Here is a 119,813-nt window from a genome sequence, read left to right as displayed (position 1 = left end):
TCAACCATAGTATAAGAGTTGTGCCCATACCCATCTTTCTTCCACACACACACACACACACACACACACACACACACACACTTTGCTTGAATCGGCAGAATTTGTGAATTCGTGAGTGCTATGAAGTCCACTCTTTATTCCTCCAAGTGGACTTGCACATTGGGAATTGTCAATGTCCTGGACAATTCTTTCTGTGACTAGCCCTTGTGCAAACTTAGTCTTGGGCCAGGTCTGGGTGGACAGTGCCTTTCGGACCTAATCTGCCTGGTAACAAGCTGAGATTGGCTAGGATTGTCTTATACCTGAACACTAAAGTTTTTGGAGTCATTCTGCCTGGTCATTTGATTAACAGATAGGATTGGAATGTATCCTCAGACCTGGCCACTCTGAGGGGCCTCAGAGTAGTCCCCAGTGTACAGGTTGGATGGTGGAGGTTTGGGGAGAGGAGATGCTGGGCTGTCAGAACCCAAGACAGCTGCTGTCAATCAAGAAGCCCACACAGGAGGGCAATCAAGACCCAATCTTACACACAAAAAATCCCATCTGCACTACTTAGCCTAGTATTTTTTAGTCCTTCTATACTGAATTGTTCCAACATATATAAATAACAATTGTTAGCTGGTTAAAGAGCTGATTTCACTAGTCATCAAGCAAAAATTGAATTCTACCAATATTTTCAAACCAATGTTAATTTTGCCCTCTGCCAACCTCCATCCCAAGATGCCCTGTTTTACTTTTTCTTTGCTGCAGATTTGCTTTCTGTTCCAAGACACCTAGTCAGCCTTGTTGAGAGATTCAGGGTCTCATCTTGTTTCCTCTTTCTCCAATCTACCTTCCCAAGATCCCTGATCTTTCATCTCTGCGAGGCCACATCATGCTTTGCATTGTGATCCCCAGTGTCATTTTCACCCTTAATTGTGGTAACACAAATATAGGGGAGTGAGCAGGGGAAGATGAGGGGTGATGGTGGAGGCAGCATGGGAAACACATGAGAAAGTCATTTAGGAGCATTAAAAGGAACCATTCTGGGAAGTCAGGGGGATTTGCCAACAAGAAATTGCCCTTGAGAGCAGCAAGAGCCAGAGTCAAATGGTCAGAGGGAACCTGAGCTAACAGTTCTGACCAAGTGAAGAGGCCACCCAAGGAGTCATGAGAAGATACTGGGTGGACCAGAGTGGACAAGTCACACAGTTCCGGCCGGCAGTCCCCTGAGTCCTATTTCCAAAGTTTGAGGTTTGCAGAACATGGAATGACAGAACATTCATCAGATAAACTCGAGGTCTGCTTCAGAAAAAAAAAAACCCAGAACACACAAAGAGGGCTTCCAGAGTAACTTATGGGGACTTTGGGGGTGCTGCCCCTCTCCTTGCTCCACCACCTTTTCCAACTTTCCTTGTGCTTCTTCTCCTCTTCCCTATCAGCTTCTTTCTACTGAGTCACCAACCAGTGGAAGGACACATCAGCACCATAATTTGGTAGATCTATGCTCCTCCTTTATAAAAACATCTTGCTTTTGTCAGAGACAGATACTTGCTTTTAGCCTAGTAATGAAAACCCAGATGAGATGTTGAGACAGATGCACTTTTAATCAATTGCATCTGTTTGCTTTTCATTGGCTAGTGGAATTCACATTCCCCAGCTAACAGCTTCCCCAGTGACCTGCTTCTCACCCTGATATCTCCAATGAAGTCACTGTATCTTCAATTTTTCATTTGTTTTCCTAGATTGATCATTTACATTTCCAGTATAACTTTGTGTTATAATATCCTTGCCCTGGTCCTGAGGACTTCATTAGTCTCTAAAATGAAGGCTCACGCTCCCTGAAAAGCAACTCCAAAATCTCTTTGGTTCTGTCGGAAATGATCTGGCTGTTGTAGAAACCACTGAGTCTGTTAAGCCTCTGAGCCCTTTGGTGGCAGACACAGGACAGGGCAAGATGGATCCTGGGAAGTGAAACCTAGTTTGTCATTCCTGAGAGGGCCAGATGAGCAAACCTGACCAAGGCTCCCTTGCTGTGACTGAACAGGCCTGGCCCAAGGGTCCTTGTAGAAATAACCAAATCCCTGCAAGCTGGAGTTAAGCCAACTGAGCATGTGTGTGTCCATGGAGGTACTTCTCTGCTCAGTTTACCGGCGTCTTTGACTCAGACCTCTGCAAACCACACCCATGCCCAGTGGAAATTGGTCTAAAAATCCCCAGATCCATGGCAAATCCAAACCCATCTGGAACAAATCCTTATGAGGGAGACCTTTCCTCTGAGAATGGCTAAGTCAATGCAGATGTTTTGAGAAGCAAGCAGGTAGGATTCAAACCGACACAGGGACTGCTTCAGAATCGCAACTGTAAATCCAGTCTAGAAATCCCAATCCAGTCTGGACACATCCATATTTCTCCCCAATGTTTTCATGTTGATCACAAGTAGGTGACTCTTTCCATCCCTAACTCTTCCCCGTATCTTATTAGTTTATCATCTTATTTCTCCAATGACTATGCCCCATCCTTGCAGTGTTCACTTGAGTCAGTTAGGATTGGGGTGTTAAAGTAGCTGAGTGTTGAAAAAGCCTCTTCTCTAATTTTTTTCTCTCTCTCCCCTAATGTTTCCATTGACTTTTCTGTCTCCCTCCCCCATTGGGTGAAATCTGCACTGGGTTCCCTTACATCAACCAGAGTAAGCGTTGGAGGTTGAAGAGTTAAAGCATGCACAAGAGGGAAAGACTATCTGCCCTGGGTTCTTCTCCACTGCCTGTATCACTGCCGATGCTATACGGATCACTGTTGCCATATCACTTGTGGTATGTATCACTGCAGCTGCTGCTGCTGCAGGAAAAGGTGGCACTGATGAGGAGCCACTGCTCCCTCCCTTCGTCTCATCTCCTTGCCCAAGCACGTGTGTATCCTCTCGCTTACCTCTCTCTCTTGCCCACCCCATCATCCTGCTTCTTTCACCTCCAGCAGCGTTCAGTGTGGCCACTGTTTTATACAGGGTTAGGGCCAGAGCCAACATCTGGACTGCAAACATGCCGCAGCCTCCAAGTGAGCAAGGAGCTGAGCCGACAGTGCTCTCTTTGGGCGCGCTGGTCACCCCAATGCTCGATTTCTGCTGGCTGCTTCTCCCTGCAATCCAGGGAGCTCAAGACCCCCCAGTTCTACAACCCCTCTGGCTGCCTGCTGATCAACTGGAGGGCCATTCCCCTGGGCAAATGGAGTCCTGCCCTGAACAAAAGTCTACCAACCAGATACCCCGGGAAGAGTCTTGAGAAGCAGCGTGGCTCAGTGGAAAGAGCACGGGCTTTGGAGTCAGAGGTCATGGGTTCGAATCCTGGCTCGGTCACTTGTCAGCTGTGTGACTTTGGGCAAGTCACTTAACTTCTCGGTGCCTCAGTTACCTCATCTGTAAAATGGGGATGCAGACTGTGAGCCCCACGTGGGACAACCTGATTCCCGTGTCTACCCCAGCGCTTAAAACAGTGCTCGGCACATAGTAAGCGCTTAACAAATACCAACATTATTATATTTTACCTGTGCTCACCTCTGTACCACCTGAGGGCTTTGGTGAAGTGAGAGCGGGAAATGAACTGAAAGTGGAAGGGACTGCTGAGCATTTTGATCTCAAATCAATAAAACAGAAATGATGGGAAAACACTAAGCAAACAGCTTCAGGTGTATTTACCCCAACAGCTTGGGCATTATTGTGACATTACAGAAGCACTGATCCGAGGCCCAGAGGGAAACTCGGAATTTGCTTAGTCCCTTCTCCTTCCTCCGGGCAGACTAAGCCTCACCAGGCACCCGATTCACACCGGACACTAAGCCCAGCAAGTTGCCATTGTTTTTACGAGATGTTCTTCCCCTTGGCTCTATTTATTGCCATTGTTCTTGTCTGTCCGTCTCCCCCGATTAGACTGTAAGCCCGTCAAACGGCAGGGACTGTCTCTATCTGTTGCCGACTTGTTCATCCCAAGCGCTTAGTACAGTGCTCTGCACATAGTAAGTGCTCAATAAATACTATTGAATGAATGAATGAATGAGGTGGAAACTGGTCTCCTCGACCATCTGCCCAATTCCCTACTGACAAAAGACCCTGGCCTCACTTAAGACCCAGGAACCGTCAAGAAATTTCATGAACAATGAGCCTCTCATTCAGATGGTCACACTGGGGCCCGCTCTAACCAGTGTGTCTCCACCAACTATGAGCCCCAGTTGTCCTGCCTGGATGCTTTCCTTACATTTCTGGGCCCGCTGAGCACAGCTGGAACATTTTATCTTGGGAAGCAGCGTTGCTCAGTGGAAAGAGCCTGGGCTTCGGAGTCAGAGGTCATGGGTTCGACTCCCAGCTCTGCCACTTGTCAGCTGTGTTGACTGTGGGCAAGTCACTTAACTTCTCTGTGCCTCAGTTACCTCATCTGTAAAATGGGGATTAACTGTGAGCCTCACCTGGGACAACCTGATTACCCTGTATCTACCCCAGCGCTGAGAACAGTGCCCTGCACATAGTAAGTGCTTAACAAATACCAACATTATTATTTTATCTGCCCAGCAAGATATCTGAGAAAGTAGCTTGGTGCTACCTTGTTTGCCGAACTCCACAAGGCAGGATGGGCTGAGTTTGGGCTGAGGACCAGAGGGCATGGTCTCACATTCAGAGGAGTGCAGCCTTGGCTTCTGGACCCCAGAATTTCTGGGGTGAGCTGCATGAGTTCGTTGGTTACTACTTGAGGCTGGATCATGCCTATTCTCTCCAATGCAGCAAACAACATGCAGGGTCCAGCTGTGGTATTTTGGACAAGACAGGATTGCAGTAATCTCTCAGCAAGTGGAGAGCTAATGAGTGGCCTGTGAAAATTCCTCAGGGCCATTGCTTTCCTCCCTTCCTTCTGCAGGCCACCTCTGGGCCATTTTACTCCTCGCGAGGATCTCCACCAGTGTCCAAGAGCCGAGAAGAGATGAAATTTAAACCAGTTAACTTAACCATTACAATATTAGCAAATGTTATATGAGTCTGAGGGGCACAGAGAGGTGAGAGTTGAAGTTATTGGCATAAAATGAGTTTTTGGGTTATCTGTAGATTTCAGTTATCTGTGCTACTTTGGTTTCCCCCACTGATGCTAAGTTTCAGGAGTTGGTTATAAAATTTCATATCATCAGTCTCCGGAATCAGAAATGGGGGTGGAGGGAGAGAGGGAATGAGAGTGAGAGAAGGGGATGGGGGAGGAATGAGAAATAGAAAGAAAGAGGGAGAGAACAAGATATGTATTCTAGCACTGGTTAAAAGTACCTAGTTAGGAAGGTGAGATCAATGATCCAGGGCCCTCTGCATCAAAGGGAAGCACAGAAGGCAGGAGATTTCAGTAGATCCTAGAGACCCAATCTCAAGCGGATGCCTAGCGGGAAAGTGATAGCCCATTGGCAGCGTGGGGGTTTGGGAGGACAGTGCAGAGACTGATGACACTCAGCGAGCTTGGTCAGTATCTCACCAGGCACAGGGCCCGAACCCCACAACACCAACAACGGAAACCAAGGGAGGAGGCTACACTGCTTCGTTGGACATCTTGTGTTCACGCCAGCAGGCCCTGACCCCAGCTCAGTGCCTGTTACACGTCACCCCGGCGTCCTCCGCGTGCCCGCAGTTCGTCTTCCCCCAGCTGGAGAAACTGCACTGGAGGATGGTATCTTCTGTTCCCTTGCAGGCAACATCGTCCATCCAGATCCTCCCAGTGCCTGGGGAAACACATCAACGAGGCCCTCTTAGTAGCGCTTGGCTGGTGAGCTGACAATGGAAAGGGGGACTAAGGGAGGGGAAGTTGTTGGGGAACCTCTGTCTCACCAGGATATCAGAGGCTTGCCCTCTCCCATCTCCTTAGGCCTCTCAAGCCTCGTGCCTCAAAACCACTCTTGCTGTAAATAGTTGTGTGTTTGTCTCTCCTGTAAGCATGTAAGCTCCCTGTGGGTAGAGAATGGATCACTTTTGTAATCTGCATTTCCCAAGCACTTAGCACAGTGCTCTGCTCCAAGTGGATACTCAGTATTATTCCTATTAGGATTAGACTGTATTAAAGGAAGCAAAGTGGCCTAGTGGATAAAGCCCGGGCCTGGGAGTCAGAAGGACCTAGGTTCTAGTCTCCACTCTGCCACTTGTCTGCTGTGTGACCTTGGGCAAGTCACTTAACTTTTCTGTTCCTCATTTCCTCATCTGTAAAATGGGAATTAAAACTGTGAGACCCATGTGGAACAGGGACTGTGTATAATTCATTTATCTTGTATCTACCCTAATGCTTAGTACAGTGCTTGGCATATAGTAAGCACTTAACAAATGTCATAAAAAGTGGGATCCTAGGTGGGTCCCAGTTACCTCTATGGTCTAAACCTGCCCTGGGGGCCCTGGGCCTGGACTTTCTCAATGGGGAGAACCTCTGCAAGGCCAATTTGGGGATCATCTCAGGGCTCAGGATTTGGAAGGCATTGGCTGTCCCAGAATCTGTGGGTCTAGAGAGAGGCCCCCAAAGGCCTATGTACCCAAAAAGGCTGCATACTTGCAAACTGGGTAGCAGAGTGGTCCATCTGACTTGGACAAAGCAGGCATCCCCTGACTGCCTCTACCAGATGGGGCCCACGGTCCTCCCTTTGTGGGCAACACTTCTCAGACTAAGTAGCGTAGCTTAGTGGATAGAGCATGGGCTTGGGAATCAGAAGGACCTGGGTTCTAATCCTGGCTCTGCCACCTGTCTGCTGTGTGACCTTAGGCAGTTCACTTAACTTCTCTGGGCCTCAGTTATCTCATCTGTAAAATGGGGATTAAGACTGTGAGTCCATGTGGGACTATGTCCAATCTGATTAGTTTATATCCACCACAGTGCTTAGTACAGTGCCTGGAACATAGTAAGTGCTTAAAAAATACCATGAAAACAGGGCTAAGGAAGCTTTACCCTTGGTTCAATGAAGGGTAGCCAGGCCCTGACTATGAAAGAGATGGAGTAGCTTTTCAAGGCTGAGGCATGTTCAGAGAAAGATGGAGCTGTAGTTATTCTCGTTCTCCAACTCTAGGACAGGTTCTCTTGAAAGAAGGATGGAAGCCAGGCTGTGGAGGGGTTGGGGCTGGGAGAGGGGGACGGTGGGGACACTACTCCTAAACTCTGGTTTAACAGAGTTAGGGGATCATTAACATCCAGCCAGATGGCCAGAGGCCTGGGCTCCCTAGCTCTGTGCCACCACCCCCAACCCGCGCTAATTAGCCTTGACTTCAGCATCTGGTGGGGTGTCATGGGCTTTGCGGACAATCTGGGGGGAAGATGGAAGGCCCCATAGAACAACTGAAGTGTTGGGTAGCCACATCTGTGCACGCGAGATGTAGGAGAGCGTGCAGCTGACCTCTCACCTTCTTGCTTGGTGGAAGGGGGATGGGGTCGGTTGGGGGATGCTTCTCCCCATTTGCCTAGGTACACATTTTCTACCTAGCTTTATCTTCCACTCTAGACAGATACTGTTAAATCCCAGGCAGGCATTCCTCTGACAGAAAGTTAGCCCATTTCCCTGGAACTAAAGGACTCGGCCCCAGGACTCCTGATCCAGCCCCATTGTGTGTGGGAGGGAGGGTGTCTGACCAGTGGCTGCTTGTACTCTTCAAGAAGCTCTTCCCTGCCTCCCTTGGCAATCTGTTTCAGCGTTTAAGCCGAGGCTCTTAGCTGGTAGCGTGGCCCTAATTGTGCAGCCTTAGCAGCTCTTTCTGGCCTTCATGTCCCCGAAGAAGCCTCAAAAGCCAGGGAGAGTAAGGGTTATTATGATCAGAGCCTGGATGGTCCACAAGCCACTTGGAGCACTGTCTATGTGTCTGCACACACAGACATGGAAATAGTTGAGGAGGAAGAGGGGTGAGCAAGTTGGACAAGCTATGTTACTTGGTGAACAATGGTAATAATAATAACCGTGATATTTGTTAAGCTCTTACTATGTGCCAAAAACTGTTCTAAGCAATGGGGTAGATAGAAATAAATCAGATTGGCCACAGTTCCTGTCCCACATGGGGCTCACAATCTTAATCCCCATTTTACAGATGAGAAGTTAAGTGATTTGCCCAAGACCACACAGCAGACGTGGCAGAGCCGGGATTAGGACCCAGGTCCTTCTGTCTCCTAGGCCCGTGCTCTAGCCACGCTGCTTCTCGGGCACACCGAACACTTCCTACAGGGGCTGGACCTTGAGTAAAGAGGAGAGGGATGTAGAGTGGTGAAATGGAGCAGAGAGGCTGGGGAAAGATTCAAAGCTAGAAGTGGATGGTGGTTTATGGGCTTGGCTGCAGTCGGGGAAGAGGAAGGAGCGGGCAGAGAACTTGAATACTGCGGTTAGAAATTTGGGTTTGACTGTAAGGCAATGAGGAGATCCTGGAGGGGAGGGCTCTGGGTAGTGAAGTAGTAGGGTTGATGTGGTGGGTGCAGAGACTGGAAAGGCTGGGAAATTGTAAGATGATTTGGAGTGGGAAGAGGTTGGAAGCTGGAAGGCCAACAAGAAAGAGGAATTCAATGGTGGGGATTTGCTTTTTTAATGGGTGCATTCCTTTTCGCTAAAATGAAGTCCTTGTGGTGAATGAAATCAGAGCAGTGAAAAGTGACAGTGTGTGGGCTTGACTGTCTCTGGGGAAGGCCATCCCACAGCCTTCTGGGGACTCTGCCTGGATGCTGCCAGCCTCTTCCAGCTCATCTCACCAAACTGTCATCTCTAATGAATGTGAGAGAGAGCCGAGGGGAAGGGCCACAGCAGAGATGGTGCGGCAGTGCCCGGCAAGGGAGAGGGAAGGTCAGCCTGTGGTCCCAGTCCCACAATCCACTCCCTGACCCGCTCCTGCCAACAGCTCTTAGCCCTTTCCCAGGCTTCTCTTCAGCCTGGAGGAGGAGGCTCTAGGCTGGTGGCTGCAGCCACGACCTCAGCTGCCACGGGAAGGGGAGAGTAGGGATTGGACACACCGCCGGCATCAAAGTCTAATGGGGAAGGAATCAGGTATCGAATCCCTGTTTTACAGAGGAGGAAACGGAGGCAAAGAGAAGTGATTGCCAAAAGTCACACAGCCAGGATTAGGATCCAGGCCTTCAGACTCCCCAACCTGGGGTCTTCCCACTAGGCCACGGTTTCGTTGTCACACTGGGAGGGTGGGAACAGGGTCTCAGGCTTCAGGGTGTCTGAACACCGACTCCTGGAGGAGTCTGACAAGGGACATCTAGAGGATAACCTTTGGCTGGTCGGTAGCCAAGAAAGGACTGGGGAGGGGGAGAAGAGAGTTTTCTTGTATTGGATGCCAGCTGTTAGTCCTACCCTAACCCTCTTCACCTTGGCCCTGTGCCAGCTTACCTTGTCCGAACTTGGCGGTCCTGTACACCTCCTCCACCCCGCGGTAGCCCAGCATCCGGCAGACCACATCCCCGTCCTTCTTGTCCCAGCCGTCATCACACACCGTCCCCCAGCGCCGATCATGCAAAACCTCCACGCGCCCTTCGTGGGGCCCAGAGCCGTTCACCAGCCGGATCGTCACGTCTGCCACCCCAGCTGCTAGGAAGAGAAAACACAGCCGTGAGTCTGTGAGAGTAGATAACCCAGCGCAGCCCAGCCCACAACCTCCATGGCCTGGGGGGATCGCGTGTCCCAATCCAACTGTCAGAGGCCAAATAGGCTAGGGGAATATGGCACTCCATCTCATCCTCCAGGGTCTTTGCCAATTCAGCCCAAGCAGACAGTGAACCAGCCAGGAAATGGACGGGAAATAGTGAATAAAATCCCTTCTGGATCATGGGGAGACCAGCTAGCCTTGAGTTGGATTACCTGAGCCTGTACTCCCTTTCTTCCTGCCCACCTACACTGGGCCCATCTCTGCTGTCCATGCCCCTCCTGGAGAGGACGCCTAAAGGGGAAAGGGGGGACTGATCCTGGGTCTCGACAGTAGAGTCAACTAGGAGATGGAGCTGAAACCAGTGTCCAAGGGAAGCTTGGTGCTTTCCACTGAATGGAGAGCTGTCTGAATCTCTCTCCCCTGCCTCTAAAAGAGGGAAGGGTCAGGAATGTGTCTGTTCGTTGTTATATTGTACTCTCCCAAGCACTCAGTACAGTGCTCTGCACACAGTAAACGCTCAGTAAATACAACTGAATGAATGAATGAATGTCTGAGGTAAGACTGCTCTGTTCCTGGGATGCTGGTGGGGTGGCCTTCCCTGTCTGGTCTGGACTCCAATCTGACAGGGCCATGTGGCTGTGTGATCTTGGGTAAGTCACTTAATGTCTCGGTGCCTCAGTTTTCTCATCTGTAAAATGGGGATTAAGACTGTGAGTGCCATGTGGGATATGGACTGTGTTCAACCTGATGAGCTTGTATCTAATCCCAGCATTTAGTACAGTGACTGGCACATAGTAACAAACACTATTCAAAAACAAAACACAAAACAAAAACAGCTGGGGAAATACACATGGGTTCAAACAGGATTCTCTCTGTGGCCTGGGAAGACCTCGGGTCTTAACAGGAAGCTCGGGTTTCTTTGGGTAGAAGGTTTACGTCAGGGTTTTTCCCAGCCGTTCCTGTCCCAAAGCCCAGTCTTCCCAGGGCACAGATAGAAACCTGTTTGAGCCCAGCCTCCTTAGACCCCCTCTAGTTCCAGAGCATCACTTCCAGGGACCACCCTCATGGCAGGAGGTGGAGTGGGTTGGTCACAGAAACAACCCCACCCTGGAAGTGTTAGGCCTGACCCCTTAAGGACCCAAATACAGCCCTGGATTTGAGCTATTTTGCTCAAGACCATGATGAATGTGTGCAAAGAACCTGGATCTCGACGTCTCCCTGGCTCCTGTGCAACCGTTGCCCCATGCAGTCTTACAGAGGGGCTGGTACTAGCCTATAGTTAGTGAGGGCATATATAAATGCCTTATTTAAATTCCTCCTTGCAAATGAGAAACAGTGGGGTCTGAAACGGATAGCAGCATGTTTCTCTGTTGTCACGTGGCCTGAGGGCAGGGTGAGTGAGCGGAGTGGGTATTGGGATGAGGGGGAGCAGGCTGCAGAGTCCCAGTCTCCAAAAATCTCCAATGCTCCACCCTGGCTTAAGGCACTCTGGCAGACAGTGTCATCTGGTCAGGATGCCAGCCCAAGGGGCTTGCATTTTCTTCAACCTCCTGACCCCGGAAATCTTCCGGTCTTTGGTCTCACATTTCCCATCAGTGAATGGGCAGAAAGGTGGTGAACACTGCTCTTTTAACCCTGTTCCAGCCTCCATCCAGAAGAGGTACTTTACTGTAATTTTCCTCTTCCTCATGTCTGGGGGTGGGAGGGAGGTCAACCTTTCATTGTGGGTGCCAGGTTGCAGAGGAGACAGGGATTTTAGAGAGGGGCCGGGCTTCGACAAGCTAATAGGCTAAGAGACCCATCATTTGTTGGATTTTTCAGCCTGGATAGGGAACTCTCAGGTCCGGTCAGAGGCCCGGCAGGAACAAGTCTGGACATCCGGCTCACCCAGCTGGGGGGCGGTGGCGTGGCCCCTTGTGGAGTGGGCACCATTGCTCACGACACATGGCGATCCAGTGAAACCACTGGAGGAAGCTGAAGCCTAGAGTCTAAAGATCTGAGGAAATCCAGCCAGGATTGGACCAGATCCATCGCTCCCAGGCTCCAGAAGCACTGCTCACCTTTCCCCTCCCACTCAGCTCACATCTGTCTACTTCTGCCCTGGCTTCATGCTGGGGGACCCATTGCTGGCCTGGGGTGGCAGTGCCGGACTCCAGAGCAGGTGCAGGGATGAGTCACCCCCAGAATCACCCCAGAAACGTGGCCACAGGTTTGGCAGGCTCCCCCTCAACCCAAAACTCACTCCACTCCTTCACCCTGCCCCCAGGCCACATGACAAGAGAGGAACGTGCTGTTGTCTGATTCAGACCCCACTGCTTCTCATGTGCAAGGAGGAATTTAAATAAGGCATTTCTATATGCTCTCACTAACTATAGGCCCACCTGTACCAGCCCCTGTTGTAAGGCTGCATGAAGCAATGGTTGCACAGGAGCCGGAGAGATGTCGAGACCCAGGTTCTAGGCCCAGGTCTGTCACTGGCCTTTTCTGTGATCTTGGACAAGTCACTTTACCTCTCTGGGCCTGGTTCCTCATCTGTACAGTGGGGATAAAATAGTTGTGAACTTCATATGGGCCAGGGACGGTGTCTGGTCTATTAACCTTAGATCTACCCCACTATTTAGAACATAGTAAGTGCTTGATACATGCCATTATTAGTTCTATTATTATAAAGCATTTGGTTTTTCTTTGCTGGGAGAAGTACTCAGCAGGGGTCAACCTTGGCTTTCATATTGTTTTAGGTGGCAACTCGGTCCTGGACTCCCCAAGACAGACAGAACACGTACGTACACCCCTCCCTCTATCTCATTTGCCCCTGACCCTCCTCCTTCAACTGGCCCATATCGATAGCCTAGTGAGAACCAAAGACTGTAGTAAGGAGGAACTGACTTTGGGGTCTCTGTGTATCTGTTTATCTTGGAAACCCTCCCCCATCCATTTCCTCTGTCCAGGGAGCTTCGCTTTAAGGCCAAAAGGAACACCAACCAATCCTTGCCTACAGCTGACATCTTCATGTTTACTCTTCCTGCCTCAAACACTTCCAAACCCCCGACAAACCAAACCAAACCAAAACAAGAGGATGAGATGGGGAAGGGCAGAACAGAAATAAACACACGTGGTTGGGAAAACAAGGGAATGATTTTCTGCAGCTGCAATGAGTACAGAGAGCCCGGGGACTGGGGTGGGAAGGAATCTGGCCCATCTGCCCATTAAGGAAGTTGAACTTTTCTCCTCTCATGAAGGACTCTCTCCAGCCTTGGACTGTCGGCAGTGGAAAGGTTTCTGTGGCGGGATGGCCCAGGATTGCTAGGAGCCTTGTCTAACTTGCAGCCTCATTGCTTCTCTTTCCCTGGCTACCCAGTAACAATAATAACCACGATGATGGATGATAATAACGATAACTGGGATATATGTTAGGCTGAGCTAAGTGCTGGGTAGATACAGTACTATCAGATTACAGTCCCTGCCCCACTTGAGGCTCACAGTTTAAGGGGGAGGGAGAACAGGTGTTTAATACCCATTTTACAATGAGGCATAAAGAAGTTAAGTGATTGGCCCCAGGTCACATACAGCAGGCAAGTTGCAGAATTGGGATTAGAACCCAGGTCCCTTGACTCTCAGACCTATGCTCTTTTGATCAGGTTAACTCAGAAAAACCAGGCCTTACAGGGGTTGGGCCAAAGGGATAGAGGAATTTCAAGGCAATGACTGAACTAGCCATTTTCTGGTCTGTGCTCAGGGTCTTTGAAGAGCCACTGACCTAGCTCTGGTCTTTGGGGAACAGGTCCCAACTAATCCCTCTGGGGTTCTGGCCGGAGGCCAGAAATGCTTCAGAAAAAAATCAAAGATACTCAGAGAGAATCAGTGGTGACAGCAAGTCAGAACTCCCGGTCTCTACGTTTACTGCTCCTGATATCAGTTAATCAGTCGATGGTATTTACTGAGCGCTTACTGTGAGCAGAGCACTGTACTAAGCACTTGGAAAAGTCCTATACAACAACAGAGTTGGTAGACGTGATCCCGACAGCCGAATATGCCAGGACTCCTCCTCTTCCTGACTCAGCCTTTTTCTCCCTCCCCCCGTCCTCGACCCCTTGGAATTGAAGGAAAAGGCTTCCACTCCCCATTTCTTTCCTGACCTGCCCAGTGATGTGCGTGAGGCTTTCCTCCTTGTATTCTGCCCAGACATGCCGATTGCCCACCATGCCCATGCCTGATGAGATATAAATCTTCAGGGACAAGCCCCCACCACTGCCATGGCCCAGGGCTCCTTTATATACCCTTGCCCTCCCTGTTCATGGGAGAAGTGTGCCCACAGATCTTTCCAAAGGAAAACAAGCTCGGTGATTCCCTTTAGGACTCAGACACACCTTAAGCTCTTGGGCGGTTGTCTGGGCTGCAGCACTTCTGGCAGCCTCTCGCTTCCAGGACCTCAAAGCCCTCTGTGAAGCACTACTCTCATCCTCACACCCTTGCGATCAGGAAGGAAGGGATAGGGATTCTTATACCCATGTAGATATGGGAAACTGAGGCACAGAGCAGCCACATGGCTTGTACCAGCTCTCCCAGTGAGTTGGGGGGCAGAGCCAGAAAAAAGACAGAGGTCTGCTAACTCCAGATCTCCATGACAGTCTCACCAGGCCTCCTCTCCCCACTCACAACCCCTGGGGGGCACAGTCTACTCTCCCCAACTTTCATCTTCTCTCTCTTTGATCTGCATTGTACAAACAGCCACCCAAAGAGGGCAGATAGCATGCTCCAGCCAACAAAGACCCACTCCAGTAAACAAGGGTTTAGCCACATCCCACCACAGCCTGTAACCCAGCACCGCTGTTCATCAGTGTCTCTGTGGCAACCTGGGCCTAGTCTTCCTATGCCAGTCAGGCTGGCGGCAGCAGCCGTGGACACCCTGGAGGGTCAGGAGCCTAGGAAACATAATTACTGTGCACTAACCCCACTCCCTTCTTTCTCACCATCAGCTTCTTGCTTACACCCTTCCTGCTACCTTCAACTCCCTCCCGCTACCTTCAACTCCCTCCCGCTACCTTCAACTCCCTCCCGCTACCTTCAACTCCCTCCCGCTTCACCTCCAACAGACCAGACCACTGCTTTCTCCATCTCTTCAGCCCTTCTGAAATCACATCTCTTTTTTTTATGGTATTTGTTAAGCAGTTACTATTTGCCAGGCACTGTTCTAAGTGTTGGGGTAGATAAAAGATAATCAGATTGGACACAATCCTTGTCCTACATGGGGCTCTCGGTCTTAATCCCCAATAATTGATCTCTTTCCTACTTAATAATAATAATAATAATAATGTTGGTATTTGTTAAGCGCTTACTATGTGCCGAGCACTGTTCTAAGCGCTGGGGTAGACACAGGGGAATCAGGTTGTCCCACGTGGGATTCACAGTCTTAATCCCCATTTTACAGATGAGGGAACTGAGGCACAGAGAAGTTAAGTGACTTGCCCACAGTCACACAGCCGACAAGTGGCAGAGCTGGGATTAGAACTCATGAGCCCTGACTCCAAAGCCCGTGCTCTTTCCACTGAGCCACGCTGCTTCTCACTTAGATTGTGAGCCCCATGCAGGACCTGATTGTCTCATATCTACATTATCTCATATCTACCCCAATGCTTAGTGCAGTGTTTGGCACATAGTAAGCGCTTAACAAATACCACAATTATCATTAATGTTATTGTGAAGAAAAACTGCTCTCCTGTTGCCTTGTCATTTCACTTTTGGCTGCCTTTCAGTAGGTTAACCAGAAGGGGCTGCTAAAGAACAGGACATGGCCTTTTCCACATCCCTCTGGATGTGTGTATTTGGGGGAAATCTTCCTCCTTTCTGGGATAATTTTTCATTCTTGTGTTTTCTTATTCAACATCTGTTACCTTATTCACACCAACTACCTTTCAAATGCCAGGTTCCTTTCCCTGGCTTTTCTACTGCTCGTGTATGAGGCCCAGAAGGTTAGACAGCACTAACCTCCTCTTCCTTCTAGCTGCCTAATATAAGTGAAAGGCAAATTCCAGAGTTCTGGCTCTTTCTTTTCCCCAAATCTGAGCAAAGGTTGAATTCTAAAAGAGGGAAGAAGGAGATGTGAGGGAGCAGCTCTGTACAGGTGAGAAACAACAGGAGGAGGAGAAAAAGAAGAAGAAAGTCTCCAGACATCTCCTAGGGTATATATCCACTTGATACACAGCTATCACCCCATCAGGATCTCTGAGGCCAAATGACTCCCTCCTCCTAGGGCAGACCATTAGTGCAACCTCTATCTTGAGGTTCCTCTCTCCTCCAAGAATCAGTACCTCAGGGTTTACTCTCCATTTTAGATACCCCAATTTAGTCCAGGGCTTCCGTCACTTGGGATCTCACACGATTCCAGTGGTGACTCTATACCTGCCTCGTAGGGAATCTGTTGATCTGACTACAATTCCCAGAAGCCTCTATGTGTTGGGCAGCCTGCTGACAACCACAAGTTTCCCACTGCACATTTTAGTCCTGGGACTCTAAGAGTCTTTCCCCCTCCCCAGGTCAGGTTGGGTCCAGTGGGTCAAAAGGAAAATGAGGGCAAGATCTGGGCCCTGCTTTCTTCAAACCTGGAACTTTAAGTTAGGGCCACTGTTCACCCCAGCCAGTGTTGGCCCTGGCAATCTGCTCAACCAAGTGTAACAATCACTTCATGTCACTGTGAAAGCTCAAACCCCAAACTTCAGAAGGGCTGAAGTCATTCACTCCTAGGACTGGCTCTTTCCACACCTGTTGTGCTTGGGACAATGCTTTGCGCACAGCCAGCGCTTAGTAAATACTATTACTCCTGCTCCTACTATCCAAATCCAAGGCAGGGTCAGCAGACCAAGGGTTGTCTGGTAGCTTTGATACTCTTGAGGACTTCCACCCTACTCTCCCACCTTCTGCCCTAAGGAAAGCCAGAGCTGGGCTGTGCTCTGCAGCATGGCTGGCTGAGAAAGTGGAGCTACAATGCTTTGCACACAGTAAGTGCTCAATAAATACGACTGAATGAACGAATGAATGGAGTGGGAGGAACTGCCAGTACCAGCCAAGGGAAGACTGGGGCAGGTGAAAAGTTGGAAGTGTAGCTCAGTTCGGAGGGATAAGAAAAACATAAACATCTTATCCGATAAGGGGAATCATTGGACTCCTTTGGATAGAAATTCCAACTGAAACAAAAATACTCTATAGGACTGTCGTAAAAAACACTAGGTGGGATGAGGAAAGTGATCAGGAAATATGAGATGATAAAGGGGAAGCTGTAAAAGCAGGATAGAGAGTCTTCAATCACCTTCAGACATGTTGGCTTTATACTTTTGGAGGAAGAGAAGTGGAGGCAAAGTTTCTGAATGGGATGAATTGGTTCTTTGGGAACAGCTAGTCCTAGAACCCACAAGAAAAATAGTAGGCTGGATTTAATTGTGAGTAATGGACAGAACCTGGTGCGGGGGTACATGTGGGAGATTCACTGCGCAACAGTGACCACAACTTGATCAATTTAAAATTTCTGGGAGAGGGATTGGAGAGGAGCTTGAAAAAAGAAGGCAGGAGGAGAAGTCGGCCAAAATAATCCCAACACATGAGAATTTAATTTTAGAAAAGGAAATTGGAAAAATGCAGTCCTTAAGAAAAACCTGAGAACAAAAAAATAAATGACCTACTCTTAGTTTGGAGATTGCTAAAATAATAATTGTGGTATTTGTTAAGCATTTACTGTACTAAGCACCGGGGTGGATACAAGCAAATAGGGTTGGACAAAGTCCATGGGGCTCACAATCTTAATCCCCATTTTACAGACAGGGGAAGTAAGGCACAGAGAAGTGAAGTGACTTGCCCAAGATCACCCAACAGACAAGTGGCAGACCCGGGATTAGAACCCAGGTCCTTCGGATTCCCACTAATGCTCTAATCCCTAGACAATACTGCTTCTCTCTGGAGGCCTCAGAACAAAATGTGTGCCTAAAAACCAAACTATTGAGCAACTAGACAGAAACCTTGCAGGGTTAACTGGCAGAATCAAAGAGGTCATCAGCGGGAACAAGTCATCTTTGAACGAATGAAAAGCTCAGCCCAGTAGGGAAAAGGAGAAGGCTCCTAAAGCAGATGCAAAATATGAAAGCCTGGACTTTTAATGAAAATCGTAGAGCTCCAGGCCAGAAGGAAGTCCAATCCCTGTGGTCTGCAGGTATTAGGAAGTCTTCGGCCACTGAGACTCCTGCGCCAGACCTTCTCTTGGTCTTTCTTTCCCCTCCCCGAGACTGCCTTACTCACTACTTTTAGCTCATTCATCTCTCTCATCTTCAAGTACCTTACACTTGGGATTTGCTTCTTCTTTCAACCTGTTGGGCTTTCTTCCTGAGAAGTTAGGACTCAGTTCTCTCCTGGCCTCTTTGCCTTGACTGCCTCAGCTGAGTGTCTGAAAATCCAACTCTCCACCATGTAGAATGCAATTGTCACAATACCTACATTCAATGTGAGTAGGGAGCATGTATGTGTGTGCGTGTGTGCTTGTGCACATGTGTGTGTCTGTGTCTGTCTCTGTATCTGGTTTCAGATTGGTTGAACTCTATTGCCAAATCATCCTGCCCTCGGTTCTGTCAGGATTCCTCCTGGAGCAGGAGAGGGGAGGTCTCGATAATCCTGGAAGACTAGGGAGATGGTCAGTTTTGGCCTTGTTTTTCTTGAAAGTTTGGTTCTGATCATGGATCTGAAGGGCCAGTTCAGTCTGAGACCCTTGGACCCTCCCATACTCGGAGCTCACGGAACAGCTAGCTACGTGCCCCCGGGGCAGCCCAAGGGGGCTGGAGGAAGAGCCAGGGGTTGACCTATCTTCAGACCTGGGGATGATCTGGGACTGGTTAAGATGCACACAAGGACTGTTTTGCTGACTGCAGTAGCTGACAGGAACTGACAGGCACTAGAGCAGGACCACATGATCGGTGCTGCATCACTGGAGCTGAGGATTGGGAAATGAGCTGTGGAGGGGCCGACGGGCTGAGTGCACCGCTCTAACACCTTCCCTGCTGGCCCCTTCAGCAAACTTCTCAGCTCCAACTGCACATGACCAGCCTCGTCCTTGGCTCTCATTCATCAGCCCCATGTGAGCCACACATGTCCCCCTTGGTGACACTAACTACCAGGCCATTAGGCCTGCCAGCCTTTCCTGGAGAAAAGAGAGTGGGCCCCAGGGGAGGCAGGGCCCCATCTCTGGCTGCAGGCCACCAACCCATCTGGGTGGAAGGCTCCCTTGTCCCAGTCCCCACAGCCTCAATTGCCCGGCTTGCGTTCTGGGAAAAAGGGTTCTCTTCCCGAGAACCCACCAATTCTCTCGGATGAGCGGGGCCTAGAGAAAATAGGGTGGGACCGGGAGCCAGAGGACCTGGCTTCTAATCTCAGCTCTGCCCCTTGCCTGCTGTGTGACCTTGGGCAACTAAGGTGTTTAATTTCTCTGGGTCTCAGGTTCCTCACCTGTAAAATGGGGAGTCAATATCACTTCTCCCTCCCGTTTAGACTGTGAGCCCCATGTGGGACAGGGTCTCTCTGACCTGATTATCTTGTGTCTACCCCAGCACTCAGTACAGTGCTTAGCATACAGTGCTTGGAGTAAGTGCTTAACAAATACCATAATTATTATACAGCAAGCACTTAAATAAGATTATTACACTGCCGGACCCTCTGGGAGAGGGGCATCGCTTGTGAGCCCTTGGGCTTGACTCACTTCAGTGGGTCAGTCCCCCGGGGAGAGACTTCAGAAAACTGACCACACCCCTAATATGCCCAAGCTTTCCAAGTAGAAAAGGGCAACTTTGATTCCTACAGACTTGAGGTACCCCAGCTGTATAGGCCTGCTTCCATGAGAAAACCATATCCCACAGGAGAACTGGCGTTGGCAGGTCTCCACACATGGCTTCCATTTGGAGCAGCCATGACTGCACACTCTGGCAGAGTCCACTGCTCATGACAGCTGAGTCTCAAAGAGCCCCCAGAAGACTCAGCTACACATGGGAAGTCACAAACATCTCCTTTTCCACAGTCACAAGGTTCCCCCCACCTTGCTGCTTCAGGGAAGTTGGCCAGCGTGTGTGAGGTGACGGCAGAGGGTGCATCAGACATCCTCCACCCCCTTCCCCATCACTAGTGTGGCCATTGCTGGTCAGCTGGGACCCAGGAAAGCCTCCTAGCCTCCCACCTCAGCCCCACTGTTGCTCCCCCGCTGCCTCACTTGGCAGAGACCGCCCAGCCTAAGAGGGAAGACCATGCTGTTGACATTTCTTCAGCATCCTGCATCTCAGAGGGTGCTTGTGTATTGAACAATCGCACAACCTGGAGACTCAACCAACCAGCATCAGTCACCCCTGGGTCCAAGCAGGCACTTGGGTGACTGCTGCAGGCGTGAAGCAGCCTCCTGGACCTCCCCTCAGAGGTTGGTCAGAGCCTACGATTCAGAGGGAGCACGCTCAACCCAGCAAGGACAGCATTTCATCTCCGGAACAACATGTCCACTTTTGATTGCATCCATCTTTATCTGCCAGCAAAGAGATTGCACAGCCAAGGCGATTCTGACTCAGTCTTTCCTTAGTCTTGCAACCCCACCTAGCCCTAATAGAGTCCCTTCCTTGTAGCCCCAGGCTCCCATTTTAGCTCTGATTCGCCGCCCAGTTTGCTGCACCAGAAAGGTCCTGTCCCTGGGGGTGGGGGGCTGCAAGGCTGAGGGCTCTTTATCCCCTTCCTGCCACATTGGGCCTCAGCCCCAGCTGGGAAGTGTGCCCAGGTTCCGTTGGCAGGGCTGCGATGACAGCACATTGGTTAGAACTCTTCCCCTGCAACCGTTGCCAACTCACCCTGCCCCCAGCCTCGCCTGGCTACTTTGATCCCCTAATCTGACAGCCTACTGTCCGGAAAACATTTTCTGTCTTTTTCTGGCATGTGACTCCCTTTCCTGGACTCTTCTTCAAAGCTCATCTTTCAGATTTCCCCTCTCTTCCTGCCCCCTCAGGCAATGATATATTTCCTTCCCAGACCCGTAAGCTGTCACTCACTCAGTTCGGCCAGCTTGGCGGCTTGTTCCTCCACCACTAGAAACCCCTCGTCCACCCCATATTGAGAAACATCTGAGAATGGAGACAAGGAATGACTTTCCTTCTCACTCATATAGCCCCGGGCCCCAACCCCCATCCCATATGAGTGAGATTAAGACTGTGAGCCCCATGTGGGACAGGGACTGTGTCCAACCCAATTTACTTGTATCCACCCCAGCATTTAGTACAGTGCCTGGCATATAGTAAGTGCTTACCAAATACCACAATTATAATTATATTATCCTTGTGAGGGTCCACCTCCCTATCAGTGTCCAGGGCCTATATCCTTGCATGACCTTGCAATTCTCTAGCGATGGTGGAAAAATGATTTTCAGGGGTCCGGTTTCTCCCTGGAGCAATGGAAACCCTGGTGCCTAAAAGAGTTTAGCTTAGTGTTCTCAGTAGAAATTATCCAAAGATGATGAGAAGTTACTCAACGCGCCCCAACTACCTTTCCCCCAAAGTGGTTAACATCCACAGGGGTTGGTTCAGTAGTGCTTACCTGGGTCAGCAGCTTTCTCACCCTTCTCTCCTTTCTCTCCTTTCAACCCCCGGTCACCTGAGAAAAGGAGGAACATTGATCTTAATGTGATTTAATACCTTTACCAAGAAATTGAAGTAACGGACCCTAAGCAAACACCTTGGCCAAAATCCAACCAGAAAATGGCAAAGAGCTAGGTGACCTAGGCCACTGACTGTTTCTCAAACCAGGGGCAGAGGAGCACAGGGAATGTCGTTACATCGTGCCTGGAGCCCGGCAAAGGCTTGCCAACGGTTCAACCCACTGTGGAATTACAGGGACTTCCCCCCCGGCAGTTCAGAACACCATGGCACCACCCATGAAGCTGCTCACACATCTGTTCACCATTCTAATCCCACTTCTGCCACTTGTCTGCTGTGTGACCTTGGGCAAGTGTGGGCCTCAGTTACTTCATCTGCAGAATGGGGATTAAAAGTGTGAGCCCCATATTGGACAACCTAATTACCCTGCATTTACCCCAGCGCTTAGAACATTGCTTAGCACATAGGAAGTGTTTAACAAATGTCATAATTATTATCATTATTATTATTCTTCGAAGTGCTCACCCAATCTGTTTTAGGAGCAGAGCACAGCATAACTCTTCAGGACTAACGAAGGATCCCCAGGTTTCGAAGCCTGCTCCTCCCAATTCAATACAGCTTTTACCATTTTGCTCAACTCAACCTGCTCTAGGCCAGGCTGGCTTTCAGTTCAGAGACCCCATTGACAGTACCAATGGGCTTGGGGGGTTCCCAGAGGCATCCAGATCTGACTGAATGAGCCTAGAACCTGTCTGCACCTGATTGATGTGATCAATCCTAGGTGACTGCATGCTGAAAAAGATCTCCTAGGGCTATACTCCTGGTCCAACCTCATCCTCAGAGATTGTATTTTCTAAAGCTGCTCTGGGATATGGCCCTGCTCATCCAGTGACCACATTTCATCCACTGGGTCACCCACTGGATATTGGCTAATCAAAGACCAACCAATGGTGAACTTCCAGAAGAACCCACTCTTACAAAGCAACAAAGCCCTTGCCTCTGCAGGGTAGGTGAAAGGAAAGGGGACAAGTGGGAATTTCGTGTTTAGGCTGCTAATGATCACTGATCAGACCCAGCTAAATGGGAAAGAGTTACACAAGAGATCTGACATTTATTTGGATCTTGGCATCCTGAGACAGGTTTCAAGACTCCAGAAGTTTGCGTTGGCTAGCTGATACTGATTTCCCAATCTTTGTTCTTATACAATTAGGAGATGTAAAAGAAATCAGCTCACTTCGCGGCTGTCTGCATCAAATTAGTGGAAATCAAATTCTACCTACAAAAGCTCTAGTCACAGGATTGAAACTCCAGCTCTAGAGACCTGGGTTCCAGAAAATTCAAAGAAAAAGGGCCAATTCCTGGTTCTTCCTGTGGCACTATTTGGTGTTTCTAATTCAATTCTTCTAATTTTTATTATTAGCAGTATAATTCTTAATAATAATAGATTTCTATAACCCCTTCATTTCTAGAGTGCTTTCCCACTGATGATCTCATAAGACCTCACAAATTCCCCCCAAGTCAAGCATTATTATTCCTATTTTAGAGATTAGTAAACTGTTGAAATGGATTATAAAATCAAGATTCCCCACCAATCTCTCAACTTGGCCCTTTGGCTGAGGGACCTGACCCCTTTGAGGAGAGAGCAGGCAGGTTGGGTAGAATGTCACACAGCACGATGGAGACAGCGGGCTCCAGACTACAGCAGAGACTTAGGTGAAGTTCCATTCCAGGAAGGGGCTTTCCCTGGCCTGGGGGCAACAAAGTTGCAAAGATGGGTTTGCTAATGAAGAGCCGAGAGCAGTGAAGGAGAGCAGCACTAGTCTGTCGTTATCTATTCCCCCTGGAGGTTGTGGTGGATCAACCCTCCAAAGACAAGACAAGGGGAAATACTGTATCCATCAATCAATCAATTGTATTTTTTCAGTGTTTACTGTGTGCAGAATACTGTTCGAAGTGCTTGGAAGAGTACGGTATAACAGAATTGGTATCAGGAATCCGATGTGATCTTTGAGAGTAAAAGACTCTAGGCTTTGTTGGGCAGAGGGATTGGGCATTTTGTTCATCTCCACCATGGCCAGAAAAGAAAGGTTTCTGGGAGAACTCAGGAAGCCTGAGATTATGGGAAACTGAGAGACCACGAGAGTGGAGGGAGCAGAGAGGCTTACATGAGCATCTAAGATTTGTGGGGAGAAGTAACTATTGTATTTGGGGTTTGGGGTGAGGCAGGACGTAACTCAGTAAATCTTTTCTGTTTGGCACTATGCCAGCTATTTTATTCACATCTTCAGACCCATTAAGCCAAGTCTTTATCTGAATAACTGGGAATGTCCTGAACACAGGACAGTCTCATCTATGAAATGAGGAGGATAAGATAACTTGTTTCCAGGGTTTGGGCAGTTGGGAATGGAATGCTCTGAGGCAGTAAAACGATGAAGGAAATGCCAATTGTTAGTGCATTGCTAGTGTTTGAAGTGTGTTCAGGCTTCTCTAGTGGTTTGTTTCTTTTAAATAGTTTAAGGGATTTCCAGTCCAAGACCTGAATTCTGGGTTGGGTTGGGGGAGCATCCTGCTGGTCCTTTGAATCACTCTGTTTACGGCTCTGACTCTTGGCTCTGCCCTTCACCATTTTATGGTCTTCTGTGTCCTGCCTGGCCCCTGCTCAAAAGCAAGATTAATCAATGTTGACAATCTAATGGTGGGGGGGAAAATGTCCATTTTCATGTTAACAATTTTTTTCTCTGTCTGCTGGCAGCCAGGCCAAAGAATGCCTAAAAGAGGGTGTGTATAGAAGACTGATAGGGCCTGTGTAGGTTGAAGGATACCAGGATAGATCAGCCAGTTAGGCAAAATAGGGGTTAGGAGCACTTCACATTGAGTCATAATCTCACTCGTCAGCAATATTAACCCCTGGTAACAAGGTATAGCAAGACTCACCTCTTTCCTAGAGTCAGGATGAAAGTGTGATGGTGTTACACACACGTGCCCATCCTGGGGGCATGGGGAGGTGGGATATGTACCATGGTGGTGGTGGCCTTCATCAGTATTCTCCTCCTTGGTCCCTGTTGGACCTTTTGTGGAGACCCCAAGATTGACAGGTGGGCTTAGGCATGGGGCAGTATAGGAGGAGAGGTGCAAGGTTACCCTCTTCCCGTCCAGCCAATGGGGCAAAGTTGTGGGCATTTGTCTGGGGAGGGGAGGGAGCTGCCCAAAACAGGGAGGAGGTTATGGTGCAGATGAAGGAGTGGCTGCCGAGTCATTTGGGAGGCCAAAACTCATAGTTCCCTATTGTCTCCTTTTCCTGACTCCTTTCATTCGTTCATACCACTTCCCTCATCTGGTCATCCTAAGCATAGGGTACAGAGGGGAAAGATGCCAAGGAAGTAGTGAGGGGTAAATTAATGGAGTTGACCCCTACTCACCACTATTCCTCAAACTCCTTCGCAGCACTTGGCACTTAGTACAGTACCCTAGAACATAGTAAGCACTTAATAAATACCATTACAAAAGAAAAGAAAAGGAAAGATGCTGGCAGCAGCACGATTAAGAGTAAGGACAATCCAACTTAACAATACTGTGCCTCAGAAAGCTACAGATTGGCATCAAAGGGGGTCCCAAAGATGGAAGGTTAGTGTGCTAAAATCCTACAGGAAACCAGGCCAGCTGCTAAAATGGGGATCTGCAAGGGGGAATGTTGGGGAGGGAGGATCTTCTTCTCTTAAGTACCTGGATGGGTAAAAACACACACTCACTCGAGAAGCCTTCCTCTTTTTAAAGTATCAGAGATGAGAGATTGACATTCTAGCTAGAAAGTGTAGACTACAGGCCATCTCTTGGTGTAGGTGGAAGTTCAGAGAGTTAATATCCTGCTCCATAAGGAAGAGAGTAAAAAAGTTCCATTGCACTGACAGAAGACTGGAGGTTGGAGCAGACTCTGATTGCTCAACACAGAAGGGTGATAGAGTGGGGAAAAGACAAAAGTCTAAAAAGACATCATGAAAAAGTTCTGCCTCTAAAAACAAGTCAGAGCCAAAAAGTTATTTGACATGAACAGAGAGGGCAAGTCAATTTGAAAAAAAAAAATCTACTGACAAAAATATGGAATCAAAGGAAAGGGAATTGAGTTTCTCAGACCAAATGATGTTGATACTAGTAATTCACTTTGAAATGTCAAGGAAGTTCAGGGAGGAAAGCTCAGGAAAAGTCATTTTTGTTTGGAGCAGGAAGAAGCAGAAGGATTGGTAAAGCAAAAATTAAGGGGTATGAAGTACTGACTACTCCCCTTCAGGATGCTCAGGAATGGTGGAAGATGCAGTAAAAAGGCACAAAGGCAGTAATAAAGATGTGTGTGTGTGTGAAGGCTTCATATTTCCTGGGTATGCCATGTGTGGGGTGTAAATTACAACGAATGTTTCACCCACTCCAAATCCTCAGAGTACCAAGACTCTATATCTGTCACTGACTACAAAAAACCTACTTCACAGCATATATAACTATAATCTATATTTATAAACACTCATATATGTGTACAAAAAAGATAAAATCTATCAATATATATGATGTGCATATAGATGGGGGAGGGAGAGAGAGAGGTGGGTGGAAGAAGAAAGGACTTGAGAACTTTAACTGTTTGAAGATGGTAGTTCTAAAGGTGAGATTTAATCCACTGTGCAAAGAAATGGAAAATAAGGATAGAATCAGAAAACAACATTTTGAAGCTAGAAGACATCGTCAGGAAAATACTGATAGAAGTAATGGGAAGAAGGGGAAATTACACAAAATCGAAGAGTTAACAAATGAGAGAAGTACATATAAGAAAGATGGGGCAGTATGAGCAGAAAAGGGAAGGTATGCAAGGAATAACGCTTTCCGTGAATGCAACCCTGAATGCTGCAGGAACTGAGGAAAGAAAGGGTTGTCATGGAGGGAAGGACAAATGCAGGCAAGTTAGAACCAGATCACGGAGAAGGAAGAAACGATGGAATGTTTTTTGTTTTGTTTTGTTATGTTTTTCTTTTTATGGTATTTGTTAAACACTTACTATATACCAGACATTGTACTAAAGGCTGGGGTAGTTACAAGCTAGTTAGGTTGGATGCAGTCCATGGGGCTCACAGTCTTTTTCCCGTTTTACCTGAGGCACAAAAAAGTAAGTGACTTGCCTCAGGTCACAGAGCTGTCACGGCTTTGACTACCATCTCTACTCAGATGACATGCAGATCTACATCTCTGCCCCGTCCTCTCCCCCTCCCTTCAGGCTCGCATCTCCTCCCGCCTCCGGGATGTCTCCACCTGGATGTCAGCCCGCCACCTAAAACTCAACATGAGCAAGACTGAGCTCCTCATCTTCCCTCCCAAGCCCAGTCCTCTCCCAGACTTCCCTATCACCATGGATGGCACGACCATCCTTCCCGTCTCTCAGGCCCGCGATCTCGGTGTCATCCTTGACTCGTCTCTCTCGTTCACCCCACGCATCCTATCCGTTACCGAGACCTGCCGGTATCACCTTTACAATATCGCCAAGATCCGCCCTTTCCTCTCCACCCAAACGGCTACCTTACTGCTACGGGCTCTCGTTATATCCCGGCTAGACTACTGTTTCAGCCTTCTCTCTGACCTCCCTTCCTCCTCTCTCGCCCCGCTCCGGTCTATTCTTCACTCCGCTGCCTGGCTCATCTTCCTGCAGAAACGATCTGGGCATGTCACTCCCCTTCTTAAACACCTCCAGTGGTTGCCCATCGACCTCCGCTCCAAACAAAAACTCCTCACTCTAGGCTTCGAGGCTCTATATCACCCTGCCCTTTCCTACCTCTCCTCCCTTCTCTCTTTCCACCACCCACCCGGCACGCTCCGCTCCTCTGCCGCCCACCTCCTCACCGTCCCTCGGTCTCGCCTATCCCGCCGTCGACCCCTGGGCCACGTCCTCCCGCGGTCCTGGAACGCCCTCCCTCCTCAACTCCGCCTAACTGATTCTCTTTCCCTCTTCAAAACCCTACTTAAAACTCACCTTCTCCAAGAGGCCTTCCCAGACAGCTCCTCTTCTCCCTCTACTCCCTCTACCGCCCCCCCTTCACCTCTCCGCAGCTTAACCCTCTTTTCCCCCCATTTCCCTCTGCTCCTCCCCCTCTCCCTTCCCATCCCCTCAGCACTGTACTCGTCTGCTCAACTGTATATATTTTCATTACCCTATTTATTTTGTTAATGAAATGTACATCGCCTCGATTCTATTTAGTTGCCATTGTTTTTACGAGATGTTCTTCCCCTTGACGCTGTTTAGTGCCATTGTTCTCGTCTGTCCGTCTCCCCCGATTAGACCGTAAGCCCGTCAAACGGCAGGGACTGTCTCTATCTGTTGCCGACTTGTTCATTCCAAGCGCTTAGTACAGTGCTCTGCACATAGTAAGCGCTCAATAAATACTATTGAATGAATGAATAAGTGGCAGAGTGAAGATTAGAATCCAAATACTTCTGATACCCAGGCCTGTGCTCTATCCACTAGGCCAAGCTGCATTTTTTTCCCTTCAGATGTATTTGGAGAAAAAGAAGGAGGGTAAAAGAAGGGACCTATTCTCCCTCCTACTTTGATTTGAACCTTAAGTGAAGCAGGGACTGTGTCTGACCCAATTACCTTGAATCCATCCCAGTGCTTAGTACCACATTGGCACATATTCAGCACTTAACAAACACCACAATTACTATTATTATTATCAGTATCAGTAGTAATATGGAAGTACAAAAGGGGAAAGATGAGTAAAGTCAGCTCCCATATAATGTGGTAGGTGTGTTCTTGAAGGAGAGAAAAATAGACACAATAGAAAATTATGGGAAAACTGCATTACAGAAATCATGTCTTGACCACCCATACTGTCCTATCCAAAATGTGTAATGAAACACACATTATGGAAGAACTGACTTGATTGAGTAGATGCGATGACCCTTTCTTGGAAAGAATTTACTAACTGCTGAGTATACTCTATCAGGACTTTTCAGAGCACTTTTGGAAAAGAGGAAGAGACAGATTTATGTCACTGGAGCTCCCCCAGTACTACTAAATTCTCTTTCAGATTCTTATGAAGTATTTGTAGGAATTCTCCTGCCAAGAGTTCTCATGCACTGGCTCAACACCGTGTACTCTCGAAAGAAGAGGGAGGTTTGGAGCCTGTTTGGTCCTGCCCATTTCAGAGAGCCAAGGAATAGATTGCTGCTAAGGTACTGGTACCTTTGAAACCACGTATGCCCATGATCCCTGGGGCTCCGAGCTCCCCTTCATCCCCCTTCAGACCAGGTGGTCCTGGAGTTCCTCTCTCACCAGGCAAACCTGCAGGAGGGAGAAAGAAATTAAGTGTTACTGCTGCTGCTTTTTGATCATGCCGGGTTTATTTATTTCTAGGTGGCAAAAGCCAAGTGAAAACAGCAGGTTGCACCACTGCAAGGATTCTCCAAGTGCTAAAGGCCCCAGTGACTTTTTTTCAAAAAAGTGATATTTGTTACGTGCTTCCTATGTGCAAGCACTGTAATGAGCATTGGGGTAGTTACAAGATAATCAGGTTGAATGAACACTGTCCATGTCCCACATGGAGCTCACAGTTTTAATCCTCATTTTACAGATGTGGTAACTTAGGCACAGAGAAGTTATTTGCCCAAGGTCACAGAGCAGACAAGTAGCGGAGTCAGGATTAGAACCCAGGTGCTCTATCTCCTAGGCCTGTGCTCTTTCCATTAGACCATGCTACTTCTTGTACCCACATCAGCCACAATGCATTTTCCCCCAAAATGAGCTTTCTAGGAACTCTTTGGAGGTCTGATGGTGGCTAGAGGGGCATCAACCTTGAAGGGTGGCTTGGAAGCTCCCTCGCCTGGAAGGAGGTAAGGATATACTCATGAGGGAGAAGACAGGCTGAAGGGACTCAGGAGATGGGAAGCCATTGGTCCCTGAGAATGCCCTGGAGGGAGGGTTTTCCTTTAGCAGATCTGAGGAAGACAAGGGGGTGCTAAATTGTTAGCAGTGAATTGTGATGGGGTAGAGGGAAGATGGAAAATGTCTTCCCTTTTCCATATGGGAAACACCCTAGAGGCAGTGGGGTCTAAGTAGAAAGAGCCCTGAATGGGGAGTCAGAAGATCCAGGTTCTAATTTCAGCTCTGCCACTTACTTGCTTTGTGGCTTTGGCCAAGTCACATAGCCTCTCTGGGCTTCAATTTCCTCATCTGTAAAACTGGGAAATCGATACTTCTTCTTCCTCCCTCTTAGACTGTGAGCCCTGTGAAGGACAGGGACCATGTCCAATCTGTGTATTGACCCCAGGACTCAGCAAAAAGTTAGCACTTAATAATACATTATTTCACTCCCAGGTAATTAATTTGTCTCTTCATCCTCTCTGGCCCTGGCTTACCTCTCCAGGAGTCGTTGGGCCAAGATGTGGTTGCTACTACTCTCTTACTTGGAACATCGTCAAAGCCGAACTGAAATCATATCTCCTCCAAGGAACCCTCCCTGACTAACCTCTCATCTCCCCACCCTATTTTCCCTCACTACTAGGTCACCTATACACTTGAGTCTGTGCCCTCCAACAGTACCGATGTTCATATTTTAATGTCTGTCTCCCCAACTAAACGGCAAACTCCTCGAAGGGAGGGATCACGTCTGTTTACTCTATCATACTCGCCCAGGTGCTTAGTACTGTGTGTAAGCACTCAATAAATGCCATTGAGGGTAATTGTTGCTGAGGCTGCCGGTCACTCCTTCACCAAAAGTTCTTCCCTGCCACCCCCAGCTCCACTGTCTCCCGTCCCATCAACAGGGTCCAAGATCAATTAGCTCACAGCAGGGGTCAAGCTGGGAGCTGGACGACCAGCCCGGTGCCCCACTCCAGGCCCTGTTCCCCCTCACACCCACTCATTGGCACAGAGTCATCCCCTTCTATGTGGTTTCATCCTTAGAAACTGGCAAGATGCACATTCCCAGAGAGCTATTCCTGTAAGTGGGGCCTGCAAGGCAGAGGGCCAGGAATGAACTGAACCGAGATTAAAGTTTTGGAATAATAATAAACCTACCAATATATGAACTTCTGAGCAAACAAGAGAGAGGAATGCAACCCCCACTGAGGAGTCCAGATTTAACTATTAAACACACTGACTAAGCAGGAGTTAGCAAATTAACTTTATTAAATGACTTTACCTGCATAAAGGTTTTTCACCTCCTCCATCCCACCCCCAAAATGGCTGAGTTCTTCAGAAGACCACAAGTGGCCGGTTTTCTAATCTCAATCAATCAGTCGCTCAATCAATCATATTTATTGAACATTTGCTGTGTGCCGAGGACTGCACACCACTTGGGAAAGTACAATATAACAGTACAGAGCTGGTGGACATGTTTCCTGCCAACAACAAGCTTACAATCTTGAGTCTCAACAGTCTCGTAAAACCCAACATCCCTTGCAAAACTGTGTTTAAAACCCAATTTCTGTTATAGTCCCAATTAATAAGCTAATAAGACTTAAAAAATTATTGACAGGAATGTAAGAAATACATTCAGTGTCACCAGGCCACCCTTGTCATCACTTCCATTTGCTGAGAAGCAGAATGCCTTAGTGGATAGAGCCTGGGCCTGAGGGTCAGAAGGACCTGGGTTCTAATCCCCGCTCTGCTACGTGTCTGCTGTGGGACCTTGGAGGTCCCACACTTTTCTTCACTTCACTTTTCTGTGCCTCAGTTACTTCATCTGTAAAGTGGGGATTAAGACTGTGAGCCCCACGTGGGACAGGGACTTATCCCAACCCAGTTTACTTGTATCCACCCCAGTGCTTAGTAGAGCGCCTGGCACATAGTAAGTACTTCACAAACACCACAAATATTATTATTATTATTATTATTATTATTATTAGCCGGGCATCTCCCCAGAAGGGAGCAGATTCTCCTGGGTCCCTCCACTTTTTATCCTGCTATACCAGACTCCAGAAGATTCTCAAACTGAAGCCACAGTTTGACTGAGCAATCAATCAATCATCAATGGTATTTATTGAGCACTTACTGTGTGCCAAGAACTGTACTAAGTGCTTGGGAGAATACACTACAACAGAGTTGGTAAACACATTCCCAGCCCACAGAGAGCTTACAGTTTGGAGGGCCAGTCTTTGGCAATAACCGTTTTATTACAAATAGGTTTATAGCAGTTCCCCAGCAATGAGAAAGAGGGGCAGAATTCAGGCCATGGAGCAGATTTAATTTTAGAGCATTCACTGTGCACAAAACACTGTACTAAGCTCTTGGGAGAGTACAATACAACAACAGACACAGTCCCTGCCTATAACGAGCTCATGCATATTGATTCATTTTATAAAATTACTTTTAATGAAATTAATCTTTTTAATCATTGTAAATACTCAAATGGTTAAATGAGAGTGTTTTTTATGCTGTGGGAACTAAGGTGAGACCTGTGGCAGAGGGCAAACATTTGGTGACTGTGGCACTTAAGAAATCTCTTGGTTCACTTTAAAGTAATTGATGTGGGTCTGGGAATCCCTGCTGGGACCGGGGGGTAGGGAAGATGTTGCTAGTGCTGAATTAGGAGTAAAAGACAATACCATCTCAGTGCCTTTAGATGGAGAGGAGATTTTGGTTCAGAAAGGATCCACTGCCTTTCTCCTCACTGCTTTGGGAGGCCTCAGAGGCCTCTAGAATATCATCCACTATAAACACTCTCTGTTTGCTACTGACCCTAATCCTGATGGGTAAAGAAGGCTGGAGCCATCGGCTGGGAGCTGCTGCTGCTGAGAGAGGGGATTTTTCATTCCCCTGGTGGTCTTGGGAGGAAGCTAGGAATAACTTTCAAGAAGGAATTTTTATTGTTTTCCGAACCCTGTCTCTCAGGGAGCTGGAGGAACATTATTTATTAAAATGGCAAAGCCTAGAACACCGAAGGTCTTTCTCATCATCTCAATGCAAAGGCTTGAAGAGATCTGGTTACAGTACAATAAGCTTATGCAAGTTGCGGTAATTGCAGTAATAATGCTAAGAGTAGCAATGGGAATAGCCGTAGTGGAAGTCGAAATAATAAAGTGATTGTTGAACACCCTTTGGATGCAGTGCACTGGAGAAGCAGCGTGGCGCAGTGGAAAGAGCACGGGCTTTGGAGTCAGGGCTCATGAGTTCGAATCCCAGCTCGGCCACTTGTCAGCTGTGTGACTGTGGGCAAGTCACTTAACTTCTCTGTGCCTCAGTTCCCTCATCTGTAAAATGGGGATTAAGACTGTGAGCCCCACGTGGGACAACCTGATTCCCCTGTGTTTACCCCAGCGCTTAGAACAGTGCTCTGCACATAGTAAGCGCTTAACAAATACCAACATTATTATTATTATTACTAGGAGCTCAGGAAGTACCCAACAAAGAAGTGATCCATTCCCTGCCTGGGAAGCAGAGTGTGCTCTGGAGAGGGGAGAGAGGAGACAGGGAGAACAGGGAGGAAGCTGATGCTGTAGTGAAGGCGGAACCAAATTGACCTTTAGGTCCTCCCTTTCCTCCCACCCCCTCTTAAGATCTCCCTGGTGCCCAAGCATCACCTGTTAGGCCAGGCAACCCGGGGACGCCAGGCTCGCCTTCCATCCCCTCATGCCCTTGATCACCTTTCGGTCCGGGGGGTCCTGAAATAAAAACACAGAGCACGTGAGTTAGACAATGGCTTCGTCAAGCAAGATCCAAGCAATCCTACCTGAAAGCCAAAGAGAAGCCCCCACCCCAGCTGGCTCTCGAGGGGTAGGGTCACCCCCCATGCATATTCAGACCTGCCTTCCACAGCAACGAGACAGCTGCCTGCTAAGCCAGAGGGGAGTACCTGGAAGCAGCAAGCAGGATTTAAGGATAACTTCTCTTATGAAACTCTGGTCTCTTGGGGTGCTGGGGCATTTCCCTCTGCCTGATTATGGCCTACACTTGCCCACATTGGAGGAATCCCAAGAAAGTTCATCACAGTGGGTGGTTCCTGAAAAGCAGCATGGCGTAGTGGATAGAGCATAGGCCTCGGAGTCAGAAGGTCATGGGTTCTAGTCCTGCCTCTGCCACTTATCTGCTGTGTGTCCTTGGGCACGTCACTTCACTTCTCTGTGTCTCAGTTACTCCATCTCTAAAATGGGGATTGAGACTGTGAGTGAGCCCCACTTGGGATAGGGACTGTGTCCAACCCAATTTACTTGTATTCACCCCAGTGCTTAGTACAGTGCCTGGCACATATTAAGTGCTTAACAAACAGCCCAATTATTATTATTATTATTATCTGCTCTGAACCCTGCTTAGTGATCATGTGGACTAATGCCAAAGAACAGTGAAATTTTCTGCTTCCTACAAACTGTCTGGGTTCCCAGGAGGCACAGTTGGGCTCTGCCCAGGCAAAGACTAGTTAATAGTAATAATAATAATATTTGTTAAGCACTTACTATACACCAAGCACTGTATTAAACAATGGGATAGATATAAGATAAGCAGATCAGACACATTCCCTTACCCACACAGAGCTCAGAGTTTAAGGGAGAGTATCTTATCCCCATTATTACAGATGAGGAACTGAGGCACAGAAACATTAAGTGATTTGCCCAGGATCATACAGCAGGCCAGTGGTGGAGTCATGATTAAAGCCCAATTCTCATGACTCCCAGGCTGGACGCTTTCCACTAAGCCATACTGCTTCTCAGCACCTGCTCTACTGGACTGGATCAGACCGAGGAACCACAGTCTCCTCCTTTCTCCTTATCTTTGGTAAGTGGAATCCACACACGTCTCTGAATGGGAAATGCCAAACTGCTAACAGCTTCCCCAGGGTTTTGCTTCCTGCAATGACTCCTTCAATGATTTCATCACAGTTCAGGCATTTAAAAATATCATGATTTATGCTGATAAGCATTAGACTTGTAAGCATTTGTCCATCAAGCTATGCTTCAGCCTGGTTTGGATATTCTTTAATCTAGAAAGGCTTCTCTTGGGGAAGAAAACAATAGAAAAAGCAGTTTATAAGTCATATAAACACTGCCTTTAGCACTGCTATAAAGTTTGTCATACTTTAATACTGGACAGTTACAAGTATATTACACATAGATTTGTGTTTGTGGTTATTTAGTATGGCACAGACCTCCTGCCTTTGCTGTTCTTTTGTTCAATCTGTCCCTTTCCTTAGCAAAATCTCTGAGCTGGCTTTAGAGGTCCCGAATTTCCATTATGATTCCCGCCAACCTTTGCCGGTTTATTAGGTCCCAAAAGTTTCTCAGAGCTAATCAGGCATAGTAGAATTTATGGAACTAAATTTTCTGTGCTCAGGACAGGCAAAAGCTGCAGCCAGATGGAAATGTGTTTGAAACCACTTTCAAGAGTTAGACATTGTTGGATATTGATTCTGTATTTTTCATTCATGTCATAAATTGGTCGCTTATATTTTCTCCATTCAGGTCTTTCTCAAACTGCATATATTCTTCACATGAGGTTCACTCTTAAGACATCAATGTCCTTGGCAATAAAAGTTTCCTGCCCAGAAAATACATAGGCTCTCTCAAATTTTTTCTAAAATGCCTTTAACTCTCACTGAAGTATTTCAGTTATTTCTGAAGCCATTCTCTGGGCCTCTAATATCTCCCTTGCAACTTGTTTGCAGACACTTTGTGGTAAACAATGATCTGAGATTATAGAATCTGAGGCATAGTATGGTCCAACTTGCAGAGTGACTGTTTAGTGTCCAAATCTTACATCTCAAATCTAAACCAAAATTCTCTCTGCAGAAACACATTATGTTCAAAGTTTCAATGCTTTCCACAGATGTAGACTTAGATGGCTGATTCTGTGAAACACCCAAGTTGTTTTCTCTAAGCCAACTCCTTAAGCTATCACTCTGTTCCCCATGGAGAGTAAGTCTGCGATTTTCACACCAATATTTCATTCTGGTATTTGACTCTCTTAAATTAAAATTGTGGCCCAAGAATTTATAAGGCCATAGAGTGAACTCATCTCTTCTGACGTTCCATTACGTCTTCTGGAATCAGATTTGAAACGTATTTCTCAAGTTTTTTGAAAGAGAAAAAGAGACATTCTCAATATGGCGGAGTCCCAGGCAAGAAATCTTGTTCACAATTTAGACATTTTTTAATGTTTTCAAAAAGAAAGGTAGATCTAGTGAAGAGATTACGCCCTCTAGCTTGAGATTTAAGGGTTTGTTCTAGTTTCCAGTTCTTCCTTTTCTGGCTGCCTGCCCCCCAGGCCTGGCCTGCCTGAACAGGGCAGCTCCTGCTCTCCTTCCTCTCTCCTGCCAAGCTCTGGCACGGCTTCACCTCGCCCTGCCCTCACCCCCAGCCAGACATGACCCTGTGCTGACAACCCCCCTCTCCTTGAGGCCTCCTCCACCTCCTTCCTCAGCCTCCGTGATTCCCATTTCTTCTCATATCGGCTCCGTACCAGGGGCACACTTCCAAAATTGGGCTCCTAAGATGCTGCCTACCAACCCTGGACACTACAGCTCCGTACTCCTCTCCAACAAACATGGGGCCCACCAGTCCCTATTAAGACCCAGTTCCCTAGGACATAGTTGACTCACTTCCCTCGCCTGTTCTTTGAACCACCTTCTTGATCATCTTTTAAACGTCTGTGGGTGACCTTGGGCAAGTCATTCACTTCTCTGTGCCTCAGTTACCTCACCCATACCTCATCCAAATCTCATCCTCATCTAGGGGGGATTCAGATTGTGAGCCCCTTGTGGGACTGTGTTCAGCCTGATTAGCTTGTATCTACACCAGTGCTTAGAATAGGCCTGGCACATGGTAACTGCTTAACAAATACCATAAAATGGGTATATTATTATTAGCAATAATAATAATTGTGGAATTTGTTAAGCACTTAGTATGTGGTAAGTGCTGGAGTAGATCTGTCCAACAAGATCAGGCACAGTCCCTGTTCCCCCTGGGGCTCACAGTCTGAGGAAGAGGGAGAACAAGTATCTAATCCCTGTGTTTTTTTTACAGATGAGGAAATAGGCACAGAGAAGTTAAACGACTTGCCCTAGGCTACACAGCAGGCAAGTGGAAGAGCCAGGATTAGAATCCAGGTCTCCTGACTTGCAAATCCTCACTTTTCCACTGTCTCTCAGTGAATCAGTTAACAACATTTATTGAGATCTGTCTACCACTGTACTAAGGCTAGTATGTATTTTTATACTACTGTTCAGGTGTGTTCATTCATCTTGTCCCCCGCTACATTGTAAACTCCTTTATGGAGGGACCTGACTTGTCCATACTTTGTATAATTCTGGTAGCCTCTAGTTCAGTGCTGTATACTTTGAGGAGGTTCCAGAAATCCTAGTTGATGGTGCTGCTATTGCTACCAGGAGTAGTAGTGACTGATTAATTCATTCAGAAAGCCAACACAGGCCTTAATCTCTGGTAGACCTGACTGATGTCTGATCATTGACTGATGTCCAATCAAGGATAATAAATGTAATGAGTCATCTTTATAGACACCAAGGAGCCTTCCGGGGTTTTTTGGGGGGTTTTTTGGTATTTGTTAAAGCGACTACTGTTCTTAGCACTGGGATAGATACAATGATACAATTAATCAGGTTAGATACAGCCCCTGTCCCACAAGGAGCTCACAGTCTAAGTAGGAGGGAGGACAGGCACTGAACCCCCATTTTACGGTTGAGGACACCTAGGCATGGAGAAGTTAAGTGACTTGCCCAAGGTCACATGGCAAGCAATTGACAGATGTGGGATTAGAACCCAGGTCCTATGACTCCTAGGCCTGGCTCTTTCTACTGGGCCACGCTACTTCCCATTATAATTATTACCCTATTTACCTTGAAAGCATTCTGGAGTGAGAGTTAGAGAACCCGTAGATCTGGAAGGGATCTTGAGAGATCACCTGGTCCAATCCTCTGCTTCTAAGCAGGGAAAAATAATTAAGCCACCAAGGACAAATATACGTCTATTCTTAAATTAGTCTTATGGGAAGCAGTGCGGCTTAGTGGAAAGAGCACTGGACTGGAATAAGGAGAATGGGTTCTAATCCCACCTCAGCTACTTGTATGCTATGTAAATTTGGGCAAGTCACTGAAGCTCTTTGGGCCTCAGTTTCCTCATCCATAAAAAGGGGATAAAATACTTCTCTGCCTTCCTCTGAGACTGTGAGCACTGCAAAGGACTTGGACTTGGACTTCTTTTCTCCCCCTCTAGACTGAACTCCTTGTGGGCAGGAAATGTGTCGGTTGGTTGTTGTATTGTACTCTTCCTAGTGCTTAGTAAAGTGCTTTTCACAGAGAAAGCGCTCAATAAATACAATTGAATGAAGGAATGAATGCCTATGCCTGAGCTGGTTATCTTTGATCTACCCCAGAATTTAGCACTGTGCATACTGTGCTTAATAATCAGCATCATCACTACTATCTCCAGGGTTGGAGATTATCTGGGAACTGTGGTTCCATAGCATCCCCAATTAGCTGGCAGAGGCCCTGAAACCCAGCATGTTTTGAATACCTTGCTCAGGGTCACATACAGGGCAGAGGCAGAGCTGAGAAAGAGCCCAAATCTCCTAACTTCAGGCCCAAGGGGATCTATCCATCGGATTGAGTTGCATCCCCACAGCAGGAAACCCAAAGAGTTTCCTGTGCCCCACCAGTCAGGACAATTCTTCCAAGCCACCAACCCACCAGTGATCCTCCCTGAGCTGAAAAGCTCACTGGAATCGGGGCCAGAAAGAAAATTTGGGCAGAACAAAAGTTGCTTTTGGAAGTGCCGGTTGGAGCTTTGAAATTCCTGGGCCATGAGGACTCTGTTACCCCTCCCGTGTCTTTCCCATGGCCTGAGAAAGCCTGAGCCCCATCCAGCTTCACCTCCTTCCACCGCCACAGTCCAGCCCCAGTTTCAAACGTTCTCTCTGTTTCTGAGAAACTGCAGCTGGAAGCATCTTCTGAGGAGTGCTGTGATCATGTGACTGAGGGCTTGGGAGGAGCACTGCCTTGGCCTCGCACGGGACAACAAGGAGAGAAAGAAAGCACATCATTCATCAGCGGACTGTGAACGAGAGCAAGAGGGGCTGACAAGGAGGATGAGCCCGAGTTGGGATCGGAATGGGGGAGTGCCAAAAACGTGATCAACGCAGCCAGTGGGCCAGGGAGTGGACTGAACCCAGGACCGGGGAAGAATGACCATGAATCTAAACAACCCCTTCCAGAATGCACATCAGTCCCCAGGTGCTGAGTGATGGAGAACGCTCTCCATTGGCGAACTCAGGCACAGCTCAGAGGGATGCTGCTTTCACTTCAGAGTCGGGTGGAGAAGGCAGGGATCCAGCAGGGTTGGACTCCTCCCCTCAGCATTCAGGTGAATACTGAGAGGCCCGGGAAGACAGAAGGAGAGAGAGAGAGAGAGAGAGAACCTGCACAACTTCCAGGCTACCCATTACCATACTGACTGAGCCCAGAGCTGAGCCTACTGGGCCAATCAGGGTCACCTAGGAGCACTGACTAGGCAACTCTCATTTTTTATGGTATTTGTCAAGCTCTTACTATATGTCAAACACTGTTCTAAGCTTTGGGGTAGGTACACGTTAATTAGCTTGGATGGCCGGATGGGGCTTACCGTCTAAGTAGTAGGGAGAACAGATATTTAATCCCCATTTTACAGTTAAGGAAACTGAGGTCCAGAGAAATGAAGTGATTTGCCCAAGGTCACACAGCAAACAACTGGCAATTGGCAGAGCCGGGATTAAAACCCATGTCCTCTCACTCCCAGGCCCGTGCTCTTTGCACTGGGCTATGCTGTTTCCTGGCTTTGTAGGGTTCTAGGAGCTTCTAGTCAATTAATCAATGGTATTTACTCAAAGCTTACTATGTGCAGAGCATTGTTCTAAGTGCTTAGGAGAGTACAATATGGCTCAGAGCTCCCAGGAGTTACTGCAATATGCCCACACTCTCCTGAGGCAGTTGACTTCCCTGGTTGGGTGGGGAGGAGAGACAAAGATGCACAGGTCTTAGAAGCTTCTTGGAGCCAAAGGCCCAGGCCAAACCACCTGCCATGTGTGGCCAGTACAGGGACAGGGAGACAGGCCAGCAGATCCCTGACTTGCAGCACTAGAACCTGGGTACTGCTCCCAACTCTTTGCTCAAGTGAGTGCTTTGAAAGTTTCTACGAGCTAAGAGTGGCCAAACCCAGCTGCAGGCAAGAGCCATATAGGGACTGGGGCCAGAGAGTGGCAGGAGCAGACAGGACGCACATAGGAGGGGCTGGGAAAGTCCATGGTGGGGCTGGAGGGCACTAAGGGATGGGGAAAGGAAATGGGCCTCAGAGGGGGTCTGGAGCAGGACAAGGAGGCTAGGAGCCAAAGAAAGAGAAGGCTCTAGAGCCCAGGAGGCAAGGCAATCTGGAAAACTCTTGGGACAGGGTGGGTGGGGGTGGGTGCAGGTGTGTGGACGAGGGGCTTCCTCTACTGCTCGCTGCTCCCCAGCTCCCCTGGCCCTCGAGCAATGAGGCATGCTATCCCCCACACCACCGCTATCTCCAAAGTCTGGTGCAGCTTGGGTCTGGGGATCTGGAGATAAAATGAGGCCGTACCCCATCTGAAATGATCAGTCATCATCATCAAAGTATTGCTGAAGCACCCAAAGACCACGGGGCCATACAAATCACTGGAAAGGAACAAGGTTCCTGCCTTCTAGCAGTTTATAATCTCTTCCAGGCAACACTGATACTGACATACACAAAGAAGCACAAATTCCAAAAAGAAGCATACCACATCCGAAAAAGAGGGAAAATATGTGGAGCCAAGCCTGAGAATAAAATAAGCAGATAGTTATGTTATCTGGAAGCACGAGTTGATGGATTATGTGCTGGAGAGGGTGAATCAGAAGAGTGGTGCGGTGAAAATCCTCATTTCATTTCCACTTAGAAAAGGTTTTGGAGGAAGAAATGGATTTTAATGGATTCAGGGTCTGGGGCGGGGTGAGGCGTAGTGCAGTGAGGGAATGGGTTGGGTAGAGCTGATGGGGAAAGGCTGCAGCCTCTGGCATTTTGGAAATGGAGAGAGGGAGAGAAAATCAGACAGATGGAGGGCCAGGTATGTCATAGGTAGGCCCGTGGCATCAGGGATAGACAGAAATGGGGAGACAGGATGGCACGGGGGTTAGGGGGAAGCCAGGCTGTACCTCTCATAAGAGTAATGTTCCTCAGGGCCATGGAGTGCTCCCAGTCTTTGAGCCGCAGCTCCTCGGTCACATTATTGAGCAAGGCCAGCTCGAACTTCAGCTGCTGCTCCATGCTAATGTGCACCAGCCGCATGCGCCGGGCATCCTCACTGGCATTGCTGACTAACACCTGCAGGTCCTGGAGGCGAGTGCGGTGGATGCCCACATCATAGGATAGGGTCCGGTTCAGGCCCCCAAGGGCCCCGTTCACGTCGGCCAACTGGTCCCCCAGAGCACCTACCCGGCTGGACAGCCCGGCCAACAGCCCCACATGGTGCCGCAGCAGCAGCTGGCTGCCATTGCTCTCCACCTGCAGCCGGTAGAGCTCCAGCTGGGTGGCATCGTTCTGCTGGTTGGTGCTGTCGCGCAGGAGGGAGACGGCCTGCTCGGTCTGGCCTGCCTGAGTCTGCAGGCTCCACAGTGTGTTCTCCAGACGCTGCAGGGAGCCGGTCAGCAGCAGCAGGGAGTCCGAGTGGTTCTGCAGCAGGTCCTGCAGCTTCCAGATGTGCTCCATCGTGTCCCCGTGGAACGGCAGTTGCAGTATCTTCAGCTGCAAGTCCCGGAAGCTCTCGTTCAACCTGTTTACATTCCAGGTCAGGGTCTTCAGGTCATCTGGGGAACTCTGAGGCCTGGAGACTGCAAAAGAGATGGAGAACAGGTGACAGTTATAGATCCTCAAAGGCAAATGGGGAAGGGAGAAACCCTCCTCTCCTCATCCTCTACAGGGAGAGTGGGAAAGGGAGCAGGAAAAGAGCCAAGGGGTTTTTTAAACCTCACAGCTAAAAAATAGCTTTCTCCCACAGTAAAGCCTGAGAGAGGGAAAGGAAATGAAACTGGACAATCTGAGTAAAAAGGGACCCACTCTCTGGAAAATGGGAGAGGACGATCCTTATCGAGAAATCAAAACCTATCAGAGAGGAGAGCTATGGAAGGGCTTGGAAGGAAGCCAGTTGGAATAATCAGAATAATTTGTCTTCTGAGGAGCAAAAAGAATTTGGTTAGCCAGGGAGAGGGAGATGGAAGGGAAGAGGGACTGGGATGAGGTAAGAATGGGAAAGATGATCAGTCCTTAAGGTACACAGGGGAGGGAAAGTTAATATCTTTTGATGAGCACAAAAGAAAACAGAGTACTAATGATTTGGGTGGAGCAGAAAGAGAGGGAGAAGGTGGTTTGGCAAAAGAGCACCCCCTATTACCATTTAAGGCCTGTTGAAGAGTTCTTAGAAAATCCATGTGGGACAGCACCAGCCAACATAACAGCTGGGTCTTTATGGAGCAAAGGTATATTTGAGAAGACTTTGTCAAGTGAAATTTTCATTTTTGGTCTAAATCTATGTAAGACAAATCTAACACAGTGGCTTATGCCAACACTTGTGGGATTAAGACTGTTGGATAGGCAAGGGGAGTGTTTACAGAGCCACATCCCACCTCTAGCATCCAACCTCCCCTTCCCCGGGACCTTTGCATCTGCATGTCTGCCTAATTGTTAGACAGCACTTCTGGCCACATCTTGGCTGTTTCCAAAGTTCAAGTAGAATGGGGGTGAGGTGAACAAATAGACCCCAGCATTCCTTGAGAGCAGCTGTCAATCAGGTGACCCAAGGGCCAATGGTAGGTCACACCCAAATACCAATCACCCAGTCAAATATCCTCATCTGCATGGCTTCTGATAAATTATCTTCAGTTGATTTAGAAATTATTTGATAAAAAAGAAGTGACTTCCAAGCATTCTTTTGCTTAATTGAAAAGATGGCTGGAAACATCTTTGCCATGAGGAAACATGTAGGGCCCAGAATTAATTTGGACCCAAATCCTAGTTTTCCCCAGCAGGTATAGCAGGTTGAGGCCTGAGAGCTGATACATTAGCATGACAGCCTCCAAGCAGATAAAGTCCATTATGTCTGCACATTAGGAGACATTAGCAGGGCTGGATTACCAAGGCTCACAGGGATGAAGCCCAGAGAAAAAACATTCAAGAGCCCAGCTGGGAAAGAAACTATTCACATTTTCTCCCAATCAGAAATTTGAAGATATCCTCTAGGAAGCAACAGTAGTCATTGGATAGCGAGACCCCAGGCTGGGCCTGGCCCCCAACCCAGGTTCCTGATATTAAAGCATCCAATATCTGGTTTACTGGTTCTCCACCTTCAAATGAAGAGCTAGCAAGCAGGTGGCTACCTTCTCTTTTAACTTCCCTGCCAACCAGACATGGTCAGTCCTACTCAGAGATCCCCGGACAGCCAATCACTTCACTCTGCTGCTCAGTCTGGGGAGGTGGAGGAGAATAATGCCAGGGGATTGAATGTGCTGCTAGATGAGATTGTCATGAGGGATTAGGTTTACCTCTCTGAGAGTGATAGAATCAGTCCAGAACGAGGTAGAGGAAGTTGTGGGGATTCTGGTGGGAAGATCTCTCTCTCTCTCACTCATACACACACACAGCTACCACTGCCCAAGGATGATATCTTCTACATTACGTGATATCACTCACCATGTAGGGGCCTTGCAAAATTGATTAAACCCAGGCCCCAGTGGAGGTTGACCTGGCCCTAGCTATCAGATATATAAAATCATACACACATGCTACTGTGTGTCTCCATACATTTATACACACATCTGTTTGTCCAATTTGCCAAGGACTGTGCCTGGCTATAGATCCAAGCTGCACCAGATGGGTGCAAGATGCTCCACCCGAAATGCGAGGCTCTGGTTCGGTAAGACACAGCTGTAATGGGAAGAAAGCCTTAGAGGGGGCTAGATGGCTCACTTATTCTGAATTTCTCCCTGGAAGTGGGGTTCAGTGGATATCTAGAGTCATAAAAGTTATTGAAAACCAACCTCAGTTTCAGCAACCTGAATCTCTTACAGCTGGATGGTCGAACATAAAGGATTCCTATCTCTTCCCACCCAGAATTCCAGGACAACACTAAATTCACTCGAGTACACAAAATGGATACAGATCTTGAAAGTATGAGTAAAAGCCAGGACTTAATCAAAAATCTAGAAGAAGGAAAGGAGGGTAGAAGACTCCAGGTGCCTTTGAAGGACTTTAAAAACAGGATCCTCGATACAAATGCTTACAGTGAAGATGCGCAGTCCACCTAAACTGGAGCTGGTAGAAAAGACTAGCAGAAAGAAGCAAGAATTTTTTCTTTTTTTTAAATGAAATTTGTTAAGCACTTACTATGTGCCAGGCAAATCAAATCAAGTCAATCGCATTTATTCAGTGCTTACTGTGTGCAGAGCACTGTACTACGTGCTTGGGAGAGTACAATATAACAAACACATCTCCTGCCCACAGTGATCTTACAGTCTAGAGGGAGAGAGTCATTAATATGACACAGTCCATGTCCCATATGGAACTCACTATCTTACTCCCCATTTTACAGATGATATACCTGAGGCACAGAGAAGTGACTTGTCCAAGGTCACACAGCAGACAAATGTCAGAGCTGGGATTAGAACCCAAGTCTTCTGACTCCCACGCCTGTGGTCTTTCCACTAGGCCAAGCCACCAGTTAGAGTCTTCTCTCCTCCCTCCCTGACTCCTTCTTTGAGTACACAGAGGGTGCATGGTGGGGGAATAGGGAGAATGTCTCTCATCCCACCTCTCTGACAAGACCTGAGTCTCTGAACAGGCCTTTAATTGAAACTGTCCCACAAAGCTCAGTTCTGGACTCTCATCTCACTTTACATTCACTCTCTTAGGGAGTTCATCCAAACAAATGGTTTCAACTACCACCTCTTAAATGCGGGTGACTCTTAAATCTACTTCACCAGGCCTGAGCTTCCATCTGCTCAGCAACCTGGTCTTTCCGGACTGCCTTCAGGATAGCTCCATCTGCACGGCCATCAACACTTTAAATGACCATCAGCACTTAAAATTTCATCTGGCCAAAACTTATCTTCCTTTCTTAATCCTCTCCCCTTCATCACTTTCTTATCACGGTCAACACACCTGATTTCTTTTTAATGGTGCTCGTTAAGCACTTACTATATGCCAGGCACTGTACTACAAGTGCAGGGGGAGATAGAAGATAATCAGATCGAACACAGTCCCTGTCTATGAGGAAGCTCATATGTGGGGGCTCAAGCTCTAAGTAGGAGGGAGGAAGGGTATTTAATCCCCATTTTACAAATGAGGAAACTATAAGTTATGTGACTTGCCCAGGATCACACAAGCAGGCAGGTGGCAGAGTCGGTTTTAGAACCAGATCCTCTGATTTCCAGGTATGCGCTCTTTCCACTAGGCACACTGCTTCTAGTCACTCCTCCCAAACAAAACTCCTAACTGTCCCTCACTTTTGATTCTCTTTCCTCTGATTCACTGCTCACACCTGTTCTCCTGTCCACAATGCCTTCCCTCCTCATCTCTGCTGAATCATGCCCCACCCCTCTTGCAAAGCTTTCCAAAAAGTAAACACCTCCAGTAAGCATTCTCTGAATAACTTCCCCATCTTTCTAATCATGCCACCCCACCTCCTTAGCATTCATTATCCTCCTCCTCAGTGCTTACTGTTCACAGAGCACTGTTCTACATCCCAGGAGCATACGATAATAGTCAAAGACATGGCCCCTGCTCTCAGGAGCTTTCAGTCAAGTTACTCATGTTATTATCTGATTATTTTATTTAATCACTTGAGTCTGTTTATATTTATTTCCTCATTCTGTACCATGGTATATTTGTCAATTAATGTCTACTGTCTCTTACTTTCTCTCCCATTAAAGAATCATCTCAGGGGCCAGGATAGCATTTTCCCCAAGCATCAAGTACAGTGTTCTGCCCAGAATAGATGCTCAACAAATACCACCAAAATGAAAAGTGACTAAATTTGGCCAAGTGATTATTGAAGCGTGATTAGAGGGAGGAATAATGGAGTCGTTTCCTTGGCTCGATGAGAACGGCATGTGCGAAAAATATGTCATTGAAAAAAGCATAACCATACCTAAGGCAAGCCAACTGTGGCTTCTTCCTCCCTCCTCTAATTGAGTTCCTGAAATGTCAGGAGCAAACCAAGCCAACTAAATTATGGTCCGGAGTGATGGTGGGGTCTGTTTCCCCGAGCTCATTGAGACAGGGACTCTGTCAGTTCTGGTCTAGCATTGCTTGAATCTGGGCACTGGGGTCATACAGGAAAGTTTGAGGGCTTAGCTCTTGGTTAAATGCGGTGTTTGCATGCACTTTGGGCAGTTTCTGAAAACAAGCTGAGAGCAAATTATTTTCAATGATCCTAATAAAGTGATAAGCCTTACTGAATGTATTTACACCCTTCGTAGTGCTCATGTATATATGTCTGATCAAATAATTTATTTTGACCTTGTTGTAAATGTTTTTTGTTTGTCTCCACTCTTAGAGGGAATGCTGCTGTTGTTATTCATGGCTCATTGGAAAGAGCACAGGCTGGGGAGTCAGAGATCATGGGTTCAAATCCCGGGTCCACCACTTGTCAGCTGTGTGACTTTGTCACTTAACTGTGACAAAGTGTGACACTGTGACTTAGTGTGTGTGTGAGATGTGTGTCACTTAACTTCTCTGTGCCTCAGTTACCTCATCTGTAAAATGGGGATTAAGACTGTGAGCCACATGGGACAACCTGATCACCTTGTATCCTCCCCTGTGCTTAGAACAGTGCTTTGCACATAGTAAGCACTTAACAAATGCCAACATTATTATTATTGCTACTTACTACTACCGTTGTTGCTAATAGTGCTACATGAAGGGAGTGTGCTTGATTCCATGTATTTTGACTCATTCTTGCCAGCTATTAACACAATTAACACTTCTTTAAAGAGCAAAATGGGAGTTTTCATATTTAAATGAGAAACATATATAAAAACCTTATTGCAAGGAAATATAGCTTCCTATATGAACAATTATAATTTACTATATTTAAATGAAAATTGTGCATATAATAATAATTACGGTATTTGCTAAGCACTTACAAGGTGCCAAGCATTGTTCTAAGCACTGGGGGTACATGCAAGATAATCAGGTCGGACACAGTCCCTGTCCCATGGATGAGAAGTGGGCATGGTCTAGTGGATAGAGCACAGGCCCGGGAGTCAGAAGGACCTGGGTTCTAATCCCGGCTCTGCTACTTGCCTGTTGCATGATATTGGAGAAGTCACCTCACTTCTCTATGCTTCATTTATCTCATCTGTAAATTGGGGATTAAGACTGTGAGCCCCATGTGGGACAGCGACTTTGTCCAACCCAATTTGCTTGTATTCACTCCATAGCTTAGTTCAGTGACTGGCACATAGTAAGCGCTTAACAAAGACCACAGTTATTATTACATTTATTATGAGGAAACTGAGGCCCAGAGAAATGAGGTGACTTGTCCAAGGTCATACAACAGGCAAGTGGCAGAGCCAGGGTTAGAACCAGGCCCCCTGACTCCCAGGCTAATTTATTTTAAGGTCTGTTCTGTGCCCACCCCACTAGATTGTAAACTTCTTGAGGTCAGGGATCATAGCACCGTGGGAAGCAGGGATAATCAGGAAACCCGGGGGCTGTCCTGGGAGGTGGGAGAGATCTGAGAACAAGGGAAAGGGTGGACCTGGTCTGCTGGCAAATGGTTGCCTGGGAAATGGAAAGACCCAAATGTCATTCCTGAGAGATGGGTCAAGCCAGAGTGGGGATTCTGGCTTTTGGAATTCATTTGGGTCAGGGAGGAGGAGGGAGCACTTTTTCCCTATGGAACCGCAGCCATGCCAGTCTTCCTCCCCACTGTTACCACCTGGCCAGTTTCCAATGCTCTCTCCCCAAACAAACTTTGGAGGACTATAATCCCTGACAAGGGCCCTCTGTCTCTTGAAGAGACAGCCTAGCATGGGATTCTCCAAATTCTTCATACCCACACCCAATTCTCCAGGAAATACAGTGAGCCTCCCTCGCTCCAATTGGCCTTCATTTTATATGGTAGATTCAGCTACTTCCGTGCCTCACTCTTCAAAGGTTGCTTTCCTTTGCGGCCTCCCAACTCCACCCAAGTCCTTCCCTGTGGCCCAGCAATGGGGACACTTGGACCTGCTTTTATTCTGAGAAGGTAGCCTGATGCAACACCACTGATTTGGGTCTGGCAGAGCACAGCATGAGATCATGAGCCTGAAATGAAGCTGAGAGGCTGAGCATTTTTTCCCTGTTATTGTCTTTTCGGACAATTTGTTCCATAACACTTGCTTTCAAAATCCCAGCATTGCTCCCCAAGGATTCTCACACTGAGCTTTCTTCTGCCCAGTTCTCCCTGTTGTTTGTCTGATTGCCTTGGGCCCATCTTTCCTCTCTGAGAGACAATCTACCAAGAAGTAACTGGAGGACAATGTAAGGACATGGATGACTTGAGGAATCTGGGGCAGTTGGTTGCATTATTTGGGGTTTTATCTTGGTATGTGAAGCTTGGGAGCTAAAGCCTCAGTGTCTTCTGGTCTCCTCCCAACCTTATTCTACTGAAACGTAGTCAGTCTCCAAACCACGAAGTTAAGCTCAAGTTAATGCGGCTACCCTGAGTGGGAGACGATAGATGAGCAGAATTCCCACACACCTGCTCCATTCTAGAGCTGGAATTGAGAAAGTGAAAGCAAAGGAAACATTTTAAGACACAGTAAAACAAAGCCTCAGACACCGCTGCATCACAGCTGAACACGGGGATTCAACTGCTGAGAAGCAGCATGGCCTTGTGTAGAGAACACTGGTCTCATCTTTTCCTCTCAAATCTTCTCCTCCACCTACCTTTCCCAAAACAGTTGACAACAATACCAACCGACCATCTCTAAAACCAGCAGCAACCTCTGATTTGACTTTGACTTCTCGCTCTCTTTCAACCCCTATGTTAAGTCTGTTGCTCAGGCCTGCCGGGCTCTCCTCCACAATATTTCCAGGATCTTCCCTTACCGCTACATACAATTGGATACCAAACCGGTCCAGGCTCTTGTCATATACCAACTTAATTGCTGCAGCAACCTCTTCACTGATCTCCCTTCCCATCTCTAATCAATCAATGGTATTTAAGTCCTTATTTTGTGCGGAGCACTGTAGCACTTGAGACAGTACAATACAATAGAGTAGATACAATCCCTGCCCTCAAGGAGCTTACAATCTAGCCGGGGAAATGGACATTAAAATAAATTTGGCAAGGTAAGTGAATATAAGGATACACTTCAGTCTGCTGCTTGGATTATTTTTCTAAATCGTTGTTCTGCACGTATCTCCACAGTACCAAAAATTTACATAGTTTACCCATTCAATCATATTTATTGAGCACTTACTGTTTGCAGAGCACTTGGTAGAATACAATATAATAATAGACACATTCCCTGCCCACAGTGAGCTTACAGTCTAGAGGAGGAGGCAGACATTAATATACATAAATAAATTAGAGATATGTACATAAGTGCTCTGGAGCTGGGAGGGGGGGATGAATGAAGGGAGTAAGTCAGGGAGAAGAGGAAAAGAGTGCTTAGTCAGGGAACGCCTCTTGGAGATGTGCCTTCAATAAGGCTTTGAAGGGGGAGAGAATAAGGGAGAAAAGGACTTCAGACAGGCTCCTGCACACTTTTCCTCTGCCTGCCCTCCCTCCTTCCTCCCACCCAGTTCCAGCCTGGCTTTGTAGTCCCGGTCAGGGAAACACCTTCACTCCACAGCCACCCCCTACCATGGCCTGTAGCATCCACTCTGCCCATCTTTCTACCAGTGCGGGTCCAAGCTACCAAACTTGGGGATGGAACCAAGCACAGCTCCCGTGAGATGGGGACCCATCGGGGCTGGCACTTGCTTGTGCAGCTGAAGTTCTGCAGGCTCGCCCTGACAAATCCAGCCACAAAACTGAGGGTGGGCCCAGAGCAACTCCCTTCCCAGGGCCTGTCGTTGGGAAGGATTCACATTTGGAGAATAAAGAGTAGGTACAGGATTTTAGAAAATGCCATTTTCGTGGCATAAAACTAGCAAATCAGATAAATCACCATTGTTTCTTTCCCTTTGGCTGTGTCTCCTGCTATGTCTTCCTTCCGCTCTAGGGGCCCTTCTTGCTTCCTGTTCGACTTTTAGTTCCCAAAATCATAGTCACCTTAATTCAGAGCCAAAATGGAGATTTCTCCAGAAAAGAAAAAAAAAACACTTTTTTTAAAAAAAAGAACATTTGTCCCTTGCTGACTCAGCTTATGTGAATTTCAGACCCTGATCTTCGCAGGTCAAAAGTCACACAGTGTGGGCTGAGATTCTGGTAAAATTGCAAATAAAAATCACCATCCAGTCTATCACCTGACATTCTCTTTTTTTATAGTATTTGTTAAGCCCTTACTATGTGCCAGGCATTGTAGTAAATGCTGGGATAGATATAAGCTTTTCAGGTCCCACAGAGGGCTCTCTTAACCTTTCAGTTTGAGTGGCCTCCCACAAGGGAAGGAATCCACAAGGATGCGTTTGCCATCATAGGCTCTTTGGTCCCATAAAGAACTGAAACTCCAATGTGGGGTTAAAGTTGCTAGGCTGGTGCAAAAGAGGATTTCAGAGTGGTAAGTGTATCTGAAGCCCTTTGTGATAGAAGAAAGAATAGTAGTGCTTATTAAGCACTCATTTGGTGCAGAGCTTGTAGAGAATAACTAAGTGACACTTCCCTGATCCCAAGGAGCTTTCACACTAATGGGAGAGATAACCAAAAAAAATGCTACTAGAGAAGTCAACTTAAATAATAGAGCACACAGATATGCATAAATACTAAGGAGCATGTAAATGAGTTTAGAAGTTCTAGGGAGCCCAGGGAGAGAGTCTTGCTCAATGTAGGCGAGGTTTCCAAGCATCCTTCAGAATCTTAGTCAGATTTCCAAGGGAAGAGGAGGAGACAGAGAGGAGGGAGTGGAGAAAGGAGAGAAAGATGAGGAGGACAAGAAGTAGGCCAAAAAAGAGCTCTGCCCAAGCCCAGGAGATATATTGACAGCTGAGGATTCAAACACCCAGCCTGAGACCTGGGGGCTCAGATTTCACTCCTGGCATTTCAGAACTGGACTGGGGCCTAGGGATTAAAGCCTTTTTTTCCCCCTAAATGAATAATTATAAAAAACTTTTCTCTTTCTCCCTCCCACCTTTTTTCTTCCCTCCCTTCTCATCACACAAGCCCCGGGCCTTCACCTGCCCCTGGGGAGGTATGAATGGAAGCCATGTGACAGCCTATAGAGGTGGGGGCTCTGAGGTCACCTCCTTACAGTGGGGATCCTCCTGTAACGTTCCCAAGTCTCCCTCAGGAAAGAAAACAAACAGCTGAGAAAAAAGCAGCTCCGCCTGCAGGCTGCTTTCCAAGACTGTCAGTAAAAAAAATTCATTCCCACCCCATAAAACCAGTTACAGCCAGAGTTGAGGAAGATGGGAAGGGAGTTGGGGCCTCTCCTGAGCCCCCCTAGTTTTGCTCAAGGATATTTGAAATACCTCACAGCTGATGTATTTTGTTTTACCTTCCCCAACATGTTATCAAAGACCCCAAGTCCATCTGCATGGATGACATATACTGAAAACTTAGACATCTAGAAAATAAAATTCTCGTCCTAGGTGTCCACTGGGAGTGGGCTGGTTACTGGCCATCCTGGGTGTGCTGGATGGTTTCTGATTCTGTCAAACTTGCTCTTGGGGAAATCACTGCTCCTCTCGGTACCTCAGTTTCCCCAGCAGCAGATATGCAAGCATCCAGATCTGGTTCCTCCCAACTAGTGTACGATGAGAGATCCCTGGGAATTCCTGAGCGGTCTCCAGTTAGAATGCTTCGCCCTGCATTGCTGGGGGGGCAGGGATGACCTTCGAAGCTCAATTGGTAGGGAGAGAGAGATTATGGGCCTTTGAAATAATGATATAAATCACATTTTTTGAAAGAAGTTAAACCTGGGGGTCCATAGAAACTCCTGAGCATGAGAGGTGGAACAATCAATCAATGTATCTGAGTGCTTACTATGTGCAGAGTACTGTACTAAGCGCTTGGGAGGGTACAACTGAGTTAGCAGACATACTTCCTGCCCATGACGAGTTTACAGTCTAGAGGGGGAGAAGTACAGTTACCCTGGCAGGCCTCAAATCCTAGTGGCCTACTAGAAGAAACTGTTGGTGGCTTTTCTGTACAGTTCTTTTGGTGCAGTGTAGAGCCTGCCTGAGCTCCGACAATCCTGAGCTTGTCTGGAGACCCATAAAAACCCAGAATCAGTTGTCCTGACTCCTAGGGCACTCACCGACATTTTGGAGGAGTTGGATGGACAGGAATCCCAGTACCAAAGCTGAACAAGGTTTATTGATAGCTTTGTCAGCCATCCTGGCAAAGAGAGCCAACTTTCCCCCCTTCCCTGGGAGGAGTGTTCACTGGCCAGCTGGATGCAATCAGATAAGGGAGGAGAAGACCCAAGGGAGAGCAGTTGTGTGGGAAGGGAGTAAGGGGGGGGTCAATCCAAGTGTCCCTGTTTCTGCATTCAAATGAGCACCGCTGCCCAGGGCTCCAGACTGTCAGGTCCCACCCGCCCCAGGGGGCCGTAGACAAAGGGAGGGGTAGGGTGGCCTGCTAGCCCTGCCTGACCTCAGAAGCTCTATTCTCTAGCCATCAGCTGGGACAGCTCTTTGTTCCTGGCCTGTTTCCTGGCACAGGAAGGCAGGGATAATCTGCCAGGGGAACTGAGTCAGCAGGGGCTGCCTGGAGGTTGACAGGGAAGTGAAAATATGATTGAAGGTTTAGGTTTGAGGTGCCCACTCCCTGGTCTGGTCATTGAGTGACCTGAAACTAATCAAACAGTTAATCTATAGTATTTACTGGAGCGGCTTACTATGTGCAGAGCACTGTACTAAGCACTTGGGAGAATACACTATAAACGAGTTGGTAGATACGTTTCCTTCCTACAACAAGCATACATTCTAGAGGGGATCCATCCCAAATTCTTCAACAATAGCTCTGATGAAGGGGAAGTAAAGGAAGTTATGGAAAGGTCAGGCCCAGGTCCCTCATCCACATGCCACACTCAGGCAGGTAAATATATACAGGAACGTGTCTACTAATTCTGTTGTTCTGTACTCTCCCAAGTGCTTAGTACAGCACTCTGCACATAGTAAGCGCTCAGTAAATACCATTGATTGACTGATGGATTGGACAAAGGATCCTTAAATGAGTCTTGTTTGTTTATTAAGGTATTTGTTAAGCACTTACTCTGTGTCAACCCAGTGGGCGAGAAACCATTTCTGAACTAGCATCCTTCAACCTTTCCCCAGTTTCAGCACAGTGCTTGATAAATATTGGCTTTCAGTAAATATCGATAATAGGAGCTCAATAAATATTAGCCTTTGGTAAATATCAATAAAAGGCACTCAAATATTGATGAATGAATAAATGATCAGGCCTCTTATATTTTCAATCAACCATGAAAAGGAGTCACAGTGTGTCTAAAGTGATGCTTCCTGATGGACATCCTTTTTGTTAATCCTGGTGATTCTCATGTTTTTTTCTCTACTATTGAGGCATATTGCTCTTCTAATTCTAATTGAATAGTTGATTTTTTGATGTTTGTCTTGCACTTGGACTGTGAGGGAAAGAGACTCCAAGTCAGAAACTGGGACTTACATTGTTTCTTGAAGGAGCTCAGTGCTTTCTGCTCAGTTGTTTAGCATGGGAGTTTAAGCCACATTTTGATTGATGATGGTGGTGAAATAGGTGGACAATCACATCTTTTCCCCCACTACTTTGCCTCTATGAGATGCCCATTAAACATCAGCATACCATGAACAGGTCTCCAGAAAAGGGAATTAGTTCTGGCAGTGTAGCTTCCACGCTGTCTTGAGTAACTTTCAAATGTTTTGGAGATTTGTTTTGGAAGTGGCAGCCAACCCTATAAAGAGCAGAACCTCTGTTTGGGACTGGGCAATTCTATGACTTGTTTAAATCATCCTCCACCCAGCGTGGCTTGACTCCACATCTATATCCCTGGACACCGTCCCTTGGTATGAGGGATTGAGTCATGAGGCTGGGCTTCTATTAACATTGGACCCACACCAGGTTGATGGGTGGTGGCATAAACACAACATCAAGCAGCACAAAGTGTTTTATGGTGTGTGTGTGTGTGTGTGTTTAACCTCAGGGGAGGCACAGGGTCCACATGAGAAGATCCTACTTCCTTTCTGCTATCTCCCGCTCTAGACTGTAAGCTCACTGTGGGCAGGGAATGTGTCTACCACTCTGTTTTATTGTCCTCTCTCAAGCCCTACATACGGTGCTCTGCACACAGTAAGCACTGAATAAATACCATTGATTGATTGATTACCACCCCCAGCACTTGGGCAGGGAATGTGCGATGTCATTTTTCTGTACTTGCCAAGTGCCTAGCACAGTACACTGCTACTTAGGGATAGGAGGGACTAGACCTAATGAATTTTGTGAATCTTATTCACCATTTCAGGTGAGATCTGCCCTATCTCTGTTTTTTGCCTGCCTGCCCTCCTGCCTACTTGTTGCAGACACCGTAGTAGTAGATAAGTAGTAGTTATTGAGCACAACATACTGAACTTGAGAAAATACAATATAAGCAAAAGATTCATGCCCTGCCCAGAAGAAGCCTTACAAATGGTGAAGTCACGGTCAAAACATTTAAAGTAGTGAAAAAAATAGGAAGAAGAAGAATCAGATAAGGGGTGCGATGACTATACCAGGCATATTAACTTCCTGTCACAATGGAACTTGCTTTCTCTCCACACTAGAGATAACTAGTCCCCCAGGAAGGAGAACTGAGAGAACTGATAGACTGGAAAATAGGTCATTGGGCCAAGTACATCAAGACCAATTCCCTTTCACAGGTTCTGACCTCAGAACATGCAATTTGGACCAACATATCTCAAGACCCACAGAGACACATTTCTGTATTTGAGAAACATTCTGATTGCTGTCTGGGGGTCTGGATCATGTGACAGTCCACCCAATGGACCTGAGAATAATAGTGATGGTATTAAGTTAACACTTACTATGTGCCAGGCATGGGGGCAGATATGAGATAATTACTCCGGACACAGTCCTTATCCCACATGGGACTCACAGACCGAGAAGGAGGGAGAACTTGTGTTTTTATTCCATTTTACAGATGATGAAACTGAGGCCCAGAGAGTTAAATGACTTGTCCAAAGTCATTCGGCATCTAATTGGTGGAACCTGGATTGAAACCTTCCTTTCTGACTCCCACCTCTGGGCTTTTTCCATGGAGGAAGGACAGGGAAAGAAGCATCCTCCTCTGACCTGGGTCACCATGGGAGAAGTACCAGGGCCCTCCAGTCAAGGGACAAAGAGCTCTGTCCTTCTGTCCTGTTTTTGACCGGGGAGGACATTTAAGAGAAGGAAGACTGATTTTCCCTTATTGGAGGATTAGCTCCTGGTAGGATAGATGCCCTCGCCTAGGAACCAAAAGAGTTACTGAGGAGATGTTCCAATCTGAGGAGGCCAAAGAAATACCTCCTTTGGTGATCCTCCTGGCTGGTGATGAAGAGCTGCTTCCCCACCCAGTCACCCCTCCAAAGGATCCTCAGAAACTCAGTCAGAATGGCTCGTTCTCCCTTTCTTACCGGCCAAGATGAAAACACCCACGAGGATCAGGAAGACCAACAGGTACAGCCCAACCACAGCAAACTTCAGAGCTGCTAGGGAACCAATCTGGCCACATCGCCCTCCTGGCCGCCTCCGGTGCCCAGGACCTGGGGCAAGAGAAAGGAACAGGAGGAAAAAAGGATTAGAAAGGGAGCAAATCTTATCCTCCTTTTCTTTTTTAAAAAATGATATTTTTTAACTGCCAGGGACTGCATTAAGTGCTAGGGTACAAGATAATCAGGTCCCACATGCATGGGCTCACAGTTTAAATCGGCGGGAGAACGGGTATGAAATCCCCATTTTGTGGATGAGGGAATTGAGGCATTTAGAAGTTAAGTGCCTTGCCGAAAGTCACACAACAGGTATGTGGCAGAGCCAAACTCAGAATTAGAACGCAGACCAATGCTATTTCCACTAGGTCACACTGCTTCACAATTCTTATGCAGCGCTGAAGTTGAAATCAGGAGTCGCTTTTTTCCCACAAGCATCTGGGCCAAGAGAGGCCAAGACTCCAGGCATGCTGCACGGGTCAGGGGGTCAATGGCATTGTGTTACTCATAAAAGCTAGAATCTGGAGGGAGGTTGCAGGGGACACTGATAGCTCTGTGACAGGAGCCTGGATAGTGGGGAGGGATTAATCCTGCTCTCCCATTGGGAGTTCCCTTCTTCTTGAGGAAGTGTCCTGGTTTTATGAGGGGGGAGAAACGTGACAAAAAAGCCAGGAGGATGAAAACAAATCATAATCTGCATGCCAGCAAACAACAAAGCCATTTCCCAATCTTCTATGGAAAGTGTGCTTTTTCTGGTCCCCTGGCACTAGCCAGAAACCTGGTCTCTGGCTTGCACATCGAGGCCTCACACTTAGTGACTCCAGCCTATTTGTGCAAACACTGGGGCCACTGGCAACTGCGAATGAGGAGGAGGTGGGTGCGGTGTGCTAGAGGCCTCCCATGCCTGCAGCCGCAACACGTACAGAAATGATCCTGGAAGTCTCCCCGGCAACCAACAGAGATGTGTCAAACAGACGAGTAGTTTAGAGGAGGAGGTAAGGAGCAGGGTGGAGCTGCAAGAGAAGGTGGGGATTATCCAGCTTTTATGAATTTAGTAAATAGAGAATTGCCAGCAGAGGGAAAAACCAGCCCCAAGAAAGGTCAAGTTCTCCATGGGGTGTTGGCCCAGGAACTAACCCAGGATAGGGCGTTCTCCCAATTTAATAATTGCCGTTCAACATCTATTAACCCTGCGGTGTGCTGGGTCCTAGCTTTAGCTGTTTCACCCCAAACTGGAGGGCCTCATCTTGTTCTCTGACACCGCACTACACCACTACTGCCTAGGCATACCATTCACCCGTTTGATTGTCGCCTTCAGTCCCTTTTGCCTTGCTGAAAGATGGGGCTGGAATTTATGTTACTATGTTATTTGTTAAGCGTTTACTATGTGTCCATCACTGTTCTAAGTGCTGGGGTAGATACAAGTTAATCAGGGTGAATACAGTCCCTGTCCCACATGGGGCTCACAGTATAGGCAGGAGGGAGAATAGACATTGCATCTCCATTTTTCAGTTGAGGAAACTGAGGCACAGTGCCCAGGTCACACTGCAGGCAAGTGGCAGAGCAGGGATTAGAACGCAGGTCCTCTGACTCCCAGGCCTATGCTGTATAATAATAATAATGTTGCTATTTGTTAAGCGCTTACTACGTGCAGAGCACTGTTCTAAGCGCTTGGATAGATACAGGGGAATGAGGTTGTCCCATGTGAGGCTCACAGTCTTCATCCCCATTTTACAGATGAGGGAACTGAGGCACAGAGAAGTGAAGTGACTTGCCCACAGTCACACAGCTGACATGGGGCAGAGTTGGGATATGAACCCATGACCTCTGACTCCCAAGCCCAGGCTCTTTCCACTGAGACACACTGCTTCTCTGTATCCACTAGGCCAAGATTCTTGATCCCATTCCTTGGCGATTAGTGAAATGTTCATCTGGGATGATGACCTTAATTTTTATCTTGTCTCCAGTAAAAGCAAATTGTATAAACTTTAAGAGCTCTACAGATTTAGAGACAACAGTACTGTATTGAAAGTTACGGTTTTCTGTGTGTGTAAATGTGGCTGATGAAGTCAGTTCACTGCCAACTGTGTGCTCTGCAAACAGTACAGACTTAATAAATACCATGGGCCCGTTGTTGGGTAGGGATTGTCTCTATCTGTTGCCGAATTGTACTTTCCAATCGCTTAGTACAGTGTGCTGACACAGTAAGAGCTCAATAAATATGATTGAATGAATGAATGAATGAATGAATGAATGAATGAATGAATGAATGAAGACAAACCCTGGCCACACTGTTGCTTCAGTCACACCCCATGTCTCCCCATTCCAGTCCATACTTTACTCTGCTGCCCAGACTATTTTTCTACAAAACTGTTCAGTACATGTTTCCCGACTCCTCAAGAACCTCCGGTGATTTACCCCTCCACCTCCACATCCAACAGAAACTCCTTGTCAAAGGCTTTAAAACACTCATCCTGTCTTACCTCCCTGATTTCCTACTACAACCCAGCCGGCACACTTGACTCTTCTAATGCCAACTTACTCACAGTACCTCAATCTCTATCTCACCACCAATCTCTCGCCCACATCTTGCCTCTGGCCTTGAATGACCTCCCTCTTCATATCCGACAGATATCGCTCTCCCCACTTTATTAAAAGCACATCTCCTCCAAGAGACTTTTCCAACCTAAGCCCTCATTTCCTCTTCTCCCATTCCCTTCTGATTTTACACCCTTTATTCATCTCTCCCTCAACCCCACAGCATTTATGTACATATCTTTAATTCATCTATTTATATTAATGTCTGTAACCCCCTCTAGACTGTAAGTCATTGTGGGCAGGGAATTTGTCTACCAACTCTGTTATATTGAACTCTTCCAAGTAGTTAGTACAGTACTCTGCACACAGAAATTGCTCATTAAATGTGATTGCTTGATTGATTAAGCAGAAAGTCCTGGCCACTGGCACTTTACGAGTGCTTACTCGGTGCAGAAGACTATATTAAGAGCTTGGGACCGTACAATTCCCTGTCCACGGTGACTCAAACACACATATACAAACTTACTCACCAGGGCTGCAGTAAGAGAGGTCAGGCCCTGGGCTGGATCGTCTAGCTGAGTGGAGGTTATTATGTGACCATCATTGATGTCTCCGCTAGCCAGAGTGGAGAAGAGATGTAGGGGAGCTGAGGGCCTGGGAAGTTTGGAGCCGGGAAGTTAGGCACAGTAGTTGCGGGAGGGGATGGCGGGGAGGGGAGGAGGGAAGGTCCCTTCCATAACCTGAGTGGCTTTTCCTGCTTCTTCTCCCTCCCCCTGCTTCACTCTGTGGCTTATTCTCTGAAATAATAATAATTATTATTATGGCATTTGTTAAGCGCTATGTGTGAGGCACTGTACTAAGCGTTGGAGTGGATACAAGCAAGTCGGATTGGTCCCACATGGGGCTCACAGTCTCACTCCCCATTTTAAGGATGAGGTAACTGAGGCCCAGCATGGGTTTGGGAGTCAGAAGAACCTGGGTTCTAATCCTGTCTCTGTCACTTGTCTGCTGTGTGACTTTGGGCCAGTCACTTCACCTCCCTGGGCCTCAGTTACCTCATCTGTAAATGGAAATTAAGACTGTGAGGCCCACATGGGACAAAGACTGTGTCCAACGTGATTAGCTTTTATCTAACCCAGCACTTAGAACAGTGGTTGACATATAGTAAGCACTTAACTTTTTCATTCATTCAATAATATTTATTGAGCACTTACTATGTGCAGAGCACTGTACTAAGCACTTGGAATGTACAGTTCGGCAACAGAGACAATCCCTGACCAATGACGGGCTCACAGTCTAAATGGGGGAGATAGACAGCAAAGCAAAGCAGAACAAAACAAAAACAAGACAACATCATCAAGATAAATAGAATCAAGGGGATGTACACCTCATTTACAAAATAAATAGGGTAATAAATAATATATACAAATTATATATACAAATGAGCACAGTGCTGAAGGGAGGGGAAGGAGGAAGAGCAGAGGGTGGGGGGAGGGGAGGGGAAGCATGATGGTGGTGGTGGTAACATTTGGTAACAAATACCACCATTATTATTATTATTACCAAAAAGAGTGGCATGTTAGAGTAACGCCCTGATGATTAAACCCACTATGTATTCTCTCCCAGCGTTTAGTCACTTAACTTCTCTGCACCTCTGTTACCTCATCTGCAAAATGGGAGTAAGACTGTGAGCCCCTTGTGGGACAACCTGATAACTTTGCAGCCACTCCAGCGCTTAGAACAGTGCTTGACACATAGTAGGCACTTAACTAGCAATATTATTATTATTATTTAGTACACATGGTCAAACGCTTAAACATTATTGCTAGTACTACACACATTGCCCAGCGGGCAAGTGGCCCCTCAAAAACCGCATAAACGGCGAACACCCCTTTGTAATAATGTTGGCATTTGTTAAGCGCTTACTATGTTCAGAGTACTGTTCTAAGCGCTAGAGTAGATACAGGGTCATCAGGTTGTCCCTCGTGAGGCTCACAGTCTTAATCCCCATTTGCCAGATGAGGGAACTGAGGCACAGAGTTAAGTGACTTGCCCACAGTCACCCAGCTGACAAGTGGCAGAGCCGGGAATCGAACCCTTGTTCTCTGACTCCCAACCCCGTGCTATTTCCACTGAGCCACGTTGTACTCACTATGAGCTCGATGGCCTCCACCAACGGTGGAATACACAAGATTGCGTCCGGAGACAAAGAGTTGAGGGCCCCGCGGTGAGAAACACCGGTGATGAGCACTTATCTCTATTAGTCACTAACCCCCTCGGGGGGACTAGGTGAAGCCAAAGGTTTTTTTGAGGATGCTAACCCCTTGTGATGTTCCGCCTCCTTCTATTTAAAAAGGAGCGTCCCCTTTTTAAAAGCCAGGCCTGCCGGCACGGGCTGCTATAATATGACCCCTTTTAATAATAAAATGTTGGTATTTTAAGAACTCCATCTTCCCCATGCCCCAAGTAGCAGCATTCTTATTTTTCTTTTTGAGTGGGCGAAAAAATCTGCTCAACTCCTGTGCATGTCCAGCCCTGCCATTCACACATATAATAATAATGATGATGATGGTATTTGTTAAACGGTATGTACCACGCACTGTTCTAAGCACTGGGGTGGACTTCTAAGCACTGGGGTGGATACAGGGTAATCAGGTTGTCCCACGGGGGGGGGGGGGCTCACAATCTTAATTCCCATTTTACAGATGAGATTACTGAGGCTCAGAGAAATTAAGTGACTTGCCCAAAGTCACACAGCTGGTAAGTGGCGGAGTTGGAATTAGAACCCACCATCTCTGGCTCCCAAGCCCGTGCTCTTACCACTAAGACACGCTGAAGATACCCAACTCTGAAATATTTACCCAAAGAGCCATCCTCAACGCCAAAGGTAAATCAACAAAATAATAATAATGGTGGGTTGAGCGCTTCCTGCGGGCCAGGCACTGTACTAAGTGTTGGGCTAAATACAAGATAATCAGGTTGGATACAGTCCAAGTCCCACGTGGGGCTCAGTCTTAACCTCCATTTTATAGATGAGGTAACTGGGACACAGAGAAGTTGCCCAACGTCATACAGCAGGCAAGTGGGGGAATCGGGATTAGAACCCAGACTAATGCTCTAGTAGCTACGCTACGCTATTTCTCAACTGTCTCTAAATTTTGTTCCCACAGTCCATGACTACTAGCTGAGAAGCATCGTGGTTTAGTGGAAAGAGCTTGGGAATCAGAGGTCCGCTACTTAGCTGTGTGACTTTGGGCAAGTCACTTAATTTCTCCGTTCCTCAGTTCCCTCATCTGTAAAATGATTATTATTAATAATGGTATTTGTTAAGCGCTGGCTATGTGTCAAGCACTGTTCTAATTGCTGGGGTAGAAACAAGGTAGTCAGGTTGTCCCACGTGGGGCTCACAGTCTTAATCCCCATTTTACAGATAAGGTAACTGAGGCACAGAAAAGTTAGGTGACTTGCCCAAAGTCACACAGCTGACCAGGGGCAGAATCGGGATTAGAACCCATGACCTCTGACTCCCAAGCCCGTGCTCTTTCCAGTAAGCCACACTGCTTCGCTGTGAACCCCACGTGGGACAAGCTGATTACCCTGTATCTACACTAGCGCTTGGAACTGTGCTTGGCACATACTAAGCGCTTTAACAAATACCATTATTATAAGCACTTAGTACAGTGCTCTGCACACAGTAAGCGCTCAATAAATACGAAGGAATGAACTCTTAGGCCACTTCCTATAATAATGATGGCATTTGTTAAGCGCTTACTATGTGCAAAGTACTGTTCTTTGCAGAAGCAGGTACAGGTGCAACAATTGAAGTGGTAAGGACCCAGCATAAGGAGAGGAGCAGGAAAATAGTGTTGTCACCGACACTTAGGCTTTACCTTGACCCGCCCCGGCTGAAGGAGTCCCTGTCCCAGGGGCCATGGCATCTGGGCCGGGATTTGGACCCAGCTGGCAGGAATTACCTCGTGGGGACACCAGGAATTACCTCGTGGGGACACCACCTGCTGACGCCTGATTTACCTTTTCCACGTGCTGGAGCTGCTGCGGGTTTCTTATCTTTGTGCTGAAGAAGACTTGAGAGGTGGTGAGTATTTCCATGTAACTACTACTAATAGTAATGATGGCATTTGTTAAGTCCTTACTATGTGCCAAGCACTGTTCTAAGCGCTGGGGAGATACAGGGTAATGAGGTTGGGCCACAGGGGGCTCACACTTTTAATCGCCATTTAAAGATGAGGTAACCGAGGCACAGAGAAGTTAAATGACTTGCCCATGGGCACACAGCAGACAAGTGCCGGAGCTGGGGTTGGAACCCACGTCCTCTGTTTAGACAGTGAGCCCGTTGTTGGGCAGGGATTGTCTCTATCTCTTGCCGAATTGTACATTCCAAGCGCTTAGTACAGTGCTCTGCACATAGTAAGTGCTCAATAAATGCGACTGAATGAATGAATATGACTCCCAAACCTGTGCTCTTTCCCGTAAGCCACACTGCTTCTCTGTTAGTCAAGAAGTGTATGTTTGTGTGCTCCCGGTTCTTTTCCTGACTGCCCACTTAAAAGGATTTGAAGAGTGTCCTTCCCTCCGCCTCCCGTCCCCAAAAAATCCCAACAAAATTCCCCTAAAAACTGTGTGTGTGGCTGGATGAGGGGGGTGCTCAGCAAGAGGGAAACGTGAGGGGAATCCAACAGGTGGGGAGGGAGGGAGGTCGAGACTAGGTATTTCTGCTAAATTAGGTGTGAAGTCCAAACCAAGGAGGTGTCACCTATAACAAAAACTTCCAAGTTCGAATGGGGAAAGGTTTCCACCTCCCTTTGTGAATGCTAGCGGGTAATTAAGGTGATCAAAATTCCTAGAGTCCGGGAAATTCTGGGAAGTCTTCATAAAAGGAAATGGGCTGTCCTATAGCGTCTTGCAGGAGGGAAGGATCCTCATCCTGGCCTGGCCGGCTGTCGAACCCTGACCCACGTCCTACCTTTGGCCTGGAATGCCCTCCCTCCTCAAATCTGCCAAACTAACACACTTCCCTCCTTCAAAGCCCTACTGAAAGCTTACCTCCTCCAGGAGGCCTTCCCAGACTAAACCCCCCTTTTCCTCTGCTCCCCTCCCATTGCCCCGACCCACTCCCTTTGCTCAACCCCTCCGCCCCAGAGCACTTGTATATATGTGTATATATATATATATATATATATATATATATATATATATATATATATATATATGTACACATTTATAATTATAATTCTCTTTATTTTCATTAATAATGTGTATCTATAATTCTATTTATAATGATGCTACTGATGCCTGTTTACTTGTTTTACTTGCTTTAGAGAAGCAGCGTCGCTCAGTGGAAAGAGCATGGGCTTGGGAGTCAGAGGGCATGGGTTCTAATCCCAGCTCTGCCGCTTGTCAGCTGTGTGACTTTGGACAGGTCACATCACTGAGCCTCAGTTACCTCATCTGTAAAATGGGGATGAAGACTGTGAGCCCCATGTGGGACAACCTGATCACCTTGTATCCCCCAGTGCTTAGAACAGCGCTTTGCACAAAATGCTCTCATAATTTTCCGGCTGGATTATTGTGTCAGCCTTCTCTCTGATCTCCCTTCCTCCCGTCTCTCCCCACTCCAATCTATTCTTCATTCCAATGCCCGGCTCATCTTCCTACAGAAACGCGCTGGGCATGTCACTCCCCTCCTTAAAAACCTCCAGTGATTGCCTATCGACCTCCGCATGAAACAAAAACTCCTCACTTTTGGCTTCAGAGCTCTCCATCACCTTGCCCCCTCCTACCTCACCTCCCTTCTCTCTTTCTACTGCCCACCCCATACACTCCGCTCCTCTGCCGCCCACCTCCTCACTGTCCCCCGTTCATGCCTATCCCGCCGTCGACCTCTGGCCCACGTCCTCCTGCTGTCCTGGAATACCCTCCCTCCTCACCTCCACCAAATCAACTCTCTTCCCCTCTTCAAAGCCCTGTTGAGACCTCAGCTCCAAGAGGCCTTCCCAGACAGAGCTCCCCACTTTTCCCTCTGCTCCCCCTCCACCCTCTGCTCTTCCCCCTTCCCCTCCCCTCAGCTGAACTCCCTTTCCTTCCTTTCCTCCCCCCCTTTCCCTCAGCACTGTGCTCATTTGTATATATTATTTATTACCCTATTTATTTTGTTAATGAGGTGTACATCCCCTTGATTCTATTTATCGTGATAATGTTGTCTTGTTTTTGTTTCGTTCTGTTTTGCTCTGCCTTCTGTCTCCCCTGATTAGACTGTGAGCCCATCATTGGGCGGGGATTGTCTCTATCTGTTGCCGAATTGTCCATTCCAAGCACTTAGTACAGTGCTCTGAACATAGTAAGCACTCAATAAGTACTATTGAATGAATGAATGAATGTTTTGATGTCTGTCTCCTACCTTATAGACTGTGAGCCCACTGTGGTCAGGGATTCTCTATATTTGTTGCTGATTTGTACTTCCCAAGTGCTTAGTACAATGCTCTGTACACAGTAAGTGCTCAATAAATACAATTGAATGAATGAATGATTAGACAAACTAAATTCGTGGTGGGCAGGGATTATACTCTCCCAAGTGCTTAGTACAGTACTCTGCACACAGTAAGTGCCCAGTAAATACAATTGATTGATTGAGAAACTCCTCTCTATCGGATTCAAGGCACTCAGTCAGCTTTCTCCCCCTTACTTACCCTTGCTTCTCTTCCATTCTAGCCAAGACACTTTGGTTTTCTAATTCCAACCTGTTTTCACTATTCCTCACTCATCCCACCTACCAACGACCCCCCTCCTGTCTGGAACTCCCCCTCCATCTTCATATCAGCATTCATTCAATAGTATTTATTGAGCGCTTACTATGTGCAGAGCACTGTACTAAGCACTTGACTATCCCCATCATATCACCTCCAAGAAGCCTTCCTTCAATTGTATTTATTAAGTATTTACTGTGTGCAGAGCACTGTTCTAAGTGCTTGGGAAAGTACAATTCAGCAATAAACAGTGACATTCCATACCCCAAACGAGCTCACAGTGTTCGGGGTGATGGGGGGGGAAAGGAAGGAAGAGGGGGGGCAACAGACATTAGTACAAATAAATAAAATTACAGATATATACAAAAGTGCTGTGGGGCATGGTGGGGGGAGAGCAAAGGGAGCAATTCAGGGCGACTCAGAAGGGAGTGGAAGATGAGGAAAAGTTGGGCTTAGTCTGGAAAACCCTCTTGGAGGAGATGTGCCTTTGTGATTAATCTCCCCCCGACCCCATTTTCCCCTTCTACTCTCTCACTCATGCACTTAGTCCTATCCCTTATATTGTTGTATTGTACTTTTCCAAGCACTTAGTACAGTGCTTTGCACACAGTAAGCACTCAAATAAGATTGAATGAATGAATCCCTTAAGTACTCACTCCACCTCCACAGCACTTATGTACCTATCCATATACTAGATTGCTTCCTTTACCTGTAATTTATTGTAATGTTTGTCTTTCCTGCTAGACTGTAAATTCCTTGAGGGTAGGGATCATGTCCATCAGCTGTAATGTTCTCTTTCAAGTGCTCAGGGCACTGTTGTAAACGCACTGTGGGCAAGAAAGATATCTACCAACCCTGCTTTATTGTACTCTCCCAAGAGCTGTAAATTCCTTATGGGCAGGGGATGCTAATTCTGTTGCATTGTACTCTACCAAGAGCTTAGTATATGCTGCTTTCCATTTCAGGAAGCTGCATGTCCTAGTGAAAAAAGCACAGGCCAGAGACACCTTGCTAGACTTCCTTCATCATCTGGCTTCAGGTTAGGTCCCAAATAATAATAATAATGATGGTATTTGTTAAATGCTTACTATATGCCAAGCACCGTTCTAAGTGCTGGGTATGAGTTAAGCAGGTTGTCCCACAAGAGGCTCACAGACTTAATCCCCATTTTACAGATGAGGTAACAGGCCCAGAGAAGTTAAGTGACTTGCCCAAAGTCACACAGCTGATAAGTAGAGGAGCCGGGATTAGAACCTAGGACCTCTGACTCCCAAGCCCGTGCTCATTCTACTAAGCCATGCTGCTTCTCCAGGTAAACCCGCTTGGTCAGCTGCATGGCACAAGAAGGAAAAAAAGCAACCATTAAACTGTTCACTGGATTTCTTTCCAGGCTCACTAAACCAGCGGGATGTAGATGAAGAATGCACCCTCAGGGGGCCAGAGCTATAGGGTCACTGAGAGTAGAGATCAGCGGTCAGAGCCCTGGATGGACTTGGGACTACCAAGGTACTGCCAGGTCCCAGCTCCTCCTGGAAGCCCTTCTGCACTTCCTGCAATGAGCTGTGGAGCTGAAAGGGTTAAAGCCGAGCCCACTTTTCCTGCCCCTGGAGATTCCTGGCATTTTGTGTGTCCCCAGGCAGCCAGCCCCAGCCTCCTGTGGGCTCACCAGCAGCACTGCTGCCAAGGAGGTTTGGTGGATTGGATGGATGACGAAGGAGCCCAGCCCCAACCAGGTGAGACTTGGGATTCCTGGAAGCAATGCTTTCTCTGAGGAGAAAATTGTTTGGGACAGGGAGTGCAGCCCTCAAACTCGGGAGCCCCTCTCCTCCCAGGCGGCCGGGGGTGTCTGCGTCCATGTGCAAGTCATTACGGCCACAAGGTTCCCATTTACAATCCCGAGCAGTGTGTGATGTCACGAGCTCAGGGGCTGGGGCTGGGGCCGGGGCCGTGGAGTCAGCACTACTGCAATATTTTTCTGACACCAACACTTCTCTCTGGCCCTTGAAAAGCATGGGGACAGGGAGCGGGGCCGGCCAGAGCACCACCCACACCCGAGTCCGGTCCTTCTCCTGGCGCCAGACGGGAAGGGCCTGCAGCTGTGCAAGCAGGAAAACAACGGGGAGGGGGGCCGTGGAGAAGAGGAAGGGAAGAGAGTGAGGACGGGAGAGTTGGTCTTGTTGATGCCTTGGGTTGTTTTCGGTAGCAGCTTAAGGTGAAATGCTGACATCTCTCTGCAAAATGTGGAGGCTAGTACCTGTGGGGGCTCTGGGACCCTGCTGCTTAGAGGGGCTGAGATAAAAGTAATAATAATTGTGGTATTTGTAATACACTTATTGTGTGCCAAGCGCTGTACTAAGTGCTAGAGAAGATACAAGATCATCAGGTCCCAGATGGAGCTGACAGGTGTAAGGAGGAGGAAGAACAGGCATTGAGTCCCCATTTTGCAGATGAGGGAACTGAAGCACAGAGGAGTTGCCCAAGGCCACCCACCCAAGTGGCGGAGCTATGATCTGAACCCCGCTTCTCTGACTCCTAGGCCCTTCCTCTTTCGACTAGGCCACGTTGCTTCTATTGATGTTATTGGGGCCCCATACCATCACTAATTCCTTATTGCTTAGTCCACTCACCCAGACTCTGTGATTTCCCCCTCCAAAGACTATTCTCCCTGCATCAGCTGATGTAAAACTCCAGCCCCTGTTTTTCTTTCTGCAGGTCTCATATTCCTGCTTGGACAGAAACTTCCCAGATGTTCCTACCATCTTCTGGGCCCTGGTTCCTGAAACCCATTGATGGCCCCAGGAATTGAGCTTCACTGGAGCCCAACCAGGGTTTCCCCAAGCACCTTGCTCAATTTGGCTTCCGTCCTCTCTGTGCCTCCTCATCTGCGAGCCCTCTCCATCCCCAGATTCTGCGACGCAAAAGGTAGGAGTGGGAAGGGGGTTCTTCCCAGGAAAAGCTGGGCTGATGTGGTAGCCACTCAAGGGTGATTGAGTTCTGGGCTGAAAATGAGTAAGTGAAAATGAGGAAGCTGAGGTTGTACTAGCTAAGCCCTGCGATGATGATAGTATTGATGGAGCCTACCGTTGGAAATGACAGAGGAGCCTCGGTCCTAAGACCTCAGGTCCGAGAACCTGCACGAAGGAACCACTGATAGCAGTTGTCAGTTGCACTGCACCCTTAGCCCTCCTGTCTTTGCCAGACGTGTTCCCCACCGGCCCCTGGGGCCTGGAGTGCATATGCAAGTAGGGAGACAGGGATGAGGCACATTACCAAGAACTCCCAAAGGTTTGTTAGGAGCGGGATCCATTTTTCAACCATGGTGACCGTAGCGTAGTGCCAAAACTGTGCAAAGACCTCATACCCCAACGCGTGGTTGTCTTGGAAGCCGCTGCGGTTTTTGCCTATATTCGGCATCTGTTTAACAGGATTCCTGCTGGCCCTCTCCACCTTGAAGTGGTTCTTCAATCAAAAACCTTGACCACCTTGACCCAGGCCTCCTGATTATTAGCAGTGCTTTCTCTCTAGGGCCAACAGCAGGGCTTTCAATGATAGGTGTGTTAAGTTTCCCCTACACAAAAATTCTTTGGAGAATGTTAAAAGATGGCCTTACTCACCCAGGTAGACAACTGTTCTGTAAGGGTTACAATGTGCTCATTTCAAACAAATCTCATAGTGATTAGAGTTCATGAGTGTTTAAATTGCTTTAGAAAAGGGAGGGGTAATTACTGTATGTACTTTAAAACTAACACATTTTCATACACATAGTAATGCACTAATGAGAAGACAGTGTATCAGCAATATACTGGAACAGAAATTTCAAACTGTTGGGATCCTGGATGTCATATTAAATCAGGCTCTAATTTGAACATTCTTCATGAGAAGTAGTATGTCCTAGTGGATAGAGCACCAGCCTGGAAGTCAGAAGGTCACGGGTTCTAATTACGGCTTTGCCCCTTGTCTGTGTGTGACTTAGGGCAAGTCACTTAAGTTTTCTGGGCCTTAATGGGTATTAAGACTGTGAGCCCTATGTGGGACAGGGACTTTGTCCAACCCGATTACCTTGTATCTACTCCAGTGTTTAGAACAGTGCCCGGCACATAGTAAACACTTAACAGATATAATTATTATTATCTGAGTTTTGGACCCAACCACTTATGGATTTTTACCATGAAAAGTCTATGGATACAATACCAGAATGATTGCAGATGGAGGTGGGTTGTTCTGGGTGAGATGTGTCCATGGAGTCACTATGGGTCGAAGACAACTCGACGGCATAAGACCGGACAAGACATGGCTAGGTGATTTTCCTGTCCTACTTTTGTCAGCCACTGTAGAGTTAAAGATCCTTGGCAATTTTATTCTTCTCGAACAAGGAGAGTTTCCCTATTTTGGACCCCAGAAAGGATCCTTCCTTGCTTCCCCATTTTACATCTAGTGCTTCGGCTTCTCTGTCCATCATCTCTTTTACGCCATAAGGCCATAGCCATCAATCAGGAAACTCCCTGGAGAAAGGTGTGAGGTCATTTCCTAAGGTTTTACTGAACCACATTCCCAGTGCTTTTGCAACTGAGGTCCAGATCTGACTCTAGGTTAGGGGTTGGGGCAGTAATATTCCTCAAATAACTCAGCTCCAGATACCCTTGGGGTGGTGGCCAGAATAGGATGAGTCTTTAAATCTCTTCTATCTGCTTCTCATTTCCTGGCCTCAAGGTTTGCCTTCTTGCTGTTCACTGTTATTTTTTATAATAATGATAGTACTTAAGTGCCATACTAAGCAGGGGGGTAGATGCAAGCAAGATAATCAGGTTGGACATAGTCTCTGATCCACATGTGGATCAGAGACTAAAAAGGAGGGAGAACAGATATTTAATCCCCATTTTATAGATGAGGAAATAGAGGCCTGAGGTCACACAACAGGCCAGTAGTGGTGCCGGGATTAGTTCCCTGGTCCCCTGACTCCATGGCCTGGGCTTCTTCCACTAAAGCACACTGCTTCTGTAGACATTTTTTGAGCACCTACTAAAAGTCCACCACCTTCTTGTTAACAGAAGCACCTAAAATTAGTTCCTCTGTGTTCCCACCAAAAATAACCCTCCCCCTTGAGAAATGTCATTCCTGGATCAGACCAATGATTCATCCATCCCATTCTATGACAATGGCAACAGAAGGCTTGTATAATATGTGATGGTGGCCCCCTATGGCACTGATCCTATCAAATGAATGTATTCCTTCTATATGCAAGCTGGAGTCATCCAAACTCTTCCTGGTGGCAGAGTCTGCCACCAGGTTGAGGGCACATGTCGGGAGGCTGAGTGGAAGGAGTACATTCTCTTGAGGGACTTTCAGAAGACAAAGTGAGACCCCAGTGGAGGAACCACTGGAAGGAAAGAGTGAGTGGGGGAGGACTTTCAAGCCCAACTCCCTCAATTTGGAAAAGGAAACTGCAGCTGAGCGGGGATTGTAATCCTGCCTAGGGCCTCGCAGCATTTCTGTGGCAGAGCCAGAATTAGGGTTCTCGGCCCCAGAGCTACAGATCACGGCTGAACTCTGAGCTACCACAGTGCTCCCAGCGTGGCTTAGTGAGATGCAGTGTGGCTTATTTGATAGAGCACAGGCCTGGAAATCAGGAGGTCATGGGTTCTAATCCTGGCTCCACCACGGGTCTGCTGTGTGACCTGGGACAAGTTACTTCACTTCTCTGGCCTCAGCGACCTCATCTATATAAAGGGGATTGAGTGTGAGCCCCATGTGGGACAAGGACTGTGTCCAACCTGAAAGAACCTGATTAACTTGTATCTACCCCAGCACTCAGAACAGTGCTTGGCACACAGTGAGTGTTTAACAAGTACCATAATTATTATAATATTTCCTGGCCCCACGGATCACACAAGTCCAGGTCGAGGAACTCACCATCCTCACAGAGGTTCAGCTTGGACAGGCTTCTCCCCTCGAAAGGCTCCTCAAAGATGGAGCCGTTCTCTCGGTCGCTGAACGTGTGCAGGTACATGGCTTTGTTCTCCATTGGCCCCGCTGTGGGACAAGGGAGCGGGAAGGAGTCCCTGTGAAAATACAAATGGTGGGTGAGGAGACCTCAAAAAAGGAAACTGAGGCTCAGAGCGGGGAATTGTAACCCTCCCTAGGGCCTTGCAGCATTTCAGTGGCGGAGCCAGAATTAGGGCTCACAGATAAATTCTGATTTCTCTGTGGGAGATGGACTGGGGGCCTCATCGCATCCAGGGTTCAGGATCTGCTAGAAACTTGGGGCAGAACTCTCTTTGTCAGGGGCTTCAGGGAGGACTTTATTGCTGAATTGCACTTTCCAAGCACTTAGTACAGTGCTCTGCACACAGTAAACCCTCAAAAAATACGACTAAATGAATGAATGACTGGCAAGGTCTGGGAACAAAGACAGTAAGGGGGCACAAGGGGGTTTCAGGCCCAGAGCGGAGGTGACTGAAGGGAGTAAATATCTGCCTCGCTACCAGAATCCTATTGCAGAAAGCTTGCCTTCTGTGCTGTGGCAGGAGATTAGTTCCTGCAAGAGGAGGGAAGAATCTTAATTGTCATCACTTCCCATCCAATAGAGATCCAGCCCAGGGGAGCCCTTGTGGTTTGTTTAAGAGTGGTTAAAATCCAGAGAGGGATCTGGCATCTTCTGACTGGCTGAGTCAACATTTAATATCAGTTACTCTTCCTTGGAACAATTTAATATCAAGCATTAAGTAGCGCTCTGGGAACAGAGCGCTCCCCAGACTGGGATCCACATGGAATGTATTGTCTGTTCCTACAGCTTCCACTTCTCCAATTCTTTCCTTGACCTCTTCCAGTCTGGCTCCGGGCCAGGGCCGGGTTCTTGTACATTTACTCTCAACCAGCCCTTCTGCTGTCACGGTTTCCTCCATCACCTGTTCATAAATGATTCCCAGATCTCTCCAGGCCACTCCCACATATCCAGGCCTGGATTTCTCCCTGTCTTTGGGACTGCTCTTCTTGGCTTAGACTTCTGTAATTAAAGTCCTCTAAACTGTAAGCTTTGTTGTGGTCAGTGAACCAGTCTATCAACTGTTATATTGTACTCTCTCGAGTGCTTAGTACAGTGCTCTGCACACAGTAAGCACTCAAATACGATTGATTGATTGATTGATTAGATGGTTTGTGACCATCTCAAACTTGGTCCTGTACAGGGAAAACTCTTTCCCCCATGAGGTTTTTGCTGCCTAACTTCTCTGGCCCTGAGCATCACACAACCTACCCTTTAAATGCCAACTTCAGAGTAAACTTCAGTCCTTCTATCTTGCTCTCTACTGCTCATCAGTCACTGTGTCCAACCACCTCCTCCTTTGGTGTTTTGTTTGGTTCTTCCTATTCCTCTTAGTTCCCTCCCCTGAATCCCTCATCCAGTTTCTGGTCACCTAATAATAATAGTTATGGTATTTGTTAAGCGCTTACTATGTACCAGGCACTGTACTAAGCACTGGGGTGGATACAGGCAAATTGGGCCCACGTGGGGCTCACAGTCTCAATCTCCATTTTACAGATGAGATAACCGAGGCACAGAGAAGTGAAGTAACTTGCCCAAGGTCATACAGACAAGTGGCGGAGCCAGGATTAGAACCCATGACCTTCTGACTCCCAGACCCATGCTTTCTTTACTACACCATGCTGCTTCCCTTTTGCTGGTCTATTAGATTGTTCTGTTCTACTCTCTCAATCACTTAGTATAGTGCTCTGCACACAGTAAGTGCTCAGCAAATACAGTTGACTAACTGGTCTCGAAAACGCCAACCTCCCCCACTGCCAACTTCCACACACAACTCTTTGAGCAGATCAGATCCTAGGCTGTAAACTCATTGTGGACAGGGAATGTGTCTACCAATTCTGTTGTATTCTCCTCTCCCAAGTGCTTAGAACAGTTCTCTGCAAACAGTAGGTGTTCAATAAATACCATCGATTGATTGCTACTCAGTCCTCCAGTGACTTCTTATTCCCTCTGGATCAAATTAGAACTCCTGATGGGCCTTTCCAACTCTCCACCTGCTGATCACAGCCTAACTGTTCCACCCTAGTTCACATAACAGCTTGTGTCCAGCCTCTGAGCCTTCACCTAAACTGTCCCTTATGCATCAATCAATGGTACTTATTGAGTGCTCTCCGTGTGCAGAACACTATACTAAGCTCTTGGGAGAGTACAATACAAGATCTTGTAGGCATGCTGCCTGCCCACGAGCTGCATGGAAGAGTTTCCATGCTTCTGTTTACTGTACCACCTCCCTTCCCTTTCTTTTTTTAATTTGCAGCTCATGGCCAGAGTGTTTCCCCTTCAGCCTCCTTCAGCACCCCAATTTCAGAGCCCCCGGCTTGACTGAATCACAAGCACTGTGCTTTGGTGCTTGCAAGTGGTCATTTTCTTGACTTCCATCCTTCCAAATCTTCAGTGGGGCGGGTCTCTCTGGGTCCTATGTATCTGCAAGATTTTCCAGCTGGAAGGGGTCTCCTCCCTCACTTCCTCAGCACACTAGCACCCCTCCCTCCTGGCCCCGCTGCACACTTAAGGCCCAGAGCGGGAAGTGTGTTTCTCTTTAACGCAACTCTGGCCACCCTCCCTGCCAAGAACAACAGCCTGTGACACATGGAGCCCAAGCAGAGCCGTGGAGCGGGGGCATATCTCCGCTGCTCCTCCACAGACGTCCATCCGTGGCTTGCTTAGCTGGTGCTAGGTTTGGTTATTTTTTCATTCTGAAAATGTACAGACCCTCCTGCGCCATCTCTCCCCCACCTCCCCATTTCCCTTTTTCTCCCCCTCACTGTTTGTGCTGAGGCTAGAATGAGAATGTGTGGCTCGTTATCTGGCATCTGTCTCTGAGGCCTCCCTGGGCCCGGGGCCACCGCTGCTGTGGGGCAGGAGACCATCTGAGCCCCCGAACCTCGGCAGCCCAAGGGGGCCCCCGGGCCGAGCGGAGCAGAGGGCCAGATGTGAGCGAGATGAGTTTGGCGGGCTCAGCCAATTCCACTCGCCCGGTGGTTGGTTGTAACTTGAAAGTGAGACATAAGAATGTTCGGTCTGACACAGGTTTTTAACTCTTAGGTGGCTAGCTTTGTCCACCTGCCAGTCCAAAAGTTAGCTCTGGGGGATGGGTGTATCTGCTAGGGCTTGGGAGGGGGAAAAGGACAGTCCCTTGCTCTGTGCAGTGGCAGCTGCAGGCTCGCCCACATCTTGTTCCTTCCTTTATAACCCTCCTCTAGACTGAAAGCTTGTTATGGGCAGGGAACGTGAACACTAATTCTGTTGTATGGTGCTCTCCCAAGCACTTTATGCAGTGCTCTGCACATAATAAGCACTCACTAAATACAATTGCTTGCCTGATCCTCTGTGCTGGGTGGTTCAGACAGGACCCTCAGTGAACTCTGCATCATGCCTGGTGGTTTCAGGATCATTTACCTATCACTTTGGATGGGAACCTGCAGTGCTGGGACAAGTAGCAGGGTGGGATTTAGGAATTCCTTACTATCCTGGTGTTTTTTCCTGCAGAATCCATCTCCTCTCTGGGATTGGGAGTATTCCCTGGGATCACTGCCCCCTCCCACCCCACACACATACACATCAAGGTGATCTGGTCACTGCTGGAGTGCTGGGACTCCACCCCAGGAGAGTCCAGACAAGCACTTTCCCCGTGGTGGGTGAGTCCACCGAGAGGCTGAGAGGAGCTGGATCTCAGAGCATTAGATGGCATTCCTTCTAAACATGTTTATCCAGTGCTGACCTCTAAAACCGTTGGTATTTATCAAATGCTTTCTATGTGCCAAGTATTGTGCTAAACCCTGAGGTATATTGGGTAAACAAAGCAGGGGATTCGCAGGGTTGGAAAGGGGTTGGACTAATTTAAGTTGACAGTCAGGGCTTGCTGTAGAAAAAGCACTATATGAGTGCTTGGGGAATATGCAAAAGAAGTAAAAGGCTCAATCTCTGCCCTCAAGGAATTTACAGTGTAGAATAACGTGCACATCCACTCACATGTAGCATTTTTACAACAAGGACACTGGAAATAGGACTGCAGCCCGGGACTGTGGAGCTCAGGAACCAGCCCCTGTTCTGGCATTAGCTTCGTTTCACCCCCAGAAAGTTTTGCCAAGGAAGGGGAACAGGAAGAGTGGATGCACCCAGATTTAGCAAACCTCTTTTTGAGCCCTGTCTCAGCCTGCACCTCAACCACCCGACCCATTCCCCTTCCCCCACTTAGTAAGAAGGATGTCCAAGGAACATGTTATCATCCAGTTTTAGAGGGGAAACTGAGGGTGGCATTTCCTGCACTTCATCAGTGGGAACTGAGACCAGGACCCCTTCAAACTTACTCCTCCTCTGACAGCAAGTGAGAGAAACCTGAGACTAACTGAAGGTCATAAACGTTGCCATTTCCCAACAGACTTCCCTGCTACAGACCTCTCAGGTGAGCTCTTGCCAGGCTTCACCCCACTCCCCCCACCCCCCCACCTACCTTTTAAGCTGTTCCAAACAAAAAAGAATCTTTTAAAGGAGTTCTTCTTTCCCGACCTCTTTCAGTGAAAGGCATTGTGGAAGTATCCTGATATTCCCTTTCCCCAAAGAAACAGACTCACTGAACCTCAAGGCTTGCTTCACTTCTTCACTGAACAGGTCTTGAAATCCAGACCAAAGGCAGGAGAGTTTCCTTTGCACTAAAAGATGCTTGTTGAATTCCCTTGTCGGGATGAAGCCCCTTCTTGCTCCAGCCCCTCTCGCAAAGCGGCAGCAGACCCTCCCCCCTTCTCGCGTGCACACAGACACCCACACACCCTTCCCCAACTAGGGCAACTGTTGCCCTGGAGGGCTGTCACCCGCACCTTAGGAAGGGTTGAGGGAAAACCTCTTTACTTCTTTAGCTTACCTCTTTAGGTGGATTCAGTGGTCAGCATCAATCGCTAGGCTTTGAGCCGCTCCCGACGCCTGAAATAGAATAGGTTTCCTCTCTCAGTAGTGTTTGGGGCATAGTAAGCGCTTAACAAATACCATAATTACTACTCGATGGTATTTATTGAGCACTTACTGTCTGCAGAGCACTGTACTAGGAGCATGGGAGAGTACAGTACAACGGAGTTGGTAACCGCCCTCCCTGACCTCATCCCTCTCCCTCCCCATCCCAGCCCAGCCCATCCCAGCCCTTGCCGGGCTCCATCTGGGCCAAGGCTCACCTGCACCCGCCGGGCTGCAGCCCAGAGACCTCCAATCAGTTGCTAGGGTGAGGCATGATGTTGCGACTTGTTGCGGTCTGAGGGAGGACCAGGAGCCGGGCCTGCTACTTAGGGTCAGTGTCCATCTTCGGCACAGTCGGGCAGGAGTGACAGAAAGTTTCCCTTGGGCCGCAGGACCCTGACAGGCGGCGACCGGGACCTGCCGGCTGCCTCGAGCCTTCCCCGGGCCCAGCAAAGCCGAGTCCCAGAGGAGGAGCTCCTGGCCCCCTCCCGCCAGCTCCCAGAGGAGCTCCTGGCCCCCCCTGCCAGCTCCGACGAGGCCGGGGGCAACGTCGGGTCGTGCAGCCGCTTCGGGGAAGCCGGGAGCCCGATGGCAAGGATGCTTTGTGGAGTGTCCGGGCAGCTGCAGCTGGAGCTGAGAACTGCAGCTCCTCTGGCCGGGAGCTTTAGTGAAAAGGTGCCGGGGCCTGGTGGGTTGAGGCTCCTGAGGTCGGGGGAGGCCGCCCCCTTGTGGCCGAAGTGGCCAGCGCAGCCGCCCTCTGGCCTCCGCCTCCTCCTCCTCCTCCGAGCGTCTGGGCTGCAGCGCATCCTTCCACTTTGACGTCCCTTGTGCCTTCGCCCACCTCCCCGGGGATGGCCCCAGCCTTTCCTAATTATTCCCCAGTGACGTTCATCATCTCCCACTTTACCAAGGGGAAAATGCCGCCCTGTGGCAGCTTCCCCCCAGCTTGTAAACTGAATATTCCAAGTGCTGGGTAAAGTGCTCTGCACATAGCGCTCAATAAATACTATTGAATGAATGAATGAATGAATGAATGAATAAACTCCATGAAGGCAGGGATCACGTCTACTAGGTCTATGGGTACTCTCCCCAGGGCTGGGCACGGTGTGGTGCACAGTAAGCGCTCAACAAACGCCATTGATTGTGGCAGAGTGTGGGAGGGTTGCGAGTGAGTGTGCATTTGTCCTTTACTAATAGTAATAATGGTATTTGTTAAGCACTTACTATGCATCACGCACCGTTCTAAATACTGAGGTAGATACAAGATAATTGGGTTAGACATAATCCCCATCCCACATAGGGCTCAAAGGCTTAATCCCCATTTTGCAGATGAGGGAACTGAGGCCCGGAGAAGTGAAGCGACTGGCCCAAGGCCCCATGGCAGACATGTAGCAGAACCAGGATTAGATCTCAAGACCTTCTGACTCCCAGGCCCGTGTTCTATCCACTAGGCCATGCTGCTTTTCATTGTACTGAGAAGCAGTCTGGCTTAATGAAAAGAATACGGGGCTAGGAGCCAGAGGACCTGAGTTCTTCTTCCACTTTGCACCATCAGCTGCTGTGCGACCTTGGACGAGCCACTTTACTTGTCTGTGCCTTAGTTTCCTCATTTACAAAATGGAGGTTCAATACCTTTCTCCCTCCTACTTAGACTGTGAGCTCCAAGTGGGACAAGGACTGGATTTGATGTGATTGCATTGAATCTACCCCAGGGCTCAGTACAGTGCTTGGCACATAGGAAACGATTAATACATATCACAATGATTATTGTATGCGTCTCTCTCCTGTTTGTGCATTTGTTTCTCTTGGTTGTGTGTGTGCATGTGTGTGTGTGTGTTTTTCCTCGAACCAGGAGTATGATCAAATTCCTTCCCCTGATTCTTCCTCTTATAAGGGGGAGCAGATGCCCAATATGTGGTGGGAGGAAGATGCTTTTTCCGCAGCTGCAGAGCATCTCATGCCTTACAGCAAACTGACCCATGACCCTGTTAAGCATGTGACTGGTAGTGCACATGGCAAGGGGTCTTCTCTGTCGTATGGACTGTGTTCCTTTTTGCTCCCAGCTTCTTCATGCTTACACATCACCCTTCACATTTTATGAAGTTGGCTTCTGAATGCAGAGTATTCCTTAAAAAGCCCCTTCTTCATTTTCTGTATCCCACAGTGAGGATTTTTTTTTTTTACTTATTGGTTCTGATTTCATAATTGATTCTCTTTGGAAAAATCTCACTTGTGTTATGCTTCTGCCATTTCTACAGAATGTGTTATGGAAACAGCTTCATTATGCCACAATAATGATTAACAGAGCTGGAAAGTATAAAGAAACTGAGATTATTTGGCATGGAGTGGAGGAGGCTTGAAATTAATAATGGGCTTTGAGCTTATGGAGGATTATGAATAAGAATGAATATGGATTTGAATCCCAGTTACCCCATAAACCTGTTGTGGGAGCATGGGCTAGTCAAATAACCTCTCTGTGCAGCAGTTTCTTCATCTATAAAATGGGAAAGTTACCTGCTCTCCCTCCCACTTAGACTGTGAGTCGCATGTGGGATAAGAATGGTCTGATCTGATTGTATTGTATCTATCCCAGCGTACAGTAGTGTCTGGCGCTATTGGCTAGCAAGTACCTTAGTTAATATTGCCTGAAGAAAAAGTATTAGCAATAATTGGGATAGTCTCATCTGTCGGGGATGATTTAAGGAGGATCTGCCTGAAGATGGGGATTTTAATCTTCAACTATATTTGTTGAGCTACTAGCGGTAGTAATGGTTAAGGGCTAATTTCCTATTCCAACCCAAGCATACTCATTTCACTCCTCTATCTCCAACCTACTCGCTGAACTTCAATCTTGTCTATCTCACTCCCGACCCCTCACCCAGGTCCTGCCGCTGGCTTGGAACTCCCTCTCCCTTCATATTTGAAAGACCCTAACTCTCCACCTTCAAAGCCTTATTAAGGTGAAGTTGTTATTATTTTTCTGGTCTCCCGCTTCCTTTCCCACCCCCGACCCTGGCAGACAGACACCCTGAGTATCCTTCCAGTCTTCCACTGGAGTTGCATTGCCAGGAATTTGATTCCCTCTATTTCCACTTTCCTTCAGAATCCCATCCTTCCCTGCTGTGAATTCCAGATTTTGCCCGAGGCAAGGGCTACCCTATTGATTAGACTGGGAACACCATGGCTACTGGGTACAATTGGCAGAAAATGAAGTTGGGCACCCCTATCCGATCTAGTTAAAGGGGTTGACTTACGACAGACTAATAAGCCTTATCTCCTCTGATTGACATCTGCCAGTCCTATGATGCAATCTGGCGTGGACAATGTCTGCTCCATGCTGGCCCGGTGCTCACTCCCGGAGCAGAATGCGAGGTGTGGCTTCCAGGTGGGGACTGCCTGCGAGCACCACCCGTGGTCATGGTATATCCTCTCCACTGCAAGACTGAGAAAGTTCATGCAGCTTGAAATTCTGATGCGAAAACAAAAATTCTTGTGGCTTATTGTTGGGGTGTGGTATCTTGACTTTTTCTTTCCATCCATAAAAAAGTTAATTTGGGTAAATTCAGAAAATCCTCTTTCCTAATTGATCTGGAAGTGGAACCTCTCTTCCCTGTCCCCCACCCCCACTCCCCAACACATACCACCCCCCCATACACATCTTGAAGTTCTCTCGAACTCTTCAGTGGTCCCAAGCCCGACACTCCCAATCTGGGAATGTTGGGGACTTCCTTCTCTCTCACCACAGAGCCTTCTAATATTCCCACTGTCCGTCTATGTTCACAGCAATGCTATAGAGAGGACAGGCCATGCACAAAACTCGCCCAATCTTCTCTACCAATTCTCTTAGCCTGGGCCCTGGGGAAAAAGAAATTTTCCAGGTTAAAGAACTAAGATTGGGACTCTCTCAGCCCTCCTCATCCATGCACAGAGGGCTGAAAAATGATGAGGGACGGGGGAGGAAGAGGAGAAGCAGGGCAGATCACTAGGGCCAGGCTAAGAAGAAGTATCATGGAACAGCATAGTTTATTCACAAACCAGGAGTGGAAGGAAAGGACCAAGGAAAGGTGGCAGAGTCACCTACCAAGTCAACCTATCAAGGTGGTAGGTTGCTGGAGTCACAGGCCCTGAAGTGGAATTAGTTTAGTAGTCTGAGAATTGAGGCACACAGTTTCTTAGCCTATAGGAAAAAACCTTGGTGTCTTCGTCCCTATAAAACGCGAGATTTTCCTTTAGGAAGAGGAAAGACTGTAAGACTGTAAGAAATAGAGAGGCTCAGGAGGAGGAGTGCTGGTTTGGTCCTCATCAACCTCTGGCACCTGCTATCACCCCCCTTCTTGATGTCCCAAGCCCCCGGCAGTTGGGGCTGAGAGGGGGACATGCACAAGGTGGAGGAGGGTAGTCGGGGCTTGGGGAGCCGACTGCCACTTGCTAGTACACCCTTCTAACCATGTATCAGCCGGGCTAACAGCCCTCTGAGGAGTGAGCTAACAAGAGGCGTGTTGGGATGAACAATCAATCAATCATATTTATTGAGCGCTTACTGTGTGCAGTCCAGTGTCCTGCAGGACACTGTACTCAGCGCTTGGGAGAGTACACCATAACTATATAACAGACACATTCCCTGCCCACAACAAGCTTACAGTTTGGAGTTGGGGGAACATCCAGCAGATCCAAACTTCTAGGTCTCACTCCATCCGAATGTCACTTGAAGAGTCTTTTTTGGAATTCAAACAAACGATTGCATCCATGATCCAAATGCCCCAACTGGGTGCCTTTCTAGAGGCAAGGGAGCCCAGAGGTGGTTCTTCTGCTGGGATTTTCCTGCTGGGGTTTCCTGGGGCATGTTAGGATTTTGCGGGGCCAACTTTGCTAGGTGACATTCTGATGAGAAAATCCTGCAACCCCTTCCTCAGCACTGCATTCTCCGCAATCTCTCTCAGGCTCTTGTATAACTTTTCCATTTCTTTGTATTCGGTCTTGACATCTGCAGACGGACAGAGAATATGCATTTGAGGTTAACAGCTTTTTTGGAAAGGGTGGATGCAAAGGAGTGTGTTAGCGGGGAGAATCACCATTCCTAAATCTCTGCCAAGTGGGAGGGGAATCTTGGCCTACTAGGAATTACCTAGTGGCCGCTGTACTTGCTACATGTCTGAGGCAGGACCACTGTGGGTGAAACCCTAAGCCTGGGCAATCGGCTCCCATAGGTCACAGGACTTTGGGGTCTGGACCAGGACTGAAGATTCCATGGGGATCTCTCTCTCTCCTCCCAACAAGAGGCTGGAGGGTCACTCTGTGGCGGGCCAGCTCCCATAACTTGACTTATGGGAAGAATTGAAGATTTGTCAGAGTAGACAAGTTTCTAATGGGTATGGGTTGCTCAGGGTTTATGGTGAAGCTTTTACAAACTAAAGACATAGGTTGGCCAAGTTTAAGAAGTCCTCAATGTAATATGATGACAAGAAGCAGTGTGACCTGGTGGGAAGAGCATGAGCCTGAGAATCAGAGGACCTGGGTTCTAATCCCAGCTCTACCAGTAGCCTGTTGTGTGACCCTGGGCAAGTCATTTAACTCTCTGTGCCCCATTTTCCTCATCTTTAAAATGAGGATTCAATACTTACTATGTGAACCTTGGCGGGGGCAGGGATGGTGTCTGAACTGAATTTTTTTATGGTACTTTCTAATTGCTTACTATGTGCCAGGCACTGTTCTAAGCACTGGGGTAGAGTGCTTAGATATGAGGCAATCAGGTTGGACACAGTCCATGTCCCACACAGTGCTCACAGTCTTAATTCCCATTTACAGAGGAGGTAATTGAGGCAGATTAAGTTGAGTAACTTGCCCAAGGTCACATAGCAGACAAGTGGCAGAACCTTATATCTACTCCTGTGCTTAGTACAGTGCTTGGCACATAGTAAGTGCTGAACAAATATAATTATTATTCTTTTCTACTGAAGCCTTTCCTGTAGACAGAGTTTTTAGAGGCAGGTTTGACCGACAAACAAGATACTACCACGGTGGAGGGGAAAGGAAGCAAATTTTGTCCTTGAACATTCATAAAGGTGAGGTGTCGTGGGGTGGGTGTAATGCAGGGTCATAATAGTAGAGAAGACTGTGCTATTGGATGAAAAAATTTTAGATTCTACAGTAGGATGGATAGAAACAGAATTCATGTGTTAAATGTAGTTGGATGGGGCAACAGTCATAGAACATCAGAGATCCAGGTCACCTGTGTGCTGTAACCCCGCTCCCCTCCCTCTGAGTACAACCTGTGCCCACAGATTTCTTGCCTTTACCTGGAAGTTCGATGTAGAGCCCTTCTGTCTTGGATGAGGCGAGGGCTAGCATGGTGGAGATCCGCATCTTCATCTTCTCCATGATTCCGCTCTAGAGCGCAGGGAGCATTCTGTTAGATCTCTTAACAGGCCAGGGTGCTGGGGCTCTCGGGTTGCTCTCTGGGCAAGTGAAAGGTGTGTGGGCCCATCCTGGAATGGGCTTCTTTCCACCCAACTCCACCAACCCTCCCCAAGGCTGCCCCTAGGCTTCCAATCACAAGGGAGGAGGAGTAGGGAGTTGGTGGATGAGTCAGGAAGCTAACAAGTCCATGGCCTATCAGCTGACCTCCCTGTCTGCCAGCAAGGCAGATTTGCTGTCTTGACCCACGAGCAAAGCAGAGTTTGAGGTTCTTGGAATGGCCATGGTGTTTGGGCCTCTGAGCTGGTTTTAGGGGGCCCAAATCCAAACCCAGTGTAGACTGGGATGGTTCCCAGTTCAGGGAATCCCAAAGGGATTGGGCTGTTCTAAGTCCCTCTAAGATTCCCAGCGAGACCTAGGCTGTGAAATCCATTAGAGCCCCAGAACAACTTCAGATCTCACCCCCACTCCCCACCCTCCAGAGGTCCCAGGTTACTCCCTTAGTTTCAGGTGGGTCCTGAAATGGACCCTCGAGGCTGCTGTGGGGTGGGAGAAGAAGAAGGGAGGTCTGTAAACCATCCCTAGATGGTTGGGGTGCCCCAGGGCTGCCCCAAAGTATCATTGCCCAGCTGGTCAGCTCTACTGCCATTAAGAACCAAAGTAATCAGGCTCCTGGACAGTCATTTTGGATAAAGGCTTCCTTTTCTTTTTAATATCTTAAAGGTACCTCCTATTTCTGGAATTTTTAAAAGGAAGAGGGACAAAGAGTAGACTGCAGGGGAAATTTGACATATAAAACTTTTGATTAGAAAAGGAGACCATTCAGTCCAGCGAGCGGGCATCCAGTGATAGCTGCAGGATTCCAAGTGATGTGGAAAGACCTCGTTAGCCCTCCTTATTGGGGTGGAGTCTCAGGAGCTAACCGGGAGGGGTCTGCCACAAGAGAAGGGCATCTCTGCCTTGAGAGTAGTGGAAAAAGCTAGAATGGCACAGGAGTATAAGCAGTGTGGCTTAGTGGAAAGAGCCCAAGCTTGGGAATCAGAAGCATCTGGGTTCTAATTCTGGCTCCACCACTTGTCTGCTATGTGACTGTGGGCAAGTCACTTCATTTCTCTGTGCCTGTTACTTCACCTGGTAAAATGAGGATTAAGACTTTGAGCCTCATTTGGGACAGGGACTGTATTCAACCTGATTAGCTTGCATCTACCCCAGTGCTTAGTATAGTGTCTGGCACTTAGTAAGTGCTTAACAAATACCATAAAAAAGTAAGCAATGCTGGTACAACAATAAATGCCATGATGAATTATTTGGAACCAAGTGCTTTTTTTGTCCTGCTTTTTTTATCTTTGGGGTTGAGCCTCCCTCTTCAGCTGCGAGGTGCCCCAGACTCACCCTGACCCTGACTTGGGAGGGGAGCGCTTTAGCCCTGAGGCAAGTGGAGAGTCAGGGGTTTCTCCTCTCTCCCACCACCACCCTCAAAAAAAAATCCTAGGATCATGAGATATCTGCATTCTTCTGGAAAATGGCACTTGACATCCTGTTACGCTGCATGCTTGGCATGATGCGTGTGACATCCCATGCGTGATCTTGCCCACTCTCAGTGATGCCCATCAGAGGCCCCCCAGGGCTTGAACATTCTGGGAAAACTAAAAACCTCCCTTCGGCATTGACTGAGCCATGGAGCAGGTGGACAAGAACCGGGAAAGGAAAAACCTGTCTTTCATTACACCCCTTCCCCCTACCCCATTATAATGCTCCATCAGGTAAGGCCACCACAACTCAGCCAGGGACCCCTCAAGGCCCACCCAGGCTCACAGGGAAGGATATTCAGCACAGTGGTGGGGAAGGAGGAGAGGCATTGAAACCAAGGCTTTTTTTTTTTTTGAAGTTATTTCTGGTAAGGTTTCAGGCATCAACAGATGGTCTACAGACCTCCTTTCTTCATCTCCCTCTTCTTCCTATTCCCCCAATCTGATTCAGTAAGCAGTTTCCCTCTGCAGACCTGGGAGGGGGATAAGGGAAGCAAGAGAGGTGGGTGGGGTGTGGGAGAGGAGTTTTAGTAAGCCCCTTCGAATTTCACCAGTAAGGATCTAATAATTAATGCTCTGTAATAGTATCAGGGAGAAAAGGCATATTGAAGTCACAACAAAACCCACAGTCTGCCGGAAGTGAGTTGTTTCTCTTCTCTTAAAATGCATAAAGCAAGCCAAAGCCTTGGATTTTTGTGCAGCCTTTATGATTTACCCTAAACCAGCTTTCCCCGTTCCCCAGCTATGGATTTCTTCCTGAGTTTAGCTTTGGACTGGACCAATGCTGGTTTTCCAGGTTCCTCAGCTGAGCCCGCATTGTGTTCAATACAGGAATGGGTCCGGAGCTGCCCTTCGCTATATAGTGGGATTGTCTTAATAAATGATGATGGGGCTTACCTGTGTTACCAAACTGAAGTTGAACTCTGCTAGTCAAATCAGGGAAGTAGCTTGACCTAGTGAATAGAACATGGGTCTGGGAGTCAGGAGGACCTGGGTTCTATTCCCAGCTCCGCCACTTGTCTGCTGTGTGACCTTGGGCAAGTCATTTCACTTCTGTGTGCCTCGTTACCTCCTCTGAAAATTGGGGATTAAGACCGTGAGCTCACGGTCCCATGTGGAACAGACACTGTGTCCAACCTGATAAGCCTGTATCTACCCCGGCGCTTAATACAGTGCCTGACACATAGAAAGGGCTTAACAAATGCCATTTTAAAAAAACCAGTGTCAACTGACTCCTTCCAGCACAGTCTCTGTTTGCCAGTACACCTGCCCCTGTGGGATTCCAGTTCCAGATCTGGTGTGGGAGAGCCAGCTCACTTTAATTTTTGCATTTCTGTGGATATTTGTCAATAGAGAGAGAGGAAAGCCAGGGCTGTTTGTTCAGCTGGGAGGAGAATCTCTTAGGTCTCTAAAGGCTTTGGTTTGGGGATTTAAAGTGGGAGGTATGTAGACATTTGGGTGTTTTTTTTCCTGTCTCCAAAGACAAACCTAATTTGGGAATGGAAAACCTTAATGGAATATTGCTTAAGAAATATACTATCCTTGAGGATCTCTTAAATGTAGCCTTTGGGCTACTTATATTTTTTGTGGAGGGAAAGGCTGCTACTTTGTCTTGGACCTCAGAGTACCCTCTCCCACTGCAGACCACTTTCCTTTTGGAGACTGAAATTCCTGAATGCTAAATTGTGGCGAGGTGAGGAAGTCTTTATAAAAAGGTTACAGAGTTGGGGCAGCAGTAGGAGCTGCTGCAGGGGTTCCAGCTGTGCTTTCTGCTTGCCAAGGGCTTCTGCCCCTGGGACCAATGGACCAGCAGTTAAGCCCTTCCCACCGCCTTTAACACTGAACAGCCACTTGGGTAGAAGCCAATCACTGGCAACCATCAAAAGGGGAAACGAGAGTTTTCCAGCACCAAATGCAGACCCACAGAGGGTGGTCGCTGTTGGTTTGTGGATCTCAGACATGGTTTCACTGACCCAAGAATAAAAATGTGCATTACACAGGTTCTGTAGCCTGAGGACTGCACGTCCTACAGGTGACATACAGACACTACGTGAAACCTGTGTAAGTTTTGCCAAATGCTGAGTGGATCCCAAGAGGAGGCTACTGACCCTCGACTCCCTTTGTTTCAAAATTGCTGTGATCCCTTCCCCGACCCTTGTAAAGAGGGGCTCCACTTCTGAGCAGTGAGACAGTCGGGAGGGGCTGAGTCAGAGACAGACTGGAAGTTTAAATTGAAAATCCCAGGTAAAAAGGCATCTGGGACCACATTGATAGCAGGCAGGGGATAGAGCAGCTGAAAGCTGGACAGCCCAGTATAAAATTAGGTCAGTGGACTCTCTTGACCTCCACTTCTCCAAATCCCCACCATGTATTATCAATTTTAGTGTTCTGGTATTCCAGGCCCTAGGAGTTTCCCAGTGCACAATGGAAGTGGCTCATTCTTGTCACCACTACAGCCTTTACCATCTCTTCCCTTCCTCTTCCTTACCCTCAGTTCCTTTTCTGTGAAACTGTTAAAGTGGGATTTGTGTGTGTGTGACAACCAAGCTCTCGGTCTATTGGCGGGGGTGGACAAGATGGTGGGGGCCAGAAACCTGCAGTTTATCAACAGGTCAGTTGTTGCAGTGGTCAGTGTTAATAATTTGTCCTGGAAGCTGGTCAAACTTTTTCGCACCTATAAAAGCTAAAGGACTTGGGCTGAAAGAACTTGGGGCTGAATGTCTAAGAGGATCAGAAGAGGCAAGAAAGGCTTTTCAGGCTTCACCCTCCTGCTCAGGGAAAACCGACTTTTTCTGCAAAACTGGAAGGGCAAGATGGCACAGAAAACACTGCTGTTTGGGCTTTTGTCCTGGTTGGGAAGTCAAGAGAAGGCTGTGACATACCTTCAGTTCTTGGAATTGCTCCTGCATCCTGCTTTGGGCCCTTTCAAACATGCCTTCAGCCACCTGTCTCTCCACACCTCTCTTGATGATGTCTTTCATTCGCTCACATGCTTTCTTGCCTGTTACCTGTGCTGCCTCTGGTGAAAAGGATAGACACAATCAAGGATGTCCCTTGGTGGATAAGGGGTAGACTCTCCTCTGATGATGAAGGAAAAAATGTAGCTTTTGTACCCAGGCCACCCCTGTTGCCCTTGGGTTCTCTTGCCCCACCATCTGGTACCTCTTCTGCCACCTTCAGTGAGAGAAGGCTATTGACTCCTCTAACTCCAACTGTTTTCCCCGCCTCCAAACCAAGATCACCTCCCATCTTGGGTGGGTTGGGGCTTGTAACAGAAAACAGATCCGAGAATTTACGCTGCGCTAACTGGGTGTTCACAGAGGTAGCTAATTCATAGATTCTCTGAAAATGGCCTACAGAGTCTGGGAGGCTGGCCTCAACTTCTCATCTCCCCAGCTTCCACAGCTTCACACCTGCTAAAACATTTGACTACTCGACCCCCTAGAACATTTGTATACCTATTTTATATTCACTACTATTGCCTCTTCTTTCTAGTTTACTACCTTCCCTGCTAGATTTTAACCTCCTTGTGGACAAGAATCATGGGTCAACCCCTCTCTTCTACTTGAAAATCAGGAGCACAAACACTGGCAGTTCAAAGCAGAACAGTTTATGCCTCTGGAGTACAGGGTAGAGAAGATAAGGGGAAATCAGAGAGCTAAGGAGCAGATAAAGCAAAGAGCGAGCCCACAGACCTCACCTTCATAGCAGTACTTGAGCTCGTTCTGAATGGAGATGTAGACAGACTCATAGATACACCTCTTCTTTCTCAGGACATGTCCTTCCAGGGCTCCCAGCATCACATTGACCTAGGAGAATTCACCAAAGCAAGAAATGGAGGCCCAGAGAAGTTAAGAGACTTGCCCAAGATCACACAGTAGACAAGGGGCAGAGCCAGGATTAGAACCCGGTTTGTCTGACTGCCAGGCCCATGATCTTTCAACTAGGCCATGCTCTCATTTACCACCAGTTACTTTCAGGTAGGAAAAAGGATCTTGAAATCAAGTTTGAGTTCCTTAGACATCCTCTATTTCACATGTAGTTCTGGAATTGTCTTCTTCCTCTACCCAACACAGTACTTCTTGTTTTATACCAACTTCTCTGAAGCCTTGCCTGACTCTGGGCAGCACAGAGAATTAGGGAAAAAGATAATGAGATCAACACCCATCTTCTGCCCATGAGCTAGGATTCTGGACTCCTCACCTCTTGGGACAGCAACCTTTGTTTGTAGCTGTCAGACTTCCAGTCACTTCTTAGTCCAGCATTTCTGATCCTCTCATGGAGGGAGAGCTTGAAAGCATCTAGGTGAGGGAGCAGTCCAGCATGGTTATCTTTTCCAGTCCTACAGGAGAATATCAAGTCAAATATGGGAGAAAGAGTGGAGTACCCACATGGCAAGAGCAGTATCCTTAGCAACAGTCTACACTGTGCCGCTTGGTTCTTCCTGTGGATTTATTCCAAGTCTACCACCGGAGACACTGCAACTCCACTTTGACACTTCACAAAAGCAATGTCGTCTAGCGGAAAGAGCACGGGCCTGAGAGTCAAACACCTGGGTTCTTATCCTGACTGCCACGTGCCTGCTGTGTGATCTTGGGCAAAATCATTTAACTTCTCTGTGTCTCAGTTCTCTCAACTGTAAAATGGGGGATTTATTCATTCAATTGCATTTATTAAGGGCTTAGAGCATGCGGAGCACTGTACTCAGCGTTTGGGAAAGTGCGATACAATAATAAGCAGCGACATTCCCTGCCCACAATTCTCCCTCCTGTTTAGACTGTGAGCCTCATATGGGTCCTGGTTATCTTGTATCTACCCCTGCACTCAGTACAGTGCTTGGCACATAGTAAGCATTTAACAAATACCACAATTATTATTACAAATTAATCTGTCATGCACCTCAGCTGGACCGGCATTTTAAGAGGATGACAGGGCTTCCAAATACTTGAACATCTAGTCATTAGTCACAATTCATTCAAAATTGGAGATTTCTTCTGTACAAAAGTCATTCTAAGTCTTCTCTGGGCAAGAGTAATCCTAAATTTGGCCCCTCAGTTATGTGTAAAACATTAGTCTTCCCATTCATCCTCATACAAGCAGTATACTGCCTGGGAGTTGCCTTTACCTTTAGGCCCTGCTAACTTCTAAGTCTGTTAGACTTCTGCTAACAGAAGTCCCCAGTATAGTGTATTGGAAAGGGAAATTGACTAAAAGTATATTAGACCGGGTTTTAGTTGATGGCTGGCAGCTTAGAATAGTAAGGGGAAACTGAAATGGGGAGATTTTCCTACTAGTCCACAGCTACCAAATGACCCCAAGTGTCTGCAGCCTCAAAAATGTAATAGTTTGAAACTGTGATTCCAATCTGCACTGCAGACAAAACAAAGCTCCTCAGCTCTAAGACTTTATTTGGGCTATCTTTTGGGTCAGAGAGCCACCTGGACTCTGGACTCTGTAGCCCATACATTCTCCAGATACCCCTGGGTCAGCCAAGGTCTATGCTCCAACTTTGAGGGTCACTCCAGAAGACATCACAGTCCCTGCAGTCGTGTTACTGGGATCTGCAGCTCTTGTCAAGGTTTTGGGACCCTAGGGGGTAATGACCACCCCCGCAGATTTGACGTCCTTGGCTTCCTGCAGCCGAGTTACTAGATTTACCAGCACAATTTAGAGAGCCTGAATCCCCAATACAGATTCCCAGGGACTATACACCCCTCAAAGTTACTGTTCTTTTAAAATACTTTCTCTTTCTCCTGCTCATGGTTGTTCACTTCAATAGCCGACATCCAACCTCCTCATTGCTGCATTGCACAAATCATCACTTGAATGCAGATAGAGTGGATCTATTCCAGAATCTCACTGTGGTGCTAAGTGCTTAGTACAGTGCTGTGCACACAATACGCGCTCAATAAATAAGACTGACTGAATGACTGAATGAATGGTGATCCCATCAGGCCATGGCACATTAAGTTATATGGCCTGTAGGTGATGCTGAAGGAACTGCACCAGAGAGCTTCAGTTTAGTCTGGAGCTAAAGGCAAAGTTGTCACAGTCCGTCAGTCTTCCAGAGGATATGCCGGCTCTCTTGAATCAATTTACTTTGCCCCAGGAATTGTTGGACGATATGATCCTCTGAAGAAATTAGTGGCAGCTTTCAGCTCTGCACTGCCAGTGGAAAAATCTTTGCCTGGTGCCGACTGGCACGGGATCTCTGTGGCCAGACCTGCTTTAGTCACTGCCAGAGATCAAGTTTACTGATGGTATGGAGTGTCCTTGGAGGTGCTGGATATAATCCAGAGGTCTTTATGGTAGTTCCTGTACTTCAGAGGGCATATGGCTCTAGTTAATGGTTGTGTAACCTGCTGGGACCTTGGAAGTGGCTTCAAAGCTCTCCATCACCTTGCCCCTTCTTACCTCACCTCCCTTTTCTCATTCTACATCCCAACTCATACACTCCGCTCCTCTGGTGCTAACCTTCTCACTGTGCCTCATTCTCGTCTGTCCTGCGTCGATCCCTGGCCCATGTCCTACCTCTGGCCTGGAACGCCCTCCCTCCTCAAATCTGCCAAACAATAATAATAATGTTGGTATTTGTTAAGTGCTTACTATGTGCAGAGCACTGTTTTAAGCGCTGGGGGAGATACAGGGTAATCAGGTTGTCCACGTGAGGCTCACAGTTAATCCCCATTTTACAGATGAGGTAACTAAGGCACAGAGAAGTTAAGTGACTTGCCTACAGTCACACAGCTGACAAGTGGCAGAGCCGGAAGTCGAACCCATGACCTCTGACTCCGAAGCCCAGGCTCTTTCCACTGAGCCATGCTGTTTCGCCCTTCAAAGCCCTACTGAAGGCTCGCTTCCTCCAAGAGGCCTTCCCAGACTAAGCCTCCCTTTTCCTTGGCTCCCTCGCAGCATCGCCCCAACTCGCTCCCTTTGCTCTACCCCCTCTCCCTGCCCCACAGCACTTGTGTATATATGTACATATCTATAACTCTATATGGTTTTGATGTCTGTCTCCCCCTTCTAGATTGTAAGCCTGTTATGGGCAGAGATTGCCTGAACTGTATCTTCCAAGCGCTTAGTATAGTACTCTGCACACAGTAAGCACTCAAATATGATTGAATGAATGAATTAATTAATTCATTAATGAAAGTGAACTTCCCCTTCCCTTAGGGTAAGTTTGGTTGAAAGGGTAAAATATCTCTAAATGTTGGTGTCTCTTAGTCCTTTGTGTCTCTGTTGCTCCCTCCCCACCAGCTCCCAGCCCTGGATCACCACCACAGTGCACTTCCTCTGCACCTGTGTTTGTGGTCTCTGAGAATCACTCCCCACCATCCCCACCCCCGACACTATGTAAAGCCCTGACCAATACTTCAAAATAAGGGAAAATTTAAGCTGTGGGTTTCTTACCTGAAGATACTTCCAAAAATGGGGTCAATTTTGTCATAAATAGGCTGAGTGATGTCTTCATTCAGATCTATCCTTGCCAGGGTCCTGGAGGCAAAGATGCCATTTTTCAAGCAGACAGCTTTTAGAGTCTGGTGAAAACCCTGATTTCCTTTACTTCTCTACATAATTGGAAACAAAATTGGAAGAGGGGACAATGACTCAAACAAATTAGCTATAAATGCTCATTTTTCTCCTGATAAAAGCAAATCAAAAGTAGTTTTATAGTAATTTCCAAGGCATCCTCCTGGGGAATTCCTTTCTGTACCAAAAAGAAGAACCTCTGACATTGACTTTCAAGTTTCTTGGAGGAAATCACTGAGCGTAAGATTCCTCACTAATTCACCAATTAAAAATTGGTCCCAGAGACTGGATCTGGGGAGTGGTTGAGGGGAGCATCCGAATAGTTGTTTGGAATTATCTGGAGCATGGTGACTCTTAGAAAAATATCATCCCTCTATGTATCTTTCCCAGCCCAGAAAGTTTGCTCTCGAGCCCTTAGTGTTTCACCAGCCTGCCATCCTTCCAGGCGATGCTGCAGTAGTAAAGTTCATGCAGTCAGAATGCTTAGCCCCTCTCCAGAGAGCTCATTTCTCACACTAGGTGAGTGACTATTTGCAAGGCTGTATTGGTATATTTTCGGAGAGTGTAAGACTTTCTCAGGGCTTTGCCGTCCCTCTCACCGAGTCCCTGACTATCCCAAATACATCATTCTTTTCACTGTGTGGGGAAGCAAGTGAGTTGCTCACCGTGAGACGCCCGCTGAGAATTCTCCGGTAGGACAACTTCGCACTTCTCACCCCCTCCTGAAGGGGCTGCTCCATTTGGGCGAAGCATTGGTCCACATCTTTCTCCAGCACTGTTACTCTCTCTTCCACAAACCTCTTCAGGCCACTTGGGTGGAAGTAGTCTTCCTGGATGGCACAGAGTACAGGGAAAATTGTGACACAGCTCTAGGGAATAAATCACAGAACCCTTCCCCAAAACCAGCCCTCACTCTCCTTGTTCCCCACCAAAGTCCACCCCATCCCAAAGGGTGATGAAACAGACAAAAATGAGGAGTGTCTGCTGGAGATATGCTCCCAGTGGGGGGATTTCTGGCTGAAGGAGCACCCAGCTGTCTCTTGGTGTGACAGACTGAGCACGAATCCAGAGAACAGCTGGGAAGCCTCGGTGGCAAAGACCACAGCAGCACCAGTGTGGCTAACTGGGTGACAGCCTGCTGGTCAGTGGTGCTAGGGCCCAACCTTGGCACTCTGCTGTGGCCCCTTTGGCTGTAAATGGACACTGCAGGTAAAATTCTTACATGCACTTCATCAATTGTATTTAGTGAGTGCTTACTGTGTATAGAACACTGTACTAAGCACTTCTCTATGTTGCCCCCTTGCCTGCCTGCTTGTTCATTTTACCCACTGCCACCAGCAGACACATAATTGACAGTGAAGAGAGAGTATCAGTGGCACAGAACCTTTGAACCCTTTGTCTAAGCTGACCACTCTGTGTAATCAGCTTAATCATTATGGTAGTGAATGGTTTCTCTGAGATAGATTCAAGAGAATTGGACGAGCTCTAGTCCCTGTCCTTCACAGGGCTCTCAATCTAACAGAGTAGGGATCTTATCCCCATTTTCAAGAGGAGGAAACTGAGGCCCAGAAAGATTCTGTGGCCAGGGTCACACATCATGCCAGTGGCAGAGTTGGGACTAGACCCAGATATCCTGATTCCCAGACCCATGATTTTTCCACTAGGCCAAACAAGTTTTTAAAAAATAAAAAATAAAAATCTAAGAAAACTTTTTGTAACCTTCCTGCCCTTACTCCACTTATCACTCACCTCCTTCAGGAATATTTCTCTTCCATCTCATCAGTGATGCACTCCACCTCCTCAACCTTTCTTTCTATTAGTATAATTAGTGTATGTGTGTGTATTTATGTGTATGTATATACACATAGCCATTTTTATACTGCTTATTTGTACGTGTCACTTGCTCCACAAATGAATTGTAAGCTCTTTGAGGGCAGGGGACTGTTGCTGTTTTAAAGGGTCATTTGTATGTTTTACAGTACAGTGCAGCCTGTGTGCTACCCAGTAAATACTTGCCAATGATGATAAGTTAAGGCGAATGATATTTGGAGCACACTTTCACTACTGGGTTGCAAAGGGTTTTTGCAAGCCAGGAGAAGCAGCATGGACTAGTGGATAGAGCACAGGTCTGGGAGTCAGAAGGACCTGGATTCTAAACCCGGCTCCGCCACCTGTCTGCTGTGTGACTGGATGTCACTTCATTTCTCTGTGCCTCAGTTACCTCATCTGTAAAATGGGGATTTAGACTGTGAGCCCCATGTGGGACAGTGACTGTGTCCACTCTGATTTGCTTGTATTCATATAGTAAGTTCTGAACAAATTCCACAATTATTTTGTTCCTCTGTTTTGTTCCACACTGTTTTCTTTTGCCAGTTCTAGAAAAAAATCAGTCTCTACTGGCCGAGTTCTAACTTGTGGAATTTCACCAAGGGACACTTTCCCAAAAAGTTCAAGGCCCTTTTAATACCAGATCAAACCCTCCCACAGAGTTGCAGGAAGAGCCTTTCGTTTCCCAAGAGCAATCTTTCCCTTGCAAGCCTTCTTCAAATGAAGGCAAGAAGAATTTCATTAGAAAGATGATGAAGGCATTTTTACTTTTGTGAGCTGCAGAGAAGCTGTCATTTAAAGTTTTCTAGATACCGCTTATCCTTCTCCTGGCTCTGCAATCTTTGCAGCAAGTTGTCTCAATGCTGGATTCCCAGAGGTTTTTGTGGCCCCTCGGGGGTTTCGAGGGTAGTGACAGCTGTAGTTGACTGTAGCCCTGGGCTGCACTGCTGCTGTATCTCTGACCCATGGGGCTACTCCAGGACTGTTGGAACTGCCTGGGGCTTAGGGAGTTTTACTAACACTGTTTAGAAGCAGCATGACCTAATGGATAGAGCACCAAAGTGGGAGTCAGAAGGTCCTAGGTTCTAATCCCAGCTCCCCCACTTGTCTGCTGTGTTACCTTGGGCAAGTTATTTAACTTCCCTGTGCCTCAGTTCCCTCAGCTGTAAAATAGAGATTAAGACTGTGAGCTCCATGTGGGTTATAGACTGTGTCCAACAGGATTAGCTTGTATCCACCCCAGTGCTTAATACAGTGCCTGGCACATAGTAACCACTTGACAAGTACCATTTCAAAAAAAGTACTGTCATATGGGTAATTTGACGGTGGGCTGGCTGAGGCTGAGAACGTTGCCATCAGGACCTCTCTAAAATCTACCAGATTGGGAACGGGTTGATGGAAGATAAGGCTGGAAGGGCTCTGAGAGGTTCTTTTTTTATGCCATCTCTTCCCTTCACACATAACTCTATTTCAGATATCCTACACAGATTGGGCATCTATTCTAATCCTAAATTTGAATCCTAAATATTCCCATGCAGGGAGGAAGCCCAAACTCCCTCAATAGCTCCAGCTGTAATCTCAAGCCATTTGCTCTTGGCCTTTTAATAACAATAACGGTACTTGTTAAGCGCTTACTAAGTGCCAAACATTGTTCTAAACGTTGGGGTAGATGCAGGTTAATCAGGTTGGACACAGTCCCTGTCCCACAAGGGACTCACATTCTTAATCCCTATTTAAAAATGAGGCAATTGAGGCCCAGAGAAGTTAAAAGATTTACCCCATCACATAGCAGACATGAGGCAGAGCTGGGATTAGACTTCCAGGCCATTTTCTCCAGGAAGATGGAGACTCTATCCTTAGTCCATCTCCCAGCTTTTGCTTCAGCCCAAATGAGTTCATAACCATCAGCTAGGAACTCATTGTTTTGGACCCACCCTGAGTTCTCCCTCTCTGGAATGACAAGAAACTCTCAAGATGCAGTGGGATGGGGAGGAAAGGGACTTTCAGGGTCCCGGCTGGGTTGGGAGCAGTACCATGAAGTTTTCCTTGGAGTTGAAATTGTCCATGAGCAGCAGAATGCCAAAGGCTTCAGCTACATACTCAGTCACCGTCCTCCTCTTCTCTCTCAGGAACCGCTTCCTTACGTACTCCCGTAACTTGGGGATTTCTGGCATTCAGAGAAAACACAGAGTTAGAAACTGTGGGGGTCGCTGTTCGCCTTGGCAACTTCACACGTGAACAGTAGAATTCCTGGCTTTTGCAGGCTGAGTTAGGCTGAAAGCTGTCCCGGCCCCCTGTGTGGCTGGGGTCACCTTAGCCCCTTGCTCAGCTGTTAAATCATTTTGCTCCCTGGGTAGAGTAGAAGCAGCAAAATTGTTCAAATGCATTTGTGCAGCTAAGTGGGGAACCAGAAAAAGCAGGCCTGGGAGTCAAAGGGCCTGGGTTCTAATCCTGGTTCCACCACTTGTCTGCTGTGTGATTTTGGGCAAGTAACTTAACTTCTCTGAGCCTCAGCTACCTCATCTGTAAAATGGAGATTAAGGCTGTGAGTCCTTTGTTGGACAGGAACTGCGTCCAACCTGATTATCTTGTATCTACCCCAGCGCTTAGTACAGTGCCTGGCGCATAGCAAATACCATTAAAAAGAAAAAATGGACAGCTGGTCACCCAGACGTTCTACAGCCCCAAACCCCACTCATAGATAAGATCTATGAGTAAAGATCTTCTATGAGTGAAGTGCTTCTAGAGAAGCAGTGTGGCTCAGTGGAAAGAGCCCGGGCTTGGGAGTCAAAGGTCATGGGTTCAAATCCTAGATCTGCCACTTTTCAGCTGTGTGACTGTGGGCAAGTCACTTAACTTCTCTTTGCCTCAGTTACCTCATCTGTAAAACGGAGATTATTTGTGAACCTCATGTGGGACAACCTGATTACCCTGTATCTCCCCCAGTGTTTCAAACAGTGCTCTGCACATAGTTAGCACTTAACAAATACCAACATTATTATTATCTCAGTGGCAGTGACGTCACTTTGGACTTACACACTCCCATCTATAGGACTAAGCCCAACCACACAGGGGCAGACCCAGAGCCATGTTTCCTCTAAAGTGCAGACTTGTACTTTGAACTTTGAACATTGTCGACCTCTTGGGCATGAATTTAGCTAAACTCTCCTTGCTAGTTTCTGTCATCTGTGGTGCCTACACAATTCTGTGTGCCCACCGTTCACTGCGGGGGAAAAAGTTCCATTGGGAGCTCTCTAGTTCTGGAATTCACTGGACAATTTGACCAATGGGAGATTCAGAGCTTGAGGGAAAAACAGAAGTTACCTGTCTCTTCCTCACTGAGTAGTTCTTGCTGCCAATACTCTTGAGCACTGACCGTGTATACCAAATCCGGAGCGTCCAGAATCATCGAGCTGCTAGGCAGTTTCCTCTAAAACAGAACAGTCCCACAGTGAACGTAGTGACCCAATCTAGGGAATGTTACTTCTTACCAACTCCTATACTTTGGCCCTCAGTTCGGAACGCCAGAAGAGGGAGCAGCTGGCCCCTACTGACTCGGCTATATGCTCTCCCCGACTTACTTGTCTCTGGGGTCAGCAGTGATGAGCCCGATCAGCCCACGTGCTCTCTCTGTTAGTGAAAGAACATCCAGCCTGTCGAGATTTATCCCCTAATGGATCAGTCTTCCTCGGTTGGGGGATGGTGAGGGTGTAAAGGGTATGGAGTCTGAGGGGATCACCCGCTCTGTAATCCGGGCCAGGGGCAACAGGTCAGGGCTAATAGAGCCCAGGCCCCACTTCTGGATGGCACTGCTGCACGTAGGTGGTGACACTATTATCCATTGGTGGTCCTCAGGCGATGCCTGCTCCAGAAGTCCACAGAGGACACTGTGCATGCATGAAGCCAGTGCCCATGTGAGGCAACTCCATAATTGCCTGCAGAGGTATCACTGCTCCCCTCCAACCTAGAGCTGCCAGGAGGGAAAATGAGCCTGCGTGAACCCCATTAGCTTTTGGAGGGGGGCCATCCACACCTAACCTTGTACTCATTGGACTGGGACCCTGGGAGCTTGGGCCATCTGTGGGATGAACCTGTGCCAGGAAAAGAAACCAGCTGCTCTCCAGGCCCCGTTGGGGCAAATCTACAAGTTTCCACTACTCCTGGAACCCTTCTCCTGGAGCAGCATTTGGGAGATTTTGGTCTGAATTAGGCAGGGCATGAGGCAGCCAGTAGCGAAGCAGCAGGGAGGACCATAAAAATGAGTGCCACGTGCCCAGGATATAGCCTGAGCTGTTTATGGAGTGAGGGTTTCCTGAATGTCAAAGGCACTTCAGCCTGCCTTGGGAAGCCACAGATAATGTGGTGTTTTCTCCAATTTATCAAAGCACTTGAGGTTTCTTGTGAGGGACCAGCCAAAGGCTTGGTTAGGCCTTCATGTTGTCATATGATGACTTTTTACCTTCAGCTTTTCCTTCAGAATCCTACTCCTCTGTAGCTTCACCGCCCCGTTTCTCTCTAAAATTGCCTCTCGCTGAGTTCCAATAGTTTGCTAGATGCAAAAAAGGAAGACAGGGTTGGAGTGAATGCCAAGACAATTTGCTTCAACCATAAAACTGTCATTTCAGTTTGAAAATAGCACTGCTGATGGGTGGGAGTGGCTTCTAAAGAGAATCTCTTGGCCCACTGGGCCCATGGAATCAATGAAGCAGTACTGAACGCTTACTTTATGCAGAGCATTGTACTAAGAAGCTTTGGGAGAGTACAGTGTGACAGTTTGTAGACACATTCCCTGCCCACAAGAAGTTTGAAGTCTACAGAGGGAGACAAACATTAAAATAAATTATAGATATGCACATAAGTGTCAAAAAGCTTACAGTCTACAGGGGAAGACAAAAATTAAAATAAATTATAGATATGCATGTAAGTGCTGTGGGGCTGAGGGTGGAATGAATATCAAGTGATTAAAAGCTGTCGAAGTAGACTGTGAGTACCATGTGGGACAGGGACTGGGCCCAATCTGATTAACTTGTATCTACCTCAGTGCCTAAAATAGTGCTTGGCATATAGTAAGTGCTTAACAGATACCGTAAATATTAATACTTATTACAGATCTAAGTTCATATATGGCACAGAAGGGAGAGGAAGTAAGGGAAATGAGGACTTAATTGGGAAGGGCCTCTTGGAGGAGATGTGATTTTAATTAGGCTTTGAAGGTGGGGAGCGGGGCGGCCTATTATATATGATGGGGTGAGAGAGTTTTTTATGGTATTTGTTAAGCACTTTAATATGTGTCAAACACTGTTCTAAGTGCTGGGATGGGTACAGTTTAACTAGATTGCACACTGTTCCTTGTCCCACATGGGGCTTGCAGTCTAGTAGGAGGAAGAACAGGTATCCTCATTTTACAGTTGAGGAGACTGAGGCACAGAGAAATTAAGTGACTTGGCCAAGGTCACACAACAAGTAATTGACAGATCCAAATTAGAACCCAGGTCCTTCTGAATCCCAAGCTCTTGCTTTCTCCACTAGGCCACACTGCTTCTCACTAGGCTAAACTGCTGTCCTGGTTCCGGTTCAGATGAGATCAAGATACAGTGAGTAGGTTGGGGTTCGTGTCAGAAGAGTGAAGTGTGTGGGCTGGGTTGTAGCTGGGCCTCGGGTCTTTTGGGGTGAAGCTTGTAACTCTATGTAGGGTGGGGTGGGCAAAGAAAGTCTGTGTAGCACCTGTCTCTGTGGGCTGTCTATCATTAGAGAGTCAAGTTTTGCTTAGTGCTCTGAGAGCAACCCCAAATCTGATCCAAGGGCTCTTCTTTCTGAGCGATGACTGTTATCACCACACTGCATCTCAATGCTCCATTACGTGTCAGTTATTTCCTTCGTTTCCTACCTTGTTTCAAGGGTGCAGCTCAGCAGTCCGGGTCTGCCGGTGAGCCCTGTCGGTTTGGATGAATCGGGCAATGTTTTAGGGACATATGTTTTTCCAGTCCTCTTCCTCATTCAGGTGTGAGCACCCTGGGATCTGCTGAATGCCACACCTGCATCTCTCTAGCCACCAGGCAACCAATTGGTCTGGGTTATTTACTTGCATAAGCCACCTGTTTATGTTAGGGGATACCCCACATCAGTGGGGCATATGTAGGAGTCATTTTTACCCCTGTTGGGGCAATGAATTGTGCTAAAATCAATCAATGGGGTATATATATATATATATATATATATATATATATATATATATACCATTTATATATCGAGCACTTACTCTGTACTGAGCACTGCTCTAAGCTCTGGACAAGATTTTTGTTTGTGCATTCGCCATCTCTCATGCTGATAAAATCTTCCATTGGTAGCCTTATCTTCAGATTTCAAAAGCTGTAACTATCAAGCTATTGAGGCTGATCTAGACCCAGGTCTAGGCAGCAAGCAGTATAAGCCATCAATCACTTTATGTTCAAGATTTCTCTGGCCTCTATATCTTAAAGGCTATAGGTCTTTTCTTTCCCTCTCCTTCACTCCTGACAATTGTTGCTTCCATATTGATCCTGTTCTGGTCTCAAATACTTAATGCACCCCTAATGTCCAAACCACATTTCACTGTGGCGGGGAGGGGGGCATGGGGAGACAGAGCAGGGGTGTTTCTGCTGGGGCAGCACCACCAGTGATGAAGATTTCTGACCAAAGAACTCCCTAAGGCATCTCCCATGATGGACAGCCTCAGCAGGAATCCCAGAAACAGCTGGCTAAAATGGGCAGGCAGGGAAGACCTGCTGTCGAGGTGACTACCCTGGCAACCTCCTGCTGGCACACATTCGGTACCATGCTACAGTTACTTTGGCTGTAAATGGGTTTTGTGCACAAATTTCAAATGCGTACCTCACAGTGTGCCTCACCCTTTCCCACCTACTTTTTCACTGCACTCTGTGTCCCAGCAAGCATACAATGGGCAGAGAAGCTAGTACAAGGGGCACTGCAAAAACCAGTAGCTCTGCAGCCAAAGTCTTTGTGATTGGGCCAAGGCTCATCGGCCGTTACAATGAGAGACACCATCATCAAACAGGAGATTTGTGCATTCCACTCAACAGTGACGTATAAACAGGAGTACATAACAGCATCTGTTGTTAGGGGGCGTCCCCAGAGATATCTCATGCTAATGGCCCAAACCCCTCTTGGTTTCAGGGTAAACCAATGTCTTGAACAGCAGGAATCCATGTCTCCCTCAACAAGGGCATCTAAATTAAGTTAAGAGCAGATGCCTTTGCTATCCACAGTGGTTGGGGAGGGTTTTGTTCCTTCTCCCTCTTTGGGTATGATGGTGCTCTAAAAATCACTCCGATTGTCATTACTGGGGTACCAAGCTGATCTTCCAGCTGCTCCCCACTGCCTGGGCCCGTGTCCCATCATTTGAGTTTTTGCTGCATTGTATCTGTCCTCATTTTCCACAAGTCCCTCTACCTGAGCTCATCAGGCATTTTTCTTCCGCATTTCTAAAGAATGTTTCAGTTTGAGTGAGAAGCTTTCCGGCACACTGGGAAACATTTTCCTTTTCCGGGCTTAGGAGAGTCTTTGTGTATCCACTACAAGGCTGGGTAAAATAGATCAAATAAAGCCAGAGCTTTTCCCACCATTTCTTCTTTTCATTAGTAATGGGGAATTGCTCCTACATGGAGTCAAAAAACCTAACCCAACTGGCCTTACCATTATGTCATAGCCTTGGGATCTTGGTGAACTTCTCCAGATACCCACAACTATCTAGCTTGCTTCCAGAGAGTAGGCCTGTAGATGGTGTCAAAAGCTTTGATAAGAGTTCTTTTCCTATACAGCAAAGAGCATGCCACTGTGCTCTTTGGTGGCTAAAAGCCACATTGGGATTCCAAAATCTGTTGTGCAGCGTCCAGGTCTGAAGTGCCCTGGCCTGGATTTTGCTAGCAAGGGAGAACAAGGAACTGCCTCAACAGTTGCCTTTCTTCTTGATGGTGGTGATAATGAAATCTCTAGTCTTTGAAATCTCTAGCTTGTCTGGTACTGCCTGTAGGGAGGGGAAGCGGAGGGAGCCCTGCTTGTCCTTGTTTGATGGCAGGTTTCCCTTGGCTGCAGGGACTTTATGATTTTCCACATTGCCATGCTCAGAGAACACCACCATCAACATGAAGCAAGGAATCTTCTTCCAAACCCTATTTCCCCGAAAACCAAGCAACAAGGGAGCAGAAAGGATTGCAGCATGTACCCAGTACCATTTAGGCCTGCTGCCAGACTTTCGTTTAAGTGTTCTGATTTCTTCTGAGGGCATGCGGTAATTTTCAAGGCTAGCAAAATAGCAAAACAGTCCAATATAAACACCGCTGAAACTGAACAGTGTCTTGTTCATGTTTTCACAGTCCTGGGCTTCATGGCCATGATCCTTCTCTTCCAAATAGATGCCTGAGATTAAATGTGGGAACATTTGTGGCAACTCTGGAGGCCAGGCTGCGGTTTCTGCCCTTTGCCAAAACAGCTCTCCAAGGTCTTGGTGGGTCTGGGGAGCCTTGGACTTGCAGGGAGCATATCTGATTCCTCCATCAGGCAGTTTCCTGTAGAGCTGTCTGTAGGTTTCGCACAGCTCACAGCCAGAGTAGCTTGCTGGGCTCCATTGCCCCACTTTGCTTCCTCTTATCAGGGGTCCTCTGGGGCCCTCACTGATCGCTCACTCAGTGCCTGGGAGCAGCCCGGTCATCCTCATGTGGCTGCAGCTGCCAACATCGGCAGGATGGGGGTGAGGGGGCACTGGTTTTCCTTGGAATCGATTGTTTTAAATATAAACTTCCTTCTTGGGGAGCTGCTGCTCTGGGAGGATATCCCCAAAAAGAAAGGGAAAAGATGGAAGAAATATCTCTTTAAATTTAGGAAAAAAGTCTCCCCACCTGCTTCTCTGAGTTCTCCACCCCAGAGAAGGAGAGCAGGTTTGCTCTGTCATGGTAATGATTCACCCATCAGGGGTCTCTCCTCCTTGCTTGCTGTCACTAGGATACTCGGAACTGGATAGTAACATCTTGACTCTTCCACTATCCACTGTGTGTCAAGCCAGGTCAGTGTGGGCCCAGCACGGTGGCCTGAAGGCTTCCTGAACTGGCCCTTGGGCTGGCATCAAAGCTGCCTGTGGTCCCAGCTGTCTGACCCAAGGTCCCGGGGCCTATCACAGCTCGATTACTTCTGGCCGTCCTCCCTCCACTGTGTCATGGGAGTCTGTGCTCCCCAGTCCCTGTGTGGGTGTGTGGATGCCTGAGCAAGGTGCCCCATCAGGAGGTGAAGGGAGACAGTGTCAGGGCTTGAGGTGATGGAGTACGGCTTGCAGGTCACCTCAGACTCAGGACTTCCTTAAGTGTAAGGCCCTCCGGCATTAAGATCGGCCTGCAGCCTCCTTAGTCTTCCCACTTCCTGTGGAGCTGAGCAGGGATGCAGAACAAGCCTGTCATTTTTGAACAGTTTACAAAGAACTGTAGCTTTTACTTCAGATCAATCATAGAGTGGTTGGCTCCCTCCCCATCAGCTATCATTGGGGAGGGAAGTAAACAAGAAGTGCAAAAGAAATGTTTTAAAGTTTTAGGGACACGTCAGTTCAAATATCGTGACGCAACTACTGACCGCCGGGAGAGAATGTTGGCAGATAGACTGGCCTAATGCATGGTAATTGGGGACAGAGAAACTCTTTGAGCAGTGGCTTTAAGAGGCTTTTGTCGCCAAGCAGCAGAATTGAAAACAATACCAGGGATTGCAGAAATCCACAGCAAACTGCCCAACCCATCATACATCCTCACCCTGTGGTGCAGATGACTTTTAAACCATACCCTGACCCTGAGATGGAAGTCATCATCAGTAGTATTACTCTATATCTCTGCTGTGTTCAGAAAATGGATCTGACAGGTCAGGGGAGACCATCCATCTACTTTAGCCTTCTTACATTGTTTAGTGGAGCATCTCACTTGTGTGAGTCTAATTGTACATCTGGGATATATAGCTGTCCGTAGATAAAGAAGACAGCACTGACAGTGAAGTTCACTGGGAGTGCAAGTGTGGCTGAAGAGTGAGGGTACTGAATGTGTTATTAAAGTGCTTGGGAAGATGGCCAGAAACATGAGTCCTGTCCCGGCCCAAAATGAGTTTGTGTTCCACTGGGGAGGACAGACAGAATCCAGAAATACTCTCAAGCAGTGGAATCAGAATAAATGAAATTGAGCATAAACAAACATCTATGTTTAAGATGTGGGTGGTCATGATTAGTCAGGGAAGGCTTGCTGGAGGAGTTGGCATTCTAGGAGGGCTTTGAAGGTGGGGAGGATCGAGGTCTGGCAGATTTGGGAGGGGAGGGGGCTCCGGGTCCTGGGGACAATGGAAGTGAGAGATCAGAGGTGGGCAAGATAGCCATGAAGGGGCAAAGAGGAGAGCCAGAGAGTGAGGGCCTTGAATCTAATGAGATAGACTCATGGCTTGATACAGGGAGAAATGGCCAACCACCTTTTGGAGTCCTGAGCTAGACCTTTAAGCCAGCTTTGACTTCCTCTCATGGCAGCAGAGACCAAGGCTGAGTAGTTCAATCACCCTCCTCACATTACCTCCCTGTGAAAAATTGGACTCCAGGGCCCTGCAGGAGTGGTTGGAAGGCAGCTCTGCTGCGACCAAAACCCACAATCGCTATCACAGAAGGAAGAGGCTGTCTGTGTGTGAGTCAAGTAACAAACTCTTCTTGGAATTTTCAACTCTTTGAACTAAAATCAACAGGCCACTGTGACTCCTCCCCTTGCCTGTAGAAAAGGGTGGGGGTGCTGGAATTTTATGGGGACAACATTGAAACAGACTCCAAGTGCTCCCAGCAGAGGTGTTTCTCTAGGTTGGCTATCAATTCCATTACTTTAAAAGGAAACGGTCGGTACTCACCTTTCCGTCCTTTCTTTCCCTGGAAAACAAAATAAAAAGATGACAACCCCTTTGCCTTAGTTCAGTACATAAACAATTATCTATGATATTAAAATGCAAGCAGATAAATTCCCCGAACCAAGCCCAGGAGAAGGAGATACCTGTGGGGGAGATCCCAAGTTTTAACAAAAACAATTCATTCAGCCTATGGTTCAAGGATTGAGATGAGGGTCTTTCCCGTGATGACTGAAAAATTTCAGAGAAGACTTTGAAAAGGGCTGTGTGTCAGTGTTGCGCCAGCCCCACTAGTTGGGAGGTCGGACTAGCTGGGATCGGAGGAGGGAATTGGATACTCTCTTTTGCAGAGTGTGGGTATGTGTTTCCCAGTGTGCCCAATGTGATACCTTAGGTATTCTGGCAGGTAGAGTTTGTCAGCCTTCGTGACCACCAGGGAGATGTCTGTGCAGACGCCCCGCTGGCAGGCTTTGAGGCTTTCCTTCAGGAGGACTTCATGGGCTTTTCCCCCCGAGACTCTTTCAATGTCGCTGATCACCCAGATCACGGAGCATTTATTAATGGTCTGTAAGACACCAGGTAGGCACCGCTCACTAATGCACGTAACAGAATCACATGCAGTAAGGCCCCAGCAGCCTGGCAGATCAGACCTGGATGGGGATATGCAAAACCTGACTTCTGAATAGAAATCCCTCTGCATCACTGGCTCTCTCTGGAGCCCTGGACATGTCCTTTCTGCCCACAGCAGAGCTCAAAGGGAAAGAACAATGACCCTGAAGAAGAGTGATCTGTTTGTCATTTCACAACTCAGCTTCATTTTCCATTGAGAAATTATTCTCTCTCCCAAGACGAAATGTAAATTCATCACATGGAGCTCCCATTCTAAGAGATAAACTAGAAGGTAGACAGACATTTAATCCCCATTTTACAGATGAGGTAACTGAGGCCCTAGGTTACACTGCAAGCACTTGCCAGAATCAGGATTAGAATCCAGTTCCTTGGACTTCTGAGCCCATGCTGTTTTCACTAGGCCTCGCTGCTTCTCAACACCCATTGTGCTTTTGGCCTCTCTGAAACATCCTAGAACCTTCTGCAGTAACTGTTTTACATGGCTAGAGTTTCCCAGCTATCTCATCCCCAACAAGATGCCTTCTTCATGTTTGCTGATTGCTGTCACTTCTAAACAGTAGTGACTCCTCCATCCATAGCCCTCAGCATCCCTCGGGGCAGAGACAGTAGCTTCCCTCGGGATCTCTGAAAGTTCAGTAACACCCAGCAGAGTTGGTGAGTAGAAACTGAACTCTTTAGTTCCATTTTTGGAGCCCCTAGCACACTGTGAGGGCTCGGGGTTCAGTCTTTAGGACAAGTAGTAGTCTTTCCCCAAGTTCACCAGTCAAATCGCAGAGCATTTCTGGGGCTCTTGAAAAGATGGTCCACGGGAGGGAAATTACCTTTTTCCATATGTCGTCTCTCTCGCTGTTGAAATCTCCTGTCCCCGGGATGTCCACCAGCACAACCCCTTCAGGAATCACCTCTGAGTTGGGGAGCGTCACCTCCACATACTTGATGAGGGGCTGGATTTGGGGTTCGGACGACTGTCCATCAGCATCTCCCGTCTGAATGCGGATGTAAGAGTCCAGCTGAGCAGAGAGCTCACTTGCCTGAGCAGAGGAGACAAGGCCAAGTTTCCTCCCTTCTCTCCTTCCACCTTGCCTCAGGATTCATCTCTTGATTTGCACCTTTAAAGGAAGATCGTGCTCTTCCCCAGACAGGCCTATATGGATGGCTGGAACTGCTCCTAGGAGTCAAGGTTCTGAGGCTCGGTGGTGAGGAGAGAATTGAAACTGTCACTTAGCATTTTTGCCGCTGCCATGTTGGCTCGGTTGTGTCCCCAGCCCCGAACCAATGTAGTAAATGTGGCCAAGACCCCTTTTTTCTCTCTACCTCTGCCCCAAACTGGCTGGCCCACTCCAATGGGCAACTTGCCCACTGGTTTGTTCACAGATTCTCAGGGGAGGGAGGGTGAAGGAGAGAGCTGCAGAAGCAGGGGTGGAGGTGGTGATGGTGATCTCTGTGGAGGCTGGCGTGGCCACTCCTGACCTCAGAGAGGAAGCTGGTGAATAAATAAATACTATTGATTGATTGATAGATTAGGCTGAGGGGGTGTCGGGGAGGTGCCAGTCTGAGCGTTCATGTTCCACCCCCATCAGGGATCAGCTGCTCCAGTCAGGGGCGCAGGGTCAGAGGAAGAGAGGTGGGTGGGTGTACCCACTTCCTCGGGAGTCCCCCTACCAGATCATATGCCCGCAGACAGTCAGAGAGGATTCAGCATTTCTCTCTTGTTTGGACCAGTTCCAGGACCAGAGGCTCAAAGAGAAACGGGCCCAGGGCTCCACACCAGCTCTGAACAGCCATTCCTCATCCACAGCAGGGGACTTTGATCTGCCACCGGGCAGGTTTCAGTTCAGGAGTCCCTCCAACCCTGACCAGGACTCCATGGTCTTGTGGGAGGCGGATGGCCCTTTGGGTCCTGCTCTGTTCTGGGCACGCCCCCCTGCTTTAGGCCGGCAGTAGGGGAGCTCCCAGAGGCGAGGAGTGACAGGTGTCAGTGTGTGCCCTGAGGCTGCCGATTCACCTGTGCCTTGTCCTCCTGCCGAGCCTGGCAGAGTGCACCTCTGGCACTGAAAACCTTGGGGCAAATCCCCAATAGGCACCTATCAATCAATCAGTGGTATTTATTGGACATTTACTGTGTGCAGAGCACTGTACTAAATGCTTGGGAGAGTACATCATAACAGAGTTGATAGGCAAGCGCCCTGCCCACAACAAGCTTACAGTCTGGAGGGACACTTGGGAAAGATCTGGAATGCCCAGAAGTGAAGAAACCCAGGAGTACCTCTTCACCCTTGAGGGTGATGATCTTGGAGGTGGGGATCTTTTCCCTGAGCTTCGTCCTCAGTAATTCCTCGTAGCTTTTATTTTCCGCTCCGCGGCCATAAAGCATCTGTAGCTTCTGAACAGCTTCCTCCGCAATGTCGCTATCATCGCCCCAGTCATTCTCTTCGCTCCCTTGACCCTCCTCTCTCTTGTCCAGGAGTTCAGTCAGGTTCCTCAGCTCCTCCTTCCACTCCTGCAAAGGCAAGCCGGGGCACGGCCCCCAGGGCACAGTCTCGGGGACCGGCCGCCGAGGGTCGAGGTCATCTCATCCCCGGGGAAACCCGTTCTGCCTACCACCTCCTCGGCGAGTCTGTGGTCCCCTTGAGGGCTCCAGGTGGAGAAGGGAGAGACCCTGTGGGCTGGGCTTCTTTGAAGAAGCAGAACCTTGGGCTTTGGGGAAAGACGGACAGCAAAGCCCCACCCCCATTGGGTCTTATGATGCGTTTATTCCCAGAGGGAAGAGAGGAGTACTTGCCTGGTCAGAGAGGAGGTGGATTTTGGCCTCATATTTATCGCTGACACCGGAACTGACTTGCACCAGGCACGAGGTGCAGGTGCTCTCGCCGGACACTGGCAGAAACATTTTCTCATTGATGATGGCATTGAGCAGAGAGCTCTTCCCAGCTCCCGTGCTTCCAAACAGCCCTATGTAGACCGGCTCCAGGGACGGCTTTTCTATCAGGGTAAGAAGCCGGTTTCTGGAAGGATAGGATTCACTTGTTTGTATTTTGGGGGGTCAGTGAAGTTGTTGTGGAAATGAAAACATCACCTCCACAAGCTAATCACAACGGACACAGTCCAAGTCCCACATGAGGCCCACAGGCATAGTCCCTGTTTTACAATTGATGTGCAGAGAAGTTAAGTGACTTGCCCAAGGTCAGCCAGCAGACAAGTGTCAGAACCAAGAATAGAACCTAGGTCCTCTGACCTCCAGGCCTGTCCTCTTTCAACTTCCTTCTGCTAATCTCTGTTTCTTGTTTGCAAATTACCACAGGATCATTGCAGAGCTGGTTAAGTTTCTATTTCTCCTCGTTGGAGACCCTAGTTGGCAGAGAGCTGAGAACAGACAAGTGAGGCAAACTGAACTTAACTGTCTGCCAACTTTTAAACTCCCTGAGGGCAGGGACCATGTCTCCTAACTTGGATACTCTCCCAAGCCCTTAGTACAGTGCTTTGCACCCAGAAGGCTCTCATCAAATACCATTGATTTGATTGATTGATTGATTGATCAGAAGGGTCATCAACTCTACTCACATGAGATACTTGACCCCACTGGGGATGCCATCCTCAAAGAAGACCGACTGGATGATTTTTTGGTATGTAGTACTCAGGACTCTCCTGGTTCTTGATTCCAACTTTTCATCTGGAACAAGCAGGGAGAGTTTACTGTCTGGGGGGAGCCGGGTTCCCATCCTGGCTGCATTCTTGACTCCAGCAGAGAGTCAACGTCGGCCATAGATTAGGCTCTGAGGCTCGGAGAGCCAGTGAGAATTTCCACAGACAGAAGCCAGACTCTATGCTCTAGCCCCGAGTTCTTCGGTTTCGATCGTGAGTACCCCAAAACACAAAGGGCTTTTGTCATGAAGGAGGGTTATTGTACTCCTTAGGAAAACCAAACCAAACGTTTGGCTTCCTTCTACTCTTCCCTGAAATGACGTACAACTATGCAAACAATCTCAAGCAAGACTGTGGAAAGCCTCAGAAACTGTGCATGGGAACTTCCTCCCAGGGAATAATCTCGCAGTGCCCCAAACCTCACTGTCAATTGAATGGAATGGGGAAGAGTAACTGGGCTGATAGGTTGCAGTTCACCTAGACAAGTGCTTGGTTTGAGTGGCTGGAGGCAGTGTGTGGCCCAATGTGGGTAATGTAGGCCTAGCTTCTTCAGGGATGTGTCCTGATTGGCCTCTGCTGGTGGCCTTGCCCGCCCACCCTCACATCCTGCCCCCTCCTGCCTGGGCTCTGGGAGCTGATTCAGAGTCACTCAGGCCAGAGCAGCAGCGGGTGGCAGACCCCAAGCCTCGCCCACTCTATCAGGCACGAATGTGTCTGTTGGTTGTTATATTGTACTCTCCCCAGCACTTAGTACAGTGCTTTGCACACAGTAAGCACTCAATAAATATGAATGAATGAATATCCAGTGATTTGGGTCATGAATGAATGAACGATATCCAATGATTTCGATCTGTTCCCTCTTCTGCATTACAGAGAAAATCTAGGCTGAGCATAAGCCTGTTTCCAAATCTTTATCCTGCACAAATGCAGCCCGTCTACTACCTCTGAATTCTGTTTTGGTGTGCTGGCTTGTGTCCAGTTGATTCTGTTTCTTGAATGAAATGTATCGCTTGGTGGTTTGCCTTTTGATTTGCGTAATCTTAGCTCCATTTCAGGGGGGCAGACAAGGAAAGGTCCCCTGGGTTAGGGACTCCATTTCATATACCAGCTCTCCTGGGCATACATTATACTCACATTCCTTCAGGGCACTTTGCTCTGCGGAGGGAAAGGCACGGAACTTCAAGTGGCTGCCTGATCTCCTTCTCTTCTTCCCTGGCTCTTCCTTTGCTGGAGACCAGAAGTGATATCATGTCAAGAGGTCAAGGATCATTGGGTCATTAGTAAATAAGCAACTGAAATACTCTGGAGATTAGGGAAACTCAGTTAATCAGTGGTGGGTTTTGAGTCTCTTCTATGTGCAGAACACTTTACAAGTAAGCTATTGGGAAAATAAAATAGAAGACATGACCGCCACCCAGAAGGATCTTACAGTTGAACTGGGGAGACAGGAATGAAATAAGTTCCAATGAGAAGGAAGAAGTGCTCAAAGAGTGTGGTATGTAGAGTGGTGTGAACAAAAGTGGAACAAGAGGTTTGGGGTGTAAAACTATTAAGATGATATGTTGGATGAGATCTAAGAGAAGAAAAATTAATCAGGGAGAGCCTCCTCGGGGAGGTGGGATTTCATAAAGATTTTGATGTCAGAGAAAGCTGAAACTCTAGGTGATTTGAAAGAGAGTATTCCAGGCATAATTCTGGGCAAAAGGAAGGGGATTAACTAGGAGTCAGAGAACTGAGCTTGGAAGGAATGGAGAGTCTGAGCTGAGCTATAGTAGGACAATAGAGTGGATAGAGAAGAGGGAGAGTGCTGATAGTGCCTTAATCAACTTCGTCTGAAACAGAAACTCTTGCCCCTTTGTTTTGAGTAACCACTGAAGGTTTACAATGTGAGATCCATATGGGGGCAGGGGCCATGTCTGACCTGATTAACTTGAATATACCCCCAACACTTAGAAGAGTGCTTGACATAGAGTGAGTGCTTAAAAATACCATAATTGCCATAATTAAAGATGACTCCAGCATCAGAGTGAAGTATAGACTGGCGAAGGGAGTGGCTAGAGGCAGGGAGACCAGGAGGAGGCTGATGCAGTCAGCATCAAGCTGGGACCTGACAGGAGGCCCTACCAGGTGGTAGCCATTTGGAAGGAGACTAAAAGTCTGATCCAGGAAATCCAGGAAACTTACAGGATTTAGCAACAGACTGGAGTGTAATGAGAGTGAGGAATCAAGGATAATGTCAAGGTTATAGGCTTCAGAAACAGGAAGGAAGGTGGTGGTGTCAACTGTGATGGGAAAGTTAGGTGGAGGAGGGGATTTAGGTGGAAAGATGAGTGGGTTTGGGGTGGGTGGTTAGTGGGGAACTTTGGGGAGATCATTCAATTTGGCCAACAAAGTTTGGGAGCTTGGGGCACTCGGGCCTGCAGGAGGGGGTTAAAAGTCTGGAAGAGCTGATGGGGGCAGTGGCATGGGAGTCCATGAGGGAGGAGATGTAATGTTGCTGAGAGGCAGAGGGGGCAGAGTTAAAACAAGAAAAGATGGATTTGAAGTGGCTGAAGTCATTCTGGTGCCTGTATTCATCTAATTCTGGTGGTAGAGCTCTTTGGGGATCCTGGCTTGGTGTCTTTGGGACAGCAGGGAGATCATGCAGGGACAGGGGATGGTTCCTGGAGCACTTCATGGAGACACGATCAGTTACTGCTCCTGTATTCTCACCCAGCACAGGGGTTTTGGGGAGAGTATGGATCCCCTACCACTATGGAGGCCTGCTTTTGGCCCCTTTAGAGTCAACCCCTCTAACTCAAAGGGCTTTCACTGGGGCTCCTTGCTGTGAACTGACAAGAGGCTGCCAAGGTCATAGAGGACTGCTCCTATTCTTCTTCTTCCCCTGCTACAGTTCCCAGACCTCCAAATTGGGGTTTAAAGTGAAGGAAAAAAGACTTTTAGGATCCCTTTAGCTACTAGATGACCCCGAGCAGTAGTGGACTGACAATGCTGCCCAAAACGCTATAACTGTTAATACGCAGCCCAAAGAGGAGGTGAGTCAAGCCAGGATTCCATGTCTGCTCTTTTTTAATGAAAAGCCACCTGAGAAATATCAGATGAATGGGCTGCTAGGCAGAAAAGTTTCCCCCTTTCATCTCTTATTTTCATTGCTTGTCCAGATAATCACAAAACACTGACCAGGGAAAGTTGCCATTCCATTAGTGGGAAAACAGAAAGGGTCAGGAAAGCTGAACTGAAGATAAACCAACTTCAATCCACTCTTTTTGAGAATAAAGCACGAGTAAGGCCCTACTTACTCTTGGTTACCATAACAAATTCCAGAGATTGGTAGTAATACCTGATGGTGACTCCTGGTCCACAAAGACTTCAGCATCTGCCATAGGGTATTCCATGATCTCTCACCCCTTCCGCTGATTAGAACAGGCCCGACCAGGGCTGAAATAGAAGGGTAGCATAAAATCTGAGCAGGCCGAAGAAATCAATCAGCTCAGCTGGTCCACTGGTGAATTTCCAGGCATTTGAATTTTCATGAGTGAAAATGAGAGTACAAATGTGAACAGTCATCATCATAATTCCTCCTTGAACTGTAGGGCACATTTAGTTTTCCAAAGCAAATATTCTCATTTTCTTTTCTCAGCATCCTCTCCATTCTATAGGTTAGGAAACTGAGGCCCAAAGAGGTTAACTGACATACCCGAGGTCACACAGCAGGCAAGTGGGACCTGGAATGAGGTCAAGCCTTCAGCAACAAGAGCCCACAAAAACACAGGCCAATAGTAATCCTTTTTGTAAATCTAGGTTGGACTTGCTCCAGATGGAAGGAGGGGGTGATTCTTGAGGGGGACTGTGCTCGGACTAGGAGCCAGCAGGTCCCCTGAGGTCAAGCTCCAGTGTCAGCTTCAACTTTGCATGCCAGCTGCCCTAGCTGACCTTTTCCAACATCAGCATACAACTGAGAGGGCACTGCTTTTCTCTCAGAGTACCCCATCAGAAGTCAAGTCTTAGCTCCCCAAATGGATTCACTATATTCCCAACTCTGCCTTTCCCCAACCTTGCAAGTGGTAGAGAGGGGAAGAAAAAAACCTTAAACCCAAGCAATCACCAATCACCCTAACCAATGGGGACCAGCGACAGTTCCTGTCTTTGGGTTTAACTGTCTAGACGTGCACAGCTGAACAACTGGTTAACTGAACTTTATTTGCCTCAATTGTCCAAACTAACCTTAGATCAAATAACCAGGTGTTCAGGTCACTGGCTTCCCAGCAGACCTAGCTTCCTATAAATAGAACACTTTCTGGACTCACTTTAGTAGTCAGCATCACCAGTAGTTCCTGCCCTGAGACACTGGTCAAATCCCAGTTACTTTGCACCCCAAGGAGTTGCAGCTTGGTGAGTTACCAAAACTTTTCAAAATCTGCACCTCTGCTCCCCCACCCAGTAGCTCAGCCTCCTTTTTAAAAACCCCAACGGCTGGCTATGTAGTCTTGTGACCACAGTTCTTCGTGTGGTTTTTAATTGGCTGGCAACTCATTTTCCCATTATAGATGACTCTTTTTCTAAAATAACCTGTGATGCATCTCCACCCTGGATCATAATCTTTTCAAATGCAGTTGACTCTCTCTTTGGTAAAATTAGTTTGTCCCAAGTTACGTGGGGCTGTAGGGGAGGAGGCATCTTCCAGCCTGCATGAGTGCTCTGCTCTTATTGTTGTTTAAGTTCATACTATATGCTAGGCATTTTACTAAGCACTAGGGTAGACCCAGTCCCTGCCCCACATAGAACTCACAGTCTAAACAGAAGGAGAAAGGTATTGAATCCTCATTTTACAGATGAGGATACTGAAGCTTAGAGAAGTGAAGTGACTTGCCCAAGGTCACACAACAGGCAAGTGGCAGATCTGGGATTAGAACCCAGGTTCTTTGACCCTTAGGCCTGTGCTCTTTCCACCAGCCTGGGCTGAGGGGTAGCAATCTTTAGGTCCTTCCTTGTCTCTAATGTGCTGTGCAATTGCCCAAGCTCATCCTTCTCATTCTCTTTCCTCCAGTGTCAGCAAGGTGGCCCACCTTGGCCATCCCAGCCTCACCCTCCCACCCTTCTTTCCTCCAGTGTCACAGCTACTGCTGGGCTAAAAATAGTCTCAGCAGAGTCAGGGAGGAGAGCCTGTCCTGGAGGCAGTGGGTACATACACTCTTCAAGGAGGGAGGGAAACCCACAGTTACCCATTTGAAACCTATTTTGGACCGGTAAACCCGGGGAGCTGAGTGATTTAAAAAAAGAGAGAGATTGTGTGAGCATCAGTGGTATCTTCTCTCCCTAATGAGAATTTTTCCTTTCGTGTGGTTTGAATACAATTGCAGTAGGTCTCACTATTTTATTATTTTTCATTCATTATTTACTTAGAATTGGGATCCTTGAACCCAGGGGGCAATGTCATGCAAATAAGAAGCAAATTAGAGGTTTGAGTCATGAGCCCTGGCCCTGCCGCAACCCTGATTAGGTTTCCATAGATGAAATGCAGCTCGGAAGCATCGACTCTTTGTCCCCCTTCATCGCCCTCCTGATTCTGAAATACTCATCAGCTCAGCCTCCTGCTAACCCAGGCTGTGTGGGTTATCAGTAAACCACAGACTCAAGGTCCCCATGGCTAAAGTCCAGCTCCTCTTACTAGAGGGAAAATCCCAGGGCCAAATGGTCATGCTTTCTTCTACCAGACCAATCGGCTACTACTTCTCCCCAGATGGAGGAAAGCTGGGGTGAAAAGGCTTTTCAAATAAGGCGGGGAGGGGACCACAAAAGGAGTGGTGGAAAAATAATTGCTTGTTATTTCTGGCTACAGATGCTGAGGCACGAGTGAGTCTATACATGTGCCTGTGGTGAACTTCACAGTCTTGAATTTTAGCTTGGTGGTTAGCCCCGCTGGTGACTCAGGGTGGGGAGATGTTATTACTGCTGTATTTACTGACTCGTTTTAGGTATTGCCTCTTTAGAACATCACCTCTTTAGAACATCAGAGCCCATCTTGTAGTTTGGAGGGGGACACACTCTGCTTGTTACATAACTGCGTTTGAGTAATGGGTTTTTTCTTCTCCCCAGCTCTCCTCTCTCATGCCATTTAGTTTGTCTCTATTTTCTGTCTATTTTCTCCACAGGCCTGATATTGGAGAAGGCACAAATGGGTGGGTGGCTGGCACTTTCCTCTGAAAAGCAGTGCTGCAGCTTTGGGAATTGATTTGAGATTGGGCTAGAGGTGGTATAATGTGATACATCATTATCTGGATCTTTGTTGTCTTTCATTCTAAGTTTCAAGGTACCAGGGATCATTTATTTTCCATAATGAAGTCTGAAGAGCACTCCACTCACCGAGATTGATTTCATTTAGCGTCTGCCAGGATACTGAGGCAGTACAGAGCAATAGATGAGTGAGCTGGGATGGGGCCCTGCTAGCCCTGACCAATTCCTTGTGCTGGAATTCTGAGGCCCAGGTCATGCAGCCTTTGCTTTCCTTGGGTTGATGGAAAACTGGTTTTAGTGAAATACGGCTTTTTAGGTTGTAAAGTTTCAATATATAGATTCACAGTATATCAATCAATTGTATTTATTGAGTGCTTACTGTATGCACAACACTGTACTAAGCATTTGGCAGAATACAATGTAACCGAAACATTCCCTGCCCATTTGGTTCTGGGTCTGTATGTCAGAAGAGTGGCTGTCCAGGACCCTAGAATGAGTCAGTCAACCTGCAGGATTCCTCAAATAGCCTCAGCTGAGTATTTGAAGTGTGTGTTGGGGGACCATTGAGAGGAAGAGGAGGAGGAAGAAGCTGAGAGAAACCTGTAGGTAACATCTGTGAGGAGAGGCCAGGAAGCATTTCACCAGCTTCTTGATGGGAGAAGAGCTCCAAAAGCAGCATTGCCCAGGCCTAGCTGAGAGACTGAGGAGACCAGAATGGGTGAGCCTGGCGGTGGGAGAGGGACCTGGAGCTTTGGTGAACGTCTCCAGACCCCACTCTGCAGGATGTGCAATAAGACAAGAAACAGAGGCTGGGAAGGCCAAAGAGCCTAGGGTCAGACCCCTCCCCTTCTCCCCATAACATACGCAAACATGCATGCACATGCACACACAATCCCCCCCCACCCCAACACACACACTGCAACACACAGAGTCAGAAACTTCAGTGTTCTCAAGTATCACAGCAAACCAGTCAGCGCTTACTAGGTGCCTGGTACGTAGTAAGCACTTAACAAATGCCATTTTAAAAAATAAAAAAGTCCAAGAAGAAAAAGGTGTCTTAGGAGAGTCAGAGGAGGCCAGGTACAATGTCTCACCTTGGCCAGGGCCTCGGGGATGTGGGAAGCCATGGTTGGAGAAGGGGAGAGAAGGTTGGGGAGAGTAGAGGGAAACTGGGAAAAGGAAGGGATGAGAAACTTCAGAAGAAAGAGAGGAGGAGGGGGAAGAAGGTGAAGGGGGAAGAGGAAATACAGAGAAAGAGAGAAAAATGAAGAGAAATAGAGGATGCAGAGGGCCTGGTGGGATAGGGTGATGTGAGAGGATAAGGCACATATATTCATGGCTCTAGTCCCATTTTATTTTCCCTGGTTCCATCCAATCTTTTGAAAATCTGAAAAGTATTGAGGTGACCAGATGCTCCTGAGAGAAATGATTCTCCTCGCAACAAATTCAAATTCAAAGCATTCCTCCCAAATTTGTCAGTCCTGCCCCTGAGAAGCAGCCAAATCACTAAAAACAACCTCCCCCCCAACCATCAGGAACTGCATCCAGTTCCAGAACCTGATTTGGGCCACGGTTCAATCTTGCCGCCCCCCTCCCCTCCTCCCCCGCCGATTCCCCTTGCAGATCCCCACTTTCAGGAGGCAAAGCTCAACTCCAAATGCCATCACTACCACTTTTATAGTCTTGGCCGAAGAGTAATCTCTCAGTTCTGGGACCCTTGCTCTCCAGCTCCAAGCCTATGCTCCCCAGCTCCCCTGGACTCCAAACCCATGCTTCCCAGGTCTCCCGTTCTCCAAACCCATGCTTCCCGGTTCCAAACCCGCTCTCCTTGGCTCCAAACCTGTGTTCTCCTTCTTTTCCCACCCCATCCTGTCCCTCCTGTGGTGGTATAAGGAGGGAAAGTTAGTAGTGGGGAGAGCCTTCTTCTGGAACAAATTAAGCACAGATAAGTCCTCGGCAACATTTTCCCATTGGAAGTAGATGATAATTTACCTTTTTTACTCTCTTACCCACTCCTTCCCAACCACCATTAGAGAGAAGAAATTGTATAAGCAAAAATAAGGCACAAACCAAGAATCAACGGAGAAGTCAGTCCACTGTTCACCATTCAGCCCAGGAAGGGGAAAAGCGGGTCCCCATCTCTTGGTTTGGAAGCTTCCTCCTGTGGTCTCTGGGGCTACGTTACCTTCACTGACCGCAAGGCCAGCACAGTCAGAGGCTCTGCTGCATTGAAAGAAAAGGAAGTGAAACTAGATTTCTCTCTGAGATGTAAGGAGTTAAATGTGAACCAAACCCCTCCCTGGCCCTCTCTGCCTGCTGCTCTTGATTTTTCTTAAGTCCTATTTAAATGGATTTTGTTGGGGGGGGGGCGGTGGGGGGCTCATGAAAAGGCCCAAGTGAAGAGGGTGGTGAACATAAAGCTCCGTCCCCAAAGAGGGCAGTCCCAGTGGTGGTCTTGGTAAGATAGACACCTGCTCTAGAGGGGAAGCCCAGTCAGGACCATGAGTTTCCTGGGGTTACTGTAGTCCCAACAGAAATGGGGCTGTTCTCCAACGTGGCTAGGGATGGGCCTGATGGTTTTTATTGTCCTTGCAGGAGGGACATCACCTTGGTGTAGCCGATGCTGACCCATTTTGAAGTCTGGGGAACAGATAGGGAAGGAGGGAAGCTCCTCAGCTGGCTGAGCTCTCAGTCAGTCAGTCATATTTATTGAACACTTTCGGTATGCAGATCACTGTACTAAGTGCTTGGGAGAGTACAATATAAGAATATAACAGACACATTCTCTGCCCGCAACGAGCTTACAGAACTGTGCTTGTGCCCGCTCCTCCCCAAGCCTGGCCACCCGGGTCAGCCAGGACTCTCACAGGCTGGGAGAAGGCTAAGCTGGAGGGACTGAGGAAGGTCCCTGTTGGGCTGAGAGGGAGTTAGCTGTGCTTGTCCAGGTCCAGAGGGCCGGAGAGAGAGTGAGGGCTGCGGGGGGGTCATTCCTGAGCAGATCAGGAGCATGAAGGGTCCCTTGGGCTTGTGCCTGTCTTGTGCACAGGTGTTCATTTGCATGAAATTGGCAAATGTGTGTTTGTATGTTTGGGCGGCTGAGTTGTCAGTTATGCATTTACTTAATGTACACCAGTGTGGCAGGGGAATTTGCATTGGGTTTTTGTGGTGAGAGAAGTGTAAGTGTTGAGAGTATTTATGGTTGAGCAGTAACAATCTGCTCAGTGTTGTGCAGATTTTTTGTTTAGTCAGAAAATGGTAACAACATACCAGATCAGTGGACAGAAGGAGAGTGCTAAAGAGGAAGGGCTACCCCCAACTGTCAGCAGGGGACGAGTGGAAAGGTGAGCGGGGCTGGAGAAAACACCAGTCAGGCGGGGGTGAGGGACCATATCCAGGTGTCCATTCACCGGGCACTGGCCCTCAGCTCCTCACCACCCAGCAAAGCAGTCAAAACTCCCAGAAGTCTGATGAGTAAGCTGGAATTCCCTGGCACCTTTGCTCCAACCTCCGAAAGACGGGACCTTCTTGCCCAGCAGGGCAGCACAGGTCAGGCGGATTCTCTGTGTACACACCCGACTGTCACAGGGATGGGGGTGAGCTGACAACTTTTCCCCTGGTGGCAGCTGCTGACACACCAGTTTTCCGGGAGATGAGCCTGTCCTCCAGGTATTTGCCTGTGGCCTTCCCTCTCTCTCTCTCAGAGAGATGACAGATTGATTTGAAGCTTGAGGCCTAGGCAGCACAGTGTGGGATACCAGTCCAAGCACACTCCCAAATCTCTGTGCACAAATGGTCCACGTTAGCCACCAGGCACGTAGCCCACAGAAGTTTGTTTTTAATTTACCAACTCACCAGCCGATTTCTCTCTGTGCGTTAACGTCCCCTATGTTGTGTTTCCTCTGTCTCTCTCTCTCTCTCTTCTTTGGGTCCACTATGGCACTCATAAGGAAGAGGCCTGATGTGGGGGCCTGGGGACGGAGAGACGTGAGAGGGAACTACAGCTACTCTCCACCCTGCCTGGCCCTCCCCGGTCCCTGTGGCTCCAACGAGACGGTAAGTGGATGCTGAACACCAGGAAAGAGCCGACTCTGACAAGAAAGCAAGGGGAAAACATTTAGAAAGCCAGGCTGGGCTTGGTTGGGTAGGCGGGAGGTTAGATTTGGAGGAGTGATGGGAGGCTGAGAACCGTGGGGCAGGAAAGGAGTGGGCGGAGGGTGATGGGGAGAGGTTTTCTTGGTCACCAATCAGGTGTTCAGTCAATCAATGGTATGTGCTTCAGTTGATTGACTGATTGTATCAATCAGGGTGCTTACTGTGTGCAAAGTACTCAACTAAGTGCTTGGGAAACTACACAGAGTAGACATATTCCCTGCCCTCAAGAAGGTGACAGTCTAGTGGGGGAGGCAGACATTATTAAAGAAATAAACTACATCGCGACTTTGTGCAGAAGGAAGTGGCCTCACCACCATAGAAGCTGGGCATAGAACACCGCGATACTCCCCATGTTTCTTTGGTATGCTGGGGTTTGTGACCATCTAACTTTGTTGGCAGGATGTTATGTGTCGCTGCTACAAAACAGCGGGTAAGTGTGGTTCCTGCTCCAGCCCCCCTCTCTACCCCGACTCCTGAGCAGCCCCAGAGGTTCAGGGCGGCCAGCGGTCAGCCAGATTCACCCTTTGGAGAGTGGCTGACTCTGTGAATGACCCAGAGACCCTGGGCCCCCTGAAGGGCCCAGGTTGGGGGCTGGGGAGGGCGGGGGACAAGCTTCTGCCTGAATGGTCTGTGCTTCCCCCAAGAGGCTCTGTCTGAGTTCTTCCTTTCTCTCTCTCTGCTCGCTGGGCTCCGGACCCCATGGGATGCAGCCTCCTGCACTTCTCCACCTGCTGTCACAGTACTGCAACGTGAGGATCTCTGTTGTGTCTGCTCTCTGATTCCCCTCCTTCCCCGACTCTGACCCAGATTATCTTTAAATTCCAGCCTGCATCCTCAGGAGAGGGCGGGAAGAATGTTCAGACAACAGCCTCATTGGAGAGGTTTGGACCTGAGCAACTACTGGAAATGCCCCTCTAACTTTATCTCTTCCCCTCTCTCCTGCCCCACTTTCTCCATTTACCTGTTTCTCTACTTTTATACTCCTCTAGCCCTTGGTTCCCCTTTAGCCTGTTTTTGTTTTTTTCCCTGTGTGTATTCTCCTCTGCCTATACAATTTCTTAGGAATTCTTTGTCGCTCTTGGCTTCTGTTTCTTTCTGTCCTTCTCCGCTGTGGTGCCTGTCTGTTGTTTTCTTCCCTTCTGCCTTTCTCCCCCATTTCCTTTTTCAAGGACTCCAGTAACTAGCCTTTTACTCCTCTCTCTTCCCCTTCATTTTTCCTTACCCTCTCTTCCTGCCTCACCCCCGCACCGCCCCCCCCCCCCGCCCCCCGGTCTGACTCCTTTTTGTCACTTTTAGATTTTCCTTAAATTGACTTTTTCAGCCTTAGTCTAATTCTCTCATCTGCATCCCTCAGAAATCTCCCTGTCCTCACCCCAGGGTTGAACCAGGAAGGGGAGGGGAGGGAGAATTTTCCCAGCTACCTACCTTATTAGTCAAGCTGAAATTCCTGCTGCTCCTTCAGGTTCGTCCACGGGGGCTTTGGCTTTGGGATCGTCGTCTCTTATCTTTCTCCCTCTTTTGCTCGGGGTCACCCTAACACCTTCCCAGCAGGAGGGCAAAGGTGTGCCCATCTGCTTTGTTCCTGGAGGTGACTGG

The 119,813-nt window shown here is 47.8% G+C and overlaps 2 protein-coding genes across 3 annotated transcripts; both read right to left on the bottom strand.

Moving 5' to 3' along the window:
• Window positions 1–5,520: 5,520 nt before the first annotated feature.
• Window positions 5,521–76,038, bottom strand: SCARA5 (scavenger receptor class A member 5). Of its 2 annotated transcripts, none has more exons than XM_007666725.3 (10): window positions 75,579–76,038; window positions 75,275–75,333; window positions 70,284–70,432; window positions 55,000–55,128; window positions 40,401–41,075; window positions 32,797–32,877; window positions 28,460–28,558; window positions 21,185–21,241; window positions 9,337–9,534; window positions 5,521–5,718 (listed from the first exon to the last, which is right to left on the bottom strand). In XM_007666725.3, the coding sequence occupies exons 3-10, from the start codon at window positions 70,393–70,395 to the stop codon at window positions 5,582–5,584; spliced, it is 1,488 nt and encodes a 495-aa protein (XP_007664915.1). In that variant the 5' UTR covers window positions 70,396–70,432; window positions 75,275–75,333; window positions 75,579–76,038; the 3' UTR covers window positions 5,521–5,581. The 2 variants fall into 2 exon arrangements, with proteins under 2 accessions (XP_007664915.1, XP_001507091.1); XM_001507041.4 differs by having other exon boundaries at window positions 9,337–9,531.
• A 3,634-nt stretch (window positions 76,039–79,672) lies between these two features.
• Window positions 79,673–116,246, bottom strand: NUGGC (nuclear GTPase, germinal center associated). Its single transcript, XM_001508969.5, has 19 exons — window positions 116,136–116,246; window positions 111,172–111,269; window positions 108,966–109,058; window positions 107,751–107,859; window positions 106,972–107,194; window positions 106,456–106,689; window positions 105,011–105,220; window positions 103,949–104,124; window positions 103,566–103,584; window positions 97,120–97,209; window positions 95,985–96,090; window positions 94,694–94,827; window positions 91,499–91,663; window positions 90,714–90,871; window positions 87,507–87,645; window positions 87,004–87,112; window positions 86,186–86,322; window positions 81,657–81,747; window positions 79,673–80,344 (listed from the first exon to the last, which is right to left on the bottom strand). Exons 2-19 carry the CDS (start codon window positions 111,224–111,226, stop codon window positions 80,205–80,207), a joined length of 2,388 nt encoding a protein of 795 aa, XP_001509019.2. The 5' UTR covers window positions 111,227–111,269; window positions 116,136–116,246; the 3' UTR covers window positions 79,673–80,204.
• Between the last annotated feature and the right edge of the window lie 3,567 nt (window positions 116,247–119,813).

The sequence above is a fragment of the Ornithorhynchus anatinus genome, chromosome 9, assembly GCF_004115215.2.
Source record: "Ornithorhynchus anatinus isolate Pmale09 chromosome 9, mOrnAna1.pri.v4, whole genome shotgun sequence".
NCBI lineage: Eukaryota > Metazoa > Chordata > Mammalia > Monotremata > Ornithorhynchidae > Ornithorhynchus > Ornithorhynchus anatinus.
Note: the sequence above shows the minus strand (reverse complement) of the source record. Positions and strands in the feature narration are given on the sequence as shown.

What these genes read in the sequence shown, in the direction of transcription:
- SCARA5 (XM_007666725.3), bottom strand. Translation starts at nt 70,395, where the DNA reads ATGGAGAACAAAGCCATGTACCTGCACACGTTCAGCGACCGAGAGAAC. An exon ending in GCTGAACCTCTGTGAGGATG is followed by an intron (nt 55,129 to 70,283) that starts GTGAGTTCCTCG and finishes CTCTTGCCCCAG; the next exon opens with GTCCTGGGCACCGGAGGCGG. An exon ending in GAACATTACTCTTATGAGAG is followed by an intron (nt 32,878 to 40,400) that starts GTACAGCCTGGC and finishes TTTTTATTTCAG; the next exon opens with GACCCCCCGGACCGAAAGGT.
- NUGGC (XM_001508969.5), bottom strand. Translation starts at nt 111,226, where the DNA reads ATGGAATACCCTATGGCAGATGCTGAAGTCTTTGTGGACCAGGAGTCA. An exon ending in TCCACCTCCTCTCTGACCAG is followed by an intron (nt 106,690 to 106,971) that starts GCAAGTACTCCT and finishes TTGCCTTTGCAG; the next exon opens with GAGTGGAAGGAGGAGCTGAG. An exon ending in ACTCAGTGAGGAAGAGACAG is followed by an intron (nt 94,828 to 95,984) that starts GTAACTTCTGTT and finishes TCTGAATGCCAG; the next exon opens with AAATCCCCAAGTTACGGGAG.